The 144,179-nt window shown below is 41.6% G+C and overlaps 3 protein-coding genes across 6 annotated transcripts; 2 read left to right on the plus strand and 1 right to left on the minus strand.

Moving 5' to 3' along the window:
- Nucleotides 1-16,343: 16,343 nt before the first annotated feature.
- On the minus strand, nucleotides 16,344-57,641 carry LPXN (leupaxin). Of its 2 annotated transcripts, none has more exons than XM_047876763.1 (9): nucleotides 56,922-57,641; nucleotides 48,598-48,755; nucleotides 42,714-42,760; nucleotides 35,994-36,093; nucleotides 32,390-32,557; nucleotides 31,302-31,475; nucleotides 31,138-31,219; nucleotides 18,315-18,463; nucleotides 16,344-18,004 (listed from the first exon to the last, which is right to left on the minus strand). In XM_047876763.1, exons 1-9 carry the CDS (start codon nucleotides 56,935-56,937, stop codon nucleotides 17,735-17,737), a joined length of 1,164 nt encoding a protein of 387 aa, XP_047732719.1. In that variant the 5' UTR covers nucleotides 56,938-57,641; the 3' UTR covers nucleotides 16,344-17,734. The 2 variants fall into 2 exon arrangements, with proteins under 2 accessions (XP_047732719.1, XP_047732718.1); XM_047876762.1 differs by lacking the exon at nucleotides 56,922-57,641 and adding an exon at nucleotides 54,307-55,355.
- Nucleotides 57,642-57,785: 144 nt separating this feature from the next.
- Nucleotides 57,786-105,121, plus strand: ZFP91 (ZFP91 zinc finger protein, atypical E3 ubiquitin ligase). 3 transcript variants are annotated; one of them, XM_047876760.1, is made up of 12 exons: nucleotides 57,786-58,269; nucleotides 64,366-64,394; nucleotides 93,146-93,358; nucleotides 93,562-93,598; nucleotides 94,224-94,328; nucleotides 94,857-94,991; nucleotides 95,761-95,811; nucleotides 96,235-96,313; nucleotides 97,676-97,790; nucleotides 100,816-100,915; nucleotides 101,265-101,637; nucleotides 103,759-105,121. In XM_047876760.1, exons 1-12 carry the CDS (start codon nucleotides 57,917-57,919, stop codon nucleotides 103,885-103,887), a joined length of 1,719 nt encoding a protein of 572 aa, XP_047732716.1. In that variant the 5' UTR covers nucleotides 57,786-57,916; the 3' UTR covers nucleotides 103,888-105,121. The 3 variants fall into 3 exon arrangements, with proteins under 3 accessions (XP_047732716.1, XP_047732714.1, XP_047732715.1); XM_047876758.1 differs by having other exon boundaries at nucleotides 57,787-58,269; nucleotides 101,265-103,873; XM_047876759.1 differs by having other exon boundaries at nucleotides 57,787-58,269; nucleotides 94,227-94,328; nucleotides 101,265-103,873.
- Nucleotides 103,763-109,052, plus strand: CNTF (ciliary neurotrophic factor). The gene is made up of 3 exons (XM_047876764.1): nucleotides 103,763-103,868; nucleotides 106,824-106,991; nucleotides 108,209-109,052. Exons 2-3 carry the CDS (start codon nucleotides 106,878-106,880, stop codon nucleotides 108,695-108,697), a joined length of 603 nt encoding a protein of 200 aa, XP_047732720.1. The 5' UTR covers nucleotides 103,763-103,868; nucleotides 106,824-106,877; the 3' UTR covers nucleotides 108,698-109,052.
- Nucleotides 109,053-144,179: the final 35,127 nt, after the last annotated feature.

Raw genomic sequence — 144,179 nt, forward strand, 5'->3', positions numbered from 1 at the left:
TAAACAACGTTCCAGTGAATACCCCTGCACACGGCTCCTCATGACTTTCTTGTTCTTTAGGATAAATCCTAGAGTTGTATATTTTTCATCTGCTTTTGCTTAGTGATGGATTCCCATCCAGTAATGTACCAGCTAACTTTCCAACCAGTAGCACTTTCCACTATATTCACCCAAAAACATCTGTGACTGTTTTTTTTCCTTTTGACTTTTGCCATGTGCTTCCTCTCTAGAATTCAGCGATCATAATATCCTATAATCTAGGATAGGCAATTTCTCGATCTTGTATGTTAAAAGCTGAGGTATGTGGTGCCCCCTCAAGATCACACAGTAACTTGATTGCAATATCTCTGCAATGCTCCAGTGCAGGATTTCTCAGCCTCAGCGCTATTGACATTATGGGCTGAACAGTTCTTTGGTTGCAGGTGGGAGGAGGGGGCAAGGAGCAGGCTGTCCTGTGAAGTGTAGGATGTTGACCAGTATCTCTGGCCTCTACGCACTAGATGCCAGTAACACACCCCCTTCCCCGGTTGTGACAACCAACAATGCCTCCAGACACTCCCAAATGTCCCACATGTTCCCTGGGGGGTGAAGGGGCAACACTGTCCCCAGGTGAGAACCAGTCTTCTAGAGTTTATAAAACTCTATTTGTGTTTATGTCTTCATTTAATTACAATTCCATCAGCCATGTATATTATACATCTTATATGTTATATAATAAATATATAATATATATAACATACCTATATAATGTTTAATATAACCATATTCATGTACAGGTATATACATGAAGAAACTAAGACTTAGAGACATGAAGTAACTAGTTCAAGGTTGGGAGATCCAGCCAAATATTGCTCTCGTTGGTGGGGGCATGGGGGAGAGCAGGAAGGGAAAACTGCTTACCAAGTACTGTGATCCTTTGACTAACAAGGTATTCCTCTCTCATAAACCAACTTCTGCCCCCAACCCACGAGAGGACAAACAACCTGGAAAAACTCCAAGAATGAAAGGCAGCTGACTCAGTGTGGATGCTGAATTCTGTTCCAAAGCACCTTCTGAAAACGTTTGCTTGATCAATGTCCTTGGTTAGAACCGACCACTCAATTATATCCACCCAAGCTATAGGTATAATTTCTACCAGTTATCACGTGCTCCTTATACTGAACTGCCCCAGAATGCCATCTTCATATGTTAGCAATTAATATTCAAGGCATTTTCTATGTTCTCATGATGGACAACTCTTTCCATTCTGCATTGCAGTCACTGTTGACAAATGTGTCTGAATCCGCAGCAGCAAAGAGAAATCTGGAAGCGTCTTTTGCCCAGAGCACTCCCTGAAGGGTTGCAAGGCCTGAATCCAAAGCCCATCGCTGCTCCTGCCATTGTATTTCTCTTACCCAAGCCCTGAAAGGTCTAAAATAAATATCAGAAGGGTCCTTGCAAGAATAAAGACATTTTTAAATATTTGAAGGTAATATAGAATAGACCACTTCATTTAATAAATAATGAATAAGGAAGTGTGCTGAAAACTGAAAAACATTCAAACTTAAAGAATTTTAGGAGCTTAAACCACCAAGATAGTCTGGAAATCAAAGTTTCATCACAATTGTTTCTAAAGGGGTTTGAAGACTCACCCCTGGCCATCACACCCCATTTGGGGAGTTTCAAAGAAGATTCTCAATGGAAAATTACTAGACTGGATTTCATAAAAAAAGAGATAAAGTCTGTCACAGTTTTCTGTATCATTATTCACCGCCTAGACGGGTGCCAGGCACATGGTACAATATTACTGATTTATCTTTGTTGAATGAATGAGCAGACTAGAAGCACAACAATTGAGTTAGAATAATAGTTTTTAATGCTTACTAGCTGTGCAACTGGAGGCAAGTCAATTTCCCTCTATCAATAGAGGGTTAAGTAAGATAAGATATGGAAAAATCCAGCCACTCTGTGGTCTGTGGTGGGTGCTCAATACAACCTAATTTATTTCTTTTTCTATTAAGCTATTGGTCGATCATCTGAACATGGCTGCTGGGTTTTATTAACACCAGTTGGTATCAGTATCCTATCTGGCAATGACTATGTCAGTTTCTATTTAAGAAAGGTGAGCCAAAATTACCTATGGGAGGCTCACTGTGTTTCCATTTTTTATGAGATGTGGCAGAGGAGAATGAAGAAAATAGACTTCAGAGTCATGTTTTATACCATTTCTGAGCCCCTTTCTCCTAGACAGACCCATTATTTTCACCCACAGTGTGAAGAACGGTGTTTTGGAAAAGGTCAGGGAAAATATACCTGGTTCCTGGGGGAATTATGAGATCTCAATTCAGAACTGCCTTCAACTACCAGACTTTTTGAGTCTGAAAAAGAAAAGCAAAGCTGTTTAGTCCAGGAGAACCTCAGACTTCAAATAGTAAAAGATTTCCTCAGGCTGTGTAGCAAAAGTATAAAGCCAGTTCGGCTACTTTTATAGTTTGTTTCAGAGCCCAAGTGAGTCATACCAAAGTGGGAGGGGGCTGGGGCCAGCCAGGAACTGGTAGTCATACAGATTTGGGATCCTCTGGAGGGACATACCCTAAGGTCTCAATCGCAACTCGGGGCTCAGTGTCAAGCAAACAGGCAATCAAAACACCACTTTTTCCCGAGGGAATGAAACATTGAGGGGATACTGAAGAGGTTTTAGGCCCAGAGGGAGCCCCAGTTCTACAAGCACAGGTTAAAATGATCTCAAGTTCCATCAAAAATGTCTTTAAAGGAGATGGAAGGTCCAACTGTCCCTCCTCAGCCCACAGATTTCTTACTAGTAATGCGATTTGGCTCTTTCTCTACTAAATGGGGAGAACTTTTTAAATGCCAAATACAGATGATAAACATCAGAATCTCCATTTTCCCTAAACTCAGCTCAGACTGAAGAACCCCAAGTTCCAGGGAGTTTTGGGGATCAAAACACTTTCAGGAAAATTTTTCCCCCGATCGATCTGGTTTCAAATGAGCTTTAACATGGAGCTTATAGAAAGGGAAGAATTCTATTTCAGCCTCTACTGAATTGTCAGATAGTGGGTGCTTCCTATGGTTCAGGCCCTTGTTTAAGTACGTGTGTGTTATTTCACTTAAAGTTCACACAACTCTACAAGAAATGTATTACCTTTCCAATTTTGTAGATGTGAAAACTTCACTGTATACCTGGCACCTAGATCTTGGCTTCAATAGAAGGAACCAGGGCTCCTTGGAGAAATGATTGGTCTTAGAATGAGAACAGGGGATATAGCAGACAAACACTGAGCATCTTATAGTTCCAGAAAGTGGGGACATGCTTGTCCATCGGACTCAAAGTCCATGTACTTTTACACAACGCTGTACTGCTCCTTTGGGAGTAAATGTGGAAGAGTGAGGATGTTCTCAGAATCTAGAAAAGCGTCCTATTTCTCATAAGGTTTCACAAATGCGTGTTCCAGTAAAGTCGGCTACATGGGTAAAGCCTACTTACTTAATTTTTTTTTCATGCAAATGTTTTCATGGAAAAATTTCCAGTTAGAACAAATTTAGAAATTTTTGATAGAAAAAGAAGTAAGAAGGGGCCAAGTAGGTGGCAAGGTTAGGTCAAATGAGGCCAAGGAGTCTTTGCACCACTCTTGGAATTTCATAGCATCAAATCTCCTGACCCACACACTCAACTCTGAAGACTAGGCATCCTCTGCATTATTTTATTTGATCAATACAGCAGCCAAGGGGAAAATGGAGAGAACAAGAGGGAGAGAATAAGAGAGAGAGATGAAAAAAGAAAGAGAAGAGAGAAGAGCAAGAAGAAGAAAGAGAAGGAGAGGAAGAATAAGGAGGAGAATGAGGAGAAGGAGAAGCAGGAGGCAGAAGAGGTGAAGAAGGAGGAGGAGGAGACAGAGAGGTAGGAGGAGGTGAAGGAGGAGGAGGAGGAGGAGGAAGGGGGAAAAGAAGGGGAAGAAGAAAATGTAGAGAATAGGAAGAAGGCAGAGAAAACTTCACCTGTAGGATAACACTAACTATTGAGACCATCTAGCCAAAACACCTGGCTCTATAAAATAATTTAGTAGTCTCCTTTACCAGTGCTGAATAGTCTTAAAAATTACACAGCTGAAAACAAAGACTATTTACATGGTAAAACGGAATGGTCCCAGGTTGTGATGAGCGAGAATGTGCTGCTTACTGAATGAATAACTCAGATAAATTATGAATCTCTGAGTCTCATCAGCTTCTCACAGCACTGAATGTGTCTTCCTCCTTTTCCCTCAAGAAGGCTCTTAATTCCCCGGGGAACACTTCTGCTTTAACTTCTCTGGCTCCTTCAACAGTTGGTCTCCCCATAAGATTAAATAGTGGCTTCCCATTCAAATAGTTATCCCTGGGGGTTTCAGAAAAACGAGGGCCAAGACAGGGGCCAATTCTGACTTGGGGGCTAGTTCAAGCCCAGTGGTGTCTCTATCCATCTTTGAGTTAATGCTGCCACCTTGAGGCCATTTTTCATATGATGAGCCATTCCCAGCGGTGCTGACTGGGAAGGAGAGCCAGTCTTCATTAAGTTCATGGAGGAAACATGCTTGGGACTTACAGGCAGAGTCCAGAAGCTACTCATCTGTCTAAAAAGTTAATTTCACGGACACATTATATGTCAGCACCTTGTACGAACTAAGAGATCACTGAGTGTTATGGTACCACAAGACACCATAGCACAGAGCACGTGGATGGGTTCAAAGCCCAGCTCTCCTCACCAGTGCCTAGAAGACTCATAAAGCCAGCCTGTCCATTCCTCGCTTTCTCATTACAGAATTGGTGTAAGAATTAATTAAGTTAATGGGTGTAAAGTACTTAGAATACTAAGCACCGTATAAATGTGTGCCATTTTGTAAATATCTAATTTCCTCAAGGAATAAACAGACTCATAGAGGTGAAGCGATCTGCCTAAATCCACGCCGCTGATTAGCAGCCTAATTGAAACCCATGGCTCTGAGATTCCAGGCTTGTTTCTATGCATTGATTTCCCCAGAATTTCCTGAGCTTCTGTTGACTCCTCAGCACCCCCACTCAGGTACTTGCATTCCCTGAGGATGACATCTTCCTCTCCTTTGCTAAGAGCGAGGCCTTCTAATGTTAACTCCTCCTCAGCCCATCCAGTCTGCTTCCTCCTTCCTATCTCAGAACTTCCCTCCTCTTTTCTCAGCTTGCCCTTCAGTTCTGTTACTGTGGATCCTATCTCAACTTTTGTGAGATCTTACTGTAGGAATTACTGCCCATCCCTTACACCCTCCCTTACTCACTCCTACCCCCATTTGTCCACAAACACGCCTAAGTTACCCATTCCTTCTCCCAAAACTCTCAAAAGGTTTTCTCTCACAACCACCCCCCACCCCCTGCACCTGACTCTTGATTTCAGCTCAGGTCATGATCTCAGGGTGGTGAGTTCAAGCCCCTCCTGGGGATCTGCTCTGGCAGAGTGGAGCCTGCTTGGGATTCTCTCTCTGCCCCTCCCCCTGCTTGCACTCTCTCAGAATAAATAAATAAACTTTTTTTTTTAAAGGCTTTAGCCCACCCCAACACCCTTGTGCTATCCCAGTGCCTCTACCATCAAAATTATCAAGGGCGGTCTACCTCATCTTTCACCCTATCCTCATTCCACTGCGCTGGAGCCTCATCTCTTTCCATCCTACCCCCAACCCCCTTCCACTGAAACAATATTCTTTTTTTTTCAAGTTTATTTATTTATTTTGAAAGAGAGTGTGCACACACACCAGCAGGGGAGGGGCAGAGAGGGAAAGTGAATCCCAAGAAGGCTCTGCACGAGCCTGGACTTGGGGCTTGAACTCATCAACCACTGTGTGATCATGACCTCAGCTCAAGAGATTTAACGACTGAGCTACCCAGGTGCCCCTGAAACACTGTTCTTCTGTTTCTATGTTTTAATGTTTACTTATATTTGAGAGACACAGAGAGAGACAGAGCATAAGGGAGGGGGCAGGGCAGAAAGAGGGAAACACAGAGTCCAAAGCAGGCCCCAGGCTCTGAGCTGTCAGCACAGAGCCCGATGTTGGCCTCCAACTCATGAACCGCAAGATCATGACCAGAGCTGAAGTTGGACACTTAACCAACTGAGCCACCCAGGTGCCCCTGAAACACTATTCTTAAAGGTTACTCAAGAGCCGGCCTCACAGACACACATCCAGCATAGTCACAGGGGGCTCTCTACTAACAAGGGCCCCATTTGGGAGTTTAATGCTCTGCAGTTTGCATCTTCAGATTATGAATAATTTCCTCTTTGAATCTGTGCTTTGTAGGTAAAATCCAGTGGGACAATGGAGCATGCATGGGAAGCTTGGAATCTCAGCCCACGCATGGTCATGCCTTCCCCACTGCCTCCCATTCTTCAATCCACCCTGTTCAAAACCCTGATGGCCACTTCCTGCCCACAGGATAATGTGCCTCCTGACGTTCAAAGCAACCTAGACCCAACCAACCTTTCCGGTTTTATTTCCCTTCATCACCACCATGCACTCCCCCTTTTATGCTCATGTACCACAGTGTGTGGCCTCACTAGAGGAGATCCTCAATAGACGAGCTCCTCCCTCCACCTATTTCCCATGCACGCTTTCCCATTTGCCTTACTTCATGCTTTACCCTCCAGCTGGAAGGCCTGGTTTTCTCTCTCTCACTTGTGGATTCCAAGTAAAGCCGACTCCACCATGACATTTTTCTTGGAGGTTATGGAAAATGTGTGTGTCCTTCCATTGGTGACACTTTTCCAAAGTGCCTTCTCATGTTCAGTTCTGCACATTTTCTGGCTCCTTTTGTTTCTTTTCCCAGAAATTAGTGCAGACGGTCTCCAACTTATGACGGTTCAACTTAATGATTTTTTGACTTTATTATGGTGCCAATGCAACGTGCGTTCAGTAGAAAGCTTTCCCCAAATTTTAAGTGTTGGTCTTCTCCCAGGCTAGTGACCTGCGGTACAAGCCTCTCTCATGATGCTGGGAGGGGGCAGCGAGCCACAGCTCCCAGTCAGCCCCACGATCACGAACGCCAATCACTCATTCACCCGCAACCATTCTCTACCCACACAACCATCCGCCTTTCACTGTTAATGCAGAATCCAATAAATTACATGAGATAGATAGGCACCACTTTATTATAAAGTTGGCTTTGTTTGAAAAGATGGGGCCAACTGGGAGCTAATGTCAGTGTCTGAGCACATTTAAGGTAGGTTAGGCTAAGCTGCGATCTTCTGTAGGTTAGGTATATTACATATAATTACTATATTTTCAATTTGGGGTTTATCCAGATGTAACCCCATTGTAAGTCAAGGAAGATCTCTACTTTTGCTTCTCCCACCAGATGTCCCTATGTCTTTCATTACCTTGTCCTCTGCTGCCAAGGAAGAAATCATCCTGCGTAGATAAGCTCATATTAGGATGGAATGTGTGACCCTTCCTAGACTATAAACTCCTTGAGGACAGTGCATGTGTCTTACTCCTCTTAGGCTGCCTCCCAGAAGCTAGAACAGTGCCTGTAGATGGCAAGGGCCTACTGAATTATGTAAATCCTATCTGATCCTCTATTTAGTAAATTGGAGGAGGCACAGAGGTCTAGGCACAAAGATGTCACTTGAGGAGCTCACTTGAGGGAAACGTCCTTAAGTCAGCAGTTGTGGTAGTATTAAAAAAAAAAAAAAAAGGACCGTATGCTTCTAATTAGGAATAAATGGAAAATTATTGATTTGTAAGTTTATAAACCCTGGAGGCCTATTTGTTAATGAAAAATAAAAAGAAAGAGTTTAAGTTGAAATGTATCTCCCACCTCTGAAAAGAAAACCAACATCCATCTCCTGTATCACAGCATATTTGCATATATAAACACATAGAAGAGGGGCCATCCTCATTCCTAAGGGTAACACTCTCATCTGGGCTCTTGCCCCCACCTCATCTGTCTCTTACAGAACCTGGTTTATTTAATCAAGTTTTCATCTTAAATCTTCATATTCCTCTTAATCTTCACCTTAAGCTCCAGCATCCCCATTGCTGTGGCCCTCTTCCTCTCAGCACACAAACATCTAGAAAATACTTCTCTACTCAGATCACTCTTAGAGCTACCTTTCACGCACCTTTCCTTTCCATAAAACATCTCAGAAGATCTCTGTATTTAAAAATCTCTTATGTATGGCCTCTCTCTGTGTTTTTATCTTACTGTTCCTTCCCTTCCCCTATGTTCATCTGTTTTGTTTCTTAAATCCCACATATAAGCGAGATCATAAGATACTTGTCTTTCTCTGACCGACTTATTTTCCTTAGCATAAGACACCCTAGTTCCATCCACGTTGCTGCAAATGGCAAGATTTAATTCTTTTTGATCACCAAGTAATATTCCATATTCCCTATATGCCACGTCTTCTTTATCCATTTATCAGTTGATGGAAATTTGGGTTCTTTCCCAAATTTGGATATTGTTGATAGTGCTGCTATAATCATTGGGGTGCATGTGCCCCCTTCAAATCAGCATTTTTGTATCCTTTGGATAAATACCGGAGGGGAGGGGAGTGGAGGGGATGGGATGGGCTAAATTGGTAATGGGCATTAAGGAGGGCATTTGTGGGGATGAGCACTGCGTGTTACATGTAAGTGATGAATTAATCACTGGGTTCCACTCCTGAAGTCAAGACTACACAGTACGTTAACAGACTCAAATTTAAATAAATAAATTATTTACTCTAAAAAAGAATCTCTGGGTACCTGGGTGGCTCGGTCGGTTAAGCATCTGACTTCAGCTCAGGTCATGATCTGACGGTCCGTGAGTTCGAGCCCTGCGTCGGGTTCTGTGCTGACAGCTCAGAGCCTGGATCCTGTTTCAGATTCTGTGTCTCCCTCTTTCTCTCTCCTCCCTCACTCATGCTCTGTCTCTCTCTTCTCAAAAATAAACGTTAAAAAAAATTTTTTAATAAATAAATAAGAATCTCAAAAGAGATGTTCATGTTGATGGAATGAATGAACAAATGATAAAAAATCAAGTGATGCTGCACGAGGTAACAGAACGAGCGAGCAGTTCTGGGATGGAAACCCACACCCGAAGTCAAGACCCACATCACAAAGCCTTCCCCCGGTCTTGCCTACAACTCAAATACATCAGTCCCAAGTGAAACATGACTTAGTGTGTTAACTCAAAGAAAATGGGATTACCACACAACAAGCCGAAATCACTATATTCTATAAATGAGTTGGTCAAGACCACGGAGGTCGACATGAATATCATTTCAAAGGTTGGTCACCAGGATGCAGCCAAGATCTCTCTCCAGAAAATAACATCTCCGATTGCTAATGTGGAAAAGTGAATGGTTGTTTTGGAGAAGAATGAATTTTCATCCCTCAGAGCAGAAAGTGAGAAAATAAAACTGGAATTGCATGTGTTAAAAGAACGATGGCTGAAGCGATCAGAATCTGAATAGGATAGCAAATTTGACGTCAGTCTAGAAAGAAGCAGAGTAAAAGAATTATATTCGTTGAATGAAAGGAAGCTTCTAGAGTGAGGACAGAAATGGTGGCATTTCATGCCAAGTGAGATCAGGCCCCTCATCCAGATAGACAGGACGATAGACCCTGAGGTCACTGGTCTCAAAACCATGCTTGAATCACACAAGCTTGATAGTATTAAAAATTTAGGTCTGTATTTACATGTGTACCCGTGGCTCTGGAATTTTATCACCTGGGGATGTAATCAAGTGCCTATTGAAAAAAAGAAAAAGAAAAGAAGACCAAAATTTACCCATCGATGAGTTTGCAATTAGCTAACAGAGTTTGGTCATCAGAAAGCATGTAGAATTGTATCTTTGCCACTGTGTTCTTTTAAGTAATGTTTTGGGCTGAGTTATGTCCCCATAAAATTCTTTTGTTAAAGCTCTAATCCCCACTGTGTCTGTGTTTGGAGATGCAGTCTTTAAAGAGGTAATTAAGGTTAAATAAGGTCAGAGGGTGGGGAATCCAATCCAGTAGGACTTATAAGAAGAGGAAGAGATAGCAGGGAGGCACGAAGAAAAAAGGCGATGTGAGGACACAGTGAGAAAGTGGCCATCTGAAAGCCAAAGAGAGAGGAGGCCTCGGGAGAAACCAAACCTACTGACCCCTTGATCTTGGAGTTCTAGCCCCCAGAACTGCGAGAAAATACATTTCTATTGTTTAAGTCCCCCGGTCTGGTGTTTTGTTATGGTAGCCCTAGCAGACCGATACAAGTAATAATGATGATAAGGATTTTCCTGGGAATTTCCCTTGACTGATGATTAGGCCATTGACAGGCAGTGAAAATCATAACATTGGAAGGTTCCTGAACTTCCTCTCTGTGGCTCTGCTTCCTTAACCCAGGTTAGCTGTTTCCTATCTGTGGCAGGCAGCTAACTGGATGGATTTCCTGTGCCATGCTCACTCACTTGTGAGCATTGCTTTGCCAATATGTTGCTGCAAAGGAAGATTATGGGCTCCAATTCAAGCTCTTCTAATCTCCCAGCGTTTTCAGTTCCATCGATTTCATCCTGAGCCTTAAAAAAGATTTCTAAAATCATACAAAAACAACTAAGAGCCTGCTACAGTTTCACAGTCTCCATGGCAATGTTAGAGGCGGAAGCCATGTTGACTTCTTCAGTATCTCCCGGACTATTTTGTCAGTGCCTTTTATGTTCGGTTTTGGGCGCCTTACAAAGCCTTTCTCACTTATTATCTTGGTTAATCCTCATGGCAAACTCATGTGGGAGGTATTATTACCTACATTAGGCCTATTATGAAACAGGTTTGGAGACGCTAAGTGGCTTAACCAAGGTTTACACAGTTTGTAAGTGGAAGAATCAACATTTGAACTTTGATTTGCCTGGTGCGAAGGCTGTTCTTGATCCTCTAATCACAAACAGCCTAGGCTACAGCAGTGGACAACTTTCCTGCCCCGGTGCCCTTACTTGTCACTTGAAAATTTACCACCTGGGCCACACTTCTGAGATAGGCTTTACATTGTTGGCGTGGAGCCTAAAAGACAGCGTCCCAGGCAAAGATGAGGCAAACTTTAGTCTGGTACTAGTGTAATCACTAAAATTGAGTGATATTGGCCTATTCATGTAAATTGATCATTTTTCCCACAGGTAAAGTGGAAATAATAATCATCGTCCACTCTCTTCCTCAATCCCCTCAATCACCCAATAGGTGAAATGCATTAAGCTTCCCAGAGGAGGGAATATTTTAAAGCATTGCAAACAACTGTGTTGCTTCAATGTATTATGATTACCAGTGACTGGAAGAACTTTCTAATGACTTTTTGCTTATATACTTACCCCTCCATAACTTTCCCCAAGAGATGTTGTGAGTTCCCCAGCCCTATTGTTGGCACTGGCTGCTAGGCACACGCTGATGCTTCCTGAAAGCTTTCAAGCACCTGTGACTTAGATGAAGGGCTTTCTTTGGCCACAGAAGCATGTCCTGCTTACAAACAGGGCAGGCTAAACGAGGCAGAGGTGGGGCCGGGGTATTTATTGACTGACATCCCTTGTGTCCTCCCATAAATTCCAGACATCCTCAAGAACGCTGAGCTCCATCTTCCAACAGAGTAACCTGTTTGTCAATGCACACTGAACTGGCCTGCTTCCCTTTGCTATCCCCTTTTTTCCCACTCTCCTACCTGTACATCCAGAGGTCCCCTCCTAAATAGACTATTGCACACAAATCCTGATCTCGGGATCCACTTCTAGCAAAACCCAAGCTCAGAGACACTCCAAGATAAGCAATAGCTTCCCCTGGAGCTGAGTGGCAGACTCCCCACCCCAATCCCCACTGCCTTTCTTGTCCTCACAGAGAGTGTTGTATATCACCTTCTTCTCACCCATCTTTCTTCCTTCGCTGGAAGCTCTGGAAATTTCACCTTGCCTAACTCACGAGTTCTCTCACATATCTTATCATTTTCTCCCCTCCCACTTTCCCTGCCTTTCAAATTTTTTCAGATTATTTTAGGAAAACCTCTCTCCTTCCAAGCTCCTCACTTCATTTTGAGCCTCTAATATTTTTTAACTCATGTCTGAAAAATGCAAGAGCACCTGGAGAGGGAAAGTCCTATTTTCCAAGTGTCATTGCACATAATGAAACTCATCACCCTCAACCTCCAAAGCACTGAAAGGTGTCCCTAAGATCTTCTCTCAGAATCACTATAAGTGTTTTCTTTCTCTTCCTCGGGCTCTTGTAAACCCAGTTTTTTTTCAAGGACCAACTTTCACCATGCAGGTAAATCCAATTGTCTTAAAATTTTCTAAATGTTTTTCTTTGTTTGCAAGTAAAACAGAAAGATTTTTTCTGAAACTATGTTTCCTTACAAATACACAGCATTACAATAACATTAAAGATGTAATAGTTTTCTGTGGATGAGCATTAGATAAAGCAGCACATTTAACATGATTTCCAACACATTTTTGCATCTTAAAGAGTGACAGCAGCCTCCTCTCTCTCCTCTCCCTTAGAGATATTGACACATACAACTCAACTTTATTAGAAAATTGTTACAGGAACAAAAAGTTTGTATTTTAAGTATATGAGCTATCTACAGGATGCCTCAGACTTAAAATGCAAAGTGTTTCATGGTGCTCTAATGTAAAAAGCACTGGGAATACCAGATTTTTGTCTAGTAGTTTTACTGTGGTAAATAATGGGCCACTGTTGAGTTTATTTGTTCATTCATTTATTATTTCACAATACTTTAAGTCTATAAAGGAGAGAATATGCCTGTTCTTCTTACACAATTCTTCAGTGACAGAATTCCAACTCAAATCAGTTGAAGCAAAAAAAGAGGTTTTATTTGCTCACATAACTTCTCAGTCCGGGGTGAAGGTGTTAATATTGTAGGATTGAGTGGCTCAAAAAAAGAAGACTCTATCTCTTCATGACTCAGCAATTCTTTCCTCTGTGTTGGCTTCTTTCTCTCAGGCAGGCTCCTCATAAGTGACCATAAAGATATTTCCCAGCAGCAGTGGGTTTTTATTATCCTCACAGCTAGACTCTCAACAAAAGGAGAATACCTTTTTCCCCCACAAAAAATCCAGCAAAGGTCCTGGGGAGAAATCTAATTGGCTTTGCTCGGGTCACATGACTATTCCTGATCCAATCACCTTGGTCCAGGAGAACAAAGCACGTTTATTGGTCAGGCCTGAGATGTGTGTCCCTCCCAGGGGCTAAGGGTAAAGTCAGCCCCACCTAACCACCTGGACCAAAGAGGAGAACAGTGTGGTGCTCCCATTCTATTTCACATTCCCAATTATGTCTACTCATAGGACATAACTTAGGTTTAATTAAGTTCATTTAAGTTGATATACTTTAAGTCAAGCTCAAAGGAAGTAAAGTCCTCTTTGATTTCTTGGTCTGCTCATGCTGAGCTATAGGAGTTTTTCCATCAACACTTGTGACCTGAGATATCTTCTCAGTGGAAGAAGGGTAGTTATCCCAGGCAAGAATGTTACTCCTAGAATACAGTATTTGTTGAGATTTGGTGATATCCAAAATAGGAGGGAAGAAGGATCTCTCAGCAGGGTGCCAGGAAGTGTGTGCCATTGTCCAGAATCCATGATCTGTGAACCTAAATGCAGTTAGGACATAGCTTCCCACAGGAAATGAATTTAGGTACTGTGGGTTTACCATATCCAGGAAGGAGAAACCTCTTATATAAACTGTCTCATTTCTTACAGAATAAATTTGAGACATTGCCGCCTCCCAGCAGTTATAAATTTGCAATAAGGACAACTCAAGCCCCAGCTCTTCTCTGAGATGTCTTTCTTTCTCATCCAGTGGGGCCCAGTAGATTTCCATTTCTCCTTTGAGCTCTGGGTTCTCAGCGCTCACCTGATGCCCTGATGGCAGGTTCCATCTAGCAACACTGCTCCCAAGTATGTAGGGGGTAGGTGGTCACTTTTTCAGCCCCATGTGTTAGTGGCTGCCACCACCGTCCTTAGTAAGGACCAGTTCATGTCCAAGACACTTGCCCCTAAAGAAAACTGGCACTCCTTCTCATCTTTATTTCAGCTGGAAGAGCTCCCTTGATGTTGTTTTTTTAAAAATTCTTTTTTCCATTTATTTATTTTTGAGAAACAGAGTAAGACAAAGCATGAGCAGGGGAGGGGCAGAGAGAGAAAGAGACACAGAATCCAAAGCAGGCTCCAGGCTCTGAGCAAGCAGTCAACACAGAGCCCGATGCGGAGCTTGAACCCACGAACTGTGAGATCATAACCTGAGCCAAAGCCGGATGCTCAACCGACTGAGCCACCCAGGCGCCCCTGGAAGAGCTCCCCTTTAAGATCACCAGACTGAGGCTGCTTTTGATGCTTCTTAATGCTGTGTCTGTAGGGGCCCAGTGAAAACCAATACCTCTGCCCCCTGTTCCTCATGATCCCATCATTCTTGACTCTCCTCTCCTTTGGAATTCTGTTAAGTTCTCAGACATGTTGCTTCAGGCACTAGAAATACCTGCTTGCCTCCCTTCTGTATCACTTGAAACTCAGAAATGCTTTAATATTTTTGTTTTTGAGTGTATAGTCCTACAAATTTGAGATTCATCACCCCCTTCTTACCAGTACCCAGACTTTTAAAGTATTCACATCTCTTCCACACCGCCCTTGTGTTTTTAGGAACTTAGTCCTGCCCTTAGCTCTAGGAATGGTCTGGTTTGGCTTAAGCCAAGCTGCATCATCTATTATTCCAGTAAAAATTACTGAGTAATGACCGAAACTTCTCCAAGTTAGGATGAATCTCAGGACTTTCACTCGCAAAGTCGGAGAAAAGTGCTCTCACTCCCTCTACTGGTCATGACAAAGGGAGCATGTGGCTGGAGGCCATCCTACACAGATTGAAGTAACTGCTGGAACTTGTATGGAAAAATCATTGTTGTTCTCCACTTTGGAGGACTTTATTACTTATTCCAAAGAATAATTGGCCAAACGAATTGAGAAATTTCTCTTTGAGAATAGAGTTCCCAGTCACTCATTCATATGTGTGTGTGTATGTATGTTTGTGTGTGTGTGTGTGTGTGTGTGTGTGTGTGTGTATGGAAAGAGAGCTTACTGATAGAAAAGCTCTATTCCTCAGATTCTATTTTTTCAAAGCTAGCATTACTCAGAACCAAGAATAAACAGATAGGGAATCAGTTTGAGTAATAGTATTTCTCTTGTGTGTGTTTTTTTTTAAGGAAAATTTCTTGTGAATGGTTTCCTTGCTGCTAAAACACGGCCCTGAAGGCAGCATCTCTTCTTGGAGCAAATATGACCACTTATATTCACGATAAGGAGGAAAAAAAGTGTCCATTTCTCTTTTTTAAATATTTATTTATTTTTGAGAGAGAGACAGAGTGTGAGCAGGGGAGGGGCAGAAAGAAAGGCAGACAGAGAATCCAAAGCAGGCTACAGGCTCTGAGCTGTGAGTGCAGAGCCTGACTTGGGGCTCGAACGCACAAACCACAAGACCATGACCTGAGCTGAAGTTGGACACCCAACCAACTGAGCCACCCAGGAGCCTCAAAAATGTCCATTTCATAATTGCACCTGGCAAACACTGGATTTTCTCTGACGTTGTTAAATAGCAGATTCTACCGATATCTCAAAATAGCTAATCCTTAAAAAAAAAGTGTTAGCACCTGAACATTCTTTCTTAAAGGCTAAAACCTCAAGTGCATTTTGTCAAATTGCCAAGGCAACCATGAGCACTGTCATATTGACACCTGCATGTGACATCATAGGGTGCAGACATTGTAAAGAAGATGTTTAAAAGGAGAATGAATACTTTGTTTAGTCTGGTACTCAACCAAACAGGGCAGGAGGCCCGACGGCTCCCTGCATGACCTCCCACATAGCATGGATGTGTTGAAGTTCCTATTTTATTAACCGTTACCACTTCCTTTTAATTCTCAAAAACCCCCTGATGATCCATTTCCTCAAAGGAGACAGATGTGATCAAGTTTAACAAGAATCATTCTCTAAGAAGTCGTTTCCCATATTGGTCTAAAGACCCTTAAATTGGTCCTATTTTTTTTTAATTTTAATGTTTATTTATTTTTTGAGAGACAGAGACAGAGCATGAGCAGGGGAGGGGCAGAGAGAGAAGGAGTCACAGAATCTGAAGCAGGCTCCAGGCTCTGAGCTGTCAGCACAGAGCCAGACATGGGGCTCAAACTCACAGACCGTGAGATCATGACCTGAGGCAAAGTCGGACACTTAACCGACTGAGCCACCCAGGGGCCCCATAAATTGGTCCTATTTTTAAAAATACCTCGGATAAAGGAATTTTCCTCAGTAACTTAAACTCCGGGTTGTTGTTGTTATTGTTGGTTTTTTCAAGTAATTACACAATTATTTTAAGACCATGGTAAGAAAGACATAGTACAGATATCAATATCAATATCTCCTTTGAGGAAGGACTCATTCTGAAGTTTACTTGAAATAGGGCATGAGAAAGTCAGATTTCTTTAATAGCTGACAAGCTTTTTCACAAATTTACTTATGATAGTTTGCAGAGGAACAAATAACTAAATGGAGATTGTCTTTGGGGCTTGGCTTTCCTAATCCAAACTGGAAAATATCTAAGATCCTTCATAGCAACTTCCTTGAGAGATAAAACAGCTATCTTGTCTTTTTGAGAGAACTGTGAAGTTGAGGAAGATGTTTCATTTTAAAAAAAAAAGCTTTATTGAGATATAATTGATATAAAAAATGGACATATTTAATACATACAATTTTATGAGTTTGTAGCAATGCATACATAGGCAAATAAGAATTTTCAAGTGTCTAGTGGAGATCTGTTTTTTCACTTTAGGTAAACAAAGGGAGGGAGAAGCAGGCTCCAGGCTCTGAGCTGTGAGCACAGAGACCAACTTGGGGCTCAAACCCACAAACCGCAAGAACAAAGTGACAAAAACAATTTTAAGGAGCTTTGCCATCTTTTAAGATGATTCAATCACCTCAATGCAAAAACTAAGATGAAATGAATGTTAAGGGCCCAGATTAAGAGAAAACTTAGTGAACAGGAATCCCTCCTTTCGATTTCTTTTGATTAAAACAAAGTGCCTATTGTGTGGAAGTAAACAAGAGATATGATGTGAATTTAATTGCACATAGTACCTAGTATATAACCCAGGAAGCGGAAGTTTATCTCTAAACATGACAGCAAGACATTAAAACTAAAAGCCGTTTTATTTATCAGTGATGTTGGTACTCAAAGTAGTCCAGTTAAAACCGACATCCTCTTGAAAAAGAGAAATATACTGAAGAGAGATGAAGGGAACTTGGGAGGGGCCTCAGGACTGCTGACAGCAAGGATAATGCAGCGGTCAAAGGAAAGTGAGTCCCAGAGGGAAACCAGGGAGGTGTGAAAGGGCCCAGTTATGAGGGCCACAGGAGAGAAGACATGGGCAGGGTCGTCCCTGGGGTGAAAATGGGAGAAAACCAGCGGTGAAATAAATGTGTGCATGTGGAAGACGCATCTGCAGAGGCACTAACAGCAGGACCTAGATCTAGATCCAAGTACCCGATTTAAAAAAAAAAAAAAAAAAGACTAGAAATCTAAAACCTAAGACTGCAAGCCTAGCCATGTAACATCTAGAAGGTTCTTTCTAGATCTATTTACTTTCTCTCTATGCCCACTGAGAAGAGCGGTGATAACAGAGTACTCTTCGCTCTCCTGGTTTAAACTTTACAGGGCATCTGCGGGGACCGTGGGGTCAGCTGAGATTACAGTGGGAAGAGTTTGTGGAAGCAGGGTTGACAGTAGGTCTTGTCATCCTGCTCCCTGAAGACGCCCTTTGACAACTGTGTCAGGCAGAAAGCACAGACAAAGTGCTCAGGATGGAACTTGTGGCCCATGGCACTGATGCAGCGGCCGGTGATGGGCTGCCCGCACCCGCGGCACAGTGTTCCTTGGCGCTGGTGGTAATGCAGCTCACAGTAGGGACGTCCGTCCAGTTCAAAGAAGGATCCAGCAGAAAAACTGCTGAAGCAGTCCTGGGGTGGGGGTGGGGGGCCGAAGAGAAAGAAAAGGGATGCAGATGTCAAGAAACAGAACATCAGCAAAGTGAAACCGCAGCCTTAAAATTCCTGCCAGTTATCTGGTGGATGGAGGCGAGGATATTACCCGCTTGCAAAGCACGCGAGCAAACACGCCCACGGGGGGCGCTGTGTTTTGTGCCTCCTTGAGCTTCACATCAAATCCTCACCCCGAGCTGTGAACCCTCTTACCAGCTGGCGTCCTGGCCTCTCAGAGAGGAGGACTCCCGACTTTCCCTAAATCCGACAGGTGAGTGAGTATACAGACCCCACAAACAAAGCATTCCGGGTGCCAGACGGTGTCCATGGCTGAAAGGTAGTTTTCCAACACTGGGCGGTTGCAGCCACCGCACTTGGGTGAGAACATGGCTAAGAAATCCTTCCGGCAGTACGGCTTCTTGTCCTTCTCGTGAAAGCCTGGAGGGGCAAAATCAAGGTGCAGGGTGATACCTTCCGCCAAGTGGGAGGCTGAGAAGAAGCCAATGATTTCGGCTTTCCTGAACCCAGTGTCCTCATATTCAAAGCGGGGCCAATAATAGATACTGACCTCAATGGCTCATTATAAGAATACAGGAGATAATGGGGGACGAGTGCGTTAGTGCTGTGCCTGGCTTATCCCTAGTAGTTAGTATTAGAGTCTATTCCTCCTCCGTGCCTTTACTACCCAGGACTTGGCATGGCCCATCTCACCTTATGATTCAGCAATCAGCTCAGATACCACCTTATCACAGAGGCCTCTCATCGGCCCATATCCATCACTTCATTTTTTTTAATTTTTAAAATTTTTATTTTAAATGTTTATTCATTTTTTGAGAAAGAGAGAGACAGAGCATGAGTGGGGGAGGGGCAGAGAGACAGAGAGACATAGAATCTGAAGCAGGCTCCAGGCTCTGAGCTGTCAGCACAGAGCCCAATGTGGGGCTCGAACCCACGAACTGCAAGATCATGACCTGAGCTGAAGTCAGAAGCTTAACTGACTGAGCCACCCAGGCACCCTCACTTCATCTCTTTTAAAAATCATCTTTCTAGTATTTAGCACTATCTGAAACTATCTTTGTGGTCTGTCCTCCATTGTTGGAGCATTAGCTCTGAAATGAGATATCCCTGGTCTTGTCCCATTAAGTCCCTCTAGTACCTAAAACAGGCCCTGAAGAAAAGTGCCTAATATTTAAAAAGAAGGTAACACGAAATAATAACTTCCAAATGGATGCAAGGTTCTAGATGTAATAATATAAAGACTTAAGCAAAAATGAGTGGGTTCCTCTTTAAACCAGGAATGAGAAAACTGTGGTAAAAATGGCTCAAATATCAAAAGCAAGTTAAACATCAATAAATTTAGCTCCATTAAAAATACCATATCAATGACTTGTGCATGACCAAAAGTACCATAAGCAAAGCCAACACAGGATAAACTGAAGAAAATGTTTGCCAAATATATCTCAAAAGAATAGGGGGAGGGTGGACGAAAGCAAGTAAGTTAAACAACATTGTGAGGAAGCAGCCAGTCAAATCAAGAACATTTAATAAGACATAGGTTCCAGTTTCTTAAGAAACCAATGGTATTTAAAAAAGGGAAGAGAAGATCATTACAGGATTTTTATTCTGAGAGATAAAACCATCAAGTGCAATGCATACACTTTCCTTGGACCCAACTGATTCAAATAAACAAAGTAAATGATGTGTTTTAGAAATCTAACATAAAAGATCTGTACGCTGAAAACTATAGAAACCTTATGAAAGAAATTGAATAAGGCACAAAGAAATGGAAAAACATGCCACGCTCATGGATTGGAAGAACAAATATTGATAAAATGTCTATACTACCCAAGGCAATCTACACGTTCAATGCAATCCCTATCAAAATTACACCAGCATTCTTCACAGAGCTAGAACAAACTATTCTAAAATGTGTAGGTAACCAAAAAGACCCCAAATAGCCAAAGTAATGTTGAAAAAGAAAACCAAAGCTAGAGGCATCACAATTCTGGACTTTAAGCTGTATTACAAAGCTGTAGTCTTCAAGACAGTAAGATACTGGTACTTTTAAAAAAGACTCATAGATTAATGGAACAGAAATGGACCCACAAATGTATGGCCAACTCATCTTTACTAAGTAGGAAAGGGTATCCAACAGAAAAAAGACAGTCACTTCAGCCAATGGTGCTGGGAAATCTGGAACAGCAACATGAAGAATGAAACTGGACCACTTTCTTACACCATACACAAAAATGAACTCAAAATGGATGAAAGACCTAAATGTGAGAAAGGAAACCATCAAAATCCTAGGGGAGAAAATGGGCAGCAACCTCTTAGACCTCAGTCACAGCAACTTCTTATGAGACAAGTAACTAGAGGCAAGAGAAACAAAAGCAAAAATGAACTATTGGTATTTCAAGATAAAATCTTCTGCACAGCAAAGGAAACAATCAACAAAACTGAAAGGCAGCGGATGGAATGAGAGAAGATATTTGGAAATAACATGTTGGATAAAGGGTTAATACCCAGAATCTATAAAGAACTTACCAAACTCAACACCTGAAAAACACATAATCCAGTGAAGAAATGGGCAGAAGACATGAATAGACACTTTTCCAAAGAAGACATCAGATGGCTAACAGACACATGAAAAGATGCTCAACATTGCTCACCATCAGGGAAATACAAAGCAAAACCATAATGGGCTATTACCTCACACCTGTCAGAATGGCTAAAATTAAAAACACAAGAACAACAGATGTTGGCTCGGATGTGGAGAAAGGGGAACCTTCTTGCATTATTGGTGGAAATGCAAACTGGTACAGCCACTCTGGAAAATAGTGTGGAGATTCCTCACAATATTAAAAACAGAACTATCCTACGACCCAGCACTACTGGATATTTATCCAAAGGACACAAAAATGCTGATTCAAGGGGGCACATGCACCCCCATGTTTATAGCAGCGCTATCAACAATAGCTGGATTATGGAAAGAGCCCAAATGCCCATCAACCGAGGAATGGATAAAGAAGATGTGTTATATATATGTATATGTGTGTGTGTGTGTGTGTGTGTGTGTGTGTGTGTGTGTGTGTATATCCACAATGGAATACTACTCAGCAATCAAAAAGAATGAAATCTTGCCATCTGCAACAACATGGACAGAACTAGAGCGTATTATGCTAAGTGAAATCCGTCAGTCAGAGAAAGACAAATATATAATTTCTGTCATATGTGGAATTTAAGGAACAAAACAGATGATCATAGGGGAAGGGAAGGAAAAATAAGACAAAAACAGAGGGAGAGGCCAACCATAAGAAACTCTTAAATACAGAGAACAAACTGAGGGTTGCTGGAGGGGAGGTGGATGGCAGGGGAGGGGAATGGGCTGAATGGGTGATGGGCATTAAGGAGGGCACTTGTTAGGATGAGCACTGGGTGTTATATATAAGTGATGATTAATCACTAGGCTCTATTCCTGAAGCCAATTCTACACTGTATATTAACTAACTTGAATTTAAATAAATTAATTTAAAAAAAGAAACCTGAGAAATTTAGATATGGGTTTTAAATGATAATGAGGAATTAATAACTTCATCAAGTGTGAAAGTAGTTATGTTTAAAAAAAAAAAAAAGTCCTTCTGTCCTTCTCAGATGCATGCTGAAGTATTTAATGGTGAGGTGACAAGATTTCTACAATTTGCTTTTAAATATTCCAGCAAGAAAATGGGGTAGATAGGTGGGTAGAGGGTAGAGGATTTTAGTTCAGTGAAACACGGACACTTGGTGAAGCCAGGCAGCAAGCAATTTCCATAACAAAAAAATTTAATCAATTTGTTGAAATGTAAGAGCTTTCTCTTTAATACTGGACATTTTCACTGTTGGGCTCATGCTAGAAAACCCTGGGCTTGAGTCTTATACATCCTATGTCTGGATAAAGAAGGATGAGAAACCCAAAGTGATTAATTTTTTTAAACCCCTTAAAATAAGTCCTCCTCACAAAGAGACAAATAGCACAAGAAGAAATACTTTTAGTAGTAATATATTCAACATTAGTAAGCCATGAAATTCAGAAGAAAAAAGTAAAGTTCTAATTTTTTCTAATTAGTAGTTTAGTTTCTAATTTTAGCTAAGTAGTAAAAACAGTGTTAAGTCTACCCAATACTGGAAAATACATGGAGTGAGTCACATATTTATATATTCCTGGTGAGAAAGTTAAATGTTAGTATTCTTTTGGGAAAATATTTGGTAATGCGTATCAAGAATTAAAAAAAAAAAGACATAGATATCTTTCTCCTGGGAATTAATCCATACAAATATTCAAAAGAAGAAAATGTTATGTTTAAAGAAATTCATAGCAGCCTTACTAATACACAAGAGGTAATCTACTATTATGAACATAGTTGTTTACAATATTTGGTACTACAAATAAAGCTTCAATAAACATCTTTCAGCACATAATCTTTTATAATTTGTTTACATAAAGCCTGAATGGAATAATTGATATTATTAAAATTTATTATTATAAAAGTATGAAACCATGTGAGGAAACGCTTAAGTGAAAAAGAAGGAATTTTAGGTACACTTAACTTAGGTATGCATAAATATTAACAAATGAAGAAAAATATTAGTTTTTATGTTGCATGAGGTTAACAAGGTAATCGGTTATAAGTGAAGATTTCTGCACTGTCTTTTTATGTCTTTACATTAAAAAAAGAAAAATATAACAAACTAATTCATCTTCAAGCACCTATTTAAGTAATATGTTCCCTCTGCTTGGAAAATCACCTCCCCAAGATTCCCAGAGGGCTTGGGCCTTCACTTAACTGAGGGGGGGACCTGCTTAAAAGAGCAACTGACCCAAGTACCCTATCTCAAACAGCACCCTATCACTGTCTGTCCTAACGTGTAAAGTTATAAGTGACTTATAAGTAGAGTTAGTTAATTAGTTGGCTAGTTTGATTATTGTCTGTCTCTCTCGCTAGAGCACCTGCACCGTGAGGGCAGGAACCGTGTTTTTTGTCACTGTATCCCTAGGACCTAGAACAGTGCCTGACACACACAGGGCAGTGGCTTAATAAATGTTTATTGAATGAGCAGACGTGTGAACGATATTACACTATTGACACCATCAGCTCCAGAATATGTGTCATTTAGAGCCTCTCCAGGACTAACTAGATTATGTATAAATAGGTGGACTTTTCTGAAAGGAGCTCTCCTTACCATTTATCAGGAGAGTCTGCCTAAAACAAAGGTGACTGTTGGCAACCCTGTTTATGCAGCACCTGCTTTGTCCTGGTTTCAACCGAAGGCTCTGCCTACGGTACTAATTGAAATTAAAGTCTTCGCAGCAACCCTCCCATCTTACAAGTGAGAAAAGGGAAGCTCAGAGAAATCACATATAACGAACTAGCCAGTAGAGGACCTAAGGTCCAAATCTAGGCCTAACTTCAAAGACTAACTTCAGTGTCGCACCCCTAGTCTTGACCTCTGTGTGGGGACTGATAGTATCAGCTGAGCCTAAATATCATAATCCAATAGCTTTGTAAATATGAGGGTTCTACCTGTACTCCCGCCAAAAGAACAGGTAAGCAAAGTACGCAAGGGCATTGAAAAGCGGCCCACCCATGAAACACGGTTGCTAGGAACCCATTTTGATTACTAGCAGCCAGATCCAAAAAGGCAGTAGGAGGAGCCAGGGGTTGGGACCCAAATCATGCAACTTCAGTCTTCCTATTATCTCTGGTCACTTTTTGATATCCCTTGCTTTGTTCAGCTATGCTATCTTTGAAGTACGGACAATTGAATGGACTTCTGAGGCCTACAGATCTAAAAATCTAAACTAATAATTTTATAAGCTGTTCTGTGTTCTTCTAAGGCCCTGAGACAGAGAAGAGCTTACTCCCCCCCACCCCCCACTTTGTCAAAGAATGTCTAGGTCTGATCAAGGACAATAGCATGCAGGAAGGCCTACCATTTAAGGAAAACAAACCAGCACCCGCAATCCTTGCTTTTGTGTGGCATGGTATTTGTGAAACTTCAGCATGCATCCAACACCTGGAGAGCTTGTCAATATGCAGATTTGCTTGGCCCTACCCCCCCCCCCCCCCCCCCGCCAAAGTTTCTGGTTCAGCAGATCTGGGGTGGGGGCCCAAGAATTTGCAGTGATGCTCCATAAAGCAAGCGACATAAAACCGAACTTGCCTATAAATGGGTGTTACTTGAGAAAATCGTTAAGACATGCCAACTGACCTAGGAATGACCCTCATCTAGGCATTTGCAGGGTAGCTGGTCTCCAGAATGACACAGCAGGGAAGGAACCACCTCTGGTGAGTCTCAGGAGAGGAATCAAAAGCAATCAGCCAAAGTTGCTGTGATGCCCCCGCATTTAGTGATCCAATAAACTGAGAAAGTTTCAGCAGTCACTTTCCTGGAGGCTCTCTCTGGGGCCAATTACCTCTGGAGGACGGATGAGAAACACTAACAATTAAAAGTGTCACAGAGAGAGAGAGAGGTGTCTATACTCTGGTGAGGCTCTTAACCACAGGGGAAATTAGGGAGCACCTGCATGGCCTGGATAATGAACAATTAAAAAAGAAAGACACAGGCACTGAGGACCTGGTCCCCACGGGAGGATGCTAAGGCCTGATAGCTTAGAAAGTTGAGCCCTAAAGAGGAACTTTCTGAACTGAAACAAAAATGCAGATGAATTTAATTTCCCGGAAGGCTCGGTGGTTAAGCTGTCATTATAGAAACTCTGTATGACTATGTGACTCGCGGTGAGGCGGATGCCACCTAATTAACGGACCAACCATATGGCAGGAGACCCATTTGCAGAAAGCAAAAGATAAAAACAAAAATATAAGCTAGGAGGAGCATCTGATTAATAAATGGCCTTCTTTTGTCAGGTGTATCAGTAAATGTTTTAAGTGTGGTCTGGTGAGTATGTAAGGTCATAAATGGCCCAATCCACCTCGTCTGTTAAGAGGGGGCGGGAGTCAAGAACAGTGATTATTAGCTACCCTCATTGTGCTTTCTGGTCATCCTATGGATAGGATAATTTTCTCTTGGATCTAACTTCTGTCTCTTCTTGAAATATGCCTGTGTTCTATTGTTCTGCTCTCAGGCAACCTCCATATCATAATCTTAAGTTTTTTTAATATTTATTTTTGAGACAGAGCGAGATAGACCATGAACAGGGGAGGGGCAGAGAGAGAGAGAGAGGGAGACACAGAATCCAAAGCAGGCTCCAGGCTCCAAGCTGTCAGCACGGAACCCAATGTGGGGTTCAAATCCACAAACTGTGGGATCATGACCTGAGCCAAAGTCAGATGCTCAACCGACTGAGCCACCCAGGCGTCCCATCCATATCATAATCATCCATGGGCAGCACTCACTTGCTAACTGTTCTACTCAACTAACTCTAATACCTCTATGGCTACCAGTACAGTACAAATTTACCACGACACACTTTCATATGATTCAGATTAAATCCCAATAAAAAAAAAAAAATCCTGCTTGACTAAAGTGCAATCTGGAAACGAAATACCTAATGATTTGTGAAGAGCATTGAACAAGCTTCAGTGAACAAGCAAATTACTACAAAGCACTTTGCTAGTGCATTATGTCAGTGCTACTGTATCTGGGTCTATTGTCAAATAAAGTGAACCTTGTGGGTGCCAAGAAAGTGAAGATATCCAACAGCAGAAGAAGAATCGAGTCTATGTCAAGCGGCAGTTGTGATGATGTAGAAGAAGCATGGAACCTGCAGAAATGGGACCTGAGTTTCAATTCCATCTCTTTGACTCTAGCTGTATAACTTGAAGAAAATTACTTTCCCTCCCGGCGCTCAGTGTTTCCATTTATAATTAGATTACGTGTAGGATAAAAATATTCTTACAAGACTGCAGTGGGGGTTAAATGATTCACAGTTAGGAATATACATAATAACATGCCTGACATTTACGTGAGTCTCTATGTCAGTGAAGGGCAGGATACATGGGACTATTTTCATTCTCTCTTGAAATACCACCAACATGATAAAGAATGATTTACATTAGAAACACCCATAAGGAATAAGAGAAAAGGAGAGGAGATGCCACAGAGGAGATATCAATACAATTTTGCAAAACTTTAAGTAGGTATAAGAGTGGCAACTAGCTTGGCAGGAAACAAGAAAATGAAGCCTGCGTTTTTGCAAAGGGGAGGTACCAAGGCAATGCAAGCTGGGGTTCCACAGCATCAGAGGGGCTCAGAAAGTGAATGTACAAGATAGTTTTCAAGTCTGGAAACAAGATTGGCTGGAAGTCTGAAGAGCTGTTAGATCAGATCCCCCACCCTGCCACAAAATGTAGTGATTAATTCTGGAAATATCAAACCAGAGAGTGTCAAGCCCTAAAAGACCTAAAATAATAATAATATACAGGGGTTTCCCAGCAAAATGCGTACAGCATGCTACCTGAGTATCACACAGCTGAGTCCACCAGTCAACAAGTTCTGCTTGTACCACAGAGCTCCCAATTAACCTTTTAGTGTCTCATTCTTAAACAGGAAATGGACAACCAAAGATCAGCAGCATTTGACAAAGACCAGTGTAACAAGATGTAAGGCACAAGCGATGTAATAGATGTCAAATTTCTTTTTCTTTTTAACAGACAGAGCACAAGTGGGGGAGGGGCAGAGAGAGAGAGACAGACACACAGACAGACAGAATCTGAAGCAGGCTCCAGGCTCTGAGCCTTCAGTACAGAGCCCGACCCTGGCTAGAACCCACAAACTGTGAGATTACGACCTGAGCCAAAGTCGGATGCTTAACCGACTGAGCCACCCAGGCGCCCCAGAAATAGATGTCAGATTTCAAAGTGACATTTAGGACATCCCTCAAAGTAGAGAGCCATGGGCTGTTTACACAATTCTTGAACTCCTCACTCACACTGAGGATCTAAAACAGCTCAAAAGAAAGGAAAACTGAGAGAGGGACTTCTTTGGAAAAAAACTGCTATGGGCGCTTCATCGCCACCACCACCAAGAGGGATGAGGTATGCTTCCAGGTAACCTCAAGTCAAGAGAGAGACTTCAATAGGGCCACTCAGAGAGCCGGATATGTGTCCCCAGCCATCAATGCGATACAGTTGATAGTATTTAACTCACCCCTGGGAAATGTCCACGAGTGAATCTGGCTGAATACAGAGACACAGCTGATAACTAACTGCAAACCCACTGACTGTAAGAAAAACATGCCTGTCCCCCATGGTCTGTGTACAAAAGTGTGAGTGACAGAGACACGTGCAACCACTGTAATCACTTCTAAGAGATCACCAGGAGGGAACAATGAAAACCCTACAAAAATAATCTGTGGGGAATGAGTCCTTCAAGAAATGTACCAAGCAGAAAACAGCTAGCTAAGATAAGCGAAGGGTAATCAAGAGTTTGAAATTGAACCTGTACTGAATCCACAAGAGCATCCAAGGGGAAAAAAAAAAAAAAAAGAAAAGAAAGTTAGTTAAACATATGCCAGATCCAGAGAGCATGATGCAAATTTATGGCAGTACTAGCAAAGTTAGTACTTTCCTCCAGGCTTATCTTCCTCCTCCACTGTTTAAACCGTGGAGGGGTCAGATATCAGCAACAGGGGTGAGGGGGTGGATGCTAAAGGTAGGAAAGGACAGAGGAAGGGCTAGAACCCCCTTCCCTGGTCTCCCACAGCTTAAAGAGCCAACCAGGGGACAGTAGTGGTCACTTAAAGTTGGATGCTTTAGCTATTACACAGATGGAATTACCCGAGGACTTAGTAGTATGTTTTATGGGGGTTTTTTTCTAATTTTTTAAAAGTTTGTTTATTTTTGAGAAAGAGAGAGAGAGAGCATGCAAGTGGGGGAGGAGCAGAGAGGGGGACAGAGGATCCCAAAGCAGGCTCTGTGCTAACAGCAGAGAGCCTGACATGGGGCTCAAACCTAAGAACCATGAAATTATGACCTGAGCCAAAGTCCCACACTTGACTGACCGAGCCACCCAGGCACCCCATGTGTTTTGTGTTTTAAACTGATTTTCTATTTATAACTGTTTATTAAGGGAGTGCCTGTGTGGCTTAGTAAGTTAAGCCTCCAATTCTTGATTTGAGCTCACAGTTCAGGAGTTTGAGCCCCACATTGGGCTCCACTCTGACAGTGCAAAGCCTGCTTAGGATTCTCTCCCTCCCCTGCTTATGCACACATGTGCTCTCTAAATAAATAAATAAATATAAATAAATAAATAAATAAATAAATAAATAAATGTTATTTTTCTAATGTTTACCTATTTTTGAAAGAGAGAGAGAATGACTGGGGAAGGGGCAGAGAGAGAGGGAGACAGAGGATCCAAAGCAAGCTTTGCGCTGACAACAGAGAGCCCGATATGGGACTCAAACTCACGAACTGTGAGACCATGACCTGAGCCGAAGTTGGATGCTTAACTGACTGAGCCACCAAGGTGCCCCAATAAATAAACTTAAAAAAAAAAAAACTGTTCATTAAGAGTCATTGGAAATGACATGGGACTGCCCAAATTTTTATTTAGGAGACAGCTGAATTGTCTTCCCACTGAGTTAATTCTAAAAAGACAGGAAAAAAAACACAAACAAAAGAAAGAAGCCTTCTGATTCCATGTGTGAGTCATACTAGTTCAAAACAAACATAAAAAGAAGAAGTCAGGGGAAAAAAAATCAAGATAATTCAGAAGAAAGGAGAAAAAGAAAACTTGCAAAGAGAGAAAAACAGATCACACAGTAAGTATCAGGAATAAGAACAGAAGCTTAATAAAGACATCTCAACCATGGAAGCTGGAAGACAGGGAAGCAGTGTGTTGAGAATTCAAGGGGGAAATCCCTTCACCTAGAATTCTATGTCCAGGCAACTCAAGGTAGACCCCAGAATAACAGTATTTTCAGATATTCAAGGTCTCAAGAGTTTTACCTCTTACTCCTCCTTTCCTAGGAGCTGTTCCACCAACGTAAAGGCAGTAAAAGACCGGGGATCGAGGAAACAGAGGATCCAACAAAAAAGGTAGTAAAGGAGTAAAAGAAATTCCCAGGTGGGGTGCCTGGGTGGCGCAGTCGGTTAAGCGTCCGACCTCAGCCAGGTCACGATCTCACGGTCCGTGAGTTCGAGCCCCGCGTCAGGCTCTGGGCTGATGGCTCAGAGCTTGGAGCCTGTTTTCGATTCTGTGTCTCCCTCTCTCTCTGCCCCTCCCCCGTTCATGCTCTGTCTCTCTCTGTCCCAAAAATAAATAAACGTTGAAAAAAAAAAATTTAAAAAAAAAAAAAAAAAAGAAATTCCCAGGATAATGACCCAGAATAAGTGCTTCACAGCAGGCCTGAAGAGGAAGCATTTCAGGCTGCGGTGGGAGGGCAGACGTCCCCAAAGCGAAATGAGTGGAACTGACTGACTACCAGATGTGGCTGACCATTTTGAGAATGATTCCACGACTCTGTCAGATAAATTAGAGCTAGGTACAATGAAAATTGAGCCAGTGAAAAAGAACTCTAAATATTAACTTCAGGGAGAAAACTAATTTATATGAAAAGGATACCATGATAGTAAAACTAATTTTTACTGTGTCTCCAAGTGCTGGGCACTGTTCTAAACACAAAACTGCCACTGCATCTCAAAGTCCTCATAATAACCCTGTGAGGTAATTAGTACTGGGCCCATGATGAAGAAAACGAGATACAGAGTGTTAAATGACTTGAATGATATCATATAGCTAATAAATACCGCAGCCCAGATTCGAACTTGGGCAGTCTGACACTAAAATCTGTGCTCTGCTCCATGGCACCTGGGTGGCTCAGTGGGTTAAGCAGCTGACTTCAGCTCAGGTCATGATCTCAGTTTGTGAGTTCCAGCCGCACATCGAGCTCCGCACGACAGCTCAGAACCTGGAGCCTTTTTCGGATTCTGTGTCTCCTCTCTCCGCCCCTCCCCCGCCTGTGCGTGCGCTCTCTCTCTCTCAAAAATAAACATTAAAATATAAAAACATTTATATTTATATTAAACATTAAAATATAAAAACATTTCTATTTATATTAAAGTATAAAAACATTAAAATATAAAAAACAGTTTTAAAATCTGTGCTCTGCTCTGACCATAGTTTGCTACAAGGCTTAACAATGAACAATATTTCCATGGTTGTCAATATGTGCCCACTGAATACTGGTCTGACCTGTAATTATGACCTGATTTTACATTGAGAGAATGGGGGAGGGGAAGTGTGTTGAGGGTAAGGTGGGATAGTAAATTCTCATCTTCCCCGGTAGAAACTTATTATGTAATGGTTAAAATTAAGGGGGGAAAAAAAACGTATGGTAATAGAAGTATATTCCTTAAAATACACAAGTACATAACAGAAGAAAAAAGCTGAAAACATTTGGAGACGATAACTGGATCGGGGGGTGGAGAAACGAAAAGCAAGGGATTGATCTTTTTCAGTATTACCCTTAAGGTAATATTTGAGCTTTTTTTTTTTTTTTTCGAGGGGGGTGTGGGGCGCAGGTGAGCAAGGGGCAGAGAAAATCCCAGGATGGGCAGAGGCAGGGGGTGGAGAGAGAGCTAGAGAGAAAGAGAGAGAGAGAGAAGCGGGGCTCACCCAAAGGGCCGCTCGAGCTCACCTGATGTGTGGGACTGGAACTCACCAACCATGAGATCATGACCTAAGCTGAAGTCAGATACTTAACTAAGCCACGCAGGCGCTCCGATATTTGAGGTTTTGCATTAGTATTTCTTTGATTTAAAAAACCAATTTAGTGGGGCCTGGGTGGCTCAGTCTGTTAAGCGCCCACTTCAGCTCACGTCAGGATCTCAGGCAGAGTTCGAGCCCCGCCTGGGGCTCTGTGCTGACAGCTCGGAACCTGGAGCCTGCTTGCGATTCAGTGTCTCTCTCTCTCTCTCTGCCCCTCCCCCGCTCACACTCTGTGTCTCTCTCCAAAATAAACAAACATTAAAAAAAATTTTTTTTAACCAATTCAAACACAATTTATAAATGCTGGGGAAAGGCAGGGAAGGATGGCATAGAGTACTGAACCGGGCGTTTGCTGCCAGCGGCCGGAACCACGACGACCACAACCGACCAAGGAAGAGCGATACCTTCCGCCCCGAACACCTCTCCGCAGTGCGAGCAGAAGAAGTGCTCCGGATGCCAGGTCTGGTTCATTGCCGTCAGCACTTTCTGAAAAAGGAACACACAGAGACGTCAGAGGGCTGCAGCTCTATCACCCACGAGCCCCGGCAGGAGAAGGGGGATGACTCACGTCCAGGATGGGAGCAGCGCAGTAAGCACAGCGCGGGGAGAAAAGGTGGTGGTAGTCCTTGGGGCAGTAGGCCAAGCCACTGCGCTCGAAGAAGGGGCTGCAGCCAATCTCCTCTTTGCAGTGAGCGCAGACGAAGTGCTCCGGGTGCCACGCTTGCCCCAGAGCATGGATCGCCTGGGGAGGAAATGAAGTTGGGCCACCGTGAGACTGCAGCCAGGTGCCCTAGGGTGCCCTAGGTTGCACAGCTCTGAACAGCACTTGGCGCACGGTATTTCCTGTAAGCGGCGCCCCCCTGGGGTTACGCAACACAGAGGCCTAGACCCAGGTCCCACCTACGGGGTCTGTTGCCCCTGCATTATGGAGAGCCAGAGGGTGCCCAGTTTCCTGACCAATCTTGCTGATAAAAGTCTGTTAGCTGTTGGTTGACGCTACACAGCTCCGGAAGGTGGGGGAACCAAAATCGAGCACAGCAGTGACAGACAGGGATGACTACCGTGGCCTGGAAGGGATCCCTGGAAGAGGAAAAGGCCAGATGAGGGTTTTTGTTCCTCTGGTCTGAACACCTCATCTCACGCCCCACACCAAAGCCCTTTGCTGTGGGTTTTGGTGAAGGATGACACAGCAGGAGGCTGTGGCCACGATTTGGAGCTGAGTCAGCGGAAATCATCATCAATCAACTTGAGCGGGAAGTTGGCACAGAGGGAGCAGGGGGAGACTCCCTCCCAGGACAGGCAGGACAGAAAAGTGGTTCAGAGTCACACGCGGCAGTGAGGCTCTCCTGGGCTTCAAATCTTACCTCCTCCTCTTTCTAGACCTTGGACATACATGCCAGTTAACATCCCAGAGCCCTTGTTTCCCTCATCTTTCCAAAGGAACAATAATAGAGTGTCCCTTGAAGGGCTGATGTGACCGGTAAATGAGGAAATACTTGCAAAGTGCTTAACTCAGTGCCCGGAGCACTGTAAGGGATGGGTAGTTATTAACTATTACTAAAATGTCGTAGAATAGAAGGCCATAGAGCAATCTTTGGTGAGGCAGACACAGACACACACAGATAGCTGTAGGACCAACTTCTTGGCCCATCCCACCTTGCCAGCAATCGGCTTCTGACAGGAAGCACAGTGGCCCTTGGGCACTGTGGCAATTCCAAGGTCCTGCAGGTCCTGCTCCAAACCCCCCAGCATTGAGTCCAGGGAGGCTTTCTGATCCTGCTTGTTTGCTAAGTGCTTCTTGCTGGCATCTTCTTTCGCTGCAACCTGGCACCCGGGAGAGAACCACGAAAAGAATCAGTGTCATGTACATTTCCCTTCCTTGGCATCTTCTGCATGACCTGTAAGCTCACCTCTACTGACGGATCCTTTCTTCTGTACCTAACCTCCCTCCAAAGCACTGGAAGAGTCAACATTGTAACACCAGTAAAAATGCTTTCATCTCCCTTTTATCATAAACTCCTCAGGCCAGATGAAATAGGAGTAATCATCCTTCATTTGTAAATCTTTTCTGACCGTGGGAAATCGAGTGTACGAAGATGACACTTTTCCTCACTCTTACAATGACCATAGGTCAACAATTAATCATATCTTCTTTTTACCCATTTATTCTGCAATGTTTTTGGAGCACCTAGTTTGTGCTGGTCACAGCCCCAGGCTCTTGGCATAGAGCAATGCCCAAGGCGACCTAGACTCCGCCCACATGGAGTTTATATTCTCTAGGTGATAGACGATAAACAATGAAATAAGTATATGATGTAACATCAGGTAGGGATAAGACCTAAGTTCTACACCCACACAGAAGTAACAGAGGGTGGGACGGTGAGAGAGAATTGATGTAGATGAAGGTGATCAGAGAAGACTATCTAAGGAAGGTGACATTTGCACAGGTATTTCATGATGTACGGAAGGGCCCAGAAATATTGCTATTCATGGGAAAAGCATTCCAGAAGGAAGGAAGGCCCAGAGGAGGAGGAAAGTTAGGGGAAAAGTCAGAAGGTCAGGGGAGCTGGAGTAGAGGGAGTAAGAGTAAGTGTGGCAGCAGAAGATGATGGACAGAGAGGCGAAGATCACGTTGGGCCCTCATGGTAAACTCAGGTTTTATCCCAAGGGTGATGGAGCCTCTGGAGGAGTTCAAGCATGAGAGTGAAAGAATCTGATCTACAGGATCCCCATGGTAGCTGAGTGAGGGATTAAGTGTAGACAAGCAAGAGTGGAGAGGCACCAGCTAGGAAGGAGATTATCGTTAACAGTTCAAACCAGAAAGAATGACTTGGTCCCGTGTTAGGGGAGAAGGTGGTGAGAAGCTGTCATATGAGACTTGCTGATGGATTGGATTTATTTAAGCAAAACCCCAAGGTAGTTATTATAATCCATTCAAAGGAAAAGCCTCAAATTACAAAAAAGATGCCCAGCTCGTCCTTCATCACTCCGTGTCCTGATTCTGTCTCTCTCTACTCCTTTCCGACCGAGCTACTACTACCATCTACCTAATACTTCCTGATCAGGAAACAGGTGCTCTCCCTACGGCCTCCATGGCATCAGATTTGCATGCACTAGACAGACCTTCAAAGCCTCCTATCCGCTGCCCTCACTTTACCTTTCCAATCTCATCTTTCATTAGTCACTAAAAGCCTCCATTGTCTAAGGCCAGCCAGGCTCCCTGCAGTCTCCTGAATATATACGATCTGTTACTGTCTGCCTTCGTATCCTATTTTTACTGCCAGGAATAACTTCACATTATCTCACTAATCCAAAATGCTCATTTCCCTTCAAGAAACTTATCATCTGACAGATTTCCTCCCTCCTCTATTATAGAATGTTACTTAATGTTGAAGAGATTAGTGTTCAAAAGGTTAATGTCTAGAAGGCCCAAAAGGGCCATCCCTATTAAGTAGGTAAAAAAACCACAATTGTATATGTATATACATATCCATGCATATATATCTATCCACACCCACGTCTACTTCCTTATATATTCCAGAACACTTCCGAATGAGGATGTAAGAAACGGGCAGAACTGGATGGCTGGGGACATGGCTGAGAGGGAAGTAGCTCACTGCAAACTTTTCCACCTTTGACCTTTGTACAACGTGCATGTATGGCCCATTCAAGAAATGAGCAGATATCTTTTATTTTTTTTATTTTTTTAATATTAAATTTATTGTCAAATTGGTTTCCATACAACACCCAGTTGAGCAGATATTTTTTAAACGTAAATAAACCATGACACATGCTAAATCAATTAGAAAACACAACATAATTAAAACTCCTAGTGTAGATTTTTTTTTTTTTTTGTCCTAGAACTTACAGCGGTACAATGCACTGAGGAATGTACCCAGTTTTGAATGTACCCAGGCATGGAAGAAAATTTGTTTCTGATGTTTATTCATCTGTTCCTGTAATGTGTCAGGAACTGTGCGGGCATTGGGAGTCCAAAGGTGAGCCACAAAGATAAGGTTCCTGACCTCCCCAGTCACACACCTTTTTATATACTGCCTTGTCTTAGTCACTTCATGTGGGCATATCGAAGCTTCCAACCAATTTAGAGTGGCTGGATTCTCTACCTTAAGAATTCTAGATGAGGGGTGTCTGGATGGCTCAGTTGGTTAAGCGTCCAACTCCTTGATTTTGGCTCAGGTCATGATCTCTCGGTTCAGGAGTTCGAGCTCCACGTTGGGCTCTGTGCTGACAGCATGGAGCCTTCTTGGGATTCTGTCTCCTCTCTCTCTGCCCCTCCCTCCCGCTCATGCTCGCTCACTCTCTCTCTCTTTCAAAAATAAATAAGAATAAAAAGAAAGAAAGAATTCTAGATATTTCCTTTAATAAATTCTTAATTTTTTTTTAATGTTCATTTACTTTTGAGAAAGAGAGACAGAGTATGAACAGGGGAGGGGCAGAGAGAGAGAGGGAGACAGAATCCGAAGCAGGCTCTTGGCTCTGAGCTGTCAGCACAGAGCCCGACTGCAGGCCTCAGAGTCACAAACTGCAAGATCATGACCTGAGCTGAAGTCTGACACTTAACCAAATGAGCCACCCGGGTGCCCCTTCCCTTAGTAAATTCTTAAAGTCCACTTCTCTGATTTCCATCCCCTGCCAGGCCACATGAGCTCACCACTCACTCTCTACAGGCCAGAAGAAGGTGGCAGATTTTATCAGAGTATGGGGCTCAGGACTCCTCCTCCTCCCTACTTTCAAAGCCACACTCTGATCTCCCTGGCTCTGCCGCAGCTTGCCCTCCGCGGTCCCACTCAGGCGGGTCTCTGAAGGTCCTGTCACATTCCATCCAGCCTCAGATGCCTGCACCCTCATAGGCTCATGCCCAACTGGAAGGGCCTCCTCTCTCATCTGTGTGCAAACTGTTTCCATTCTTCAGAGTCCATCCCACACCCCATCCCCACCTCTGATAAAATCTCCTTGACCTCTCTACCTTCCTAACGTTTGCTGTGTATATTTTGATAACCCATCTGTGTTTTATTCTATAAATGTTGCACAGGCTTATGCTTCCCTTTACCAAGCACATTCCACACTCCTTGAGATCAGAGCCCGTATCATATTATCTTCTGTGCCCAGATAATACATCCCACAAAGTTAAATTCACAGTTGAATTAAATTTAGTCTGGGAAAATGAATGACAACTCAGAGTTCCGAAGGGGGATGCGGAGCTGAGATCCACAGAGAAGCAGCCAGGAACTATGCTCACCTGGGTTTGCATGTCACACAGATGGGCCATAAGCTCATCCAGCTGGGCAGCTGCTGAGGTTTTAGGAGGCAGCCGTGCTTTGTTTGGCTCTTGGACCTCACTGTAGGGAGAGGAAAAAAAAAACAAATCCTAACACATCAACACTCAGATAAATGTTAAGCCACATATAAAATACCAGAAAATGCAATTTTAATTACTAACCCCTTCAGTGTGAGTAAAACTAGAGGGAGTATTTAAAAAGTAGGTAGTGGGCTAAAAATCTCAACACGGTCTCCCTGCATTTTTGTCTCCGTGTCCTCCTCTGGTCATCTCAAAAGCTGACCATTGTTCTCAAGTCCATGAAGAAATGCTCTGGACATGTAGCTGGCAGGACGTTCTCCCCCAACAGTCAGGTGCAAAGCAGCTTCTAAAAATGGCTTGAAGATACTGGCCCAATATATATTTTGTATTATCCATAGCATTCTTTTTTAAATTATAAATTATTACACCTTCTCTCACTTACTGTCAGGCGAAAGACAAACACTAAATAAGAATAAAGAGCAAGCAACAGCAAACTAAGGTCCAAGGGCCAAATTTGGCCATGACTGTTCATTTGCACACTGTTGACTGCTGCTTTCTTACACAGTTGGATAGTTCCAACAGAGACCTTGTGGTCCACAAAGCCTAAAATATTTACTGTCCGCCTTTTACAGAAAAAAGATCACTGATCGAGTTTAGACAATGTACATAATACTGGTTTCACATCCATATAATTGGGAGTAAATTATTGATGAATACAATTTGGACCCAAGAAACTGAATACAGTCTATTCAAATACTCGCTGAGTTGTTAGTAAAATTAACTGTGTACAAGAACACAGAATAAGGCTCAATAAATTCTAAGAAGTAAGTAATACAGACCATATTCTTCTATTGCTTTAATAAAAGTACAGATTAATCATAAGAAATCTACCCACCTAAGAAAAAAATAAAACACCTCCAATGATTCTTGTGATGAAGAAAGAAAATAAACTGAATTTTCAACCTATCTAGAATTCGCAATGGAAGCACGTACACACACACACAAACACCCTTCAGAGTCAAAAGCAGTATGTTATCAAAAGGAAAAAATATAGGGGCACCTGGGTGCCTCGGTTGGCTGAGCTTCCAACTTTTGATTTCCGTTCAGGTCACGATCCCAGGGTTGTGGGATTGCGCCCCATGTGTGCTCTGTGCTGAGTGTGAAGCCTGCTTAGGATTCTATCTCCCTCTCTCTGCCCCTCTCCCTCAATCATGCACTCTCTCTCTCTCTCTCTCTCTCTCTAAAATAAAATTTAAAATAATTAAAAATAAAAAATAAGAGGGGTGCCTGGGTGGCTCAGTCGGTTGGGCGTCTGACTTCAGCTCAGGTCATGGTCTCACGACAACCGGGCTCTGTGCTGACAGCTCGGAGCCTGGAGCCCGCTTCAGATTCTGCGTCTCTCTCTGTCTCTCTTTTGTGCTCTGTCTCTTTCTGTCTCTCAAAAATAAATAAATGTAAAAAAAAATTTTTAAAGAAATAAAAAGAAAAAGATATAATGGACTGAAGTGCGATATTGAAAAATAAGAAAGACCAGAAACCAATAAACAGAACACCCAACTCAAGAATCTCAAAAAAAAAAAAAAAAAGAAAGAAACCCACCAAAACTAAAATAACTAAACAGAAGGAGTAAAAGCATGAATTACTGAAAAAGAAAACAAACAAAAACTGGGTTTTTTGGAGCACTGTGTAAATTTCCAAGTTCATAGAAAAATATGGAAAATCACCAAATAAGGTCTATAAATATCACAGAAATGCAATACTAGAACCAGACAAAGAGAGAACAGTGTGTGTGTGTGTAATGTGTGTATGTGGGATGGGGTGGTGGGGGCAGCTTAATAAAGACAGCAGAAATATGTTTTAAAAACATCCTGGCTAGATAGTGTTATGCCAGTCTTTTAAGCATGGTTCAACATTAGAAAAAGGATTAATGTAATTCATTATACTAAAAAATAGAAAAAGCTTTATAAACATATTGATAGGTGCTGAACCACACAATCCACCACCATTCCTGTTGTTGAAGATGGAGGAAAAGAAGTTTTATAACCTGATAAAATACAAGAAATCTATAGTGAACCTCATATTTAATGGTCAAATACTAAACACATTTCTAATTAAGAGAAGAGGAGGACAAGGATCCTACTATCACTGCTGGTCTGCAATATTATTCCAGATTGCATTACCAAATGCATTCAAAAGTAAAAATAAGAGACTTATATATTGGAAAGAAAAAGGCAAAGCCTTCTCATTCCTATTTTATTTTTTATTTAAAATTTTTTTTTAATGTTTATTTTTGAGAGAGAAAGAGAGAGAAAGAACACGAGCAGGGGAGGGACAGAGAGAGAGAGACTCAGAATCTGAAGCAGGCTCCAGGCTCTAAACTGTCAGCACAGAGCCTTACGTGGGGCTCAAACCCATGAATAGTGAGATCATGACCTGAGCTGAAGTTGGATGCTTAACCAACTGAGCCACCCAGGCACCCGTTTATTTTCTTTTTTAAATAGGTGATATAATCACTTACCTGGAAAATGTAAGATAAATGATTGGACAACTATTAGAATGTATCAAAAATATCAGGATGGTTACTGGGTACAGGAATACGGTGAAATAATTAGTCTCTTTCCTATAGACAGCAGTAGCCAATTTGAGAGTCCGTTGGGGAAAAAGCACATGTTCACAACACCACCAAAAAAACATATAAAATATTAAAGAATAACTCTAACAAGAACTGTGCAAGGCTTCTGTGAAGAAAAAACACTGGCAGACATACAAGACATGCATAAGTAATGATGCATAATACTATGTCAGTTTCTCCCATTAAACTACAAATTCAATGTAATTCATAAAGAAATCTTAAGAGAATTATTCAAGTTCATTAATAAGCTGATGCTGAGATTCATGGGCCAGAACACTCAAGATAATTTTGTAAAAAGAGGTGAGGAGGGAAGATGTCTCAATAGATGTGCTGTCCGATAAAGTGACAATAAAATGTGTGTGATGTTGGAAAAGAAACAGATCAGCCAACAAATCAGAGGACTGGAGAGCAGACACAGCCCAGAAACAGACTCCTGAACCATGAGAACTTTGCATATGGTAAATGTGGCCTTTCAAATCCTCATAAACAACGTAGTAGACACAAAATGCACGACAGCCTATTTGAAACAATAAATTTAGATCTTTAACAAACTTTGCACGTGAGTAAGTTTTAAATGAATTAAAGACATAAATACATTTAAACATAAAAGGAGTAAAAGAAAATGGAAGATTTTTTTTATAATTTGGGGTAATGAAGGCTTTCCTAAGAAAGGCATGAAACTGTAAAGTGAAAGCAAAAAAGAAAACAAAATATCAACAGAGCTAATTTCAAAAAAAAATTCAACATACATAAATACTTAAAACATGAATAATATTCAAATATTAAAGCCTGCAAATCAGTAAGACAAGCTAATAGAAAAATGAGCTAAGGATTTTTTTAAAAAGCAAGTTTCAGAAAAGGAAATTTGAATGTTTATTACTGTATAAAAATATGCTGATCTAGATCTTTATCATGCAAATTCAACAGTGAGACTCCAGTTTTTATCCCTTAGCCAAAAATTTGAAAGATTAATAATGTGATTGATAACATTCCTCTCTTAAGGAAAAAAGACTGTCTTTTGGGCACAACATGTCCCACTACTGACCTACATCCGTTTGAGTATTTAACAATAAGAAAAATGGAGGAGGAAGTGGATGTCTCCCCCTCTGAAGAGAAAAGATTTTGTCTTTTAGGTACAACAGGGCCTCCTCCCAGGCATAATTTTTTTTGTTTTGTTTTTTGTTTTTTTAATTGAGGAACAAAAATGGTCAAGTAGACAAGTGCTTGATTCAATCCTTAGAGGCTTCCAAGGAAGCACAGAGAGGCTCAGCCTCAGGACACTTTGGGGTCATGACCCCTTCGTCATTTCTGCCACAGGCGTGTGTCTTGTGCGCAAAAGGCAGCCAGGCTGTCCGCACATTCTCGGCCCTGTTTCCCAGTGTAGAAGAAATGTAGTTTCTTATGTGGGTCTGTATAATCCTAAAAACCTGTCCACCTCACAGTCGGCGCACACTGGTGCTTATCCAAAACACTTCTTACTGGTTTTTAGCAAGACTTCTGGTGCCGTATGGAAAGAGAAACCCTTGTTGTGATACCTTAAGAGTAACTGGATCAACAACATAATGTTCTAAATAAGAATGGAAAGGTCAAAAGAGTTGGTGATTCCATCACTACAGGAAGTGTTCCTAAAAAGAGAGGAAGCTCAAAATGAGAGCTCCTTTGATGGGTCCCCTCACTTCCTGAAGGTGGTAAAAGGGCTTTGCTGTGTCATGGGCAACAGTTTAATTCGTGAGTTAGAGGTTTTAATAATATACAAATACAAGAGGTGTGGTGTTTGTTTTAAAATGTTTGTTTGTTTGAAGAGAGAGAGAGAGCAGGGGAGGGGCAGAAAGAGAGAGGGGATCCCAAGCAGGCTCTGTGCTGTCAAAAGAATACAGATTCCTCACGTGAGGGGCTTCGTTCGCTGGAATCTTCCCCTATTCATTCCTCTGCAATGTTTTTATGATTGGTGTTTCTCCTTCTTCTTACCAAAATTATTTTTGTTCGTGTATACGTTTCTAAATTATCCTTCATATTGCTTTGATATATAACTACAGTAGAAATATTACTACATGGCTACACATGCCACTAGTATTGAATACAGTCTCAAGGTTGAAAGCAGCGTTTGGTTCATTTAAGCAAGCCAGAGGAAATGGCGGAAGCAGAATGCAGGCATCTAGTTTCTGAGTCTCACGCTCTGTCCACACCTGCGAGCCTTATCAGCTCCGAGTTATACCAGCCTTAGGGATGTGTACCAGGCTATTGCTTATTTACTAGGCCACCTGGATTTCACTTGATCTTAGCCAAAAGGCCGAGAAGCGATTGCCACCTGGATTTCATATCAGTCTCCCATACAGATCGACACAGCAAGTGTCATTCGGTTCTGGGGAAAATGTATCAGTCAAGGCCCACTCGGGAAAATACAAGCACTCTGGGAGTAAGCCAAAGGAATTTAATCCAGAAATTTGATTACACAGGTGATGGGATAACTAAAGAGGCAAACAGAAGATACTGAGGTAACGCAAAAGATTAGCCACAGCAGAAAGCCATTAAGCGAGGGGGTGGGGAGTTACTAAGAGCCAGAGGCCAAGGTACAAGCTGGAATGGAACCACAGTAGACCTGTCTTGCTCCAGCTGAAGCCACAAAGGACATGTAACTGCCGACCCCAACACTGTGGAGAGAGATTAGGGGAGGAAATACCCTGAATTTCCCTGCCTTTCACCCTCCAGCGAAAGCCAAGTGATCCTGGAGCCTGGAAAACCCAGCCTACAGGGGTCAGCGCCCCCAGAATACAGAGCGGAGCAAGAGAAGAGAAAGAAATAGGTCTGAGGGGAAAACTATGTGAGTCTTCTCCATTGGCATGCCATCAATTGATCGAAATGCCAGATACACAGGAAACTGGCTGTTGGTTGTGCTGGTTTTTCTGTTCTATGTTCCTGTTTTCATTAATATTTCTATCGAAGTCTTGGTTTCCTAGATTTTTAAAAAGCAAACATTTACTGAAAGCCTATGTGTGCCAGGCATGGTTTCATTGTTGTTTTGCTTCTTTGGATTTTTTTTTTTTTTTTTTTTTTTTACAAGAAGGAGGGATAGGGTGGTCTAGGGGGCAACCCACCAGGCAGTCTTCTGGAACTGGAACCAATTGGCAATTACATTAATATAAATTGGCCTTACTCCCATCCAAGTAGAAAGTGTTCTCAGGTGGGAAGTTACAAAAAGACTTCATAGTAACACAGGTTCTTCCCTTATTTGGCATCATGGGTGTGCACTATTGACCGGCTGCGATTCTAGAACCAAATAAGGTATGGTGTGGTACTCTACCAAGCATGAGCCTTTGCTATCTCGTTTCCCTTTTAATTTGTGAAGTCCTTCAATTTGTTTCCCAGAAAGCTGTCTGATTTTTCAAACTGTGAAGCACTACCTGAAGAGAGAATGAGAAAAACAGCCTTTTTCATTTTCTCAGACTGTTGATTCTGCTTTGGTCAGTGGAAATGGTTTAGTAAGTGGATCTGTTTGAATATGTAATGTTTTTAAAAGGAAATCCACTCCCCCCTCCACCCCCCGCCCGCCAGCTAAATAAATCTTGAACAACTATAGAAAGAAGAAGTACAGATTCATTAGAAGTATATATTTGTCAGTCTGCTGCGGAGACCCTCTTGTCTCACGTCGACCCTGATCTTAGCTCTGGTTTTGTTGGCGTCTTGCTGAAATTTCTTTAGGTGTTTCCTCTTCCGCGAACTGGAGCATGATATTTGGAGTAGCCCAGCCGAAACGTGTGGTGACTCGAACGATTTACACCTTTCCAGGTGGTGAAGGAAATAGTGGCTCCCCCCAGCCTGGACGGCCCGTCTAGAAGGCAGGCACCCTAAGAAACTGCCAATTGAGCTTGGCAGAACTCCACCTCTGCTGAAACACTATGGAAAGGGGAGGAGGGAAGTCGCCAGAGTTCTAATAATGAACGCATTCCAAGCAACTTGTTGTCCAGACCCAGATTGATAACAATCATCTAATATCTTTAATATTTTAAAGTACTGAATAAGAAACATACCTGTAGATATTGGGCTCCTGGATATGGGTTGTATACACGAGCTGTACCTAAGACATATAAGTGACAGAGAAGAAAGAGCAAACAATGAGTTTCTGCTGGGAGAATGTTGTCACTCATCTGTGCCCAGAATTAGAGGATGTTAGCTTCTAAATAGGACTGATAACTAGCATATCTCTGAGATTTTCTTTCCCAAGGCAGAGCAAAACCAGCCATCCCACAACAGAAGGCCAAATTCGAAGCAGCCAGCATGTGAACAAGTAACAGCGTCCCCCGCCCTGCCCTAAAAAGCACTGAAATAGAGAAGTTGATAGTACTCAGATAGGAACCATAAAACCGACGAAAAGAATCAGAGCAATTCCTTTACCTAGACAGGATGTTGTCTAGGGGAGACTATATCATGGCTAACTCTGACATACAAAAAAAATAAAATATGTGTGTCTCTAAATGGTAGTTGACCAGCAACTCGTTTATTTATTGAACAAATATTTATTGGGTGCCTGTCATGTGCCAGGGCCAAGGATGCAGCAATGAAAACAGAAAATGAAATGAACAAACAAAAATTGTCTCCTCTGCCTCTGACATTATGGTGGTGAGAGCAGATAATGAACAAATTAATAAGAAAATAGAATAAATTCAGTAACGTGTAAAACTAATCAGGGGGGAGGGCATGAGAAATGGGAGAAAGATGGCAATGGAAAATGTATCTGTCGATCAGGGAAGGACTCACTGAGAGAGCGCCACTTGAGGAGGACTCACAGAAGGTGAGATAAGTAAGGAGATTGGGGGGGACCCTGGAGCATCCATGTAACAGAAAGACGTCCAGGGCAGCACAGTGAACTGGCAAGACAGGGACAGGGAGTAAAAGGGGCCAGATCAAGCAAGTAGGGTGACCATATAATGGTTCAAACTGGGATGTTCTTAAAAGCGAAAGAGGGGTAGGTACCAAAAATAATTAATACTATATAACTTTAAAAATATGTATTTCTTGACCAAAAATTGGGTTTTATTATATTGATGGACCTACAAAATAATTCTTTTTTATTAATGTTTATTCTCTCGAGAGAGAGACAGAGATGGAGTGTGAGTGGGGGAGGGGCAGAGAGAGAGGGAGACGTAGAATCTGAAGCAGGCTCCAGGCTCCGAGCTGTCATCTCAGAGCCCGACTCAGGGCTTGAACTCACGAACTGTGAGGTCATGACCCGAGCCAAAGTCCGACGCTTAACCGACTGAGCCACCCAGGCGCCCCTACAAAATAATTCTCTTGAAAACTTATTTTCGAAATAAAATTGTCTAGGGGTGCGTGGGTGGCTCAGTCAGTTAAGTGTCCAACTTTTGATTTTGGCTCAGCTCCTGATCTCATGGTTCGTGAGTTCAAGCCCTGCGTCAGGCTCTGCGCTCACAACAAGGAACCTGCTCGGTATTCTCTCTCTCCTTTGTCTCTGCCTCTCTCTCAAAATAAATAAACTTAAAAAAATAAAATTCTCTAGAATGTTTTTAGATGACATAGCTATAAACATTAATTTTTTTATGTTTATTTATTTTGAGAGAGAGCACAAATGGGGGAGGGGCAGAGAGAGAAGAAGAGAGAGAATCCCAAGCAGGATCAGCCCTGTCAGCACAGAGCCTGATGTGGGGCTCAACCTCACACACCGTGAGATCATGACTTGAGCTGAAATCAAGAGTCAGTCACTCAACTGACTGAGCCACCCAGGCATCTCTAAACGTTAAGTTAAAAAAAAAAAAAAAGCTTGTATATTGATTATTTGAACATTTTTAAACAGCACAGTAAATAATTTTTCTTGATATAGATTCATATACCTTAATTGTTTACCTAACCATTGTTGTCTCTAACACTGTGATGTGGAAATTTTTCTGAAAGATGTCTTTTTAAAAAATATGATCTTATTAGGGCACCCAGGTGACTCAATTAAGTGTCCAACTTTTGATTTTGGTTCAGGAGGTCATGATCTCAAGGTTTGTGAGTTCAAGCCCCGCATTGGGCTCTGTGCTGACAGCATGGAGCCTGCTTCAGATTCTCTCTCCCTCTCTCTCTGCTCCTCCTCTGCTCTCTCTCTCTCAAAATAAACTAATAAAAAAATTTTTAATAAAATATGATCTTATTATTTTCATATCTTTTAGTATTGCAAACTAGTTAAGGAGCTGCATTTTATATATATGCATTTTATGTATAATATATAAATATATTTTGAAGTTATTGATACTTTTAACTGATGCTTCTCTGTAGACCATAATATTGAGAATTAATTGAGAAAATATTCCCACTCTGGATGTTGATGAGCCTATAAGTTCAGGGCAAATTCTGCTAAATTGAGGATATTCTCAAATGTTTCTCATATTAAAATGTATAAATATTGGGGCGCCTGGGTGGCGCAGTCGGTTAAGCGTCCGACTTCAGCCAGGTCACGATCTCGCGGTCCGTGAGTTCGAGCCCCGCGTCGGGCTCTGGGCTGATGGCTCAGAGCCTGGAGCCTGTTTCCGATTCTGTGTCTCCCTCTCTCTCTGCCCCTCCCCCGTTCATGCTCTGTCTCTCTCTGTCTCAAAAATAAATAAACGTTGAAAAAAAATTAAAAAAAAAAAAAAAGTATAAATATTTCTGCCCCAGTATTTTCACAGATGCTGTATTTCTGCCTCCATCCAGAGCACCTTTCTTCGATAATATTTTTACAAGACAGGGCTCCTAAGTCGTCTCTGTGATTCTTTTCAACATTTTGCCAAATGTAGATACTGCAAATCATAGGCCTTCACAATTTCATCCCATTCTGGTGGAGAATATAAATTTATCCAATTAAAATTAGAAACTCCATCAAAGACAAGATTTTTTCCAAAGCACAATTTTCAAATTAGGTAATTAAACCATTTGAGCTCTCATCTGTTAAGTTGTTCAATTCCTCCCCAGCTTTTGTAGAGAGAAATTTGAGCTCCTTCCTTTTTGCAAGCTTTGTTTTACATAATTGCAACTTGCTGAAAGCTTCAAAAGCTGAATTTTCATGCTACATTCACTGAATAATTCGATTAAATATTTCTGACTGATTTTCCACATAATGCAACCTATATTTAAGTTGCTTTACAAAATGTTATTTTCAGAGGCTCAGGCATTTCTAAAATCCGATTGATGACAGGCAATACAGAGAGAAAATGCCTGCAGCCATGCTGAAATATTGTTTCCATATTCAACATCAGCTTCTGTCACAGAAGTTTTGTAGATGAGTTAGATACATATATACTCTGATGGTGGAAATATAGATCTGTAAATTTTGACATTTGCAGTTTCTATTTTGATTGGTAGAATCCTGGAGCTTGGATGCAGTCAGGAATTTTGTGCACATCACAACCAATTCAAGCACATTTCTGCTGCATAGGTTTTTTAATATGGAACTTTTTTTTTAACGGCAATTCTGTTCTCCATCAAAATTTGTATTCATATGATCACACACGCACAATAACCCACTTTGTCTTCAATGTTGAACTTCCCAACTAAATTTACAATGGCATTAACAATGTCAGATGTTCTGCTTTTGAGGAAAGAATGACTTTCCAAATACTGAATTTTGATCCTTTCAATTAGAGGGGAAAAAAATCAAACCATTTTGGAATTAACAAATTTTCTAACTGAGGTCTCTGGTGGCACGGATATAAAATTGACATTATTTGACGGTTTGCAAAGGGAGTCAACTCAATTGTCACATTTACTTCAGTTAGAAGCACAAGAAACCTTGAAGCTGATACCAAACAAAACCAGTTTAGAAGCGACACTTGATGCAGATGTAAAGGTGTGCTTCACTGTGACATGTTAGACACGCCTCCTGCAGCTGCACATGCTAAACCATCAGGCACGTTCTTTTTACATGAGCAACTTATGAAGTAGATGCTGATGTTTCGTCCCTATGGCTGTGTCTTCCTGTCTTCTAAGGGGCACTAACATCTCTACTTGCCACCGGGGGTGGACAGGAAATGTTGGCATATATTTTGTGCAAATTACACATTCATCATCAATTCCTTGAGAAAATTAAACATGTAATTCTGGGTTTGGTTTTGTCGTGAGCCAAATGCTGCTAAAAGCATCTGCTGCAAAAATAAAAGCATTGCCAAATAATAAAACAAATAGCTATAGCTGTACATACACAATTAAGGACAAAGCTGCTTTAATGAGAACATTTAGAATACAGTACACTCAGCGGTAAGAATGCTTGGCCTCTATTTCCTGCACGTAATTTGTATGATATTAAGCCACAGTTTCCCATATTTTTTCTGACCCTGAGGAGGGTCCATGATTCTCATGAGCATGAGTGGTGCTATACAGAGTGACCGGCTGGGGAAAAAGCTTCCAAAGTTCCCCCGCCATCACCTGCAACCAGAGGTGTTAGCTGTCCCTGATGGTGCCTAAGCTTTTAGCTTTAACAGCCCACACCCTGCATGTTATCCCTGAAAAGGACCTTGCCAGTTAGGATGTGTCTGAACAGGATCAGGGAAAGAGAGATGAGTTGTCATTAGCCATCTTTAGGATTCAGCCATAATACAGTTCGAATTCTGTTCACTGGATGTATTTCACATGCTACTAGATGAGGCGTTAGAAGAAGCCAGAAGAACCAAATGGAGGTCTATGAACCCACGCTGGTTTAGTGTAAATACTAATAAGAAAACACTAATAAGAAAACTTCCTAAAATATGTAAGACTTAGGGTAAATGCCAAAGCCAATAATAGGATGTCAAGAAAACAAGCATAAACTCAGGGCTCGTCCAAGTGAACCGAGCGTATAGTCACCCCACTAAGGTCAGCGTAAAGATGGTGGCTTTTGCTTCAAATGGAGATAGAAATTCACTGTGGGGTTCCGAGTAAAGGAATGACATCATCTGATTTAAGTTTTACGGAATCACTCTGGCTGCTACTCTGAAAATAAAATGCTGGGGGCAAGGGTAGCAGACCAGTTAGGAGCCTATGGCTATGATTTTGCATTGAGGAAAAGAGACAGTAGCTCCCTAGGAGAGAAATAAATGTTCATCCTTAAAACTGTATGTATATAGGTGGAGGGAGGAACCATTAAAGGGGGAAGGAACCACAGGCTCAGATTTCATGTCTGTGCAACCTGTGATTTCATACCAAGTGTACAAGGACGAATCAGAATATCATAGTTCAAAACACCACATGTGAAAACTACTTAATTCCTCTTCTACACTAATTCTATTCTCATCAAGCAACCTCCTAAGTACAACATAGATTCATGTAGACTTACATATAGGAAGGAAATATATATATACATATATATGTATATAGCAAATACTAGTATCTATTATTCTATTTGATGGTTAGACTATCTCTAACCAGACAATGATAAATTGGATTTCTGGATTTTTAAAAAAATACCATCTGAGTTTAATTTGTTTCTGTTGGTCCCCTAGAGTGTCATCATCTCTAGGTATACTAATAATTGAATTTCCTAATAGATTTAATAGAAAATAAGACATGGAAAATTGTGGCCCTAGAAGGTCACCCTGAAAAGACTTGTCTGAGCTCCCACCTGGCCTTGCCCAGGTAATCCCTGGTCTTCTGGAGTGTTAATTCCAGACATACTGCAACATGCATCTCTGATGCCCAGACAGCAATATCAGAATTTTCCAAGTAAACTAGGGAAGACTCTGTTACCATGCCCTCACTAGAAAAAAATTTAATTCTCAAAGATTTATTCTTCCATGATGATTTTCTCAATTCTCCTCCTTTCCAAAAACTACCACCTTTAAGTTATCATTGAGGGATTTTTCTTGGATATATGATTCTCCTCTCACATCACTCTATGTAAGATAAAATTAATTTTCAGAAATGCACTCAAACACTTATATTCAAGGTACTCCAATAAATGAAAGTTACCAGCAAGGGACTTGTATCATCCTGAACAGAAGGGACACCTGAAGTCTCAGCAAGGTCAGTCTCCTTTCTGGAATGCTGATCCAGGGAAAGAGGAGCTGGGCTGGAGGATTCATCACTGTCCTGGAGAGTGGAGCGTTCCAGTTCCTCCAATAAGGCATCTATATTATAAGATACAAGAGAAGCATAATACAGAATATGGAAGTCTTCTGGGATAATTTTCCTCCTTAATTATCCCCACTGTGCCTCCATTCATCTTCTCCTTTTGGGTTAGGGCTATTTCCAAATATCTTCTCTTATTCCATATTTTACTTCAAGACTGTGGTCTATTCTACCAGAAGATGTTTAATGCCTCCACATACTGTGACCTATTTCCTATGGTTGCGTTCAATTTCACAGCATCACTCAAGAATTTGACTTCTTATAATGCAGCGTATTAATACTTATCATTCATTTTGGGTGGATTGCCTACAAAGATCCCCAATAAGAAAAAAGTAAATCCCTATATATTTTTCCTATCAGAAAAATAGAAGTAATTATATTACATTTTTTCTAAATATACCAAGACAGTGGGGCACCTGGGTGATGCAGTTAGTTAAGCGTCCAACTCTTAGTCTTGGCTCAGGTCATGATCTCACAGTTGGTGAGTTCGAGCCCCACGTAGGGCTCTGTGCTGATGGCGTGGAGCCTGCTTGGGATTCTGTCTCTCCTTCTCTCTGCTCCTCCCCCATTTATGCTCTCTCTCTCTCTCTCTCTCAAAAAATAAATAAACTTAAAAAAAATAAGTATACCAAGACAGTAACACTTATTCTTAACTCTGATTATTTTTTTTTCTTACATACCAAGCACATGATAAAACTGTCAAAACCAAGTAGAAGTATTCTGTCTTTTAGACTAGGGGGGAAAAAAGGGATCATGGAGAAAACAGCTATTGCAAAATCAAGCGAGATGTTGCAATCCAAATACTTGAGACTTGTTTCCCTTGTAGTTTTCTTCAGAAAAACCAATGCACTTTACAAGTAGCACACTACCACTTTTCTGTTATGATGAAATTAATAATAATTAATAAAAATCAACACATTACAGGCACTATGCTCAGGAACTTATATATTTCATTTAGTCATCCTAATGCTTTAAGGCAGGTGATATTATCATCCTTACTTTGTAAATCAGCTACTACTGATGCAGCCTTGTCTGACTGATCCTGGACTATCTGATCCCAGACCCTGCATTAACTTCAAGTCAAAAATTCCAGTCCCCATCCTCACGTGGATTCTTGGGGCCATCTTGGCATGACTTCTCTGAAGTCACTTCCTCATCCCCATAATCAAGTCATTTTATTACAGGTTTTCTCAAATTGTGGGTTGAGGTCCATTAGTGGATCTGTGGTGGCTTTCTTACCACAGGTCATGTTTTCTTTAAGTCACCAAAACAGTGGATTATATTATTTCTAAGGATCTGCCTAGGTCTGAAGTCCTCAGATGAGGAAAATGAACTTTACACAGGTCATTAAAAAAACAGATTTTCATTTATTTTAGATATCAGGGGGGATGGGTATTTATTAACAGCATAAGAAAAGACTTAGTCATTTCTGCCCAAAAGTCCATCAACTGATGAACAGATAAAGAAGATGTGGTGTATGTATATACAATGCAATATTATTCACCCATAAAAAAAGAATGAAATCTTGCCATTTTCAAAGATGTGGATGGAGTTAGAGAGTATCACGCTAAGTGAAATAAGTCAGAGAAAGACAAATACCATATGATTTCACTCATATGTGGAATTTAAGAAACAAAATAGATGATCGTGGCGGGGGTGGGGGAGGGGAGGGAAAGAGAGAGGAAAACCAAGAACCAGACTCTTAACTATACACAACAAACTGATGGTTATCAGAGAGGAGGTGGGTGGGGGTATGAGTGAAATAGGTGAAGAGGAGTAAGGAGCGCACTTGTTGTGATGAGCCCCAGGTGATATATGTAAGTGTCGAATCACTATATGGGACACCTGAAACTAATATTACACTGCATATTAACTAGCTGGAATTTTTTAAAAAATCTAGTAATTTCTTGCAAGTGAAATTTTCTACAGATCTTTCTTAGCCACCCATCTCATAAAAATATTGAAGTTTATGCATCATTTTAGAGATGAGCAAGCTGAGCTAAACTCTTCAAGGCAAACTACCCTTCAAAAACTAACGGCAGTGGAAAAAAAGAGATGAAGGGGAAACTGAGATTAAAAGAGATTTAAGAAACACAACTAATTTCAATGTGTGAACTTCAATAAAAAGAAAACAAGGAGGAATATTGAACACTGAATATTCAATACTTTAAATAAGCACTGTTAACTTATATTAGGTGTAAAAAGACATTTGATAATATTAAGTAATGTCTGTTAACATTTTACGTGTTTCATGATATTAAAGAACGATTATGAATTTTGTTCGTGATAATGCTATTATGGTTATTTGTATATGTATATATTTATTTTAGAGATTAATACTGAATTATTTACTAATGACATGAATGTAATATCCGATTATCACTTTAACATAATCCAAGAGTGGGGCGCCTGGGTGGCTCAGTCGGACAAGTGTTGGACTTTGGCTCAGGTCATGATCTCACCGTTCACGTCGGGCACATGGGGCTTTGAGCTCACAGCTGACAGCAAGGATCCTGCTTCAGATTCTCTGCCTCCCTTTCCCTCTGCCCCTCCCCACCACGTGCATGCTTTCTCTCTCTCTCTCTCTCTCTCTCTCTCTCAAAAATAAATAAACATTAGGGGCACCTGGGTAGCTCAGTTGGTTGGGCATCTGACTTCAGCTCAGGTCATGATCTCACAGCTTGTGAGTTCAAGCCCTGCATCGGGCTCTGTGCTGACAGCCCAGAGCCTGGAGCCTACTTCAGATTCTGTGTCTCCCTCTCTCTCTGCCCCTCCGCCACTCACACTCTGTCTCTCTCTCTCTCTCCTTCAAAAATAAACATTAAAAAAATAAAATAAAATAAAATAAAATAATCCAGGAGTGAAAGGAATGGATGGGTGTATTAATGAAATAAGATTGGCCAAGAGCTCATGATTGTTTACGCTGGTTGATAGGTATACTAGATTTCATTAAACTATTTTCTTTACTTGCGTATATTTTAAAATTGCTGATAATAAAAGATTTTTTTAAATGAACAAAAAAGAAAAGGAAAACTAAAGTAGAAAGAGAAAGCAAAACTTTTTTCTAATAACCTTACTAGCCAGAATGAATGCCAAACTGAGTTCCAAAGTTTTATTCAGTGCCCCTCCATTAAGACGTAGCCCCCCCCCCTTTTCTTTTCTATTTTCTAAGCTTCACTCCAACCAGAAGTCATACATCTCCTTGGATTCAAAATAAAAGAGCATTTACAATAAAGATTAGGGGAGAGAGGAGACCCTCCATGAGGCACACACAACATCTCTAGGAGTAGGTTACACACCAAAGTTAGTGAAACTCTCCCGCTGGGTCATGAGTTAACAGGCCTCCCTCTTCCCTTTTCCTATGAATGCACATACACCAACACCCGAGATTATCTTGCTTTCTGCCAGATTCCGTAATTTGAGGATGACTAACTTCAGTATGACAAATGCAGGGTTACAAGGGGTGGGGGGTGGTAGTACGCTGAAAACTCCACAGTCCTTCTCTGTGGTGCTTCATCTGTGGAAATCCAATCATGTCAACATTAACATGAAAGGAGTAAGGTGAGGTCTCTTGGGGGATCTCACTGGATTGTAAAGCTTTCATTCAGAGCCAGAGGCTGCTCCTGTTTCCCCATTAGCCGGCCTCCCTGAGTAATGAAGCTTCAGGTAAAAGCTGGTGGCTGCAAACTACCGACCTTGGAGGAGATACTGCAAAAAGAAAATATCTGCCTGCCTTTGCTGACCTGTCACCTGTTAGGAGGTTTGGTACTTTCCCCCTTTCTCCATTTCTGGACCAGGTTTCTCTACCACTTCATCCTGCTCAACTAGGGCAAAACTGTACAAATCTAATTTGTAATTTTTTAAGTATCTGGGTTGTTCTACTGGCTGGAACACACTTCTAAAACAGGAGAGGGATGCCTGGGTGGCTCAGTTGTTTGAGTGTCTGATTCTTGATTTTGGCTCAGGTCATGATCTTACAGTTGGTTGAGTTTGAGCCCTGCATCAGGCTCTGTGCCGACAGCGTGGAGTCTGCTTGGGATTCTCTCTCCCTCACTCTCTGCCCTTCCCTGGCTCGTTCTCTCTCTCTCTCTCTCCGTCTCAATAAATAAACAAATAAACATTAAAAAAAAAATAGGAGAACACCTTGTAGATTAATCAGTTTTGGTGTTAGGGGTTCCTGAGAGCGATACTGAACAAGTTTATTATTTTTCTTAGTTTTCTCATTGGAAATAAAGTGGATAATACCTATTTCAGAGAGTTGCTTCAGACACTAACATGATTAATATCTGTAAAAACGTTAGGTTTTAGCTTAACTCGCTGAATACTTATTAGTTCCCTTTTGAATTACCTGCGTGAAAGCCATTAGGTGTTGCTAAAATACGAAAGAAGGGCTAGATTCTAGTGAGCTGGACTTTGAACTTAGAAACGTGAACTTCCCCAATTCTCACACAGAATAAGAATGTGGATTCTAGTCCAAGTCCAAAACATGTTCTACCCCAAGCAGCAAAAGAGAGACTTCACCTTCAAAACAGTTTTGTGTCTATTAAATACCACCTTTCCCTCTTCATTAACATCTCTTTCCTCCTATAATTTGCCTTTCTTCCTTTCTCTGCTCCTCGCGCTCTCAAATTACACTCCCAATAACTAACACTCCCAATAATTAACAACAGCAACAAAAGACAATATGCGAGATACGTTTTGTTGTTGTTGTTGTTGTTCACACTTTTGACATACCCCAGACATAAAAAACCCGTAACACTATGGAATTAATACAGCTTGGAAAGCGAGTAAAGGTTAGTGACTCAGTATTAGGAAGGATGCCAGCAACAAAGGTCAGCTGAGGATAAAGAATGAATCCCAAGAATGACAAAGCTTCCATTACTCCAAAGATTTGAAGTCAGCGATCTCTCTGAGCCATGTGGCCAATTGTTTCACTGCTGGTTTTAATTGTTTGAAGTGGAAAGAGTATCATATTTGCAGTCCGTAGTAATCTGTTCCTTGAGAATTCCTCCAAATAAAGAGCTTAGCAACAGAATTGCTGGAGTTACTGTGCTAATTCTCCTTGGTTTAATACTAAACCATGGAACAAATGAAAGCACCCTGGCCTTTCTCCAACCTTTACAGATGTCTCATTCTTGCTCTTCCATTTCTTCTCCTCACCAACACCATCTATCTCTCTCCCTTTTTTTTTTTTCTTCCTAAATCATATCTCTGCAGGTGCCAACTGTGTGACCACCCTGTGACCTCCAATAGTCGCCAAGGGGCAAATACTCATAATAAACAATTCAGTCCAAAAGTATTTGTGCATGGTTTACTCCGCTAAGCACCAAACTCTGCCTGTTTGTGCCACTAAAAGAGTGCACCCGGAGTTCCCCAAAAACAATCCTAGTTCCTCACGCTTCACTCTTGGTTGGGCTGAGGTCAAGAGAGAAGTGGAAACAAAATCTTCCAGCAGCACCCTCCCCCTGGCTAGAAGTACATCCCACCACACAGAGATGGTAGCCAAGTCTTCATTCCTTCAGTTTCCCCTCCAGGAAGGTCCTCACTCACCCAACTCTTCCATTGTCACGCACCCCAAGATGCGCTGGTCCCACAGGTTGTGAGGAACTGTTTTAGCATGTGCTGAAGAGGACTGCAAAGGAACTGAACGAAACAGCATGAAGCAGCCTCTATAACCCTTTTTGGTTCCTGTATTTGCGTAGCACTTCCTCTCTTTTGATTTGGTGAGTTTTTTCTTTTCTTTTTGAAAAGTTAGGGTTCTAAAAATGGGACATAGAAAGATGGGTAGTAGGATTTGAGTTCTGTTAGTGCATTGGACAGGGTGATAAAGATTCAAAATTAACTTTGAAAAAAATTGAACTCCTACTATGTGCCAGGATTCATCTTGAATTCATGGGAGTGGCAGATTTGCACTTGTTTCCTCCAGTGTGGCTGGAGCATCAGAAAACCTGCTGTGTGTGAGTGTATGTGAGTATGTGTATGCGTGTGTGTGCACATAAAGCTGGGGACCACAAAAGCAGTTTCCTTCATAAAATTTCCATCAGTTAACCAGCACCCAATTCGTTTTGCTGTCTTCATTCACTTAATTATCCTGAAACTATGCTTCCCTGCTTTCCTGAATAGACTGTAAATCCATTAAAAGCAGGGCAGAGTAGTAGTCACATTTAGATTTTCAGGGCCTGGCTACGCCTGTGGTCCAAAACACAACCAACTATAGCAGTCATGAAAAATGAAATGGGAAGACAAGACACAAGGCGTTAAGCTGCAGATGTCTCAGTGAAGCACAATTTCTGCTTAGCTATGTTGCTTTCTAGCAATTTCTCTGAAAAAGGACACTGAGATTAACTTTCATCTTTTACCACTCTGATTTTACTCACCTTGAATGAAATAAAACATTTACAAAAGGCCTCCTATGAGAAGGCAGTGTGTGAAGAACTATAATTATGGCCCTGTGAAACAGATATTATTATCTCCATCTCTACCAGTAGTGAAATAAATTCAAGGAATAGTAACTTGAGGAAATTAACAGAATTATAGGTAGCTTTACTATTTACTATAATCCAGAGAGAGAGAGAATCTAAAGCAGGCTTCTCACTGTCAGTGCAAAACCCGACGTAGGGCTCAAACCCACCAACCCACGAACTGTGAGATTGCAACCCATGAACTGTGAGATCGTGACCTGAGCTGAAGTCAGATGCTCAACCAACCGAGTCACCCAGGCGCCCCAATCCAGATTTAGTAGGATTTATCCAGATTTAAAGGAATTATTGATTCTTTCATTCCCTCTTGACACAAAGATTTTTTTTTTAATCAAAAGATTCCCACTCTGCATTACTTTGAGCAGCCATTGGATGTCAGTGCTGTTCCAAAAGTCCAGATGGGTTTGAAAAAATTCCCATCCACACTAATCTGTAGTTTTTACAACTGAAATGTCACTAGTCCTATGAAAGTGCAGAACACTCGACAGCAAATATGCCATTTGCCTCATCTGAACTGGTAACTAAGCCAAGACACCGAGGAAAAATGCACTTCAGCACTTGGCTTGCAAATATTAGACTCCATCTGCAGTTTAACTTAATGATTTATGTGAAATTTAGAATTGGATCCCCAGATCTTGTTTCCAACTGCTTTCCCTGGGGGGTTTTAACCCTGGATGTTTTATTTTCTAGGGGTAAGAACCATTCTCTCACATCGCTTCCTGGGTATAGTTCATGAAAAGCAGTAAGGAAGGAATGCAGGAGTCACTGACTGCAATTTGGAAAACAAATGGAAACTCCCATTTGACGCATTAGGATAATATAGTTGCATACGCTAGAGAACAGACAGGTAATTTTTGACAAAGCTGCTATTCTGACCGTGCTTCCTGTGCAGCAGAAACATTCAAAACCACAGAAGCCAAGTGGCTTTGAGGGAGGGAGCATGAAAGAGGCCTTGGGTTTCTCTGAGTAGGTCACAGAATCACGATAACAACCCTTCACCCTACCCCCTTCCCTGCAGCCCAGGGACCACAGCCAAGTTAGGCAGCTGACGCCAGCTCCTTGGCACCAACATCTGGTAAAACAGCAACTCTAGAATCCTTTCCACAAACTTTTATTTTAAAAAAAAAATTTTTTTTTAATAGACACAGAGAGACAGATTGCGAGTGGGGTAGAGACAGAGAGAGAGGAAAACACAGAATCCAAAGCATGGTCCAGGTTCTGAGCTGTCAGCACAGAGCCCCACGTGGGGCTGGAACCCACCAGCTGTGAGATCATGACCCGAGCTGAAGTCCCAGGCTTAATGGACTGAGCCACCCAGGCGCCCCTCCACAGACTTTCATTAAGAACCAAATGAGTGGTGGGTTTGTGCTATGCGCCAAGCACCCGACGGATCCAGATTCAGTGCCTGACCTCTAGGAGCTCACGGGTCACACATAAGATGACGAGGCGTATACTGCAAACATGAACGCTAGGAGGTGCAAAGTAACCAATCCAGGCCACTGTGAACGTGGCCACCCAAGAAATGTGTCGCCAACACCGATTCCAAAGTCAGGAAAACAGTCCTAAGCTATCCCAACCAGCAACTGCCCCGACAACCCAGCTGGGATCTGTGCAAGTTTCGCGGCCTAACCCGGAAATACTACCTCCTTGAAAGAGCAAACGCCCACTGCAGAACCAGTAAACTACCTTTCCCATCGTGCATTACTCAAAACCTCCCAGCATCCTCTACGCCTCCAGTTGCCTGTCGTCTTTTGCTAAAGCTCAGGATATTCAGGACTTCATCTCCCAGGATGCCTTTTGACAAGTTGACCCTGCGCATGCGCCAAGAGGCGGGCCCTCCTTGCCCTCACGACCCCGCCTCTGTTCTACCGCCGCCATTTTTTCAGAGACTTTCATCCGGCAGCCGACGGCGTTTTTTTTCTTAAAGGAGAAGCGACAACTCAAAAAATTTTCCCCTTCTTTCCGCAAGACCTGGCGGCGCTGGGGACAGAAAGGCCACAGACAGGAAAGTGGGGTCGGGGTGGAGGCAGAAGAACGCCAAGGCTACTTCCACGGCTTAAGGAAGAAGGATAGAAAGAGCCCTGTGGCATTAGCGGCTCCTTAGGGAGGCAGGTGCGCGCGCAGCCAGTCCAGGGTGCGCGCGAGGCGGGGAAAAAGGTGCGTTTTCCTCCCACCAATCTCCTCGCGGGACCTGCTCCTCCCACTGCCCCTAGCGCGCGTTGAGCTCGTGGGGCGGGGGAGGGGGGGAGGAAGGTCACTTTAGGATTGTCGCGAGACGCAGCCGTTTAACGGTGAGAACGGGTGCGCGGGGAAGGAAACCTCGCGCGCTCCCTTAGAGCCGTTTCCTGATTGGTTGAAGGAAGGGGTGGGGGAGGGAACCTGGTACGTCGCTGCGTGAGAGGCCGCGAGGGGCAGGACGAAGAAGCCGTCCCTCCTCACCGATTGGTCCGCTGCACGTCTGTGGCGGGCGCGCGCGCCGCCAGCGGTAGCGGGCCTTGAGTGGCAGGGGGTGGGGGGGGCGCCCTCGGAGCCGGGCGGAGGGGAGGGGGGAAAGAGGAGCGCTGAGTGAGATTGAGCCGGACGCTCCGGGAGGCGAAGGGGGCGGGGGGAGCAGCGCCGCGGCCGCCGCCGCCTCCGCCTCCGCCGCCTGGGACGAGGGGGTGGGGGACGGACGAGCCCCGATGCCGGGGGAGACGGAAGAGCCGAGACCCCCGGAGCAGCAGGACCAGGAAGGGGGAGAGGCGGCGGCGGCCAAGGCGGCTCCGGAGGAGCCCCAACAACAGCCCCCTGAGGCGGCGGCGGCGGCGGCGGCGCCTGCAGGGACCACTAGCAGCCGCGTGCTGAGGGGAGGTCGGGACCGGGGCCGGGCCGCTGCGGCCGCCGCCGCCGCCGCTGTGTCTCGCCGGAGGAAGGCCGAGTATCCCCGCCGGCGGAGGAGCAGCCCCAGCGCCAGGCCTCCCGACGCCCCAGGGCAGCAGTCCCAGGCCGCGAAGCCCCCGTCTCCAGCTCAGGGCAAGAAGAGTCCGCGACTCCTGTGAGTAACGCAGTCTTTCAGGCGGTGGGAAAGACCCCCCTCTGTCCGCACGCAACCCTCTCGGCTCCCGTAGCGCCCACTCCACGTGACATCCTGCCTGCTCTGCCCCCTGCCGGCTCGCGCGCCAGATGTCACACCGCCTCCCTGCTAGCTGTCCCGTCGCTCCTCTCTGGCCCTCCCCCGTGCGCTCCGTCCGCGGGGCCACTTCCCCTCTCCCCGAGGTCGTCCTTTGTGGGATACACCTTTCCTGCGCCTTTAGCGGCCCTCCTCTTCCCCGCCGCCGCAGGCTTCGCCCGCACTCTGGCATCTGCACTCCCTTTGTCAGCCTGTCCCTTCCCCTCGTAAGGCGGCCCTCCGGTATTACATCACATCCCCATTAGGAAATCAACAGCACGGTCTTGGCTTGTAAAGTGTGTGGCCCCCACCCCCCCTTCCCATTAATTAGCTCGAGAGCCAGTTGTATGAGCAGCTTTATGTAGTTTGTTCCACTCTGCTGAATTTTCACATCACGTTTCACTTGTTTTAGGAATCTGGTGCTTAGGAGGGTGAAACGTGGCTCTGCCAGTTTTAAGTGTAGTCTTTCACACAGCAGAATCAGATGGGTATCTTTTAGTGGTTTTCCTTTTCTTTTCTTTTCTTTTCTTTTCTTTATTTATTTTTAGTTTTCGCTTCTCTGCTTGTGCTTATGCTCCAACGTAGGAACTTCATCCTTAAAAGACAATTCTTCAAGGAATTCTGTTATCACCTAGGGATAATGGGACCAGGAACATAAATATTTAAAGATGTTTCTATGTCGGAAATACTGAGTACGTGTGTTTGTAAATTGTAGAAATTAATCATATTAGCCATTGAATTCGTCGCTGAAAACATTTTTATCTTTCGACTTTCAAGTGGAAAAAAAATGGGTAAAAGGGAAAATTGGAGTGGGGGAATTACAGTTTTAAGCGCCCCCTCCCATAGATAGTGTGGCAAGATTTGGCTCATCCCAAATTTAAGACTTGAAAACACCTCTTCCAAAATAAAAACTTAAGTCTGTGACTTACATGCTTGTCTTAGAAGCCCCTCAGAAAGCGATAAAATTCAGAGGTGTTAGATGTACTTCAAATTTTTGAATGTTATTTGAGTTAGCATAATCCAGAGAATTTATTGTGTAAACTGCAATTCTGTGAACAAAGATCTGTACATACAAATCATTTGGCTGCGATTGGGATTCTAATTCCTGTAGATTAATTCCAGTCACAAAAACTTTTAAGATTGTGTATTTAATCTCACCAGTTTGAAAAGAGCTATCATTACCCTTACTTGGATTAAGTTCCTTGGACAAATTTCTTCAACTGCGTGTGCTTTTAGTTTCATTGTTTATAGGAGCTAATGTTAATCCTTATGAGATGAATTAGAATTTAAGTACAGCACGTGACGCACTTAACACAAAGCCTAGTACGTACTGCATGCACTTTGCTAAAAGTTAGTTTTGAGTGGTGGCAGCACACCAGAGACGTAAGTGGTGCGTGGTGGTTTTATGTGAGCTCTGCAAAGTTGGGATTTTTTTTTCCATTTCCTTCTTTTGCCACACCTGGGAAAGTTAATAACCTCATAATACATTTGTAATGCCCTTCCATTCTCACCTACCCATCTGAGTAAAATATACCTAAACTTCCTTGCTCATTTCCCTCCCACTTTCCTACCAGTTTTACTTACAGAAATGATGTCTCAACCTGATGACACCTAGTGCAATAGTTTTTTTCCATTTCTTTGGTTTTTTTCCCCTAACTTTTGGCAACAAAAGTACTTACGAGTCTTTTTACTTTAAAACAGTTGAACTTGGATGAAGATGACTTAATTTAATCCCTTCAGTTTTTTTCCTCCATATTATTCCCTGGGGGGAGAAAGAGCCTTAATTCTTAGTGTCCTTCCCTCTTATCCAGTATTGTAAAAGATAGTAGTGTTCTTTTACCTTCTCTTAGCCTCAGAACTGTCTCTTAATTTGAAGTTACGCAATTTTGATCAGATTGTTAAAATAAATTTTCCTAGTAATAATTTACTGCATGCCCTAGAAATCAAAGGAGTTCTAAAGCATTTCAGTTAACTAAACCATGATTGAGCAGTAACTGGGCCCGGTACCCTGTTGGGAGAGGCTTTATAAAGGTAAATGAGACATTGTCCCGGTCTTGAAGGACTTTGCAGTCTGAAGGGAAGATGCAGTGATTAGTGAAGGTTTGTGAAACATGTATGCATGGTTTACAGATTTTCAGAGTGATAAAGCAAACTTTAAAACTAATCAGTTAAAATTATTTAACCGTTCAAGATATTTCAAAAGGTTTTTTTCTTTCTTTTTTTTTTCATGTTTGTTTATTTTGAGAGAGAGGAGGGGTCAGGAGGGAGGGACAGAGAGAGAGGGAGAGAGATAATCTCGTGCAGGCTCAATGGTGTCAGTGCAGAGCCTGACACAGGGCTCAGTCTTGGGGCTCAGTCTTGCAAAGCATGGGATCATGACCTGAGCTTAAATCAAGAGTTGGATGCTTAACCACATTACCCACTGAGCCACCCAGGCACCTCTCGTGAGGTTTTGAGTATCAGTTTACTGAACCCTGGTCAGGTACTCTCTGACCTTCTTCTCTATTTTCCTAACAACATATGGCAATTTTTTAAAAAGAAGGAAGAGATTTAATCTCTGTCTTAATTACTTGTTCTTTTCAGGTTCTTTTACATATTCCAACGTTTCCTCCTATAAATTCTCAGTAATAGCTGTTTCACCTACATTTGTTTCTCTTGATTGAAGAGACAGCAAAGTGTACAGTAGTTTAAAAGGTTAATAACTACAGGGATTTGGATTGTTTGAAACCTCTTTTTTTGTTAGAAGGCAAAGTAATGAAGTAGAAAAAGATTGGACTAGATAGTTTCTGCTCCCAGCTTTCTACTACTCACTAAGTGACCTTGGGCAAGTTACTTAAGCTCTTTAAATTAGTGTCTTCATCAATAACTGACAACTTATGATTTGTGAAGTTAGCTTTATAATTAAGTGATAACTAGGTTACAGTTTTTAATGTACATTTATGCTTGTAACAATGTTTTCGTTTACATTGAAACATTCAAAAGTTAATGAACAGGAAATCCTTATGGAAGGAAATGATTTTTCAGTGAATTTGCTCAAAAGAAAGGCATAAAGTTAAATGCTAGAAACATTTTAAAATAAAACTTTAAGGCTAATTATAAGAAAAGATAAACCAAATATGAAGAAAGGTTTTTATATCAGTACCATTGAAGAATTTGGTTCATCATTTGCTGTATTTTGGCCAATAAGCTTAAGAGTTCAGATTCTTATTTTTTTTTTTCAACGTTTTTTATTTATTTTTGGGACAGAGAGAGACAGAGCATGAACGGGGGAGGGGCAGAGAGAGAGAGGGAGACACAGAATCGGAAACAGGCTCCAGGCTCCAGGCTCTGAGCCATCAGCCCAGAGCCTGACGCGGGGCTTGAACTCACGGACCGCGAGATCGTGACCTGGCTGAAGTCGGACGCTTAACCGACTGCGCCACCCAGGCGCCCCCAGATTCTTATATTTTAATTGCAGATGTTTATATACATGTCTAATTTTTATTTTATTAATAACATTTTTTTAATGTTTATTTTTGAGAGAGATAGACACAGTGTGAGCAAGGGATGGGGCAGAGAGAGAGAGAGAGAGAGGGAGACACAGAATCTGAAGCAGTCTCCAGACTCTGAGCTGTCAGCACAGAGCCTGATGTGGGGCTCAGACCCACAAACCGTGAGATCATGACCTGAGCCAAAGTTGGATGCTTAATCGACCGAGTCACCCAGGCACCCCAATCCACGTCTCATTTTAAAGTATATGTACAGTTCTCGGGGCACCTGGGTGGTTCAGTTCGTTAAGTGTCTGACTTCTGCTCAGGTCATGATCTCATGGTTTGTGAGTTCTAGCCATGCATGGGGCTCACTGCTGTCAGTGCAGATCCCACTTCAGATCCTCTGTTCCCTTCTCTCTCTGCCTCTCCCCGCCACTCTCCCATGCTCTCGCTCTCTCTCTCTCTCTCTCTCTCTCTCAAAAATATTTTTTAAAAAAACTATATGTACATTTCTACCATTTTTTTTTTCTGAATTCATCAAGTTAAAACATCTGCTTTTTACTAATACGGAAACTAATTCTTAAACTAAAAGTAGGTTAGATTGCAAAAAAGGCTTCTTTTTGTTCTACCATGATCATAAGGCCTGTGTTTAGCCAATGCACTTCGTGTAAAACTTCAATAAATACTTTTTTAAACTTCTAGCTATTGAATAACCCTATTGGCTAAAATGAAGTATTCTTAGAGGGACTACTGCAGGTTTCGGGGGAGGTTATAAATGAAGGAAACAAATATTGCTCTATTTTCTGGTACATGGCATTCCATTTTTGGTGTATTTTCTTGCTTAAAGTAAAATGGTAGTAAACCTTTGGGTGACACTTTCTTGCTATTTCCTTTTGTAAGGTGTCATGATAATGGGAATGAAAAGGCAGTAATATTCTGAATTGAAACAGCTTTTGAGACTCTTTGGAGAAAGCTCCAGTTGTAGAAGTTTAAAATTCTGAGCTTTCCTCTTATGGTGATCAATATGGTAATAGAAACATGTTAGCATTCCAAACGATTTTGGAAAGTTTATTGCATAGTTTCAAAATTTAGCAATTAAATCTGTACTTCTCCTTTAGAGTTAGGATGATTAGCAGTTATCTTATGTTAATTATTAACTGGGGTGTTGATAATATAATTTAAAATAAAGGTATAATACCAAGCTTTAAAAAAAAAAAGTGGGATGAGAAAATGATAGCTGTTCTTTCTAAGGAGAACAGATTTTGTTGTTTTTTTTTTAATTTTTTTTTTCAACGTTTATTTATTTTTGGGACAGAGAGAGACAGAGCATGAACGGGGGAGGGGCAGAGAGAGAGGGAGACACAGAATTGGAAACAGGCTCCAGGCTCTGAGCCATCAGCCCAGAGCCCGACGCGGGGCTCGAACCCCCGGACCGCGAGATCGTGACCTGGCTGAGGTCGGACGCTTAACCGACTGCGCCACACAGGCGCCCCTAAGGAGAACAGATTTTGTATTATGCTATGGCTTCTGTATTTGGACATTCTTTTATTACATAAGATTTTCATTTATATCAGGGTTACTTTCAAAAAATTAAAAAAAAAAACAAACCAACTTTGTACTGCTTCATAAATACTGTGTGACATCTTTACAATACAGATCCAAGACCTGAGGACTTTTGAATTTGGGTAATGACTCCAGGGGCAGGGGTTCATTTTACCACACTCAACAGTTATGAATGGTAGAAATGTTAACAAATTTAAGACAAGATAGTAACATTTTTAAAAATCCACTTATAACACATAAAACTCTTTGCTGTTGCTATCTAATTTGTAAAGTACAAATTATATTTATTTCTAAGGTCCAGTCTTTTGCCTTTGTAGAAATAGATTTTGACTTGGGCATAACAAATGAATAATTTGGGGTTTTCTGTTAGGTTCATTAAATTTTTCTTCTGAAAATTGTCAAGTATACACAAAATAGAGAAAACAGTACAGTGAAATCTCCATAGTTGTCAAGATTTTGCTCATTACCTCTATCTCCCTTCTCCTCCCCGCTTTTTTTGACAGACATACCTTAGAGAAAATCTCAAATGTTTGATTTCACCCCTAGTTACTGCATTTAGTAAAATAAGGACATTTTCTTACATAACCACTTAATATAATAAAATCAATATTTCCTTTGTATTAATCTTTTTATGGTTAGAAACTGTCTTGAAGAATACTGTAGCTGTGTGCTGTCAGATATGATAGCTATTTAAATTTACATTAATCAAAATTAAAAATTCACTTCCTCAATTACATAAGCTATTCCAAGCACTCAGTAGCCACATGTGACTATCATATTGGAAGGTGCAGATATATAGTATTTTCATCATTGCAGAAAGTTCTATTGACCACACTACTCTAGGTGCTTTCTGCATCACTCTGGAGATGAACCTGAAAGAGATAAATATCTGTGTTTTAAGAAAGTGTGCAAGATTGTTCTTTTAATAGTTGATTCTCATTTCTTTCAGATGCGTGGACAAAGTAACAACTGACAAAGGTAAGACTTGATCATTCTTATCTGTCATGTACATTACACTGGTTGTTTTATAATCTGATAGAAAATAGAATAAACTGCAGCCTAATGATTCAGATTGTTCTCATTTAAAAGTGACTTTTATTTAGTAAAAAATTATTGGTGTGATTAGAACCTATTTAGATACTAGGTTTGGGCAAGTGGAACATTTTGGCATTATTTGGAAACCTAATCAGTGTGAAATCAGATTATCTCATTTCAGTTTATTGCAATTTGTTTTTAGCTATATGGTTTTTTAGTAAAGTAACAGAAATTATACACAATATACAGAGTATAGACAAAATCTTGGTGCCTGTAGAGACTCAAATTATAAATGCAGTTTGAAGAATGTGAGAAGAAAAGTGTTCTAAGATTTCATTCAGCCTGATGAATCATTAAATGGGATTATTAGACTGTTTCTTTTTAAAAGAGTTTTACCAAACCAAATATAGGTATTAAATGTAGTCTTCTGCTTATCTGGATTATGAAAGAAAGCTAATATCCACCTTTTTAAAAACAAAAAACAACTTTTTTTTTAAAAGACTTTATTCTGGCTTTGCAGATTGGATTATTAAAATGGCCCCTAACATGCTGGGCCAGTTGCTCAGTCATTATATGTATATATTTTTTCTAGTTACTGCCTGCATTTCTTGATGCTAAATCAAATATGCAGCATCCGTTTTAAGACTGGAACAAGTATACTTTTAAGTGCATTTCATTTATTGTGTCTGACAAATCTAACTGAGGCTTGGCCAATTATGTATGTACACGTGTTTATGTATGTATGTGTTTATATACGTACATATGTTCGTATGTATTAAGATTTTTCTCTTCATAAAGAATGCTTTGAGAAAATGTAACATGTATAAGGCAAGTTTAAAACCTGGATTTTAATGCCATGTAGAAGAATGACAGTGTGATTAGGAACCAGTGACTTAAATTGGTGGCTGCTTTGTAAATAATTAGATACCAGTTGCCAGGTTTTTTTTTCCTCTGAATTTTAGAACCTGAGGCTAGTATTTCATATCAGGCAGAAATATTTATCCTAGGCAAATTTTTTTGTGTAGAAAACTTTGCATGACCAGTTTGCTGCTCTTACTTGGAAAATAGAGTCTGCCAAGAATGGAAGGTCTAACGTTCCTTATTCAGAGATCATTTTGAAATGTTATATTGTGAAGAAAACGTAGACAGGTGGCAATCAAGTATCAGAGCAGTTTTTATTAAAACAAAAGACAAAATCCTCAGCTTGCCTTTATTAGAGCTAAAGTTGTTTGATGTGTCTAAATAGTATGTATAAAGAAATTATTTGGGGTTGCCTTGAGGAGAACTTGGAGGATGTGGTGGTAATTTTGAATCTCTGTTGGAGATAAATTAATTGCTCTTTGCATAGATGTCTTAAACCAGAAATTGGCTTGTTACATAGCCGTGCAGCTGTGGAGAGATTAAACTGCATTCTGAGTAGCTCAGTCTCCATCAGTTCACTCAATTCATTAGTTAAATGCTCCGAATCTTGGGGCGCCTGGGTGGCGCAGTCGGTTGAGCGTCCGACTTCAGCCAGGTCACGATCTCGCGGTCCGGGAGTTCGAGCCCCGCGTCAGGCTCTGGGCTGATGGCTCAGAGCCTGGAGCCTGTTTCCGATTCTGTGTCTCCCTCTCTCTCTGCCCCTCCCCCGTTCATGCTCTGTCTCTCTCTGTCCCAAAAATAAATAAACGTTGAAAAAAAAAAAATTAAAAAAATAAATAAATAAATGCTCCGAATCTCTAGTTAGAGCTCAGCACTTGAATTCAAGTTCTGCCTTTTATTGCAAATAATACCAATACCTGAAAATCCAGTGAACATTCAGTAAAAGGTAACTGTAAAATTTTGAAGAAATAGATACTCTCCAGCCCTCATTTTCATCTCTTCATTGTGGCTGTTCAACTCTGAACAGTATATAGGAACATAAGAAAACTGTATCTTACGTACATTTAAACAACTAGACCAGGGAATACAGAAGTGGAGGCTATGGTGGTCACTTTTCCCTATGCTTTTAAATTCACCTCGATTCTTACCCTTTTTCTTGTCATTTAACTTCTCAGAAAGTTGTTCTGTTACTCTGGAATAGTTTTGTTTTTTTTTTTTTTTTTTTTTTTCCAACGTTTTTATTTATTTTTGGGACAGAGAGAGGCAGAGCATGAACGGGGGAGGGGCAGAGAGAGAGGGAGACACAGAATTGGAAGCAGGCTCCAGGCTCCGAGCCATCAGCCCAGAGCCCGACGCGGGGCTCGAACTCACGGACCGCGAGATCGTGACCTGAGCCTAAGTCGGACGCTTAACCGACTGCGCCACCCAGGCGCCCCTGGAATAGTTTTCATGTTCATTTGGCTGCATTTTAACTGAAGTAACTCAACTCATTCCAAAGTTACTCAAAATTTTGAGCAGGTTTTTGATATTTTCTAGAGGTACTACTAATTCTGTTTCCTTAATATTGACAAGATGTTTTCAGGATTGTTTTTAACTCTTATTTACTCCAAACAGCGTGAAACTATATCCTTTCCTTCAGTCAAAGATAAGAACCTTGGACATGTTTGAACAAATAATGTTGCATACACACAAAAAACAACTTGTTGTTTTAAAATTATGAAGTTGCAAAGTGCCATGTTGATTGTTTTACACTTGAAATAGTAAAGAAACATATTTGTATTGGTTCCTGTTCTTGTATTTATTTAACCCAGATAGGTATATGTAAAACAAATGGAAAATGAAAATATATAAAAACAAATGGAGATTTGCAAAGATAGTGTTTATTAATTCATTGAACAAGTAGTTGTTGAGCATCGCATTATGTGTCCAGCAGCATTCTAGGTACTAGGTTGTGCTGGTAATCAAATCAGTGCAATGAAACATTTGATTAAAATAATGTGGTTCAGAGTTTGATGAAGTTACGATGTCATGGGAAGACCCCTTTTGAGGTGACTATGTAACTGAGACCTGAGTGTGCGTGTAGATAGCTGAAGAGCGTTCCACACAGAAGAAGCAAAAAGGGAAAAACTTGAAACATGAAAGTTTACCATTGCCAGCTTCCAAGAGTGTTAGCAGAAATTTTGAGGGATGGAGCCTAGCAGGTTCCTTTTTAACTTTGCTCTCTGTTTTCATTCTGTTCTCTGTTTTCAACTAATGTTATTCTTATGGTAATAAGTATAGTGATAGTTTGCCGCAATGCAATGTAGTTTATTAATAATTCCAGTGTTACTTTACCCACTAATTTTAATTTCTCTACTTTCAAACCTCCAACTAAAACTGCCCAAGATGAAACCTTATTTTAAAAAAAAGGAGACTATAATATCTTAATGTTTACTAAAGTGAGTTTCAAGTGTTTCGTGGAATAATAAGTATTTACAGAGTCAAATGTGCTAGGTGTTTGAGTCATCAGTGTGTTAGTTTTTTTTTTTTTTTTTATTGCAGGGCCTCCCAGATTTTGTTTGTTGAGTAGTGAGCAATAAAAATACCAAAATGTGCAGTAACTCCCTAACTTAATTGACTATAATACCCCCCCCCCCGCTTTTTTTTAAGGGATAGCTCATAAAATTAGAATTTGTGGAAAACACTTTGGAGCACTGAGTGCTTGTATTGTATTAAACTCTGGGTCTCACCTTTTATTCAGAATTCTTTTACTGTTTTCAGTTACTCTTCTTGTTACAGGGTAGTAACGTTTAGAAAACATTACCTAGGCAGAGTCATCAAATAAGTTCATTACAGATCTGGGAATTTACTTAAATTGGTAAGAGCTTTGATTATTTGCCTTATCTAATTTATAATCAACATAATATCTGGAATTATTACTAAAATATTAGCTTGTTTTGTTATTTCTTTCCTGGATCACATCCTCCATTTTTGTGTTCATTGATCTAATTTATATGTTATAGCTCTGTATTCCTTTCTTTTAAAAATTGGAATTTATTTTTAGCAATTTTTATAGTTTTAATTTCATCAGACTATTTCATTTTTCCTATGTTGGAATACCTTGGATTATTTCTTATCCTGTCATTTCCAGTACCCTTAAACAATGTTTGTGTTATTCTTAACTATATAGAACAGGCTTCCCACCTGTTTTACCTACTCCCATTGAGAAAAAATCTAACTTTAATTTTTCCATTTGAGTTTTTGTACAAAGGATGATGTGAGAAGTTACTTAGGACATTGTCTTCACAATTCTTTGAAATATTTTGAGTCTCCTGGCTGATAACCTGGTGTCCCTGGTTAAAATCTTACTGGTTTTGAATAGGAAAGAGCTCTGAAAGGAGAATCACTAGGCAAAATAAAAGGGGGGGGGGGGGAGCATATACTTAGTTTCAGTCTTAACTCTCAAATATATGATCGCTTTTAACGGAAGCATTCTTCACAAATTCAATAATACTCTTCTAAAGTTGGCTTAAATATAAGTTTAAAAAAGAGCCTTGCTTTCCTTGATTTCTCTTAATACTGCTGACGCTGGAATATTTCAAAATGGACTTTACTAATTATTTATGAGAAACAAAGAGCTAATTATAGAAATATACAGAGTAGTCTGATCAGGTTTCAGAAACTCAAGTTTCTGACTGTTACGATAATGTTCATGTCTCAAATGGCTGACAGTACATAGCATTTTATCTGTCCTATTTTGTTCCTGGCTCTTTATCTTAAGGTAACAGGAGCTATATTATTTCTCTCAGTAGGAGAATGATCTACTCAGACATCCAGTTCCTCATTGGGAATGCCCCATATCCTTTAAACTATTTTTCTTGTTCAAATACCTAGACCTCCTGTGGTTCTTGCTCTCTGTTCTAGTTTTCTAGAAGTGCAGACATACCTCGTGTGGGGATTGTGACATGGGCTCAGAAAGCCCATGGGCTTATCAACTCATTTCAGTTGTGGGATGTTTTATCAGATAAACGAGTCTTTCCCTTACATACAAAGAAATAACTTTGTAACAGTTTGCCCATTATGATTCAACTTACATAGAAACCATCTCTGACAACACTTATAAGTTAATTTTGTAATGTAGAGTAGTTATTTTGTGTTGAGATCCAATTCCTGCCACAACCACTTGAGAGATGCAGCAGAATGCCCTGGTGGAAGCAAACTGAAGCATGAGTGGACAAGAACCTCTGACAAAAAGGAGTTAGCTATGATTTCATGCCCCCTGACCTTTTAAGTCCAAGAAGGATCAAGCTCCTCTGAATTAAAACTAGCCAGATTGATCTAACTACATCAAGGCAAAGCCCCCTTTAGCTTCAGTGCAAGTAATTCTTAGAGGTAACTGTGGTTCTTTCTTCTGCCTGCCTACCTCATTGCTGTTTTGATCCCAGTTAATCTCCCAACTTGTATCCTAGCTTCTTTGTAATTTTGCCTCTTTTGAGAATTTCTAAACCCTATTTTCTTTACTGTGACTCTCCCTAAACTCTTGTATCACTTATCTATTGCCATGTAACCTTCCAAAAGTTCAATAGTTTAAAATACAGAAACTTGTTGTTTCTCAGTTGGGCTGTTCCCTCTTTGGTCTTTCAGTCTAGACATTTTCGGGTCGTGGTGGCCTCAGAGCAGTTTGCAAAAAGATTGAAGGCAAAATCTGCAAGGCATCTTGATGCTGCCTCACATAATACAAGATCAACATACAAAAATCCGTTGTATTCCTGTATGTTAGTAACAAAAATGTTGAAATTATTAAATTATACCATTTACAGGAGCATCAAAAAATAGGTGTTAGGGATAAATCTTACAAGACATGAAAGACTTAAACGTTGGAAAGTGCAAAACATTTGAATGAAATTAATGACTTAAATAAATGGAATGAATGATGTACCTTGTTCATGGGTTTGAAGGCTCAATATTGTTAAGATGTCATTTCTCTCCATACTGATCTACAAATGAAATGTAATCCAAATTCCAATACAGGTTGTTTTGGAGAGTTTCAACCTTGTAAACCTCTTGAGAAGGTCTTGGTAACCTTTAGGAATTCACAGACTATACTTTGAAAGCCTTTAGCTTACACTGATCAGGAATCCCACCATGTGTCTAAGAGTGGGATCGAGTCTTTCAGGAAAGAGGAGGCAAATAGATGCTTGGTGGGCATCCAGCCATGGCTACTACACATGTATATTCTGTAATTTATTTAACCCTTACCTGATTGAAGGACACTTGATATTTCTGTTCTTTTTTCCTAGGATTACAGGTGATCTTTTTGAAAGTTAAGATATGCCATACATATGCACAAGCTCACTTACCATAAATGTATGGCTTTGTGAATATTCACAAGGCAAGCCCAGTCATGTAGTCATTACCCAGGTCAAGTAATAGAACCTGATCCCTACCCCCAAGTGTAACCACCATTCTGACTTTGAACAGCGCAAATTTGTTTTGCCATTTTTTGGATTCTGTATAAGTGGAGTAATACAGCATGTACTCTTGTGTAGGGTTTCTTTGCTTTCCATTATGTAAGGTTTCTCTAGGTTGTGTGTGTTATAGATTGTTCATTTTCATTGTCATACAGTGTTCCCCTGTGAGATTGTATCATGGTTTATTCATTTTACTGTTGATTAGCATTTGGGTAGCTTTTAGTTATTGGCCTTTATGTCTAGTGCTGTGATGCATATTATTAATAAGATTTTACTGAGACACAACTTATATATCATAAAATACACCTATTTCAAGTGTATAATTCTGTCTACATAGGTTTTCCTTTTCTGGGCACTTTATAAACAGACTTGTGTACAGAATATGTGTTTTGCGTTTGGCTTCTTTCACTTTGCATAATTTTGAGGTTAATCCGTATTATAGCATGTATCGATATTTTCATTCCTTTGTGTAGTACTTCTTTGTATGGAAATATTCTATTTGATTTATCCATTTATCAGTTGGTCCACTTTTTTGCTACCATGAGTAATGATACTCTGAATATTGATGGGCAAGTTTTTGAATGGATGAATGTTTTTATTTCTTTTAGGTCGATATCTAGGAGTAGAATTTTTAGATTGTAACTGATAAATGTATGTTTAAGAGCCTAGCAAAGAGTTTTCCATAGTGGCTATGACATTTATGTTCTCTAGTGATAGATGAGGATTTCTTTTGCTCCACAACCTCACCGGTGTTTGTTACTTTCATTCCACTCTTCTGTTAAGTCAGCTGCTTTAGGATTGTGGGGCACATGGTAAGGGCAGTGAATTCCATGAGCCATAGGTCCATTGCTGCATTTCATTTGCTGAGAAGTGAGTTCCTTGTTCAGAAGAAATGCTGTGTGGAAAACCATGACTGGGATAAGACATTATGTAAGTCCACAAATGGTATTTTTCACAGAAGCACTATATGCAGGGAAGGCAAATCCTTAACCAGATGTCGATTCCACAAAGAACAAAACATTGCCACTTCCATGGTGTGGGTGGTCCATTATAATGAACCTGCCATTAAGTAGCTGGATGATAACACTAGGGAATGGTGCCATATCAGGGACTCAGTGTTGGTCTCTGCTGCTAGCAGTGGTACTCAGAAGTATCTATACCCATTTGGCCTTGGTGAGACTCTGGGTTTGGTTTCCAGCAATCTCAGCTCTGTAGCTGTAGGAGATCGGGATTTCTTTCAGCACAGGCATAGAAACTTTCAGGTCATTTATATGGTACTTGAGCTAGGAATTTAAATCCCTAAGCACATTCCTATCTTTCCCAACTTTGTCTAGTGTCATTAGAAACAACTAGCCAATTTTCTGCTCATTTAACTTGAAATATTCTAAGGTATTGACTACATAATGGCCAGAACCTTGTCTGTTATTAAAGAAATATTTGATCAGGAGTATCCATTGGTGATTTTTTGCCATAGACTTTCAGTGTTCTCTTTACTACCAAAAATAGAGTCATTAGGGCCTTTAAATCAATTAAAGAAACGATTCCAGAAACCACAGAACTAATTCAGAAAGCTCATCCTTAAGATTCTGTTCTTCTAGGAAGTTTATAGCAATATAGGCCTTCCTCAAGAAGCAAGAAAAATCTCAAACAACCTAATGTTACACCTAAAGGAGATAGAAAAATAAGAACAAACAAAACCCAAACCCAGTAGTAGGAAGGAAATAATAAAGATTAGAGCAGAAATAAGCAAAATAGAAACTTAAAAAAAAAATCAATAAAACCAGGAGCTATTTCTTTGAGAAATCAACAAAATTGATAAACCTTTAGCCAGACTCATTAAAGAGAGAGAACTCAAGCAAAATCAGAAATGAAAGAGGAGAAATAAAAACCAACACCACAAAATACAAAGGATTATAAGAGAATATTATGATAAGTTATATGTCGAAAAATTGGACAACCTATAAGAAATAGATAAATTCCTAGAAACAGATAACCTCCTAAAACTGAATCAGAAGAAATAGAAAATGTTTACAGACTGATGATGAGTAATGAAATTGAATCAGTAATCAAAAAACTCCCAACAGGGGCGCCTGGGTGGCGCAGTCGGTTAAGCATCCGACTTCAGCCAGGTCACGATCTCGCGGTCCGTGAGTTCGAGCCCCGCGTCGGGCTCTGGGCTGATGGCTCAGAGCCTGGAGCCTGTTTCCGATTCTGTGTCTCCCACTCTCTCTGCCCCTCCCCCGTTCATGCTCTGTCTCTCTCTGTCCCAAAAAATAAATAAATGTTGAAAAAAAAAATTAAAAAAAAAAAAAAAAAACTCCCAACAAACAGAAGTCTTAGGACCAAATGGCCTCACAAGTGAATTCTACCAAACATTTAAAGAAGAGTTAATACCTATTCTTAAACTATTCCAAAAACTAAAAAAGGAGGGAAAGCTTCCAAATTCATTCTGTGAAGCCAGCATTACCTTGATACCAACACCAGATAAAGACATCACAAAAAAAGAACTACAGGCTGGTTTATCTGGTGAACATGGATGCAGAAATCCTCAACAAAATGTTAGCAAACTAAATCCAGCAATACATTTGAAAAATAATTCGTGACCAAGTGGAATTTTTTTCCTGGGACAGAAGGGTGGTTCAGGATTCACAAATCAATCAGCATAATAGGTCATATCAATAAGAGAAAGGATAAAAACCATATGATCATTTCAATAGATGCAGGAAAAGCATGTGACTAAGTACAGCATCTATTCATGAGGAAAACCCGCAACAAAGTAAGTTTAGAGGGAACACACTTCAACAGAATAAAGGCCATACATGAAAAACGCACAGCTAACATCATACTCAATTGTGAAAAACCAAGCACTTTTCCCCCCTAAGATCAGGAAAAAGATAAGGGTGCCTACTCTCACCACTTTTATTCAACATAGTCCTGGAAATCCTAGCCACAGCACTCAGACATGGAAAAGAAAAGGCATCTAAACTGGTAAGGCATCTAAACTGGTAAGGCATCTAAACTTTGTTTGCCAGTGATGTAATACTATGTGCAGAAAACCCTAGGGGCACCTGGGTGGCTCAGTCGGTTAAGTGGCCAGCTTTGGCTCAGGTCATGATCTCCTGGTTCATGAGTTCGAGCCCTGCATTCAAGTTCGGGCTCCATGCTGACAGCCTGGAGCCTGCTTCAGATTCTGTGCCTCCCTCCTTCTCTCTGCCCCTTCCCCATTTGCACACTGTATCTCTCTCTCAAAAATAAAAAAATAATTAAATAATAAAATGAATCTTTAAAAAATACATAAGAAAGAAAAACCTGATGGTTAACAGAAGGGAGGTGGTGCAGGGATGAGTAAAATAGGTGAAAAGATTAAGAGTATACTTACTGTGGTGAGCACTGAATAATGTATAGAATTGTTGAATCACTATATTAAAAAAACATTCTCTTCCTCTAGAACCCCTTTCCGTACCAGAGTCTGTATTATGGCTCCTCAAGTGAAGCAGAACCAATAGAATATATATAGAGAGAGATTTATTTTAAGGAATTAGCTTAAATTCTTTAAGCTTAAGTGATTGTGGCTATCAAGTTCAAAATCCACAGGGCAAACCAGCAGACTAGAAATTCAGATAAGAGATGGTGTTGTAATCTTGAACCCAAACTCCATGAAATCAGTCTTTGCTCTGAGGCCTTCAACTGATTGGATGAGGCCCACCCACATTATGGAGGGTAGTTTACTCAGAATCTACTGATTTACATGTTAATCATATCTCAAAAGGACCTTCACAGTGACATTTAGGCTGTTTGACCAAACAACTAGGCACTATAGTGGGGGTGGGGAGAAGAGGGTTTCCCACACAGCAACCAAGCAATTCTCAGATACCAGCAGGATATTCCAAGGATTCAACTCAATTCTGTTACTGTCTATAAGGAAATAGCATCAAATTCGGTAGGTTAAGGGCTCAGTCCTACAAGACTATTCCCTCACACTTCCATTCACATGCCAGTAGTAGGTCCAGGTTGTTACCTGTTCTGAACTATAAATCACAAGTTCCCATGACCCCCTCCTTGTATTCAGTTAATTTGTTAGAGCAGCTCACAGAACTCAGAAACATTTTACTTACTAGATCACTGGTGTATTATAACTCAGAAACAGCTAGGTGAAAGTGATCTGTAGGGCAAGATGTGAAGGAAGGGGTGAGAAGCTTCTGCAACCGAATCAACATGAGTTTATTCCTTGGTGAGTCACAGATAGAAACTACACCACATAAGTTGTTGCGCAAAGGAAACTTTATTTGCAACAAATAAGGTGATCACAGGGAATAACTTCCAAAGCCGTGACTCTCCAAAATGCGTTCCTTTTATTTAGGGTTAGGATGAATATTTAGATAGAGAAGCCTTGTCATATGTAGAGACGGGTATAAGGTCACATATATGCCTTAAGGAAACATGTCTGTACATACATTGTATGTTATGTAAATGAGGCTTGGCTTCTCCTTGGGTGGAGATTTTAGTTTTATAATTAGGTAACAATAGTTGTTGGTCATTCTTGAGGTTACTCCATGGTCCATGTGCACAGGTGCTAGTCTGTTACAAGAGGGAGTTACGCTCAAATGGCTTGGGTGGTCTGGGCTGGCTGGAGGTCTATCAGGGCACTTACTATTGCTTGAGGGGTGGTTTCAGTTTCCATTTGAGTTAGGAGATAAGCTAGAAAGGAGAGCTTAAGGAAAAAATGCTAGACAGAGGTCAAAGAGTATGAGCCAGTGGGCAGGTCTTAGGGTCTATCTGGTGACACTTCCCTTCCCTCCCCTCTCAGAGCATGCCATTCTCCCCAGATCCCCACGTGTTCACCAACCCAGAAGCTCTTTGGACCCTGCCTTGGGTTTTTATAGAGCCTTCATAATTCCTGCGATTGATTAAATCACTGTCCATTGGTGTTCCATTCGGCTTCCAGAAGTGGGGAGGGAGACTAAAAGTTCAACCTTCTGGCAGCCAGCCCCCTTCCTTAGGTAGGATCCAAAAGTCACGTTATTAACATAACCAGAAACACTTTTAACACTTAGGAATTTTGAAGGGTTTGGGCAACTCTGAGTTAGGAGCTTGTGGATGAAGACCATACATACTTTTCTTATAGATCACAGCATCACACTAGCCTAGTTGATAAATGAAATTAACACATAAATGATGTCAAATTAAGTTACAATGCATGTCTTCAATTTATAGCAGATTTTATGTTCTTATTTCTTTAACTGTTGCTTTTGCTTTCTCTGTTTAATTTGTTCTTTTTTCCCTCTTCTTAACCCTTTCTACTTTTATTTTCTCAGCTTAATACCTTTTCTTAAAGGTTTTAATTCTTGCTATCATAGTTTTAATTTTCCAAGAGCTTTTTTCTTCATGTATTACTATTCTTTAATGACATACTCACTTCCTATCAATATACAAGTATGTTTCTGTGTATATGTATTATTTTTCTGTTCCCTGAATTGCCATTTCTTTCAAGTTGTTTTTCCCATTTGTTTATTTAGCCTCTCAAGAGATTTTTGTCAAGTTTTTGGTGTTCCCTAACTTTCTTTTGATTTTTAGAGTAAAGTCTGTGATTGGGAAGTCTGTGCATGGATTAGACTTCCTGTCCCCTGTAAAGAGATGATGTGGGCATAGTCTTTCTATGGGCCATTTCATTTTCATCAGAGAGAAGTTCTGTATCTCTGGTTATAGCGTTGGGTGGGAGGTCAGTGAGGAGGGTCCTCAACATTTATTATTTTTGGTTCCATTTAATTACCACTGTTCTCTAATAATACTTCAACTCTGCCCTTACCTGAAACTATTGATGCCAGGGCCTGTCTAGTTCACCTTTTCCTAAATAGTAAACCTCTGCTCAGAGGGGTGGTTGATGGCAGCAAAGGATAAAAGGGACCGCGTGTTGACACTAACTTTTAAAACCTTCCAACTGCTCTCTTTTCAGTCTTACTCAGCATCCCCTCTTTCAGAGGCACCTTGTGACTCTGATTCCTATTTCTTTCTGAAGTGGCTAAGTGTGTGTGTGTTAACTTATGATTTGTTTCCCAGCCTCCTAGTGTAAGTTTAAACTCTATTTGATGTGAAAGTCTTTATCACTATCCTGGTTCAGGTCTTCTAAAATTTTGTTGAAATGAAATCATAGGGCTCTTGTCTCCTTTTGTGTTCCTTTAACTTTGTGATTCTTAGTCATTTTTAGTTCTTCTCTGTCATTTTAGTGACATTTTAGAAGGAAGCAGACCAAAAAAATATATTCAATCTGCTGTTTAACTAGAAGTTCCCTGCACACTATTTAAAACTTAAAACCGTAGTTAATTCTAATACTCCTTTTATTCCCTCTCTATGTTAGTTACATTCATCCCACTAAATCTGTTTCTGTTGTTTTGTTTCTTGCATCCTCGAATGTGAAGAGTGAAAGAGTGAACTCTTTATGTTGGAGACGATCTTAGGGATCATCTCTAATCCTTCCTTTTATAGATGAGAAAATGGAGACTCATAGTTACGTCTTTTGCTTTAGAACACATTGCCCTGAATTGGTGTCTTAAAGAATAGTTTATTATCCCATGTTGTTTTCCAGTTGGCTGGATGCTTCTGCTGTTCTCCTGGGCTAGTCGGGCAGCTGCAGTCAGAGAACAGCTGAAAGGGCCTGACGAGGCAAGATGGCCACACTGGCGTGTGAAGCAGTCGGTGCTGGCTGTGGGCCAGCAGCATGGTTTTCCTCCTCATGGTCTCTCATCCTCCACTGGGCAAGTTCTTAATAATATGGCAGCCTCTGGGCAGCTTTACAGAAGGGCAGACCTCACTTGCAAAAGTGCCTGTCAGACCTCTGCTTGTGTCAGATTTGCATCTTCTATATCATCACCAAAACTCTCTTTATATTCAGTTGTTTTGGACCTTTCTGTGTCACTAAAACTCTTGCACTGTGCCATAAGACCAAGTGATTACAAAGTTGCTTGGTGGACATAGTATTAAAAAAGAGATTCTGTGAGAAGGAGAATTATATGATGCCAGCATTCCCTTGATAGCTCATGCATCCTTTCCTATAGGTGTAGGCAGAACCATGGTGTTTGACCACTGTATTTGTTTTCAAACACATTATGACAAGTTGAGAGCAACACCCATTTATCATCTCTTAGTTTCCCTCCGTCAGGAGTGTGGACACAGCTTAGCTATGTCCTCTACTGAGGGTCTCACAAGTCTTGAAATTAAAGAGGAGGTGACCAATAGGTAGTTGGTTATAAAAGTCTTAACTTTTAGATACTAATTGAACTCTGGGAATGGATGAGATTGTGTAGGTGTTTTCAGTGAGAAGAGAAGCAGGCCAGTAAACACCACCATTTCAAGTAAGGTATGGAGAGCCCAGATGAGACTGAGAAGGATGAAAAGTCCAAGAAGGAAAAAAAGTGGTGGAAGTGAAGGAAAGGCAAAGAGTTTTAACTTTTAGAAGGGGGTAGGGGCGCCTGGGTAGCTCAGGCAGTTAAGGGTCTGACTCTTTGACTTCGATCTCAGGGTCTTGAGATCGAGCCCTTCTTTCGGCTCCGCACTGAGCATGGAGCCTACTTGGGATTCTCTCGCTCTCCCTCTCTCTCTGCCCCTCCCTGACTTGTGTGGTCTCTCTCTCTCTCTCTCTCTCTCTCTCTCTCTCTCAAAATAAAAAGCATTAAAAAACTCATTTAGAAGAAGGTAGCTGGAAGGGTAGTGGCAAGTGCTACTGAAAGGTTGACCATGATTAAAAACAAAGTATCCATTAGCTTTAGCTCGAGGGGTCTGTGGATTAGCTATATTCCATTACAGTTTTCTTTGTAAGCCTTCTTTTAAAATCCTATTTTATTTTATACACTTAAAACCAATAATCCTGAGGCATATATGTTTTACCACATCCCCAGAGGAGTCCATGGCACACAAAGGTAAGAGCCCCTCTCAGCATTGTTGGCCTTGGCAAAAGCAATTTTAAAGGAACGGTAACATCACAACCAAAGTGATATTATATAGAGGTGTATATTACTTATACAAAGACAGTGATGCATAGTGTGATGATAAAGTGCGTGCAAAGGACAGAAGTGAGTTCAGGGTTTCTTTAGCGTAAGAGCATCATGGCTGAAGAGCACAGTCTTCAAAATCAGACAGCCTGAACTTGAACTCTGCTTTGTTGGGAATTTACCATGTGACTTTGGGGAGTTTTCTTAACTTTTCCATGTCTCCGTTTCCTTGTCTGCAAAATTAAGAAAGTATGTAAGAAGTACTTAATGGAGTATTTTGAGAATTCATTGTGAGATGATATACATGAACTACTTAGAACAGTGGCAGCCACATGATAATATTCCTTATTATTGGTCGTTAATTAGATTGGCCCAAGTGCTAGATCCATTTTTAGGTGACTTTGTGTAGTGCTGCATTTTCATTGTGTATTGATTTGTAGTTTAATTATTAAAAGGCAACCCTTTTATTGTGCGTGGACAATGCCTCCCTGTTAAAGCACCACCATCGGCTCTCATTCACTATACTGAGTACATATTAAAACCCCGAGGAGGGTGCCTGGGTGGCTCAGTCCGTTGAGCGCCTGAGTTTGGCTCAGGTCATGATCTCGCGGTCTGTGAGTTCGCACTCCATATCGGGCTCGGTGCTGACAGCTCGGAGTCTGGAGCCTGCTTCTGATTCTGTCTTCCTCTCTCTCTGCCCCTCCCCCACTCATGCTCTGTCTCTCTCTCACTCTCAAAAATGAATAAATGTTAAAAAAAAAAAAATTTTTTTTAACCCAAGGAAGGTGACTACTTACGATGGATACAGGCAAGAGTAGATTACAGAGAATGAATGTAGAATAAGGTGAGATGCTAGGATTAAGCTGTGGCATTTAAATCTAAAGGACAGTTGGAGGAGGAGGAGAAGCTACCAGGAAAGACTGGGGACAGGAAACTAGGAAAGTAGGAAAAAAGACCAAGAAAGTGTGATACTGTGAAAACCAACTGTCAGAAGATAAGATGGGAACTGAAAAATGTCAATTAGACTTAACTACATGGAAGACATTGGAAACCTTAACAATAGCAGTTTCAGTAGAATAACAGGGGCAGATGCCAAGTAATCCATGATGCCTTTCTTCCTTACCTCTACATCTTACCCTGCTCAAGGTCTGCTCATTTTGTGCCTCCCCCTACCCCATTCCCACTTCAACCTATCAACCTTTCTCCATTAGCATTTTTAATTAAAGTCCTTATTAAAATTAAATATACAATTGCATCCCAGCCGATCTCCTTAAATTGCAACTCTCAAACCACGTCTCTTTATGAATCCATTGTGTGCCAGATTGGTCTCCATTCAGGTCATGTAGCTCTTAACTCTGTAACCTTCAGAGATTCTCTATTACCTGTCTAACTACAGATTTCTTAGGCTTGGATCCAGAGCCTCTACAATGTAGATGAATTATACTTCCTCAGCTTTATTGCTCACAGTGTTCCTTAGGTGGACCAAATTTCTCCCTGTAATATTTCTGTGCCCCCATAACTCTGAGCTTTTCTGTTTCTGCAGCACTGTTGTGCTTTTTTCCTTTTCTTATCCTCAGTGTCAATGTTACACCCATACTTTAGTATAACTTTCTTTACATGCCCAGATACTCTGCTGCACTACATTTTACCATCAAAATATGAAAGAGTACTTAGGAGAGAATGGATTGAAAGATGAACAAAGCAAAATCGTTCTATGGTTAATTTTTTTTAAATAGATTTTACCATATGAAACTACTTCTGGAACAGAGAAACCAGTGAATAAGCCAAATGTTGGGAATAGCTAAAAATAACATTTTCTAAAAGTTGAAAATGATCATTTTATGTGGACCTTGCTAAATCTGGATCATAGCACTGTAATCAACCATGGTAATGGCAATTCCCAGTTGTAGGTAAGTAGCCCAGACTCCTTCCTCTGAACTTTGGGCTCACTGATTTTTTTCACTCTGCGGACATTTCAAATTTAATTTATCCAAAATGGAACATATATTCTCCCTACTGTCTCCTCAAAACAGTAAAAGACACCTGATCTTTTTCTGTGAATACTTTCACCATCTATTCAGTTGTCCAGGTCATAAATCTAGAAACTAAATCCATGATACCTCTCTCTATCCCCGTCTATCCTTAGAGGCCTGTCTCCTCTAAGTGTTTTTGCAGATCTCCAATTCTTTCCATCTCCAGTGCTATTACTCTTTTTCAAGCTATTATTTGTTGCCCACTGTATTGTAGTAGACTTTTAGCTAGGTCTCCTGGAATTCACTCTTAGCCCAACATAAGTCGTTCTCTAGCTTGCAACCAGAATGAACACAAAAACTACAAATCTCATCATGCCACATTCCAACTTAAAATCTTCTACTGCCTTTCTGTGGCTATTAGGATAAAATCCAAAATCCTCCAAGGACCTTTTTTTTAATACTATTATTTTTTAATTTACAGAGAGAGCATGTGAGTAGGGGAGAGGGGCAGAGGGAGAGAGAGAGAATCCCAAGCAGCCTCCACACTGAGCATGTACATCTCATGACATATCACTGAGCATCTCATGACATTTGCACGTGCTCCTCCTTCCCACTTCCCCTCTATCACGTAGCTAGCACTTACTCATCCTTTAGAGTCCAGGCAGATCTATTCAGACTTAAATGTTAAATTTTGAGCTATGGAGACTGTCCAGTTAATGAACACTAGTTTTCAGAGCTACAGTTTCAAGGAGAATGTGTCCTTTCACTTTCTCAAACCTCTGTCTAAGCAAAGTTTCTTAATATTTTTAAGAGACAGAACTAACTCACCTGATGACTGTACTTTGAAAATTAATAGCATAGTTTGGGATCCTAGCATTTTTGACCTAATTTTTGTTTGTTTGTTTGTTTGTTTTTTTAAGAGATAGCACAAGCTAGGGAGAGGGCCAGGGGAAGAGAGAGCAGAATCTTAAGCAGGTTCCACTCTCAGCACAAAGCCTGACATGGGGCTCCATCCCACGACCTGGGGATCATGACCTAAGCAGAAATAAAGAGTCGGATGCTCAAGTGACTGAGCCATCCAGGCGCCCCCTAAAATTTTAATATCTGTATAAATTTTATAAATGCTCATTAGTATTTTTTATCCTTTATTTTCTTTCTCTCAGTGCTCCATGGGCTGATAACTGCCCTGGAATAGGTAAAAAAATAAAACCATAGATGTAATAAGCAGTGAAGAACATGACTAGAACAAGAAAGGAAAATCTAATTCAAGGGGCACCTGGGTGGCTCAGTTGGTTGAGCATCCAACTCTTGATTTCAGCTCAGGTCATGATCTCATGGTTTGTGGGATCGAGCCCTGCATGGGGCTATGCGCTGACAGCACACAGCCTGCTTGGGATTTTCTCTTTTTCTCTCTGCCCTTCCCCCACTCAAAATAAATAAACGTTTGCATTTTTTGTTTGTTTGGTTGGTTGGTTGTTTTAAAGAAAAATCTAACTATTAACACATATATACACACAAACATTTGCATTGATTTAAATGAGTGAACCAGGGGTGCCTGGGTGACTCAGTTGGTTAAGTGTCTGACTTCAGCTCAGGTCATGATCTCATAGTTCATGAATTCAAGCCCCACATTAGGCTCTGTGCTGACAGCTCAGAACCTGGTAGCCTGCTTCAGATTCTGAGTCTCCCTCTCTCTCTGTCCCTCCCCCATTTGCGCTCGCTCGCTCTCTCTCAAAAATAAGTAAACATTAAAAGAAGAAATATACTAATCATTTAATTTCTTAATTGAAGCTTGAAAATCTTTCAGCTTTGTTCTGGTATTTAATCAGACAATTCCCTCTATTCCTCTATTTTGAAACAAATGCCATGTGCAGTTTTAGATTAAAAATTCACTTTCATGGAATAATTCAGTAGAAAGAGTATAGACTTTGGACTTAGATGTACCTGAGTTCAAATTCCAGCTCCACAGCTTAATTTTTGAGTCTGGGAAAGTTAGTTACTTGCTTTCCCCATCTATAAAAACAAGAATAAAAATTACTTGGCAGAGTATAAGGTTAAATTTGAAAAAATTATACTGTCAGGTACTTAACGCTTGTCAAATATTTAACTTTGTTAGTTTTCCAGAAAACAAAAATGTAAATATTTAAAAAGAAATGAGAAGACCTTGACTGTGCTTTCTTCCCAGCTTACCAACCAACCATTCCCTGTTTCACCCCCCAATCAATATTAGCTTTGTAATCTTGAACAAGTCAAGATTTAATTCTCTAAGCTTCAGTTCGAAAAATAGGGCAACCTGAAGGAGAACCAGATCATATTGGGATAGCCCTTCTGACTAGAAGTGTTTTATCATGATGAAGTGGCTATCATCTTTTGGAATTTGATGAGTTAGTTTACTTGAAAGAATTATCTGTTGCTATAGGATTGAGATAAATCACTGTTATATTTCATCTTTTGCTACCTAGAAGAATTAGAAGAAACATTCCTGCCAGTAGTATGATTTCGTCTCAGTTCATAGTATCAACCATTTTTCTTTTGTCCTTTCTTCCTCTTTCAAGAATGTGGTTGTGTCTTAGGCTACTGTGGGGTTTTTTTCCTTCTTTCTTATTATATGAGCCTCTTCAAAGTCAACTGCTATTATAAGAAACAGCTAGAAATTATCTTTGAAGTACTACACAAAAGAAACCTGGTTCTTTTCTATCTGGTCATGATTGTTCATATGTGTGGGTTATCCTTTGGTTGTCAGTTTCTACTCTGGAAACCTGACAATGCCTTTTGTTTAGGGGTTTTTTGAGGTTAAATTCACCCAACAAAATTAACCATTTTAAAGCACACAGTTTAGTGACATTTAGTACATTATAATGTTGTGCAACGTCATCTCTATCAAATTCCAGATATTTTCATCCCTACCAAACAAGACCCCGTACCCATTAAAAATAGTCATTCCCCAGGGAGCCTGGGCGGCTCAGTGGGTTAAGCATCGACTTCAGCTCAGGTCATGATTTCAGAGTTAGTGAGTTTGAGCCCCACGTTGGGCTCTGTGCTGACAGCTCAGAGTCTGGAGCCTGCTTCGGATTCTTTGTTTCCCTCTCTCTCTGCCCCTCCTATGCTCACACTCTGTCTCTCCCTTTCTCTCAAAAATAAATAAACGTTAAAAAATTTTTAAAAATAATAGTCATTCCCCATCACCCCTCTCCCTAGCCTCTTACAAAGATTAATCTGCTTTTACCTCACTACCTTAAAACATCAATCTGAATTTACCTATTCTGAATATTTCGCGTAAGTGGAATCATACAATATTCGACTTTCATGTCTCCTGTTGTACAGCATAATATTTTCATTGTTCATCCGTGTTGTAGCAGGTGTTAGTATGTATTAGTATTTCAAGAGTAATATGCTGTTGTATGGATATACTTCCTTTTCTTTATCCATTCAGTCAGTGTTTGATGGTCATTTCAATTGCTTCCGCATTTTGGCTGTTTTGAATTGTACGGCAATGAACATTCATGTACAAGTATTTGTTTGGTTTTCAATTTGGGGGGACTGTACCTAGGAGTGGCATTGCTGGGTCATATGGTAGTTTTGTTTGTTTTTGAGGAACTGCCACCTGCTTTCCACAGTGGCTGCACCATTTTGCATTCCCCCCAACAGTGTACAAGAGTTGCAGTCTCTCCACATCCCTCCAACATCTGTTTTTTCTGGGGGCTTTTTGTTGTTGTTTTGTTTTTAATTTTTTTTAATGTTTGTTTTTTGAGAGGGAGAGAGTGCGAGCAGGGGAAGGGCAGAGAGAGAGGGAGACACAGAATCCAAAGCAGGCTTCAGGCTCTGAGTCAGTACAGAGCCCAGCTTGGGGCTCGGACCCACAAACCATGAGATCATGACTTGAGCTGAAGTCGGACGCTTAACTGACTGAGCCACCCAGGTGCCCCTGGGTTGTTTTCTTTTTAAGTTATTATTAAAGCTATCCTAGTGAATGTGAAGTGGTAATATAATATCACTGTGGTTTTTATTTGCATCTCATAAATGACTTATATTGAACGTGTGTGTGTGTGTGTGTGTGTGTGTGTGTGTGTGTGTGTGTGTGTTGCCATTTGTATATTTTCTTTGGAGAAATGTCTATTAAAGTCCTTTGCCCATTTTTTTAGTTGGTGGTTTGTCTTTTTGATCAAGTGAGAGATCTTTCTATATTCTGAATACTAGTCTCTTATCAGAATTAATACCTGTACATACTTTTCTCCCATTCTGTAGGTTTTCTTCTAAGATTTTTTAGTGTTAGCTCTTATATTTAGGTCTTTGATCCATTTTGAGTTCATTTTTATATATGGTATAAGGTAAGGGTTCAACTTCATTCTTTGCATGTGGATATCTAGTTGTCTCAGCTCTCTTTGTTGATGAGACTGCTCTTTCCCCATTACTGGTCTCAGCAAACTTGAAAATCAGTTGACTATAGATGTATGGGTTCATATTGAGACTCTCAAGTTAGTTTCATTGGTCATTCCGTCTGTCCTTTTGCCAGTGCCACACAGTGGCACTGATGGATTACTGCAGCTTTGTAATAAGTTATAATAAGACTGGGAAGAACAAAGTGAGTCCTGTAACTGTGTTCTTTTTCAAGATTGCTTTGGATAATCTAGATCCCCTACATTTTCATATGAATTTTAGGATCAAGTTGTCAATTTCTACAAAAAAGGAAGCTGGGATTTTGATAGGGATTATATTTAATCCATAGATCAATTTGGGGACTATTAACATCTTAGCTATATTTATGTTCAAGTATTTTATTGTTTTTAATTGGATTGTAAGTGGAATTGTTTCCTTATTCCCCTTTTTGGATTACTCATTGCTGGTATATTTAAAACAACTAATTGTTGTGTGTTGATGTGTATTCTACAACTTGGCTAAATTTGTTACCTGTAGTAGTTGTTTTGCAGAATCTATAGAATTTTCTTCAGAAATACGGTCATTTCATCCACAAATAGAGATAGTTTTACTTCTTTCTTTGCAGTTTGGTGCCTTTTCCCCCCACCTTGGCTAACCTCTCTGGCTAGAACTGTCCATACAACTTTGAAAATAAATGGAGAAAGAGGGCATCCTTATCTTGTTGTGATCTTAGGGAGAGTTTTTAGTCTTTTGCATTGAGTATGTTAGCTCTGGGGTTTTGATAAATGCCCTCTATCAGGTTGAAGTTTCATTCTGTTTCTAGTTTTCTGTGTGTTCTTACCATGAAAGTGCTGAATTTTGTCAAATGTTTTTCTACATCATTTGAGATGATTGTGTGGGGTTTTTTTCCCCTTCATTCTCTTTAATGTGGTATAGTACACTAATTGATTTTCATATATTGAACCACCCTCATAATCCTGGGATACGTACCATTTGATCTTAGTGTTAACATGCTTCATAGTCTTAATGTGCTGCTGCTGCTGCTGCTGCTGCTGCTGCTGACTTTGGTTTGCAAGGGATATGGGTCTATAATTTTCCTATGGTGTCTTTGTCTTTGGTGTCAGAGTAATGATGGCCTTACAGAATGAATTGAGAAGTGTTCCCTCCTCTTTTACTTTTTTGGAATAGTTTGAGAAGGATAGTGTTAATTCTTTAAATGATTAGTAGAATCCATCAGTGAAACCATCTGCTCCTGGCCTTTTTTTTTTTTTTTTTCCATTGGGAAGTTTTTGATTACTAACTTTTTGTCTTCACTTGTGTGTTAAGATTTTCTGTTTCTTCTTGAGTTAGTTTTAGTATATGTGTATCTAGATGTTTGTTTATTTCATGTAGTTTATCTAATTTGTTTATATGTAGTTGTTAATTGTGTTCTCATAATCCTTTTTATTTCTGTAAGGTCAGAAATAATGTCCACTTTAATTTCCAATTTTAGTAATATGAGTCTTTTTTTTCTTAGTCTAACTAAAGGTTGTCAATTTCTTTGATCTTTTCAAAGAGCCAACTTCTAGTTCCATTGGTTCCATTCTCTATCGGTTTCTATTTTCTTATTTATCTCTGCTCTAATTTTTATTTCCTTCCTTCTGCTAGCTTTGGCTTCTTTTTCCCCTTTTCCTTTAAGGTGTAGATTATTGATTAGACATGTGGGGTTTTTTTTTTCTATTTTAACGTAGACATTTATATCTAAATTTCCCTCCATGCACTGCTTTTGCTACAGCCCATAAGTTACACTATGTTGTGTTTTCATTTTCACTCATCTTTAAGTATTTTCTAATTTCCTTTGTGGTTTCTTCTTTAACCTTTTTGTTGTTTGAAGAGTGTGTTGTTTCCACATATGTCTGAGTTTTCTAGGTTTTTTTTCTGATACTGATTTCTAGTTTCATTCCATTGTGATCAGAAAACATTCTTTCTATGATGTCAGTCTTTTAAAATTTCTTGAGGCTTGTTTTTGGACTAACATATGGTCTACCCTGGAGAATCTTCTGTGTGTATTTGAGAAGACTGTATATTCTGTTTTTGTGTGAAGGATTTTTTATATGTCTGTTAGGTCTAATTATTTTTTTTATAGTGTTGCTTAAGTCCTCTGTTTCCTAATTGAACTTCTGACTACTCTGTTACTGAAAGTAAGGTATTGAAGTCTCTATCTTATTTTAGTACTGGCTAGTTCTCCCTTTAATTCTGTCATTTTTTACTTCATATATTGGGTGTGTATAGGTTTATAATCATTATGTCTTCTTGATTGACCCTTTTATTAATACACAGTGGGTATTCTTTGTCTCGTAACGGTTTTTGACTTGAAGTCTAGTTTGTCTCCTATTAGTGGAGCCACTTGCTATGGGTTGAATTGTTTCCTCCCAAAAGATGTTGAGTACCTGTGAATGTAATGCATTTGGAAATAGGATCTTTGCAGATAAATAGGTCTTTTGTGGTAATTTGTTATGGAAGCCCTAGAAAACAAATAACAGAGTTTGATACTGGAAGTGTGGGGTGTTGCTGTAGCAAAATATCTTAAAATGTACACGTGGTTTTGGTTAATGGGTAGTAGCTGGGGAAATTCTGAGGCAGTTAATCAAAAAAGCAGCCTGTATTGCCTTAAAGAAGTTGGGAGAAATAGAGAAGTTAAAGGCAATCTGAGGAAGCCTTAGAAAAAAATGATGAACATATTAATGGGCAGTGGGAGAGAAGTGATCCTTGTTATAAAGTGGCAGATAATTTAGCTGAATTATGTTCTGTTGGGTAGAATGTAGAACTTCTAAGTGAGGAACTTGTATATTTAGCTGAGAAGATTTCCAAGCAAAGCGTGGAAAGTGCGGTCTGGTTTCTTCTTACTGCTCCATACTAAAAAGTGAGAGAAAAGAGATAAATTAAGGAATGAACTATTAAGCAAAAAGAAACCAGTACTTGGAATCTTTCTATATTGTGTGCCTATTAACACAGGTTTTTAATTATTGTTTTATACACTTTTAAGTAGGGGGAAAATGAGGAGTTATAAACCAAAAATATAATAATACTGTTTTATATTTATTTATGTAATTATGGTGTTTTTATTTCCTCATATGGCTGTGAATTATTTCCTGGTGTCCTTTCGTTTCAGCCTGGAAGACACCCTATGTAGCATTTCTTGCAGGGCACGTCTATTAGCTACAAACTTCACTTTTGTTTATATGAGAACATCTCCATTTTGAAAGGATAGTTTGCCACATATAGAATTCTTGCTTGACATTATCACTTTAAATATGGTATCTCTGCCTTCTGGTCTCCATGGTTTCTGGTGAGAAATAGGCTATTAATGTTATTGAGCATTTCTTATACCTGATGAGTCACTCCTCTTAACACTGTTTTGTTTTCGGGAGTCTCTCTTTGTCTTTTGGCTTTTGACAGTTTGATTGTAATGTGTCTTGTCTTGGATCTCCTGAGTTGTTGACCTTAAAAGTAAAACAGCCAAGGGGTGCCTGGGTGGCCCAGTTAGTTAAGCGTCTGACTCTTGGTGTTTGGCTCAGGTCATGATCTCACAGTTCATGAGTTCAAGCCCCGCATCAGGCTCCATGCTGATAGTGGAGAGCCTGTCAGAGAGATTCTCTCTCTCCCCCTCTAAATAAATAAATAAATAAACTTTAAAAAAAAAAAAACAAACTATAACACCCAACTGTTTTACCAGGAAAATGGGTTTACTCAGGAATAGCAGAGGATTTACAATTCTGGACAAGCAAGCAATAACAAGTGATAGGCAAGTCCTTAAAACAAAGGAGAGGAACTTCTGGGCAGGGGTGGAGGTGGGGGCTGGGGGGCCAGAGTCCAATGGAGTAAACTGGTAGTTTGAAATATAATAGCTTTTCATTGGCTGAGTTGTGACTGTGTCTCATTGGCTGGGCTGTTGCCAGGCAAGGAAAAATCTTCCTCCTGCTAGGTAGTAGACTAGGCTTCTTTCTGTTGGGAATGCTTGGTACATCTCTTTCTCTTGGGTCCGCAAAGGGTTGCAACAGAGTGGTATGGCTTGGGTCAGCCAGCTCCCCTGTAAATGTTTCCTTTATTCAGTTCCACAGAATTTGTCCTACTTGGAGTTCATGGAATGTCTGTGTACATTCATGTTTTACTAATTTTGAGAAACTGATGGCTTTTATTTCCTCAAATATTCTTTCTGCTCCACTCTCTCCTCTCTTTCTAGGACTCTCGTGTGTATGCTTAAGTCAGTATGCTTAATGGTCCCATGGGTATCTTAGGAGGCTCTGTTTACTTTTCTTTCTGTTCTTTGAATTGGATACTCTTATTTGACCTTACAGTTTGCTGATTCATCTTTCCTCAGATCCGTTTAATGAAATCCCCTAGTGAGTTTTTCCTTTCAGTTGTTACACTTTCAGCTACAGAATTTGATTTTTTTTTTTTTAGAATTACTACTTCTTTATCGGCATTCTTTATTTGTTGACATATTATTCTCCTGATTGTTGTTAGTTATTTGTCAATGGTTTAAACCCTTCAGCTTTTTGACCATATTTTTAAACACTATATTCTTTGTCTTGTCATCTTTAAAGGCTGTTTCCTTTAGCTTATGTTCAATAAGTAATTTGATCAAGATTTCCTTAAATGTCTTGTATAACTCATCTGTTTCTGTTTTTTGTTTTTTGTTTTTTGTTTTTAATTTAGTGTTCACGTGTTTGCTGTAACATGTTTGAGTATTTTCCAGAGTTTGTACAAAATTGATTCTGGCAGTGTGTGTGTGTGTGTGTGTGTGTGTGTGTGTGTGTTTCTGATGAGGTACATTTTTGCTAACAGTACTCTGATAATGTTTCTTTTCTTTCTTATAGAGTTCAGGGGGAATGGGGTGGTATTCCACAAACCAGGCTATTATGCTTTATTTATAAGAATAAGCAATTCTCTGGTGGATAAGAGGAATAGCATGAGAAGATGTGGCCATACAATCCTTCATACTGAAGGAAAAAAGCTTTACAGGAAGTGGAATGGGTTTAAAGTCCAAGTTAGTGTCATTGGGTTGAGTAAATACATATATATTTATTTACTTTTTTTTTTTTTTTTTTGAGAAAGAATGGGTGCATGAGCAAGTAGGGGAGGGTCAGAGAGAAAGGGAAAGAGAGAATCCCAAGCAGGCTTTACACTCAGCACAGAGCCAACACAGCAGTCAAACTGTGAGATCATGACCTGAGCCAACATCGAGAGTCAGACATTTAACCAAACGAGCCACCCAGGCACCCCTCCATTATTCTTATAATACTTTATGGAGGATGTTGAATTGCTTTCTTTGAAGAAATTGATGTATCTTATCTTTTTTTTTTTTTTTTTTTCAACGTTTATTTATTTTTGGGACAGAGAGAGACAGAGCATGAATGGGGGAGGGGCAGAGAGAGTGGGAGACACAGAATCGGAAACAGGCTCCAGGCTCTGAGCCATCAGCCCAGAGCCTGACGAGGGGCTCGAACTCACGGACCCCAAGATCGTGACCTGGCTGAAGTCTGACGCTTAACCCACTGCGCCACCCAGGCGCCCCTGTATCTTATCTTAAAAGCACTCATGACCTAGATGGAGAAGTCTCAAGACATGATTTTTATATCTGAGTCTGCTTATCTAGCTTTGTGATTTTAAACAAGTTGTCTTTGACCTTCCAGTTACTTATGGATAAAACTCATTGGATTGTAGATAGTTGAAGATATTTTAAAATCTAACCCTTTTTTATTATTATTTCATATTTTGATACTTAAAATAGTTCAGATATGAGAAGAGTGAGAAAGGCAATAATGAGTGGGAAAGAAAACTGAGAGGAAATGCATTTCTGATATAAAAATTATGTCAGGTTTTTAGGAGTTCCCGCTGCTATTCTGTACAATTCAAACTAATTTTACTCCATTTCCTTAATATATTCTCATAAAATTTTCAGAGTATGTTAAAGCTGAAATAGCCTCCAGTCACCACCTTGTTCCACAGTAGAGGAAATTATATTTTTCACATCTTAAAAAACATGTTAGATATAGTTTTGTGTCTTACATTTTGCTTAATTTCTATTTAACAGTATTTTTACCAATAATTCCATGTCATTCTTTACAGATACCTCTATATAATATCCCATCTTAGTAATAAACCATAGTTTATTTAAATATTCTCTTACTCAGTATGGGTCATCATCTTGAAGGGATGGGTCGTTTCCATTCTTTAGCTGTTATAAATATGCTACAGTGAATGTCCGCTGCCAGTTTATTTTCCCAGGTAGATACTTAGAATTACTGGACATATTTTTGTACCTTCTCTGGAAGTGACCAGTGTTTATCAATTTCTTGTATGTCCTTCCAGAAGTGTTATTATCATATATAAGATACATATCTTGCATGTATATTTATTTCTATATAAAAAACAAATGTATACCTATATAATACTTGGATAATTACATGGATGTGGGGGTTTTTTGCATAATGAAGTGTCATGGAAGTATTTCCATGCAGTTGCCTACCGACTAGATGTATCATAATTCATATAACCAAGCCCCTCCTGCTGTTTTCTACTCTTTTACTACTAAAAACAGTGCTTTGATGACTATACACAAGTCATTTCATAAATGTGATTGCAATTCTGTAGGATAAATTCCTAGTTGAAGTTAATGTGAAAGGATGTGCATTTATAATTTCAGTAGATCCTGCCAAAGTGTCCTTCATAGAGATTTGCCAGTGCACATGCTGTCATCTGTGTTACTGTCTCCTGCAGCCTTGCCAATACTCTGTTGTCAAACATTTGGATCATTGCCAGTATGACGGGAACAATGGTACCACACTAATTGTTTTCATTTGAGTTTCTCCTGAGAGGATTGACCTGTTTGTGTGAAAGCCACATGTTTTTGCTGGCTTTTTTCTGTTGGGCTGTTAGACTTTGCTTTTAGTGGAATTTGCCATGCAGAAAATTTTTATGTTTACATAGTCCTAGGTACAACTGTTACTAAAATTTTGTGTTGTTCTTAGAAAGGCCTTTTCTATTATAAAGCATAGTCAAAATGTGCTCACTTTTAATATGCTAACAGTAATAAGCTACTCTAGGGATGAAAGCCAGTTTCTAATACTAAGCTTTTTATTTGTTTTTTTTTTTTTTATTGCTCAGGAGGGAATGGTCCTACATCACCTCATTCACCTTTAAAGCATGAAGAAAATCTAGGGTAACAGTAACATTGTGTGTATACCTGTACACAGCATCTCAGGAAAACCGAAGCAGAGCAACACTGGAGCTAGACTTTGTCATGATAGGCCCTGTAGATTTTTTTTTTTTTAATATTTGTTTATTTTTGTGAGAGAGAGCGAGTGCACATGGAGGACAGGGGCAGAGAGAGAGGGAGACAGAGAATCCCAAGCAGGCTCTGCACTGTCAATGCAGATCCCGATGGAGGGCTCGAACTCATGAACTGTGAGATCATGACCTGAGCTGAAATCAAGAGTCAGACACTTAACCGACTGAGCCACCCAGGTGCCCCATTGATGCTATAGATTAATTGAAATTCATGGTTTGGTTCTAAGTTATTGAAAAGAGTCAAGGGACGGCATTTTTCTTATGGAATTTCTCTTCAGCAATTTCTTCCAGCGTTGTTTGGTTGTTAACACATCTAGACCTGTGATTCTTTCTTGTGCTTCTGTAAGAAGTTCCAGCCATCTTTCTGGGACCACTCACTTAATTTAGTTTCTTTTATCTTGGATGTAAAGGCTAGAATTCTAGTTGAATTACTTTGGTATATTTTGCATACTTGTCTTAGTGTTCCATTTTTTTCTAGATATGATATAAGACTACTACTTTATGACATGAATTTTTTTTTCTTTTTAGAGGGATGACAATAAGGAGAAGTTTCATCTAATTTTCCTCTCATGTTTTTCTTATTTCAGCAAAAATCTGAGGGGCTTTTCTCCTGAAAAAAAAAATTTACTTTCTTTTTTATTAACTGTATTTACAATAGTAGATATACTGAGATGGTTATTAGTTAACCATAAGTAATGGTATATATTCTCATCTAGATCCTAAGGAAGAGAAAGAGGAAGAAGGAGATTCTGCTCTCCCTCAAGAAGTTTCCGTTGCTGCAACTAGGCCTAGCCGGGGCTGGCGCAGTAGTAGCAGGACATCAGTTTCTCGGCATCATGACACAGAGAACACCCGAAGCTCTAGGTCGAAGACTGGTTCATTGCAGCTCATCTGCAAGTCAGAACCAAATACAGATCAACTTGACTATGGTACAGTACAAGTAGGGTGTGCTGATCTAATAACCAGTTGCCTATTGATTTTAAATGTAATGTTGAACAACTGTCAAGGGTAGGTCTGATGATATAGGGCTCCTTTTAGACAATTTGCAGATACTCTTCTTTGGTTTGAGTCTCTTGGCTGCAGAGACAAAATATCAATATCCATAAAGTTCTGTTTTGCTTGCTTTCTCCAGATGGTGCAGAAGAACACCAGTCTCCAGGTGGCATTAGGTAAGAAATTTCATATGTCATATTTAAACCCTTGGGGACATATAGCACATACAGAAGTTGTTTTCTACTTGAAAGAATGTGGAACTGTTACAAAAAATTAACTTCAGTTTTGGTATTTAGATGCCACTCTGTTCTTAATTAAAGCTTTAACCATGTAATCTTTACTTATCCAGTTTGGAAAGCATGTCTTGAGTACCTTCTGTATTCTGGCTTATTTTATGCTAGCCACTAATGGGAAATGTAGATGTTTTGACTAACTAGGGTTTTTGAAATTTATATTCCATGATAAAGTCATGTGAATTATTTTTTTTTTTTTGGTTGATCTCCTTTGATAGAGCAGATCGTCAGATGACTACACACAGTATGATAAAGTCAGTTGTTCTTTAACTCTTAGTGCCGTTGAGCAGTCATCACTTTACCTTGATTTAATGAAGTAATGTATTTTTAGTTCTAATTATTATTGTGAGGATAAAGTAGCTAGATTGCATCCAGTTAGACCATAAGGATGAAAATTCTAAATAACGTACTGTGACTTTCTGGTACCTCTAAATAAATTAGCAAATAAAATCCAGTCAGATATAATCCTTACAACTAGAATTTCTAATCTCTTTTTGCTTCTTTTTAGTAGTGATGAGGAAGAGGAGGAAGAAGAAGAGATGCTAATCAGTGAAGAGGAAATACCATTCAAAGACGACCCAAGAGACGAGACCTACAAACCCCACTTAGAAAGGCACGTCTCAGATTTTACTCCAGACATGTCGATGAAAAATAAGTTAGGAAAGCACTATTGTGTGCTTTTATTTTGCCTTGTTACTAAACTAATGGGTATGGACTTCATTTTAAATGAGCAATTATGTACTTGTTTTGCAAATTGAACATGATCTTCTAACTCCTTCACACAGCCCTCTCTTCTATTTATATAGAACTTTATATTGATCATATCCAAATTATTGGATGTCTGCATGTTTATCTTAACAAGATACCATAATTGTCTGAATACTTAAAATTTTTTACTTTTGTCTTTCTGTGTATAACTATAGTGAATTTTGATTCTAGGGTATTGTTAGCCTAAGCGACTTTAAGTATGTATCATTACCATGCATGTGAGGAACAATTGACTGTAAATCATATTTCATGAGCTGAGGATCATAATTTTATAGTAAACCAATGATAATCACAGATTTTACCCCGTTGTCACAGGTCCCCTTGAAAAGATCATTTGCTGGATACCAGTGTTGAAATGCATTTGTGTTTTCAGGGAAACCCCAAAACCACGGAGAAAATCGGGGAAGGTGAAAGAAGAAAAAGAGAAGAAAGAAATTAAAGTGGAAGTGGAGGTAGAGGTGAAAGAAGAAGAGAATGAAATTAGAGAGGATGAGGAACCTCCTAGGAAGTGAGTAGGCAATTACTACTAAAAATGGAAACCTAACAGATTTTGAAGCCACTAGTGGGAAAAAAAGGGTGGGAGTGTGAGGAGGGTTATTGACAGGTACATATTGCTGCCTCAAGCAGCTGACAGTTTCATTCGAGATACTCAAAAGCTTGAAAAGTTTAAATTTAATTCAAATCAATACTTAAAGAGATCTAAATGAGTGGGTAAGACAGGAGCTATTGGGAGGCAGGGTAAGAGCAAAAAAAGTATGGCAAATGTGGAGCCTCAAAAGAAGGGCAAATTAAGTAAGGCAAGTGATTTAAGAATCTTGACTTCCTCTCCAGCCATCATTGCCTGTTGCAGAAATAAGATTTTGGTTTTTTAAGTGTTTAGGCTTTTGGTTCTGTATAAGGAGAGTAGAGTTTATATTCTCAGGGGTTTTAGATAATGGACTCTTTCGATTCTACTTTTTAAATTGATTAAATTTAGGTGATAGACTTTTTACTGAAACAACTCTTCAGGTAGTAACCTTGAGGTTTATCCAAATCTTCCATGGTAATGTATAGTTTATGAAAAGTATGTATTTAACTTGTGCAGATTTATTTAAGTGAAATTATTTTAGAATGACCTATTTGTTTGGCTTGTCAGATATGTCTTTGGTTCTGTCTATTATGGGGTATCCTTTGTTTCTGCCACCTTCTCTGTGGTCTTGAGTACATGTTTTCAGCCATCCTTCACTCCAAGCTTCAATCTGGAATATGTGGGTAGTTACTCTGTTCTTTAATTACAGGAGAGGAAGAAGGCGAAAAGATGACAAAAGTCCACGATTACCCAAACGGAGGTAAGTAATTTATACCCTTACTGTGTTCCTTATTCCTGATGGTAAGCACTTTACTCACATAATTACTCACAATTACCTTGCAGGAATGGCTATTTAAAAATTTCTCAAATGCAACTTTATTAATGTCCTTGATGCAAAGTTACTGTGTTTTTATTTCCATTGCAGGGTCTTAAAAAATCTTAATGCTTCTTTACCTTTTGGGGAGTTCTAATTTATTTTGTCCAATTTTTTTTAAACTCTTTATCAAACATTTGACTGTTTCTGGTTGTTTCTAACATAAATTCTGTGCAAGCTGTATACTAGTAAAGAGATTTTCATTCTTTGTGCTGTAAAATTGCTGTCCCCTATAGTGCACTGAATTAAGTCACTGTGCAGAGTGCCTCTTTTCTGTTTGCTAACATATCTCCTACATACTGATCATAGAAAAAAGCCTCCAATCCAGTATGTCCGTTGTGAGATGGAAGGATGTGGAACCGTTCTTGCTCACCCTCGCTATTTGCAGGTCAGTAAGTTGTTACATAAGGCAGCCTTTCAGGTTAGGTTCCATTACTAGTTCTCATATTTCATGAGATATTATAATTTGTGAACTTGTGCAGGCTTTATCGTTGACGTACAATGTCAAGAAAAGTGTCTAGGGGCGCCTGGGTGACTCAGTTGGTTAAACGTCTGGCTTTAGCTCAGGTCGTGATCTCCCGGTTCGTGGGCTCAGGCCCCATCCAGCCTCTGCTGTCAGCACAGAGTGCACTTCGGGTCCTCCGTCCCCCCTCTCTCTGCCCCTCCCCCACTCATGCATGCTCTCGTTCTCTCAAAAATAAATAAACATTAAAAAAAAAAGAAAAATGTCTAAAAACATAGCACAAAAAAAGGATTTCCTTGAAATAGTCCGGTGTTTCCTATTGTGGTGTAAATACTTCTGATAGATGATTTTACCAACACACCAGAGACACAGATGAACAGACTTTATTTTAATGTGTATTTTTAAAAATAAAATTAGCAACTCAAATCAGTGATTTCTTAAAATAAAATCTATTAATTAAAATAAATTTTTAGGGTTTTGGATTTTTTTTTAGTAGAGTTTTAAAAATGAATTAAAGATTCAGCTTATATTTAGGTCTAGCAGAGGACATGAAAGTGAAATGTTTATTACTAAACCTTAAGAAATGCCTCTTTGGGGGCACCTGGGTAGTTCAGTCGGTTGAGTGTTCATCTCTTGATTTCGGCTCAGGTAATGATCTCACGGTTTGTGGGATCCAGTCCCATGTCGGGCTCTGCGCTGACAGTGCCAGCATGGAACCTGCTTGAGATTTCTCTCTCCTGCTCTCTCTGCCCCCTCCTGCTTGTTCCTTGTGCTCACACTCACTCTCACTCTGTCTCTCAAATAAATAAACATTGTAAAAAAAGGACAAATGGCCTGTTTGATTTTTAGTTTAGCAGCAAATATAATGCAAGAGAGACTAAGCCCTCACTTTCTGATTCTGGTTCTGTTATAGTAATGTTTGGTACTATTCTTTTGCTATAGGCCATTTACTGCATTCAGCGTTATATAATACATGATCTCTATATTCTCATGATAATGCAATTGGTATTGTTAGGGCAGTAACTGTCTCCATTTTGCCAGTGAGAACTGTAGCTTACAGTATTTAAGTACACTTCCTAAGGTCACACTGCTCATGAATGATGGACCCAGATTGGAATCCAGATCTGTTTCCATAGCCTATGTGCTTAACTATTTTATTATACTGCTCCCTCCCCCCATCCATATGCAGAGCATTTGGTTTTTCTTTAGCACTTTTGACTTAGCAAAGGAACAAGCTTTCAAGAAGCCTTAATTTGTATCCCTCTTTCTATTCTCTTACTGTTTTAGCACCACATTAAGTATCAGCATTTGCTGAAGAAGAAATATGTATGTCCTCATCCCTCCTGTGGGCGACTCTTCAGGCTCCAGAAGCAACTTCTACGACATGCCAAACATCATACAGGTACTTTTTTAAATAAAATGTTTTATCAGGTGTTAAGTGCATTCTACTTTTAAGTATGTAGATTGGTAATGATACTTTTTTCTAATGTAAATCTTAAAAAGTCTACAGTCAAGTGTGAGAGAAAGGTATGAAAATAAAATGTAATAAAACATAAATTTTATAAGAGATGAACAAACTAGGGCTTTTTTGCTTTTATCCTTTGACTTTTTTAAGAACTTTTATGACCAGGACAGTTTTTTTATTGAGCATATATTCTATATCACCTGTGGACTAGAAACTTTACATATGTTATCATCATCATTCAACATCACCAAGTTTGCTTATATTATCCTTGTTTTATAGCTGAGAAACCAGAGGCTTTGCACATTAACTTGGCCTTGGTGACATCACTAGTTTTTAACAGAACCAAGATTTTCTAACTCCCTTTCTGGTAGATACTTTGTAGTAGCTCTTATGGACTAGAAATGAGGAGTATTAAGAGAAAGCCTGGATGGTAAAGAGGCTTGCCTCTGGTTTATGCTAACTACTCACTAGCGCCTGGCAATTCTGGTGCTGTTGAAATTGTGAAGGCTAGCTATTACATTCCCATGAAATCTCCTGTAGGAGCTTTTCTTTTAAAAAGAGAAACCAAATGCCTTCGTAATACATAATACAGAATGGATTCAAATTCCACTCATTTTTAGCCACTGACAATCTCAAAGCCATTCAGATAATAGGAACAAATTAGGCTGGGTATTAGAGTCAATTGAGCAGGTGCCAGGCACTGGATTATTACCTACTATCTTTTCAGTAGTTGTGGAGGGTACAACTAGGAATTCTAGTTGTCTCCTACCCAGGGTTATACTGATATATGTACCCTTTCCATCTTTTACTGTATGTGTGACTTAGACAAGTTGCTTAACTTCTCGCCTTTCCTCATCTGAAAAATAGTGATAATAATGTCACAGATATCATGGAATTATTATAAGGATGAAATAAGATCACATCCATAGTGCTGTTTACTGCACAGGGCCTGGCACACAGACTTCTCAGAGCCCCAGGATTTGAGCTCAGGTCTGACTCGCTGCAAAGTCTGCAGTCTTCCCATGATACCATGCTGCTTCAGGGAGAATGTTGTCTCCACTCTATTCCTTGCTAGATGCTGCCATATCTCTGCTCCTTCTCCCTGTTAATACAGTTTTATTCTCTACAAAAGTAGTTTCTGACAACCAGTTTAGGGTATTAGCTGTAAGTATCAAGTAACTACTATGACAAACTGACTCCTTTAGAAATTCACTCCATTTCAATTATTTGTATTTGGTTAATACAATTTTATGATGTCATTGCAGTTTTTCTTTTTCCAAATTTGTATGTACAGACTCCCTTTGAAAATGTAATTTATTTGGGGCACCTGGATGGCTCAGTCGGTTAAGTGTTTGACTCTTGATTTTGGCTCAGGTCATGATCTTATGGTTTGTGGGATTGAGCTGTATGTGGGGCTTGTGCTGATGGTGTGGAGCCTGCTTGGAACTCTCTTACCATCTCTCTCTGCCCCTCCCCGACTCATACATTTTCTCAATCTCTCTCTCTCTCTCTCTCTCTCTCTCTCTCTCTCTCTCTCTCTCTCTCTCTTAAAATAAATTGTTTAAAAATGTAATTTATTTAAGCAAGTGGATGCCCCACCCAGGTTTGCATGTTACAATGGAACTAGAAAGGTAGGCAAGACCTGGGAGACAAACTGAAGAGTTGTCTCTGGGTTAAAAGTACATTTTTAGACCTTGCCTATTCATCTTGTAGAAAATAGCCCAACAGGAATCGATGTCACTTGAGCAAGTTACTTACAGAATCTCAGACCCACTCAACTAGCATCTGCATTTACTAACATCCCTAGATGATTCCCAAATATATTCAAGCTTGAGAAAAACCTGGCTCTTCTCCCACACTTGGCTTTAGAACTGTTTGGGATGGGGCATAGAATTAAATTGGATATTGTTTGCCTTTTAACTTATCCTCGTGTTTTCACTGTGACTATGTGTAGCAATTTTAAGAGAAAGGCCCAGAAAACATAGTGGTCATTTATTCAAGAGATACAGAGCATCTCCTTGTCCACTTCTCTCCAAAACCAAGTGATAAAGAAATAATTAAGTGCAGTGCTCCTTTGACCCATAGATTTTACACCATGTTACCAAGTTCATCAAAAATCCTGTGAAATTTGGGGGGATTGTGAAATGACAGAGGCGGGGGTTGAATGGTGCAGAAGATGTGGGGTAGGAGAATAAGGTAAAGAATACAGGTACTGTTTGCACATATATGATGACAGCAACTTGAACCTTTTTGAGAGAAATTTAAATTGTTTATCTTGGGTAACATTTTTTAAACCTGAAACAGAAGACATGATTACCACGTTAATTGTGGATCACTTTTCTTCTAGGAGATGCCAAATTCTGTTGTTATTGTTGATTTTGGTGTTTGAGTGCCAAATTCTTCATATGTAAGCATTCAGCTTCCACAGTCTGGAAAAACTGTTTTAAAGAATAAAATCCAGGGAAAATGTAGTTGTTTACTTACTAAGCAATTTATCCAAGATCTGGATTATTGGTAAGATTGAGATTAGGGTTCCAATTCTCCTATTTCCATTAGGTTGTTTTTGTTTTGCTTTGTTTAGTTTTCTAAAACAAGTCCTGGGTGTCTGGGTGGCTGAGTCGGTTAAGCCTCTGACTTGCTCAGGTCATGATCTCATGAGTTCGAGCCCCATGTCCAGCCTGCAGCCTGCTTTGGATTCTGTGTCTCCCTCTCTCTCTGCCCCTCCCATGCTCACAGTCTTGTCTGTCTCTCTGTCTCTCTGTCTCTCTTCCTCTCAAAAACAAACATGAAAAAAGAAAATGGTATATATCTTTTTAAAATTCTGTTTATCCAAAGTGTATTTTATACATTGAAAACAATATTGCTCTTACTAACTGATCATCTGCTTACTTACTGTAAACTGGGAAAAAATACTTAAGAGGGATTCGAAATGGAACACTGACCACATTATTTTTCTTCTTAGATCAAAGGGATTATATCTGTGAATATTGTGCCAGGGCCTTCAAGAGCTCTCACAATCTGGCAGTGCACCGGATGATTCACACTGGCGAGAAGCCGTTACAGTGAGTGTTTATTTACTGGTGAACATCTGGGGGAGAAGCGCATACATGCCCTGCTCGCGGGTTAGCCCCTGTACAGACATTTCAGTTGCCACTACTGTTTACTTTTACCAAATCAGAGGATTATTGGGGATGCAAGTTACTTAGTGAACTTTTCCTTATTTCCTCTGGTTTTTAAACAAAAGAAAAAAACAGATTAGTTTTCCATCTAGTTAACTTTTCCTAATTTTTCACAAGTATATGTTAGTGTCTATTGCTTGTATATGTGACCTCTAAGTTCTTGCCCTGACCCTGAGTAAGAGCCCTTTTCATTTCTCTGTTTGATCAGCCATTTCCTCTTCCACTCTCTTAGATGCGAGATCTGTGGATTTACTTGTCGGCAAAAGGCATCCCTTAATTGGCACATGAAGAAGCATGATGCAGATTCCTTCTACCAGTTCTCTTGCAATATCTGTGGCAAAAAATTTGAGAAGAAGGACAGCGTAGTGGCACACAAAGCAAAAAGCCACCCCGAGGTGCTGATTGCCGAAGCTCTGGCTGCCAATGCAGGCGCCCTCATCACCAGCACAGATATCTTGGGCACTAACCCAGAGTCCCTGACACAACCTGCAGATGGGCAGGGTCTTCCTCTTCTTCCTGAGCCATTGGGAAACTCCACCTCTGGAGAGTGCCTCCTGCTAGAAGCCGAAGGGATGTCAAAGTCATACTGTAGTGGGACAGAGCGGGTGAGCCTGATGGCTGATGGGAAGATCTTTGTGGGAAGTGGCAGCAGTGGGGGCACTGAAGGGCTGGTCATGAACTCGGATATACTCGGTGCTACCACAGAGGTTCTGATTGAAGATTCAGACTCTACTGGACCTTAGTGGAAGGGAAGACTTTGGGCACTGGGACAGCTCAGACTTTGTATTTAAAAGATAAAAAGGACAAAAAAAAAAATTTAAAGCATTTAAAATCTAGTAAAATAACTGAAGGGCCTGCTCTTTCCATTGTGGATCACAGCACACACATCTACACCCACCTTCTTCTCCCTCTATTGTCCCCTTTATAAAATTGATGTTGCCTTTACCAAAAAGGTAGGCAAAAAAGAAGAAGCTCTTAAAGTGAGGGTTATCCTCCTACTCCGTTCCAGCCAGGCAGACTTCGTGTTCACCGGCAGATCCCTTCTTAAACCTGTAACTCTGATGTGCTCTGGATCAGCTTTTAACTCTTGATAGTATATTACTGTCCTCTAAGCCCCTTCTCCTTCACTGCTGCCCTATGGTTCTGGCTTCTACCCACCGCGGCACACTTACCCCAAAGCATCATACAGTTCTAATCTCTGGAGGCTGGCAGCTTGACTTGGCACTTTAGGCCCCCTGGCAGGGTGAGCTGTTAAAACAGCCCACCTCTCTCACTCACCCCCTTCTCCTCCATTCCCTGCTGGGTTTAGGAAAGGAAGGATTCATGGGGACCACCTCCCTCCTCTGTGACCCCAGCACTTCAGTCCCCTCCCAACACCTCCATCTGGTTCTCAGTGGTGCTCATTAGCTTGGAAGCAGGCTCCCAACAGGGAGGGGGGCTGCCCTCTACGTGGTTTCTCTGACCATAAGACAGGGCTCTGTATCAGTGAGAAAAGTCCCAGACTAATGGCAGAAATTTGCACTTTGAACATGTGTGTTTTTGTGTTGTGGAACCTGAGATTCCTTATTTATTAATGGAAAGTCTGATTTTTTTTTTTTTTTTTTTTTTTTTTTTTTTTGGATCTTTGTTGCTATATTTTGTGGGGCTGGGAGAGATTAGATTGTTCTGACATGGGGTCCTTTCCATAAGAAGTACTTTTGAAGGCAAGATATAGGGTTGAAGAAGCACAGCCAGCCTCTAAATCATAGCTCTCCAGTGGCCTTTAAAGAAAGCTGGTCCTCAGCACTAACAAAATCACTACAGTAGCATACAGTAGCCTAATGCTTTTTCAGAAGCCTATTTAGGGAAGGTTGTTAGGTTTTCAGTATTTAGTGCTCTTTGAGTTTTTAGAGCATTGAAATTTAGGAATTTTGAGAGGATGAGAAGGATTGTTCAGGGTCTGAATTACAGATACAAGATTTTCTCTTATGCATTTATTTTCTTTTTTTGTCCCCTTCATTTCTTCCTGCACACCTTCCTGTTGGCCCAACTGTGGCCCCTTGCTTTGTTTTGGTTTTTGCTTTATCATTGGTTCATTCCAGCTCCCAATTAGTGAAGGACACTGCCATCAGTGAAGAGGTCTATGACTCGTACAGTTTTAAGTCAAGGAAAATTGCTCTGTTTTGTTTTCCTTCTAAGAACACTTCAGAAGAGGAAAGACTTCCATAGACGAAGTTAATAATCTGTATAATAATCACCTTGGCTTTCACCTAAAATTCTGGGAATTACCACTTCCATTGAGATAGAATGGGGTAGACTGCTTATTCCTGTCCATGGGAGAGGCAGGTGGTGTTTTTTTTACAAGTTTATAACTCCCAGAAGACTAAAAACCTATTAGGGGATTTTTAGAGAATTAGAAGGGCAGTTTCTATTCTTCTGTGTACCTCACAAGCCAGAGTTAAAGGCTTGTCCTATTCATTGTTTGTCAGAAATGTGTGATGGCTATTGGAAAGAATGAAGTTTTGCTGGGAGCAAAATAAGGAACGGCTTGTTTTTCACAAACACTAAAATGACAAAGTTTATTAATTTTCTCTTTGATTTATTTTTTTCCAAAAAGAGGGGTAACAAAATGTCATCTCTGAAAGAGGCTTACTTTACACCCACTAGTGTCAGTGGTTGGGATGCCAGGGATAGGGAGTCAGACACCTACAGTGAACAGACTTAAATGCACCATTGTTTCTTTTCAGAGTGTTGCAGATTTGCCGTCCCTCCAGTGTGGGGGTAGAAAATGGAATAAGGATAGAAGGGATGTAGAATATGCTTTCCTGCCCACAGTAAGGATTTGGAATGGACTCTGGTATGTTGAGTACATTTGAAAATATTATCAGATTGATTGGGTGCGTTTACAACAAAGTCATTCCACTTCCCTTATAAGTCCTTTTTATATTGTTTCACTGGCTCGCATCTGGACTCCACACTTAACTTCTGTCGTCGTCACATTTATCTTCTTTGTCCCTGTAAGTTGTGCTTGCAGTGGTTAGTCATCAATATTTTAACCACCTACACAAAAGCAAACTGCATAAAAAACTTGATGAGAGAAAGGAAAAATAGGTTTTTCCCTATATCACACTCCTCCCCATCAAAAGCAACAAGTTAGTTCTAATAATTAGGAACTTTCTGTTTCTCCTTTTGTTTCTTGACCTCTTTATAGGTACCATTTGCCAACAGTTTGCTTCAATAAGTTATTATTATCAGTATGCAATCAATTTTAAAATATTCTCCAGGGACTTTATCTTTTTTCCTTTTGAGAAAGGGATGCTACCACAATAAAAAGTGGTGCAAGTAAGCTGGCTTCTACTAGGCCCTCTTCCCTTTCCCTGTCTGCTTATCACGCTGTTTACTTCTATGTCCTTCCAAGGAGCTCTCCTAACCTTAAAATTCCACGTTGCCTACTCATAGTCAAATTGTGTTACCTTTTTAATAACTCTTCCCATTCCATATTCTCCATCTTGAATTGGCGATTCTAAATTCTGAAAATGTAACTCAGATACAAGTATTCTTTCTGGGAGATGCGCTTCCCCCTAATCTCTGGTTGCCTGTGGTTATTCTGCATAATTGAGACTTACTGTCCTTCAGAGAGTTTGGATACACACTGGCCAGGATTACTGGGAGTTAAAAAAAAAAAAGAAATCAGGTATGGAAAAGCATCTACATGGAGCACTTGAACCCCCTTTGTACCTGTTGGAAAAAAATCTAAAAAGTGTACTAAAGCCAGCTAAGGTTATCACGGTCTGGTTGTTTGAAGTACCATTTTTCCCTCCTTCTTTTTCCCACTTTCCAATGTACTCAAGAAATTTGAAAAATTGTAATGGATCAATTTAAAATATTTTATTTCCTGAAAGCCTTTTTTGCCTGTTGTAATGTGCAGGACCCTTCTCCTTTGATGGGAGAGACAGGTAGTTACCTGAATCTAGGTTGAAAAGGTTATGTAAAAAGAAATTATAATAAAAGGGATACTCTGCTTTTCAAATCCTTGTTTTCTCTTAATCTAGTTAAGGCATATCCAAAATAAATATGTAAAGAAGAACAATAAAAGTTGTCTTCTTGGAAGCAACTTGTCTTCCTTGATTGTAATTACAGTTCTCCAAAGGATGAAGACCATTGATGCCGTTCAGTGAGAAACAAGTGCCCTCAGAGCAGGTTTTATGTGGCAGATGCTGTTTGCTCTCATTGAGAATCAGACAGTTAGCATCTGACTCATTTTAGTTCTTGATTTCTAATGCTGAGTTGCCATAGGATTCTGTGATCATCTGGCAAACTTGGAAATCCCTCCCATGTTTTGGCAGACTTGTAGAAAAGGTGGCCTTATTAGTCTAGTAGAGAGAACGTTAAGGATGCTGTGAAGTTTATGTTAGTCTGATAAGTGACAAAACCTTGGTGGCATTCAGTATCGGTGCTTTTTCAGAAAACTCCGTGTCCACGCAAGTACTAACTTAAAAAAAAGAACTAGAATCCTCCTACATTCTTAAAAGGCCTACTATGACAGCACCCACTTCTCACTTTTCTCCCTTCTTACTCTCGCTTATTGTTTACTTACGGAAGTTTGCACCTGAGGTGTGGGTTTCAGTGTAGAGGCAACGTCTATGCTATGAAACAGTGGGAGCTAATTGATTGATTCAGGGATGACACTTGCAGCTCTTGGGTCAGTAAGTATCATCCTCTAACCTACGGAGTTAAATGCAATAGAAGAACAACTCTGCACATGCTATTAAAACTCTTTTGCCCTCATTTCAAAGCCCAGCTCATTCTCTTATCTTGTTGAGAAGCAGTGTGGTGTGACTGGGCTAAGGAAGAAAAAGAAAAGCATGTTGTCACTTGAGACTGCCTTAGAAATGTTACCCAGTCAGGGTTGGGTGTTTCCTGTCCTTTGGAAGAAAACAGGCCTAAACAGTCCCTTCCTCATCCTGTAGCTATGAGGAAGGCACCATGATCGAGGTTAGAGATGCTTACTTTGCTGATTTTTGAGTGTAAATTAAACTAACTTTAGATACATAATGAAGTGATACAAATGAAAAGATGCTGTATTTTTAAGGGACCTGTTTCACATAAACTTTGTTTCTTAACAGATGTGAAAAACCTAAAGAATGAAATTGGAAAGTCAATGAGAGAAACAGCTGTAAAATCAGAGACCTATATTGAAATTTTGTGCCTGCTTTCTGGGTTTTGTGTACATTATTTACTTTCTTTAAGCCTCAATTTCGTATGTAAAATGGGGAAATTAATATTTATCTCATAGAATTATTCCATAGGTCGAATAAAGGCTTTAAAGCCTTTAGCACAGTGTCTGGTCCAGAGTAGCTGCTTAATCAGTGGCGGTTGTATTTATAGTAATAACTTAATATTCTTGAACACTTTACCAGGCCAAAAAAAGGAAAGAAAGAGGAGGACATGGGGAATACAAAGGAGGGTAATAATAAAATTAAATGATTATATGTATATAATACAGATCACATTAGGCAGGGGTGTCATGAGGATTAGTGTGATAGTGACCTTGTTGCTAAGTGCAAAAGCAAAACAATGACATAAAAACAAGTAGGCTAGGCACTGAGTGGAGGAGAGAGATGGAGGCAGACACTGCAGGAAAAAAAGCTGATTAAAAAGGGGCCTTTGATTCCACAGGCACAAAAATCCACAGCCAGGAATTTGCTGCCACCTCTGAGTCAGGCAGGGGGTGGGGGTGGGGTGCACAATCCCATTAGTACAGAATGCCCAGTGGATTTAGTCTGAGAGTCACATTTCTTATTTGGACCAGTGTAGACAGAAGCAAACCCAGCTCACTTGTTTCCTGGGACATTTGAGTTAGGGGATGGCTTTCGCAGAGCACTCATCGCTGACCCCTCACCGCCGGGACCTCTGTAGCCGCTCTATCTGGCTAGCAAGGAAGATTCGTTCAGATCTGACTGCTCTTATGGAATCTTATGTAAGTTGCCTATTTTGCTGTTGTCTGTTTTCACTTCATCTCCTCTGATGGAGCCCGTTACCATCATGTCTGTCCCAGCCCCCATTGCCAATCGTGAAGGCCCTCCTCATATAGTCATTCATAGATTGGGCCCGTCATTTGACATGGTTCTTCATGGTTCCTTCCCTTAAGGAAACTCCTGTGACCTTATTTTCTTCTCTAGGCTATTTAGGAGACATGCTCTTTGAATAAGAAAATATACATGGGGTTCTGGGTAGGATTGGCTGTATGTCTTGGAGGCTGTTCCTAATTTGATCGCCTACAGTCTGAATTCTACCAGAATAGATTAGCCGTGGGCCCTCTAAGTATGGGTTCTTCGTATACATCGTTCTGAATTTTTGCACTGTGTAAAGAGTGAGGTGTATAGGATTGAGAGAAGAGCAGCACAGATCCAAAGAATTTCTCCTAGCCACCCACTTTTTCGTAATTTATACCAAGTCTCCCTGTGTCTAAATAGAATAGTCACCTACACTGTCAAAAGGATCCCCTAGAAAATTCACTGGGAGTTCCAGACTGGTTTTCTGATAGAAGGAGATCCCCATCGGTGTCCATCTAAGGCCTATAGGAACACTGAAGGCCCTGTGAGAGTTCTGAATATAGATTCGTACAGCCTCACCAGTTAGAAATCAGACTCTTTGAGATAACAGAGTCTGATTTTTTTTTTTTTTTTTTTAAACAAATTCCCACTGAATTCTCTTAAAGGATTGTCCTCACCATTGAGAGTGGACAATGGAAGAGACAGGGTTAGAAGAATTCTGCAGTGGGTTAATTCTAGGGCTTCATAGATGTACCCAGTGTTTTTAAGTATGTTTAAATTACTTAAATCTCCAATATGATTTAAAATACTCCAGTTTCCAGGAGGCAGTTTGAAGTGGGAAGGAAGCATTCTAGACCAGTGGTTTTCAACCTTTAGAACCCAATGAAAACTGCAGATTCTCCCACAAAAACTGAACAGGTAGTCAAAACAGTATGTATAATTTTAGAGACAATAAGGTCTTCCTAAAGTCCCATCATTGGATCTCAAATAAAGAGTTCCTTTTGTAGATTTGTTATTTTCTTTACAATCTGGATCCTTTTTGACCAGGAAGATGAAAAAGATTTTACATGAGATTTAGGGATGAAATAAAAATGTTGGGATAATTACAGAAGATATGATGTTTTTATGTATCCTTGGCCAGATGAAGCATCAGGGCCTGAACGAGAACATAAACCTGGACTCTGTGGATGGTGTGCCAGTGGCAAGCACTGATCGATGGAGTGAGCTGACTGAGGCAGAACGACTCCAAGACAACCTCCAAGCTTATCGTGCCTTCCATGTTATGTTGGGCAGGCTTTTAGAAGACCAACAGGTACATTTTACTCCAGCTGAAGGGGACTTACATCAAGCAATACATACCCTTCTACTCCAAGTTGCTGCCTTTGCTTACCAACTGGAGGAATTAATGATGCTCCTGGAACACAAGATCCCCCCCAATGAGGCTGATGGGATGCCTACCGTTGTTGGAGATGGTGGTCTCTTTGAGAAGAAGCTGTGGGGCCTGAAGGTGTTGCGAGAGCTTTCACAGTGGACAGTTAGATCCATTCGTGACCTTCGAGTCATTTCTTCTCATCAGACTGGGATTCCAGCACATGGGAGCCATTATATTACTAATGACAAGAAAATATAGCAGTTTTCCCTCTTCTCTCCCCCTTCCTTTTCTAGTGGAATATACACAGTTCCCTGAGGCCTCACTTTCCCATTCTTAAGTTTTGAAAGTTTTCTAACCTTTTAAGACCACAGGCATTTTCATCAAGTATGGTTGGAGACATGGACAAATGGGCATAAGGTTTATTGTGGAGAGAGAGAGGGAGAGAGGGAGAGAGAGAGAGAGAGAGAGAGAGAGAGAGAGAGAGTGTGTGTGTGTGTGTGTGTGTGTGTGTGTGTGTGTGTGTGTGTGTGTGTGTTTTGGACCATAAGGGAGTGGGGACAAGGGCAACATCCTTCCACTTTAGTGCTCTAACCTTTTCTACCCACTAAGTTAACCTTACAAGTATTTAACAGTCTCACAGGATAAATGTATGTTTAACTTTAGTCCTAGATGACTTTTCTGAGAAGACTGAAACAGTGAATGAAAAATCATGGACTCTACTAGCCAATTCAAACTCACAGATAATAAAAATAGTAACTAACGTTTATGGAGTATGTACTGTATTGTAGCAGTACGCCAGGGGCTCTGTGTGTAATTTCCACAACTCTGTTGAGGGAGGTAGTGTTCTCCCCTCTTGGCAGATGAGAAAACAGGGTCACAGAAATTACAACTTGTTCAAGGTTACCCACCTAGCAAATGGCACGCTTCAGTTTGAACTCAGATCTTTCTCACTCTAAAGCCTATGTGCCCTTCACTTTAGAGGCCTAATTATGAACTTCTTTCACTGCACCTCTGTGTCACAGAGGGTTGGAAAATTGACCCATGTAGTCTATCCCTAGCACTGGAAAAACAATCCCCATTATGTGTCCTGATGTTACTAGAACAAAATTTGCATGAAGGGCAGTATTTGTTGCCCATGCCTAGCTAAGAAGAGAGCACTGGAGATGTTAAGATTCGGTTTGGGGAAAAGATTAGGCCCACCAGACTTGTGAAATTAGGAAGCTCCAGGCTGCTTTAGAGTGCCCACAAATGTTTTTGAGTTTTGGATTGGGCACAACTCGTACTAGGTTACCTCACATTTATTGTAATCAGCAATGTGGCGACATAGGCACTGTAAGCCAAGCATTCATGCACAATGGTTGGAATACTACTCAGGTTAAAATGTCACAAAACTCCTTTTACCACACATTCTCTGGACTTAGTCATGAGGAGAGGGTGAGGCCCACTCTGTTCCAAGTAGGAATGCCAGCGATACTGAAGCAATATACAGCAAAGCCTCCATGCTTCACAAGAAAGGGGCAGGGCATTGTGTTCAATGTTCTTGAGAGAAACACTGTATGAAAGACCCCAACTAGTAAATGTGGGCATTAATGGAAAAGGTAATTTGCGGTCAGGCGTACGAACCAGTGCTGCAGTGTAAACCCAGAAGTTCTCAGGTGTGACGTTATTTTATGCTACCAGTTAAAGTCACCATCGTGGATGGGGGACCCAAATCAGTTTAGTTTACTTACTGTGCTCTTAAGTGAACCATGAGTCAGAGAGGGCTAACTGCATAGGTTGCATGAGATTGGGATGGGGTGACTTAGCTTTCATCTTTTTCCCACAAGGGTTTGTGTCCACAACTCCACGAGGTCAGTGTTATAAGGACTCTGGGAGAGGCACTGTGGCAATACAGGGCAAGGAAGGCCCTGCTCTGCAATATACATCTGTGGAAATGGCCTTGTATGTGTAGAAGACATCAGTTCTGGTTGGAATTGTGAGGCACGAGGTTAGGGTTAGGGAGTTCTAGGGAGGAGCTCGACGAGGGCCAGAAATCATTTTCTGGAGGAGGGAGGAGTTCGGTTGTATCTCAGAGGGTGGCTGGGTACCAAATAAAGAGAAATCATGAGAAGAGGAAGAGTTGGCTGGTTAGAAGAAAGTGAGGCAGTAATAAACATTTGGGTCCAGCTGCCACTCGAGGTTAATGTTTGGTTTTATTTCATTTGTAATTTTGGTGTATAGGTAGATACTGTCTCAGTAAAAGCATAGAGGCTTACTTCATTTAGCTTTCTCTGATTTGAACTTTTTCTTCTGCTTAAGAGCAGTATTTCTAATGGATAAAGTACCTGTTTATTAATGTGAAGCTCGTAGATTTACCTATGAAGTATTTTAGGCTCTTTCTGTTTAATGGATAAAGATGGGAATACAGTTTCTTACTGGGGAGTAACTGAACACAAACCTGAATCTGAAAGAAGTGGCTCCCAAGTGTTTTGTTTTTATATTCAGCAGATGAGGCAGAGCAGACGTTGGCAGAAGTTTTGGAAATCAAGGGAGCATGACTTAAGCTTTGTTGAGTTACATGTGTAGAAATATTTATCTGTAAGAGGCACATTCGAAGTGGCAGAGGGTCCAGGAAAGGTACAAGTAACTAATTACTGAATAGGAGAAAAATAGGAAGCTGTGTGAGTCTTGATTAGTAAGCAGCCAAGTCCCCCTGAGTGTACGCCCAGCGTTGTGATAAGAGTTCTGTATTAGTTCCTTCAAAAAAAACTTGCAGCATGCCTCAAAAGAATTATGGGGAGGGGCGCCTGGGTGGCTCAGTTGGTTGAGCGATCGACTTTGGCTCAGGTCATGATCTCACAGTTTGTGAGTTCGAGCCCTGCGTCGGGCTCTGTGCTGACAGCTCAGAGCCTGGAGCCGGCTTCAGATTCTCTGTCTCCCCACTCTCTGCCCCTTCCCTGCTCATGCTCTGTCTTCTCTCTCTCTCTCTCTCTCTCTCTCTCTCTCTCTCTCTCTCTCTCTCAATAATAAATGTTAAAAAAAAAATTGTTTTTAAAAAAGTATGGGGAAAATCCCCTAGAAAAATGTAGACAGAATAAGGGAGAAATGAGCACTCAGCTCTAATAACAAAGTCGCAAAAGTGTGTGGATCTGAACGTGTCAACTGTGCATCTTGCTTCTCTGAAATGGATGCGACATTGAAGAAGGGACTGACAACAGGCCCGTGTTCTAGGGGTGTGTCCTAAAATACAGATAGGAATGATGGCAACACTGTGGAAATACGGTTTTTTTAAGAGTCCAGAACCCAAAAGAGATTTTTGGCCTTTAGGTTTTAGTTCCCTTGTTTCTTAGATCTATATATGGATAGGATCTCTGGGGAATCATATTTTTATAGACATATAAACTATCTATAGTTATATAATATGCAACTATAAGATTTATATAAAATGTATAATGTAATTATATATATATATGTAAAGGCATTTGTGTGTGTGTGTGTATGTGTGTGTGTGTGTGTGTGTATATATATATATATATATATATATATATTTTTTTTTTTTTTTTTTTTAAAGCATGAGTTTAGTTCCTAACCCCTAACTCATATTTTGTAAAGAGGAGTCCTTCTATCCCACAGCCTCTAGAAAAGTCCTTTGTTAGGAGAGAGATTCTGTTTTTCTGAATCGGTAAGGAATTACATGTATGAGAACTGGTAAACTTTGCATTGGTTTAAGAAGGTGATTTGGAAAACACTTGCAAATTGGCACAAACTCACAGGGCAACCATCAAATAAAATTAGCTTTGAAATGATCAGGTTTGAGGGAAGTGAAGGTTTTAATAAAGTCATCGCCTTGGTATTGCTGTTATTTCAGGCTCATGTGGATTAAAGCCCAGTGGATGACTCATTCTTGTGACCACTGGTCAAACAGGCAGAGGACAAGTAAATATTTCACGGAGACCTACATTTCCAAAGTGGTTTAGAATGACTATGAATCCTCAGCTCTTCATAAAGTGGCTGAACACCTACTCTCTTAATACTAAGGAGTAACATAGAAATGCAGGAAGCAAAGGGGCTTCCACCAGAGTGATAAAGTGATTGGTGAAGAGGAAAAATAAGTCCAATTTGGGTATCAACTTCGGTCGATTTATGATATGTGCACGAGTGTTAGTTACTAGGCAGTGTTTAGGCCAGGGCATTTAAGAAGAATGGTGTGGCCTCCTGCCTCAGCCCACCCAAGAACAAACCTCCCGGATGTCGGGGACACTGAAAAAGTGAAAGTGGTAAAACTGTCCTCTTTCCACTCAGAAGCTTCTGTAGAGCCCTGAAGTCTACAGATAAACACAGTAAAAAATACAATTTGATCTTTTGATGAAATGTGCGGGGTGTGCGGTAACATCCATGTGCATGTGATTCTCCTGTTACTTGGATCCATCTATTTTTGGCAGATAGTAAAAGATGCAAGAGCGGCTAACAATAAAGATCTCGCCTCAGCAGGACCACGAGTCGCTTCTTTTATTTCTGTATCTTTGGATGAGCAAGAGGAATTTCAAGTGGTTTCAACATTGGATGAAATTTAATCCTCCCAGCAAGGGCCAGGCTCCGTCGAGCGTGCCGGGTAAATCTCCGTGATGCCAGGCCACCGGGAAAAACTCCCGAGGCCAGTCAGCCTAGAAAAGGCAGATTGCCCCACACCTATCAGCTAGCCTGCAGACGGGGAAGATTTCCTTTCGAATGGTTTAATTTCAACTCTGAACCCCAGTCAAAACCTTTGAAGGACAGAGAAGAACCCTGATTGGCCCGTTTCTAGTCCAGTTTGAAGGTAGACACTTAAGCTGGGAAAAATCGCATAGGGCAGAATATGAGACTTAACTAAGAGATGCTGCATTTTTATCTACATGTTCAAGGCAGTGTGAATACTGCCTCATTTACTCGTGCCAGGCAGTTAATCCTCTGAGAGAACATCTCACAAATGAAGGAAACGAGAATGAGCATTAACTTGCCCAGGTCCCTCCCCTAGTACCTGACCGGTGTGGAGTTTTAGTTCTGGCTCCAAGACTCACTCCTCTATCACTGCCGTGGCCACCTAAAAGTCGAGGCCATTTTATGTTGAAATCCTCCTCCATCTCTGGATTTCAGATAAAGCCAGCACAAACCTGTGCCAAACCCTGGTAAGTTTCCAAACTTTGAGACAAGTCACTTTTTCTGAGTTTTCTCATTTAAGAAATGGAAGTGGCCACTAACTTCACAGCTTGGTAAATGGTTTAGACAAATGAGTGTCTGAAAGTACTTGTGAATGACATACACACATCAAGTATATTTCATGTCTCACATAGCTTGGGTTCGTGTGAGACCTTCAGCTGAGGAGAGAGGTCTGTTAAGCATCTCAGAGAAACACCAGTTGCTCCCCAGGATCCCATCTGGTCACAGCCTACATGTCCCCCTGTTGTGCCTGTGAGCCTTTGGCCAGTAGAGGCTGACCCGGCAGCCAGGAATCCCGCACCTACCTCCCTGAGAGCCCAGACTGGCTGTTCTCCACACCCAGAAGGTGGCTTTCGGAGGAGACGGGGTCAGGCAAGCTCCGGAGCAGCCTGGCAGACACTGCCCAGGATGCGTTAAAGCATGCATTTAGACAGTCACCTGCTACATGCCAGCACCTCCTCTTAACACGGAAAGGAACTCAAAACTTCTCCACCAGACACCACCACGGGGCCAGAGGTTCAGTATCGTGCCCCGGTGTCGCAGGAGGAAAGCAGAAGAATTAGAGCTACGGCCGAGTGGGGAATTTCCCACCGCCCCGTCATGCTTCTACACCAGACCAACCTCATCTTGGGAGGCATCTGGTGCCTCTGCGTCCTTCTCTTGCATCCAGCACTCTGGCAACCCTTCCTCTCACAAGCCTTCGGAAACTCTGGGAACAGCAACTCCTAGCCCGGACTTCTCTTGTGACCCTATATGCCATCCCTCCCCTGACAAGGAAAGTGGGACCCAGTCTGAGGTAGTGGTTAAATATGTTATTCCTTCCAGGATGAGCGTCGTCTGAACAAGGGACCCAGGGAGGCTTTTTCAAAATAAATGCCCAGGGCACCTGGGTGGCTCCGTCAGTTAAGCATCTGACTCTTGGTTTCGTCTCATGTTGTGATCTCATGGTTTGTGAGTCTGAGCCCTGCATCAGGCTCTATGCTGACAGCTCGGAGTCTGGAGCCTGCTTTGGACCGGCCCCTCCCCTGCTTGCTCTCTTTCTCTCTCTCAAAATAAATAAAAATAAACTTTTTTTAAGAGTGTTTTTTAAATAAATACATTTCTGAGGCAGATGTCTTTAGGTCAGACCAACCTGATGCCACACCACTAGGTAAAAGGTTTAAGATGACTTCCTCTTCTCTTGCTTAATTATCCCTGGCTCCTTATCCCCAAAGCTTGGGGTGGGGAGAGAGTTGGAAGTTACACAGACAACTCAGTAGGTCGCTAAAAAAATTACCAACCTGGTTCTAAGCTCCAAAGCTCAGTCTTCCAGCAGTTTCCTGTCCCACTCCCACGAAATGCTTATTGATGCCTACTTTGGACCAGTAATAAGGATACAGAAAGAAATGTTAGTGGTAGTAGCAGACATTCAGTATTTATTTACTCTGCCAGTCATCATTCTAACTGCTTTATGTGCATTAACTCATTTATCCCTCAAAAAGTCTTTGAGCCGGCCACCCCAAAATGTGCCGCTTTGGCATACTGGTTATTTTAAAGTCACTTAAACAGCCTGTGCAAGGACATTCTGACCCTCTTTTGTCTCCAGAAAGCAGAAAGTAAATCTGGGAAAGGAAGGACTCTCCCTGTACCAGGAGAGAGATATATGCTCATCACCAGAGAGAAGGAATTGAGGGCTGAGAAGTCTGTATACACAAACCATGTTACTTCTTCACTAATTTACTACCCCAAGCCCAAACCCCTTGATCTTGTCAATTCTTCACAAGTTTGTCTAAAAGGTATAAAAGCTGCCTGCTCTGGTCACTTCTTTGAGTCTCATATTTTTATATGCGTATGTACAAAATTAAGTTTGTCTTTCTCCCGTGAATCCGTCTTTTGTCAATTATTAGACCAGCCAACGAATCTAGAGGGAAGAAGTTTTCTTCCCCTACAGTACAAAGATTTTTATTTTACAACCACAGGAACAGGCACAGACAGCAGATGGTTCCCTGCCTTGCAGACACTCATGATGTCCTAAGAAAGCAGGCAGACAGCCAATGGGCACAGAAGTCAAGGTGTGGTTAGTAGCACCCTGAGTAGAAAGGAAGAGCTGTAGGAGCCCCAAGGAAGGAAGGAATGTAGAGAACTCCAAAAATGGTGTTTTGGGAGCTAGGCTTTGAAAAATGACTAGGATTTTGGCCTCAGGAAAAAGTAAGGAGAAGTAGGTAAGAACATTCTGGAGAGAAGGGAGAAGCACTAGTCAAGGCTTGGCTGCTGGAAGGTATGTAGCATGCTTGGAAATGTTTACCAGGACTGAGCTCAGGGTTCTCCAAGAACCACAGTAGGAGATGAGACCAGATGAATGAGGTGCTGGCACCTTCAGGAGAGATTCTCTGGAAGGTTCTTCAAGAGGGATGGTGCTAGCATCTACCCTTTGTTTTAGAAAAACAATTCAGAGGGCTCTGTGAGAGCTGTCCTGGGTGTGGAAGTGGCCTGGGGCAGAGGGATCTATTAAGAAGATGCTGTTGTTCTCAAGGTAAGATATGTTTTTGGTTATTCGTGGAAATGTTAAAGGCACCAGGGTACAGAGGTGAACACAACACAACCCCTGATCTTTTAAAATTTGCACTCTGGTTGAGGAAGAGAGGCAACGGCTAATATAATTTAGAGAGGGATGAGAATTATATAGGAAATCAAAAAGTTGTATAAAATTAGAGAGGAGGCCATGACAGAACTTCCCAAGGAGTTATTTTCCTGGAAATCTGAATGATGACAGCCAACCACCAAGCGACCTGAGAGGAAGTACCAGGGTCACAGGGAACTACTGAGTGCAAAGCCCCTAGGCAGGAATGAGCTTCCCATTTTCTTGGAACTGAAAGGAGGCCAATGTGGCTGAAACTAGGAGGGCAAGGGAGCAATGCCAGTGTGCAGGCCCTCAGCCAAAGACCAGGAGAAGCAAACCTGTGGTTACACGGGTGGCTTTATTACCTGTAACAGCGAGGAAGAATGGACACCATGGGAAGCTATGGGGTATCTCGGTAAGACGGTGTTAGCTCTTATGGTAGGATTTAGGCTTTGGTTGTGTGATTGAAAGAAGGGCCTGAGAAAGCAGAGAGGTTGGCTCTAGCTTGGATGCTATCAGAAAGTGAGGGCAATTCTATGATTGGGTATTTTGTGGGTGGCAGCTTGATTTTGTCTGTGATTAGACAAAAGTATGAAGTGGCTTTGTTTCCCTTATCACGGTCTCCGGGAGCTTTGTGCGAAGTTATTCTTCTATGAGTTTGTTTCAATCAGTTAGGCTCACTGGCTGTGAGCCTCAGACCAGCCTGTGATACACTGAGATCCAGCTGTGAATGTCAGATCAATGCTGTGCATCAGGGGCTACAAGTTTTCTCTCTCACTAGCAGTGACAGTAAGTGTGGAAAGGGATTTGGAACACAGCAGGTGTATAACCAACTCTGACAGAAGTCAGTGTGTGGTTAGTATTTCCACATAGACAACAGACAGCATCTCCTCCTAGATAAAAATGACCCCAATCATAGAATTACCCTTGCTTTCTGACAGCATCCAATTCAGAGCAAAACTACATTTTACCCTTTCCCAAACTAACTAACCTGAGTCTGAAGCCTATCACAAATCCTTGCTAACATTCCCTTATTGAGGTGTCCCAAAGTCCCCCATGATGTGTTGTCTCCCTCACTGCAACAAGCCAATAAACCCAACTTTGACTACAGGTGTTGTCCTAGGGGTCTTTGGCTAAAGGGCATTGACACTACAGAGAGAAACCATTGGAAATTTTCAAGAAGAAAAGTGACGTGATAGGATTTACATTTTTTAAATGAGTACTCAAGAGTCCCTGTGAGCAGGTGAGTTTATAGGGGCAAGAGTGCAAGCAATAAATAAATAAATAAACAAACAAATAAATAAATAAATCCACAAATGATGGAGAACCTGAATTAAAAGTGACAGTTGATGGACACCAGTCAGAGTGGCTAAAATTAACAACTCAGGCAAACACAGATGTTCATGAGGATGTGGAAAAAGAGGATCTCCTTTGCACAGCTGGTGGGAATGCAAACTGGGGCAGCCACTCTGGAAAACAGTATGGAAGTGCCTCAAAAAATTAAAAATAGAGCTACCCTATGACCCAGCAATTGCCCTACTAGATATTTACTGAAAGGATACAGGTGTGCTATATCAAAGGGGCACATGCACCCCAAAGTTTATAGCAGCACTATTGACAACAGCCAAAGTATGGAAAAAGCCCAAATGTCCATCGATGGATGAATGGATAAAGATTATGTGTGTGTATGTATGTATATATATATATATATATATATATATATATATATATGTGTGTGTGTGTGTGTGTGTGTGTGTGTGTTGTGTGTATATGTGTGTATGTGTATATACATACACACATATACACACAACACACACACACATATATATATACACATACAATGGAGTATTACTCAGCAATCAAAAAGAATGACATCTTGCCATTTGCAACTATGTGGATGGAACTAGAGGGTATTATGCAAGGGAAATTAGTCGGAGAAAGACAACTACATGACTTCACTCATATGAAGAATTTAAGATACTAAACAGATGAACATAAGGGAAGGGAAGCAAAATAATATAAAAACAAGGAGAGGAACAAAACGTAAGAGACCCTTAAATACAGAGAATAAACTGAGGGTTGCTGGAGACGTTAGGGGTCAGGGGAGGGGCTAAATGGGTAAGGGGCATTAAGGAAGACACTTATTGGGATAAGCACTGGGTGTTATATATAGGGGGTGAATCACTGGAATCTACTCTTGGAATCATTATTGCACTATATGCTAACTAACTTGGATATAAATTTAAGATAAATAAATGTAAAAAAAAGTGACAGTGGATGGAGAAAAGGGGACAACTCTGATGATCATGGCAGAGGAGTTAGCATGGGAAGCTGGAGAGAAGGACTATGAGCTTTAGGAAGAGGAAAGAAGCAAAGAATACCCCCTGCAACCAAGAGGAGAGTGAATAGGCAAGAAACATGGACAGGGGGACAGGTATTGGAGGTAGCATAGGAGAACACAGTCTGGTGTTTAAATATGTTGAGTTGAATGTGGAGCATAGCAATCATGGAAGAAGGAGTGGGGAGGTGAGCACCTGGGAATGAAGTGGATAGGAAGGTTAGGGCTCAACCATAAGGCCCTTGAACATCATGCTAAGGTATTTAGATTTATCCCATAGGCAATGAGGAACCATTCAAGGTTTTATATCAGTGATCCTCAAAGTCAGCATAACAGAAGACCCAAGACCCAAAGGAAGGAAAGACAAGGAAAACCCACCAGGAGATAGGTCAGTTCTTCTGCCTTAGTTCTATAGGGAACTGACAGGGTCCCCTTGTCCAAATCCAAATGCAGAGCAAGCCCCCCCCCCAACCCTCCTGTGACTCTGACAGTCCCCAGAGCTTTTGTCATTCTAAGACATATAAAGAAATCGCTCTGCTTTCCACCTCCCAACTTGGGCAAATTTGCATCTCCTAAGAAGGTTTTCATTATAGCCAGGTTGGAACTAAGATTGAATTTAGCAAAAAAAAATGTATAGAAAAGGCCAAAATTTGGTTTTAAGCTATCTAAAAGTCAAAATAAGGACAGAGACCTCTTTGTTTTACATGACCTGAAGTGTCCTTAAAATAGCAACAACCCAGGGGTGCCTGGGTGGCTCAGTCAGGTGGGCGTCCGACTTCGGCTCAGGCCATGATCTTACAGTTCGTGGGTTCAAGCGCCGCATCGGGCTCTGTGCTGACAGCTCAGAGCCTGGAGCCTGCTTCAGAGTCTGTGTCTCCCTCTCTCTCTGCCCTGCCCCCTCTGGCTCTGTCTCTGTCTCTCAAAAATGAATAAATGTTAAAAAAAAAAAAAAAAGGTAGCAACAACCCAGTTGTCCAAGAAGAGACTGCTCCAGGAGAAAACATTGTACAGTGTCCAAGGAACAACTTCCTAACAGTCGCCTAGCCGTCTCCATTCTGTCATGGGCTGGGATGGGACTGTGGCAACCTCTCCACTGTTACCCAGAGTCCCAAAAGGGCCTCGGACGCCAAATGGTTGCACCAGGTTGCCACCTCCCCTGCACCCATTCCTTTTATTTTTTGCCTACATGCCTAGGATATTTTGAGACAGTGAAATGTGAGCTTTATTCATGTTTGATCCCATGCCCATTGTTATTCAAACACTTATAATGGTCAAAAAGGGGCTTAAAACTGCTTTGTTAATGAAAAAATACATTTAAGAATCTAAGAGGGGCAGGCAACTTAAAAGGAGTTGATGGGTGGCTCTTATCACTTGGGGCCTCACAGGACCACTTCTTGTTTTCTTTCATTCAGCAAATTTGTAGAGTACCTACCTGGGTGTCCTGGCTGATGCTGAGCTCTGGAAGTAACTACAGTGAGCACACTCTCCCTCCCCCCCATCCAAAGAGCTCATAGTCAGTTTGGATAAAGAACTCGTGCAAAGTGACAAACTCACAGTAACATGCTGCTAAAGAGGTTAAGCAGAGTAAGAGATGATTCCTCCTGGGAGATTGAAGGAGTGTGTGAGGTACGGGAGGAAGGGACAAACAGAAGTGTATTGTCAGGGGAGGTGACATTTGAACACAATCTTGATGGATGAGTACGAATTCATCAGGCAAAGGCACAGCCAGGAATTAACATGAGGTGGGGATCAATGTGTGTAGCAATGGGTGTATAACATGGGGAAAGGCTAGCTGGACATCAGGGTGACAAGATAGGTCAGGGTCCAATGGCAAACCGTCACCTGTAAAAGTGGAATGACATATGTTTAGGTAAACATGTCCCGTGTAATTACTTAACAGCACCTCCTCTGAGCCTCAACAAGAATCCAGATTTGGATGATGAATTCTATGGTCACCCTACACACAGGGTGGTCTATTCTGCCCCCCTTCTTTTTTCTCTCAGGCCCCAAACTTCCATTATGCCCTGATCCCCAGCTCATACCTCATTGTGGAGAGGCTCACTTTGGGAGCTCAGTGGGGGGTGGGGAGGCCTATTCAAGGAAATGGATTGAGAACATCAGAAAGGAGCGTTCAGTTGCTGTTGAATCCTCCCAGGCCCACGGAAGTGAACACATGTGAAAATGTGCCTGGCTGAGACCAAGAGTCCTGTCTCATCCCAGGAGCCTTGCCAGCCCCCTCCCACTTAGAATTTGTGTCCCTCTTTCACTTTCCCATGATGTTTTGTTGGAAGCTCTATGACATTTCCACAATGAGTAATTTCAGTTGTGTGGGTGTCTGTTCCACTCAGCTGTGAGCCCTGGTGATAGTGTGTCTCCAGCTCACCCCTGCTCACCTCCGCACATCACCATCAGAATTATCTGCATGTTGTGTGACAGCTCAGGGTGATATGCCAGGGTGACTGTACTAAGGGATTTCCTTGCATTATCTTGTTTAATCCGTATAACAATTTATGATATCAGTTTCAGAGTGATCCCCATTTTATTTATTTATTTTAGGTTTTTTTTTCAACGTTTTTTACTTATTTTTGGGACAGAGAGAGACAGAGCATGAACGGGGGAGGGGCAGAGAGAGAGGGAGACACAGAATCGGAAACAGGCTCCAGGCTCCGAGCCATCAGCCCAGAGCCCGACGCGGAGCTCGAACTCACGGACCGCGAGATGGTGACCTGGCTGAAGTCGGACGCTTAACCGACTGCGCCACCCAGGCGCCCCAGAATGATCCCCATTTTATAGATAGGATTAGTTCTCAGAGAGGTGAGACAATTTGGCCATGGTCACAAGCAGGAGCAGTGGGACTTGAACTCATGTCTGTCCGATTTGGTTCTGGGGCTCCACTTTTATTTTTTATTTTTTATTTTTTTAATTTTTTTTAATGTTTATTTATTTTTGAGACAGAGAGAGACAGAGCATGAATGGTGGAAGGGCAGGGAAAGAGGGAGACACAGAATCGGAAGCAGGCTCCAGGCTCTGAGCCATCAGCCCAGAGCCTGACGAGGGGCTTGAACTCACGGACCGCGAGATCGTGACCCGGGTGAAGTCGGACGCTTAACCGACTAAACCACCCAGGCGTGGGGCTCCACTTTTAAAGCAGTGGCAAATCAGACCCCATAGTGTTCGTGCCATAGATTGATTGATTGATTGATTTGTTTATTTTGAGAGAGCATGTGCATGTGCATGAGTGGGGGAGGGGCAGAGAGAGAGAGAGAGAGAGAGAGAGAGAGAGAGAGAATCCCAAGCAGGTTCTTTGCTGTCAGCACAGAGCCCAACGGAGGGCTCCAACTCACGAACTGTGGGACCATGACCTGGGCCAAAATCAAGAGTCAGACACTTAACTGAGCCACCCAGGTGCCCCAGTGTCATAGATTTAAATTTAGAAAGCCTGGGCTATTCCATAATGCTTTGTATTCACTAGCTCATTTAGACTTTTCAAGTAACATGGGAATTTAATGTGCTAACTCCATTTTATGGAGGACCAAACTGAGGCACAGAGGAATTACTAGGAGCTGATATTTGAACCAGACCAAACCCGTAGCTTTACTGCTATACTCAGCAGCAGTTTCCTATAAAATCTACTTAACTTCTCTGAGCCTCAGTTTCCTCTCCGGTAAAATAGGGATATTCCCAGTGCTTACCTAAAGTCATTTTTCAAGGAATTAAATGAAATAACCGTTACAAAGGGTAAAGTCTAAATACTCAGTAGGTACAGGGCATTAGCATTTGAGGTATTGGAGTCACAGGACTTTGGGCAAGTCACTTAACTTCTCTGAGTCCCAGTCTCCTCATATGAGAATTACTTACCAACCTTAGGGTTTGTGAAGATAAAGTGAAATGCTATTAGAAAGGTACTTTTCACATAGAGAAAATCTCTAAAAATGGTAGTGATCACAAGTCCAGAGAAGGCACAGGAGAGGCAACAGTAAGTCAGTCCTTAGCTATCACCTCCAATGTGCACACACCAGGCCAACAGGAGAGATGATCTTAAAATCCCCAGTGTTATTTGGATTTCAGTTGCTTCTTCCTCTTAGGATTTGGGGTCTACACCAATACTATCTCATCAGTATCCAGATATCTTTCCATTTGTAGCTTGAGCAGTTGAAATACCAAGAAGTAAAATGACTCTCTTAGGGTTACCCAAGTCAGGGAAGTGGGGTGTTGCCAACCGGGTGAGGCCATACTTCCCGACTACCAGCACCGGGAGTCTCTCCATGTGCCTTCAGAATTGGCTCTAAAAATTCACATCCCAAGGAGCCATTTGAACTAGATTTCTGCATGCCCTGTGGTTCTAAGGTTGTGGGTTTAATGGAACACCCTCAGTTTGTTCTTGTGACAACCAGAGACTCATTGTGATAAGGCCTGTGGTCCAAGAACATTATAAAATTGAACTGCATCCCTAAGAGATTGCTGTCTTGGGTTACAGAACGGCAATTTTCTCTGGCATACCTGAGCTAAACAGGAACTCCAAAGGGAAGGCTGTCCAATAGGGATGGTTGGGAGTGAGATAGATTTGGGGGATACATGTAAGTTTTCCAAAGCTAAGCTCCACGGAACAAGCATTAAAAACAGTGGCTTTCAACTGTTTTGACTGTGCTCACAGTTTGAAATGTGTTTTACATTGTGACCCTGTATACTGATACGCATATTTTGGTTTATTTTTTATTTTTGTATTTTTTTTTTTTTTACCGTTTGCTCATTTTTGAGAGGGAGAGAGAGAGAGACAGAGTGTGAGTGGGGGGTGGCAGGGAAAGGAGCAGAGAGGGAGATACAGAATCCAAAACAGGCTCCAGGCTCTGAACTGTCAGCACAGAGCTCAATGTGGGGCTCAAACTCACGAACTATGAGATCATGACCTCAGCCAAAGTCAGACATTTAACTGACTGAGCCACCTGGGCGCCCCCACATATTTTAGTTTAAATCCTAAAAAACTGCCATTTTTTTGTGAGTCAAAAATGATTGGATATGGGCAATTTTCAACTTCATAACTAAAACAAAATTTCCCAAAAGCAACTCCTGTATTTATTTCATGGGATGCACTGTATTTTTTTATTCTATTTCATTTTTAAAAATGCTGATCATAACCTAATTTATTTCATGATCCACAAATAGGTCAGGCCCTATTTGGAAAAAAACAAACAAAACAACCTTTTGGATGATGAGAGAGAACTTTTGGGTCCTTGGGTACAAGACAATGATTCTGGGAAAACAGATTGAATTTTATAACAATTAGGGAAAAAATTCCAACCTCAGTTATATTGTATGTCCTAGGGTCAAGGCCAATTCTACCTTCCCTGTTGATTCCTTCCTACCAAAGTCCATCAGGAACACACCTGTATTTGAACAAAGTTGGCTTATTGGCTCCTTGCAAAAGAGAGGCTGGGCAACATGTGAACCTGCCCCACAGAAGGGTGGGGCTTCTCAGCAGGAGGGTATCAGGGCAAGGGATTGACAGGTCTTGAGTCTATGTTGGGTGATTTGGAGGAGGGTCTGAGGAAGCATGGTTTACTTCTACACTGGTACCTTCTGAAAGTGCAGCCAATTCTGTTTGGGTAACTTTTTATCTAGGTGGTAGAAGGAAGAGAGGGGGCTAAAGCCTTAATTAGTAATGAGTCAGCAGTCCTGTTCGGTTATCTTTAAGTTTGGACAGAATTCTTGTCATCGTCTATGTATTCAGACTGAGCTGGGCTCTGCAGTCGCTTGGGTGACCCCATAGGCCCTCTGTTCCTCTGTCAGGATGCCTCCCCACAGTCTCCTGTAGCCCCCTTTCTTGAAGCAACTGAAGCCATAGCTTCTGCCCAGAGCAAGAGCCACCATAGCCACAATGGTGCCCACCCAGGAGCCGGGCCAGCTCAAGAGCTTGACCGGCAGGGATGGGTCACTGATGCTGGCCTGTTACTGGTTTTGCAGCCTCACCCTGATTGCTGACCACTGGACTCAACCAGGACAGAGAGCCTGTGGGTGCTGCTGCTGTCATGCAAGGGGGGCCTGGGAAGAAATGGGGGGATCCGGACAGCTGTCCGCTGCTGGCCCAAGAGGGGCCCAGTCCTGAGGCAGTAGAGGATTTGGCAGTCATGGCTGAGGCAACCCCCAAGTTGGCCGTACCCTGTGAGGCACTTCACGGGGTGGTCCGTGGGATGTCCTGGTAGAGCATCTCCCTCAGGGGACAGGGCTCTGGTCCCTGACAAGGCCCACCAAGGGGTGTCCCGCATAGCAGCTGAAGACACCCCCAAAGGAGACAGCTCTGAGCCGCTGCTGACCACCCTGAGGTCACCAAAGAGCGCCCGTGGGTGGAAGTAGCAGGTGCAGGCCTGGGCCCTGGTGAGCCGGTTTGGGTTGAGGACTGTAGAGGTCTCTGGAGAGGATGTCTGAAGTGGCGGGCAGGGAGGCCTGCGAGGAGCAACGGGGACGAAGGGGGTATGCCCAGGCACCCCAGGCTGTGCTGCTGGCGGCGGGGCGCAGGCCCGGCAGCCCGGGAAGAGCAGGTACTGGGGGGGGGGGGGGCGGGGAAGGGGGGGGGCGGGCCCGTCTTCAGCTCGCTGGACCGGGTTGGCCAGGGCAAGAGGTGTCGCGGGGGAGCGGGCTTGGGGTGCGTCCCCGCCCCCCCCCATGCGGCCTCGCCCCCCTGGAAGTCGCCCCCAGGCGTCAGTTGGCTCGGCGGCCACCCCGCGCCTCAAGCAGCCAGGGAGCGCAAGGCCCGCGTGGTGGCGGCGAGTGGCGCGAGGGGGGAGGGGGGGGCGGAGAAGCGCGGGCAGGTGCAGGCCCCACCGGCCGAAGCCGCGCCTCCCGGAGGCCGCGGTGCTCGCGCAGGTGCCGGCTCTGCGCCTGCCCCGACCGCGTGGGCAAACGCGGCGGAGGCGGCGCATGTGACGTCGCTCTACCCGCGGGCCGTGCGGCCGCGCAGCTCCCGCCTCTCGGCGTCCTCGGGGGTGAGTACGCGCGCGCGCGGGCCTCGGCGAGGCGTCCCTGTCAGAGGCTTGGCCTCTCGGCCTCGTTGGTCACCTGCGCGCGCAGGGTCAGCAGGTGCTGCGGGATGGCGGGCTGGAAGAAGGCGGACGGGCTCGGAGCCCTCCCCGAGTAGGTGCGCCACACGCTCCTGCGCCCAGGCTGTACCACTCGACGTCCCGGCAGCGGACGGAGAACGCGCCGTGGAGTCTGGGGAGGAAGGAGAGCGGGATATTGACGGTGGCTGCCAGATGTCAGGTGTCGGTGCAGCCGAGCCCGTGGGCAGTGAGCTCGGACACGTGTCTTCCGCCGCCCTCCCGCCACGCCCCACGTGCACGTGGTCTGGGGTGAGGTTCTCGCTGCTTCCGTGGTGCAGAGGCCCCAGGCTCCAGGTTGCGCAAGTTGTTCCCACCCCCACCCCACAAAGCTCCAGGCAAGCCCAAGGCCAGAGCCTGCTTGCGGCCCTGTGCTCCGGGCCGCCATTCCCTACCCCCTCCCGCCCCAAAAGCAGGGCCTGAGGCAGGGGCAGAAGCTGGAGAGCTTTACCTTGGCAGCCTGAAGCCCTTCAGCAACTACATGGCCCCGGGAGCCGAAGTATGTCCAATCACGGGACAGTGACTCAGCAAGACTTAGGCCCCTCTCCAGTGAGTAGTCCCTTCTCAGGCTGCCCCCCTTGACATGTTCAGAGGAAAGCATGTTCCTGATCGGAAGCACCAAGGGGAGTGAAACTCGGCATAGGCCCAGGGACAGGTGGACCAGGATGGTGGAGAGCAGGCTGCCCCAGGGCCTTCCCAGTTGACCTCTGTGAAGCAAATCAAATCTATTGAGCACCCACTATTTTAGTCTCTCACTGGCTTCTGGCCACGGGGTGCAGGTAGGGTCCTGCTACTGCTACTGCACTGAATAAGGAAGTGGGTTAAGGGCAAAGCCTGGAAAATTGGGTCTTTTGCCCATTGACCAGGCAGCTCGTGTGTGAGGCACTGTGGCTGGGAGGTCACATTTACTGCAGGCTGATTTCCTTGTGGGCCTTTGGCAGATATTCCAGAAAGGAGCTCCTTTCTGGCTGGGGCAGGCTCTCAGTAGCTCTAAGAAGTTGTGGGGGGGGGGGGGGGCAGTGCATCATTGCTTCAGAGCCCTGGTGTATGGGCAGGACTGAACTTCTAAAGGCTGCTTCTGAATAGTCCAGGGTCCAAGAACTTTCATCCTTCTTTTCCAATTTGGAGGTCTCCATCTCCTCTCCCTAAGATCAGCAGCTCTTCTAAATGTGACTCTGGCTGAGATGTTGTATAATCCTAGTTTAACCTGTCACCAGTTGCCTTTTACATTTGAAGAATCTGAGGCCCAGAGAAGTCAGGTAAAGTACCAGGGTTACAGTTCAGTACGCAGTGGAGCCAACATAGAAATCTAGGTGCATCGAATGCCAAAGCACAGTTTCCATCCACTGATCTGTGCCTGCCTTCCTATTCAAAGTCAGGGTCTGGATTTGGGGAGCGCTTAACCCAGTGGTAGCACTCCTGGTTAGACTTGGTTTCCACAGTGTGCTTGGAGCAAATTTACCCCCCCCCCCCCCGCCCCATCTCCTGCATCATGTGTGGGAGAGGGGGCACCAGCCAGAGGAATGGCTGCTGGCCTTGACTTCCCGATATGAGTTAGAATCTGGGCCCTAGCAATTTCATCAGCTGAGCCCTCCCACATTGTGGCTTTCTTCCCAGAGTCCCACTTCTCTCATTTGTTACACGTTGAGAACAATACAAACCTCTTCAGGCTTGAGCTGTTAGTGTAAAATGCCCAGCAGAGTGCCTGGCACAAAATAAGGTGTCCATTTAGTAAAGTGGGTTAAGTGACTTGTTCAGGGTTTGGATTTGCACCCAGGTTGGTCTGAGTCCAAAGCCTAGTGCTCTTTCTACCTACATGTGGTTCCTTCCACTCTCTATTTTGGCATTCTGTTATTAAAAAGTGTAATTGATTTCTCATAAGGTAATTTGGGGTGGATTATTTGCTAGAGAGAAGACTGTTATCTTGGGGAGACAGTAATGCCTTGTTCCCCTGTTGGTGTGTCTTCCTATGACAAGGACAAGTAATCATGCTGCTTTCCCACATCCCACTCAGTCCTTTGGGCGTGTGACTTAAGAACAAACACCTGTGTCATTGTAAATCCAAAAGAGTTTGGAAATTCATCATGTTTGGTGATAGCTCTTTCCCAGGACCTGGGGAAGGTTTGGGCATTTTATAGCAGTGGACACAAGAGAAGATAAACGCTGGGCAGTGGGTAAGCATTTGCTATGGGGGTCAGATGCAAGCAGGAGGAGGGCAAGGAAAACTTTGCAGATGTTTTGTTACCAGCCCTGGGCAGCATTTGCTGAGGCCCAGGGATTAGGGGGTCAGATAGTGCCCAGAACTCACATCCCCTAATTGTTTAGAGGCAGCATACAGAACATATAGGCAGGACAGCCTTGGGTTAGATGCCAAGGCCCTGTGACCTCGGATAAGAAGTGTGATTTCCTGCAAAACAGGAACAAATAGGACTTTCTTTGCTATTAACTTCAAAAATTACAACAAATGGCTGTGCCTGGGTGGCTCAGTTGGTTAAGTGGGTTAAACGTCTGACTTCAGCTCAGGTCATGATCTCATGGTTCACAAGTTCAAGCTCTGCGTCAGGCTCAGTGCTGACAGCTTGGAGCTTGCCTCAGATGTCTCTCTCTCTCTCTCTCTCTCTCTCTCTCTCTCTCTCTCTCTCTGTCTCTCTCTCTTTCTCTGCCCCTCCCCTGCTCACACTCTGTCTCTCTTTCAAAAATAAATAAGCATTTAAAAAAATTACAACAAATGTTTGTTATGAAAAATTAAAAGAGTAAAAAGATTAGATAAAGTTAAAAAGACCTCCTTCAGCCAGTTCTTCTCCCCAGAGAGACCCACTGTGAACTGGTGGGTGTATCTCCTTTCACACATGTTTCTGTGTGTGCACCAGGCACATTTACACACAGTGTTTTCTTTTACAAAAATGGTACAGGCCTTACACACTTTCACTTTACCCACAGAGAAACTGATTCCCAGAGAAAGTGGTGTGCACAAGGTCACACAAAAGGTAGATTGTAGCAGGGCTGCATCTAAGTCCCTGCCTTTTGACTCCAGGTCCCAGGCTCAGGCCACACCCAGCCCTGCCTCACAGCCTCAGGGCCCAGCATATTCCAGTAGAGCACTCTAGGGGACACCCATACAGTTACCCTTGTGGATAAGCAGAGGAAATAGTCCAAATATTTAACACCCTGCATGATGCACTCCCAGCCCATCAGAACCCACACTGGCTGCAAATGGCCTTCCTGAGTTTACTGGCTGGATATTGGCCCTGCATGTAGGGGTCTAATTTCACACTGTACCTGTGTCTCAATGCATAGTTGGGAAGGGGATACAGGAATGGAGGGAGGGAGAGAAGGAGAGAGGAAGGTGGGGGGAAAGGAAGAAAGATGCAAAATGGTCTTAAATAACACCACAGAGGAAGAAAGAAAATGCTAGGAATTTGTCCATTTCTTCCAGGTTGTCCAGTTTGTTGGCATATAATTTTTCATAGTATTCTCTGATAATTGTTTGTATTCCTGAGGGATCTGTTGTGATAAGTCCATTTTCATTTGTGATTTTATCTATTTGGGTTATCTCTCTTTTCTTTTTGAGAAGTCTGGCTAGGGGGTTATCAATTTTGTTTATTTTTTTCAAAAAACCAGCTCTTAGTTTCATTGATCTATTTTACTGTTTTTTTTTATTCTATATTATTTATTTCTGCTCTGATCTTTATTATTTCTCTTCTTCTGCTGGCCTTGGGGTTTCTTTGCTGTTCTGCTTCTAGTTTCTTCAGGTGTGCTGTTAGATTTTGTATTTATGATTTTTCTTGTTTCTTGAGATAGGCCTGGATTGCAGTGTATTTTCCTCTTAGGACTGCCTTTGCTGCATCCCAAGGGGTTTGGACTGCCATGTTTTCATTTTCATTTGTTTCCATGTATTTTTTAATTTCTTCTTTAATTTCCTGATTAACTGGGGCGCCTGGGTGGCGCAGTCGGTTAAGCGTCCGACTTCAGCCAGGTCACGATCTCGCGGTCCGTGAGTTCGAGCCCTGCGTCAGGCTCTGGGCTGACGGCTCGGAGCCTGGAGCCTGTTTCCGATTCTGTGTCTCCCTCTCTCTCTGCCCCTCCCCCGTTCATGCTCTGTCTCTCTCTGTCCCAAAAATAAATAAACGTTGAAAAAAAAAAATTAAAAAAAAAAAATTTCCTGATTAACTCATTCATTCTTTATTAGGCTGTTTTTTTAACCTCCATGCATTTGGAGGTTTTCCAGACTTTTTCCTGTGGTTGATTTCAAGTTTCATAGCATTGTGATCTGAAAATGTGCATGGTATGATCTCAATTCTTTTCTATTTATTGAGGGCTGTTTTGTGAGCCAGTATGTGATCTATCTTGGAGAATGTTCCATGTGCGCTTGAGAAGAATGTGTATTCTGCTTTAGGATGAAAAGTTCTGAATATATCGGTCAAGTCCATCTGGTCCAGTGTATCATTCAAGGCTATTGTTTCTTTATGATTTTCTGCCTAGATGACCTGTCCCTTGCTGTAAGTAAAGTATTAAAGTCCCCTGCAATTACCACATTCTTATCAATAAGATTGCTTATGTTTGTGATTAATTGTTTTATATATTTGGGTGCTTCGAGTTGGGTGCATAAACATTTATAATTGTTAGCTCTTCCTGATGGATAGACCCTGTAATTATTATAGAATGCCCTTCTTTATATCTTGTTACAGCCGTTAGTTTAAAGTCTAGTTTGTCTGCTATAAGTATGGCTACTCCAGCTTTCTTTTGACTTCCAGTAGCATGATAGATAGTTCTCCATCCCCTCACTTTCAATCTGAAGGTGTCCTCAGGTCTAAAATGAGTCTCTTGTAGACGGCAAATAGATGGGTCTTGTTTTTTTTTTATCCATTCTGATACCCTATGTCTTTTGGTTGGAGCATTTAGTCCATTTACATTCAGTGTTATTATTGAAAGAAATGGATTTAGAGTCATTGTGTTATCTGTAGGTTTCATGCTTGTAGTGATGTCTCTGGTCCTTTGTAGCCTTTGCAACATTCCACTCACAGAGTCCCCCCTTAGGATCTCTTTTAGGGCTGGTTTAGTGGTGATGAACTCCTTCAGTTTTTGTTTGTCTAAGAAAACCTTTATCTCTCCTTCTATTCTGAATGAGAGGCTTGCTGGATAAAGGATTCTTGGCTGCATATTTTTCCTATTCAGCACATTGAAGATTTCCTGCCACTCCCTTCTGGCCTGCCAAGTTTCAATAGATAGATCTGCTACTACTGTTATGTGTCTACCCTTGTAGGTTAAGACCTATTTGTCCCTAGCTGCTTTCAGAATTCCCTCTTTATCTTTGTATTTTGCCAGTTGTACTATGATGTATCATGCAGAAGATTGATTCCTGTTACATCTGAAGGGAGCTCTCTGTGCCTCCTGGATTTCAATGTCTGTTTCCTTCCCCAGATTGAGGAAGTTCTCAGCTATGATTTTTTCAGGTACACCTTCTACCCCTTTCTCTCTCTTCTTCTTCTGGAACTCCCATGATACAGATATTATTACATTTCATTGAATCACTTAGTTCTTTAATTCTCCCTTCGTGGTCTAGAATTTTTTTCTCTCTTTTTCTTAGCTTCATTTTTTCCCATAATTTTATCTTCTGTTTCACTTATTCTCCTCTCTGCCTCTTCAGTCCTCACTGTCACTGCCTCTAGTTTATTTTGTATCTCATTTATGACGTTTTTAAATTCATAATGACTATTTTTTAGTTCCTTGATCTCTGCAGCAGTAGATTCTCTGCTGTCTTCTATGCTTTTTTTGAGCCCAGCGATTAATCTTATGACTATTATTCTAAATTCTTAATCAGTTTTATTGTTTATATCTGTATTTATCAATTCTTTAGCTGGCATTTCTTCCTGGAATTTCTTTTGAGGAGAATTCTTCTGTTTCATAATTTTGACTAGTTTTCTGTGCCTTATGTGTTTTAAAAGCTTGTTATGTGTCCTGCACCTGTGAGCACTACTATGTTAAAGAGGGGTCATACACTATCCACGGCCTGGCCCTTCAGGAGCTGTTTTTTGAAGTGTGTTACTTGCTCTCTGTTGTTGTAACTCTGTGCTTTGTCAGATGTGCTTTGATTTGTTCGTTGAAGTAGCCCTGGAAAAGAAAACAAACAAAAACCCCACAGAAAACAAACAACCCCCCCCCCCCGCCCCCAACACCAACAACAAAACACCAGCAACAAAAAAACAATGAGATGGGGATGGTGTTAATGGAAGAGGCCTTATCCCATACAAAGAGAGAAATGACAGGGGTGGGGAAAAAGAAAAGAAAAGAAAATTGACCAGGCAGAGAAACTATATGGCTTGGTCCAGAGAGAGTGAGAGAGAGAGGAAAATAACGAAGGAGATATAGAACAGGTATAGAGAGAATAGATTAAATATGTCTGCTTAAACAAACCAACAACCAGAATAACCAGACTAGAGGAGGGAAGAAATAAGGAGAAAAGGAAGAAAAGAAATATATACATATAATAAGAATTATTCAAGCATTAAATCAGGAAATGCAAAACTGGTAGGAAGCCGTGGCAGCGCTGGGCTGGAGGAGGGGCTGTCTGGTTGGTCAGTGTCAGTCCCTCTCTGGCTCTGGCGGATCCGCAGTTACCAGGTGCGGAGGGGCGTGGCTTGGTGTGGGCGGGGCCCGCCTCCACTGTGGGCCCGCTGACCTTTCCCTGAGGCCCCACCTTGTTGGTGATGGGGAGAAGAATGGCGACACCCCAGTCTCTCCTCCACCGACCGGGTGTCCCAAAGCAGTCTGTACCGCAGGTGTGAAGGAAGCGGTCTGTCCCGCTCCGCCGACTCCCGCTCCTCCCTGGCGCTCGGCTGGGATTTAAACCCCAATGTCTTAAAGGGTCCCACTCCGTGCGCCCAGGTTTCGGGGAAGCGCTGCTGTGTGCAGCCGTTGTATGACCTCTGGCTGGTGGGTGCAGACAGACGGTCTTTGTCCTTTGAATGGTTATATACCTTCTTCCCACAGCACTTCAGGGAGTGGATCGCTTTCTCCCATTGCGGACTGTGCTTCTGAGCTAGTTACTGAGCCATGGGCTGGCTCCCTTCCTCCCCAGGTATGAGAACTGGGAAGTCAGCCCCAGTCCAGAGAAAGCTCCGCAGTTAGAGATTGGATCTTTCTCCATCCTGGTCCGTGGTTTTTCTCCTGTCCAGATTCAGTCCTACATTTTTACAGCTTCTCTTTCTCTTCGCTTTGTCTCTCTGCAGAAGGGGATCCCTCCCCTCTGTGCCTACTCGACTTGGTTTATCTCTCCCAGTTCGCCATCACGCACCTGTGGCCCACCAGGTTGTCCCGGTGGGTCCCTGGAGACGTCTCTGTCACTCTGCAGCCCGGACTCTTGGAATTCAAAGTCCTTTGGGTTCAACACGGATGTGTTTGAGGGGCAAGGGAACTTTGGGCCCCCCTACTTCTCTGCCATGTTGGATCTCCTCGCTGTCTGTTTTTAAAAATAAGAACAAGGGAGATCATGTTGCTTGAGAAAAGCATGCTGCTTGTGAGAGAGGAAGAGGCAATAGTGAAAAAGGAAATAAATAGGAAGAGTTTGCCAGAACTGCATTTGGGATATAGGTTTGCACTCAGTGGCTCTGTGACCTTGGGCAAGTGACTTAATCTCCTTGAACTCCCTTTCTGTAAACATCTATGAATGTGACAGGGAGGAAAGGAACAAAGTAATTTAACCAAGATTACATCAGCTAAGTGTCAGATAGGCTGAGAGGTCTGGGGGACTTTCAGTCTGGGGGGCTCATATGTAGTTCAGTCAGGGGTGGTCCGGGGGGCCCGAATTCCAGATAGGGGTCTTAAGGCTTTTCTCACCCTGAATTAAAGCTGATGGTGATTCCGGGTTGAACCCCTAAATAAGTTTCATTCCTTATAACATTTCTTAAAAGTTTATTTTGTTTTTTATTTAAAAACATTTTTTTAACGTTTTATTTATTTTTGAGACAGAGAGAGACAGAACATGAATGGGGGAGGGGCAGAGAGAGAGGGAGACACAGAATCGGAAGCAGGCTCCAGGCTCTGAGCCATCAGCCCAGAGCCCGACGCGGGGCTCGAACCCATGGACCGCGAGATCGTGACCCGAGCTGAAGTCGGACGCTTAACTGACTGAGCCACCCAGGCGCCCCAAAAGTTTATTTATTTTGAAAGAGAGAGAGAGAGAGAGAGCCAGCATGAGCAGGAAAGGCTGGTGGGGGGGGGGGGAGAGAGAGAGAATGAGAGAGAGAATCCCAAGCAGACTCCTCACTGTCAGTGCAGACCCAGATGCAGGGCTCAAACTCACAAACTGAGCCAAAATGCAAAGTTGGGCACCTAACCAACTGAGCCACCGAGGCGCCCCAGTAAGTTTCATTTTTAAAGTCCTATGGTTTGTGTGGTAGAGGCTGGGATGACTGTTGAGGGATATGGAGGTATAATCACAGGGGCAAGTATAAGAGGAAAAAGTGAAGAGTGGGGTGACTTTCAACCTTTTCAGTTTATGGGGCAAGCTTTTGACTGAGTTTTTACACCATGAGCATACTTTTTGCCTGCTTTAAAAGCCACGAGTGACGATAAAATAAAAGACTTGTGGAGCGGTGAGCATTCAATTTTGTTACAGAAGCCCGGGATTTTCCTCACTGCATCAGCTTCACTGACCAGCAGAGGGCAGTACAGACAGTGACATCACTGCAGGTGGTTTGGTGTGATGGAGCGACTTTTTAAAATTTGTTATCTGAATTGTGGTAAAAACGCATAACATAAATTTACCGTTGTAACCACTTCTAATTGTATAGTTCCTTTGTTCCTTAGTGTTAAGTATCTTCACATTGTTGTGCAAACAGTCTCCAGAACTTTTTTGTCTTACAAAACTGAAGGCCATAGATCGGGACCAGGACAATTCCCCATTTTCTCCTCTGTGTACCCCCTGGCAAACCACCATTCTACTTTCTGTTTCTGGCAATTTGAATGCTCTAGAAAGCTCAGATAAGTGAAATCATCCAGAGCTTGTTTGTGTTTGGCTGGCTTCTTTTAACATAATGTCTTTCAAGGTGCATCCATGCTGTGGTATGCGTTGGACTTTAACTTCCCTCTTGAAATGATTAGTTTTGCCTTTTGCACAATATGCAGATGGTGCAAATCTCCTCTTCCTCGATTTGCACACTTCTTGGTATGTCATGTATTTGGAAGTGGGGGCATCAGTGTCTTCCTTCAACTTCTGCCTGTGTGAGCCACATCCATGCATTCACTGGACCTGTGGGGTTAACTGAAGGATGGGAAAGGAGCAGGAAATCAGCATACCCATTCAGCGGGCAGCCCCTGCGAAGGGCGTCTTGGCTGTATGCATAAGACAGGATGTTGTTCATATGCCCCTTGTAACTCGGTGTTTCCACATCTGGGAATCCAATTAAAAGAAATGACTCAAGGAAGAAAAAAGAATTCACATTCAAAACGTTGAGAGTGGCATCAGTGGTGAGGTGTAGCTCACATCTCCCTGCAAGAGGGAATGTGCTGTGAGGCTGGTGGTGAGCTCACAGCCTCCAGCTGCTGCCCATTTGGGATCTGCCCCATATTTGGGCCAAGTCTATATTCTTGTAGGCAATTGGAAGAGACGTCCCTTAGCAGGTGGGCTTTAAGCTAAACCCTGAAGGATGAACAGGATTTACTCAAACAGCAGATAGAAGGGTGTTCTAGCAGAAAAGTTATTCATTAGTCAGCCTAGTAGCAGAATTTCACCCCTCCACCTTGGTTGCCACGGTTTGTGTTCCCATTAGACCCATCTTGTTCTCACAATGGCCCTGAACATACTCTCACCTTGAATCTGCAAATGCTGCTTCCAGTGAATGATTCCTGGCCAGCCAGGGATCTCTTGGAAAACCCCTGGATCTTTAAAATAGACTTGCTAAGTGTTGGTGTAGTGATCAAGGTCATATGTCATCTCCTAGGTGAGTTAGAAACAGAAAAGGAAGTAGAGTGGACTTTGGAACACTGGGGGAATCTATGCAAACACAAAATGTGTTCATTTCAGCTCTGGTGTAAATATCATAGAGGAATAAGCTCAGATTCCAATAAAAGAACAGCCACTCCGGCAATCCCTATCAAAATAACACCAGCATTCTTCACAGAGCTAGAAAAAACAATCCTAAAATTTGTATGGAACCAGAAAAGACCCTGAATAGCCAAAGCAATCCTGAAAAAGAAAACCAAAGCTGGAGACATCACAATCCCGGACTTCAAGCTATATTACAAAGCTGTAATCATCAAGACAGTATGGTACTGGCACAAAAACAGACACTCAGATCAATGGAACAGAATAGAGAACCCAGAAATGGACCCATAAACATATGGCCAACTAATCTTTGACAAAGCAGGAAAGAATAACCAATGGAAAAAAGTCTGTTCAGAAAATGGTGCTGGGAAAACTGGACTGCTGCAGAAAAATGAAGCTGGGCCACTTTCTTACACCATACACAAAAATAAACTCAAAATGGATGAAAGACCTAAACGTAAGACAGGAAGCCATCAAAATCCTAGAGGAGAAAACAGGCAACAACCTCTTGGACCTTGGCTGCAGCAACTTCTTACTGAAATGTCTCCAGAGGCAAGGGAAACAAAAGCAAAAATGAACTATTGGGATCTTATCAAAGTAAAAATCTTCTGCACAGCAAAGGAAATAATCAGCAAAACTAAAAGACAGTAGACAGAATGGGAGAAGATATTTGCAAATGACATATCAGATAAAGGGTAAGTATCCAAAATCTATAAAGAACTTATCAAACTCAACGCCCAAAAAACAAAGAATCCAGTGAAGAAATGGGCAAAAGACATCAATAGACACTTCTCCAAAGAAGACATCCAGATGACTAACAAACACATGAAAAAATGCTCAACATCACTCATCATCAGGGAAATACATATCAAAACCACAATGAGATGCCACCTCACACCAGTCAGAATGGCTAAAATTAACATAACATTAACAACTCAGGCAACAATAAATGTTGGCAAGGATGAGGAGAAAGGGGAAGCCTTTTGCACTGCTGGTGGGAATGCAAACTGATGCAGCCACTCTGGAAAACAGTATGGAGGTGCCTCATAAAATTAAAAAAAAAAACACCTATCCCACAACCAGCAATTACACTACTAGGTATTTACCCAAAGGATATAAAAATGCTGATCCGAAAGGCACATGCACCCCAATGTTTATAGCAGCGCTACATACAATAGCCAAAATATGGAAAGAGCCCAAATGTCCATCAACTGATGAATGGATAAAGAAGATGTGGTATGTGTACTCAATGGAATATTACTCAGGGATCAAAAAGAGTGAAATCTTACCATTTGCAACAAGGTGGATGGAACTATGCTAAGCTAAGCAAAATAAGTCAGAGAAAGACAAATATCATATGATTTCATTCATATGTGGAATTTAAGATACAAAACAGATGAACGTAAGGGAAAGGAAGGAAAAATAAGAAAAAAACAGAGGGAGACAAACCATAAGAGACTCTTAAATACAGAGAACAAACCAAGGGCTGCTGGAGGGGAGGTTGGTGGGGGGATGGGCTAAACAGGTGATGGGAATTAAGGACGGCACTTGTGAGGATGAGCACTGGGTGTTATATGTAAGTGATGAACCACTAAATTCTATTCTTGAAAAAAATATATATACAGGGGCGCCTGGGTGGCGCAGTCGGTTAAGCGTCCGACTTCAGCCAGGTCACGATCTCGCGGTCCGTGAGTTCGAGCCCCACGTCGGGCTCTGGGCTGATGGCTCAGAGCCTGGAGCCTGTTTCCGATTCTGTGTCTCCCTCTCTCTCTGCCCCTCCCCCGTTCATGCTCTGTCTCTCTCTGTCCCAAAAATAAATAAACGTTGAAAAAAAATTAAAAAAAAATATATATACATATATTTATTAATAAATTAATAAAATGTCAGAAGTAAAAAAACAAAAAAACAAAAAGACCCCCAGCCATTCCTGCCTACTCTTGTGGGCAGAGGATGACTGTGTTAACTTAGGCCACCCATCCGCCAGCACCTGAAGCTCCAGTGACCTCCTCTGGTTTACATGGAAGATTGCAGCGTAAACCTGTAGCAGCCCAAATAAAGGGGAGACTCCAGACATGGGAGCATGTGAATAAATCTTGAAATAAATTCATACCAGGGCTGCCAAGGTTGGGGTGTGTGGACAGCATCTTCACCACTGCAACCTTTTCCACTTGGCAAGGCTGGCACACTGCCTCCGGAGTCCAGCTTCTGGTGTGTCCTTCTGGAGGAGTACGATGGGAAGGCAGGAAGGCAAGTGTGGATATAAAGTTAACATAGGAGCTTGGCTTGTCCCCATGTGATGTGTCTTTCTCTCTCAGGCCTAAATTGCCTGGTACAGGAGCTGAAGGCTTGGAAAACTGCAAACAAGGTGTTGCACCCAAACATTCCTGCATTTTCAAAGAAACTCCAGGAGTGAGGGTGGCTCAGCAGTGCCACACCTTCGAGCATCCACCTTTGCCTCTGTCAGTGTGGGGGAACCTGCCAGGACATGTTGGAAATGGAGTGGGATAAATAAAAGAAGAGCCACATGCTTGGCCCCAGTACATGCTCTGGGACAGACATGCTCCAGGCCTGTCTCTAGGAAGCCTGATTCCATGTGGTTCCCTATCACAGGCGGGCTGGGAGCTTGTAGCTCTGCTCCAAGGCACCCCTCCTGGTCAGTGACATTGTAGTTCATCCGTTTTTGCCTGGAATCCAGTGACTGGACGAGCACTGGGCAGCATGAGTTGTTAGCAAAAGGGCTGTAAGCATCTCCTTCCCAACTGACCAAATGTGCAATGGCCAGGGGACTTGGGGAGTGTGTGCTCATGCCCCTTCGTTTCCTGGAACAGGGGTTCTTTGATAACACATTTTGAAATAGGCTGGGACCTTTGGTGTAAGACATCTGTTTCAGAGACAGGAGGGGTTTAAGGAGGAGCCTCTTCCCTACTCTCTCTCTCTTCCTTTCTCTTTCTGTCTCATTTTAAGCCACTTTTATAATGTGAATGCTCTACTGTTTACATCTCCTTATACTCATATTCTGGCAACCGTTATAGAGGCCAAACACAAAAAGGGCTAAAAAAAAAAAAACAAAAAACACACAACAACCCATCAACCAAGGGAACAGAATAGTCATGCCAAGTTAGGGCAGGCTTAACGTTAGAAATTGGTATAAAATAGCAAAGAATAAATTAAAAAGATGGTATTAAAACAAAAGTCTAAGCATCCAAAACCAGGAAGAGAGAGCATTTTTAGTGAGAGCAAAATTTAAATAAAATTCATCAATAATAAGATTGAATAAAGGAAAATAATATTTATTCATAACAATAGCTATCAATAGCCAAAAACGTTTCTGTAGTTGTACATGAGGCACTGTCTAAGCACTTCACGGGTCTCACACGCTCCTCACAAGAAATATCCAAGAATAACAGTAGTTATTCCCACTGAAAAGATAATCACCTGGAGTCCTGACAGATAAAACAACTTTTTCAGGGTCAGTTAGGGAGCGACAAAGATGGGATTCCAACCCAGGAAGTCTGATTGCAAAGCCTACACTCAAAATTGGATGAAAAGCTTCAGCTGTTTTCATTCACATTACTACTTTTGTTTTTTCTTTTGAAAGAGAGAGCATGAGTAGGGGAGAGAGGCAGAGGAAGAAAGAGAGAATTCCAAGCAGACTCCACACTCAGCATGGAACTGGATACTGGGCCTTGAACCCATGACCCTGGGATTGTGACCTGAGCAGAAATCAAAGAGTAGGAAGCTCAACCAACTGAACCACCTAGAAGCCCCCTATTCACATTACTTCTGACATCAAATGAGAGTGCTTTTCTTTTCCTCCTAACACCAACTACATAGTGTCTTTTCCAACACCACTTCTTGGATTCTCTGATGCCAACTGGATGTCCAGCAATTCTGTCACTACTCAGAGTTGGCACAGATGCACAGGTTAAGGACTCAGTTCCACAGGACAGTCCCCACTTCAGATGTCCGTCTTAAGTCCTGGGCACCTGTACTCCTGGCAGATCGGCTCTACATCCGATCTTCCCATGACCCCCTCCTCAGCCTTGATAATTTGCCAGTTGGCTCACAGAACTCAGGAAGGCACTCTGTTTATGTTTACTGATTTATTAGGAAGGATACAAATCAACAGCCAGATGAAGGCATATACAGAGAGTTCCAGAAACATCTGTGTAGAAGCTCCAGTCCTTGTGGTGTTGGGACGAGTCATGTGAATATGCTCACCAAACAGGAAATTCTCCAAGTCCTATCATTTACAGGTTTTTTTTTAATGTTTATTTTTGAGAGAGTGAGCGGGGAGGGGCAGAGAGAGGGAGGAGACAGAGGATACAAAGCAGGCTCTGCACTGATAGCAGAGAACCCCATGTGGGGCTCGAAGTCATGAACCATGAGATCATGACCTGAGCCAAAGTCAATGCTCAACTGACTGAGCCACCCAGGCGCCCCTCATTTAAGGATTTTTATGGAGGTTCCAATACATAGGCATGACTGATTAAATCATTGACCATTGGCAACTAAACAAAAGATTCTCCTGTTATCCCATTGCTTAAGAAATTCCAAGGGCTTTAGGAGCTCAGTGCCAGGAACTGGGGACAGACCAAATATATACATTTCTTCTTAGGTCACAAAGCAAAGCAAAATTAAGAGAAGTATTGTGTCATCGGTTCCCAAAACCACTCTCAGGTTAAATGATTTGTTGGACAGACTTCCAGAGCTCAGAAAAACTTTCCTTTGTGGTTGATTTATTACAGTAAAAGGATACAGATTAAAATCAGCAAAGAGAAAAAGGCACATAGGGTAGAGTCCAGGTGAAAGCAGGCATGAGCTTCTAGCTGTTCTCTCCCAATGGAGTTGTACAGACAGTGATGTACTACCAGTGATGTGTGACGGCATGTACAATGGCCAACCTGGGAAACTCACCTGAGTCTTGGTGTCAGAGTTTTTTTTTTTTGGATTCAGTCATATAGGCACGGAGGCCAGCCCCAGAGGTCAGACTGAGACAGTGTGGCTCAAGACTTCAGGTGAATGAAAAGAAGGGTTAATCATAAATCACATTGTTAGCAGAAATTATCTAGCAGAGGCCACTGTCTCAGATATACAAAGACATCCTTATCAGGCTGAATAGTCCAAGGGCTCAGAGGTTATCTGCCAGGAGCTGCTGGTTTGGGAATGTGCAGGGTACTAGCAACCCAAGCCTGTTGAGTTAATCCTCACTGCTCAGTTATGTTTAAGATAAAAGTAAAATTACACAATAAAAGGCAACGATGTAAAGCAACTGAGGGTTAACAGCATCCAAAAATGGTTTAGAAAAAGAAAGAAAAATGAAATTAGATATTAGACTTGAGGTCTATAAGAAGTTTTCTGAGAAATCCCTCAGAAAAAGATCTCTTGGGGTGCCTGCCTGGCTCAGTTGGAGGAGCATGTGACTCTTGATCTCAGGGTTGGGAGTTTGAACCCCACATTGGGTGTAGAGATTACTTAAAAATAAAATCTTTAAAAAAAAAAAAAAAGAAAAGGAAGGGCACCTGGGTGGCTCAGTTGGTTGAGCATCTGACTTCAGCTCAGGTCATGATCTCATTGTTTGTGAGTTGGAGCTCCACATCGGGCTCTGTGCTGGGAGCCTGGAGACTGCTTCAGATTCTGTGTCTCCCTCTCTCTCTCTGCCCCTCCCCCTCCCCTCAAAAATAAAAACATTAAAAAAAAATTTTTAAAAAGGAAAAAAAAAGATTTCTTGCTGAGCCCCAGGCTCTTTCTTCCTGAGCTATAACTTGGTGGAGAGACTTGACCTACCCTCTTGGCTGCCAGGCTCTGCATCTTGTGTTCTGATTACATGTCCTTTACTGTGGATGGGGTGGAGATAGCGGGGCTAAGAGCCACTGGTCCCAGCAGCATCTCTGAGCTGGTCCCAGCAAATGTACAGTGAGGCTGCCTGGGTCCTTGCAGAGGAGAATCTCCGTGTTTCTGAACCAAGTCACTGCAGATGGGAGTTGAACAAAACCAAACTGTTTGCTGACAGCTGAACCATGCAGAGAAAAATTACTGCAACTGACTTTAAAGCACAGCAGTTTATTATATGGCTTTAGCATGATATACCCCGAGGATAAAAATAAATAGAATTGCAATAACAGTTTATAAAATTTTCAGTGATAACGTTATTAGTAATGCTATCAACATTGTTGTTCTGAAGTTGCTATATATATATATATATATACACACACTTATACATGATTAGGCAGTTAAGTAAACAATTATGTTAGCAATCTAAATAATTATACTAATGTCATTAGGATCCAAGATTGTCACTGTAAGAGGGAAGAATTACAGATAAAAACAAAGACATTAAATAAAAACCATGAAATCTGAAATTTGCATTGGAAAAGATCAGTGTGAACTCATGATGAATTTTACCCTTAGGAAAAATAAAGTGCAAATGCATGTTTTCAGATCACACATATTTTTCATGTCCAGGCTGGAAAAAACCCAGAAACAATGACCAACCCAGGTTATGATCTCTTAAGATAATTTCCCAGTGGAAGAAACCATTGCCCTTGAAGAAATGGTTGATTGCAAGTCTGAGAAAGGGAATTAACAAGATAAGCCTGGAAGACCTTTTTGAAGCTGAAGGAAAGGAAGTTGTCAAAGAATAGTGGAATCGTGTCAAAGGGCTCAGAAGCTAACATGAAGGGAGTCCCACTGACCAAGAACTCAATGGACAGAAACTTTTTGAAGATGACAAAACCCAAGGGTTCATAATGATACCACAAATATAAAGATCTTTGCTAACCAACTCATTGTTCTGAAAGCTGCTAAGTAAAGGAAAAGAGTTAAGAATTGATTCTGCTTTTCCTGTCCTAATTAATGCTGTCTCGCCAAATAAGTATTATGGGACAGTTCTCTAGAGGAGAATTCTAGCTGGTGAATGCAGAAGGAATAACAGAATTAGAATATCACACACATTGGTTTGTGTTCTATGGCTGTTGGACGGCACCTCTCTGGAGCATGGTTTTGAAGGAAACACCATGGATGGTCCAGCTCACCATGAGGCCAGAAGGTGCTATTGAGAGTGGACACAGACTTTGATTTGGAGCAGTGCTTTGCAAAGGTTGGTCCCTCAGACAGCATCATCGGCATTACCTGGGAATTCTTAGACTCCCAAGAATACTCTAAAAAATAAAGCCTATCAATCTAAACAAAACAAAACACCAATTGTTAATGCACTCCAGCAAATGTCATCAGTGGCTCCTAAAACTGATAGGTGAATAGCCAGCGGGGAACTTTGTAATGGTTGGAAAAGTCTGATGAAAAGTCAGGACCCACGGATCAGTACTGACCATCACAAAAATAGAGATGGTCACACTTTACGTGTACCCTAATGAGATGCACTAGGAAGTTCACAACCACAGTCAGGCAGTGTTCTTGCTATAGATTTAAACCCGATCCTGATTAAGATTCTCCATCTAATTGCAAGTTTGCAGGAAATACAAATTGCAGAAAAACAGGTTAAACAACACATAGGCTTCAGAAAAACAGGTTACACAAATCCAGAATGTGGGAACGTCTATTGGACAATTTTTTTCAACAAATAATTTGAATGAAGATAAGAACACGAGTGAGAAATCTTGTTTGAATTTTGATTCAAACAAATCAACCGTAAAGAGGTGCTTACGGGCAGATTAAACCCTGACAGGATGTTCTGTAACAGCAAGAGATTATTAATTATTTTATCCATGTTAATTGCATTGGGTATATTTTCAAAAGTCATCTTTTACAGATACATAATGAAATATCTGCAGGTACTATGATACGGTATCTGGAATTTGTTTCAAAATAATCCATACTTGATGGTATGTATTGCGGGAAGGCTTACTCTCTTTTGTGTTTGCCATTCTATCATGGATACTCAAAATTTAAAAGCCTTTTAAAAAATACTTGGAGCATGTTCCCACCCTCCAAGGCAAAGCCAGTCTCCCAATATTGAAGGTGTTGAAAATGCTGACTACAGGGGCTCCCAGCCTCATTTATAGCTAGGACACAGGCACCAGACACAGACTCTATCAATTATATGCGCTGTTCCTTGACTTTGGATAAGCAGCCTGGTGGCCAGGGACTTGGGAGTATCAGCAAGCAGTTCTAGTGGCAACACTTAATATTCTTGATCAGAGGCGTCTGGGCACAGTAACAATGGGGCTTCCACAGGGCACCTGCAACACGATTAGGGAGATGATTGCAGACTAAATAGCAGTTAGGCTATATCCTAAGAGACATTCCAGCCCAACTAGAGGGAGATTCAGGTTGTTCACCCATTTTCTATTCGTTTCCTGCTTAAAGAGAACTTCCATGAATTACCACAAGATGGCGGTCTAACACCCCACCATCTGCCTCACATCCTCTTCCAAGCTACCCATTAATACAAGTGAAACTTACTTCCTTTCTGCTAAAGCCACCCCCACTTGCCTTCTCAAGAATATCACTTTAGCCATTTCCCCCTTTTCCCA

Source organism: Prionailurus viverrinus, chromosome D1, assembly GCF_022837055.1.
Source record: "Prionailurus viverrinus isolate Anna chromosome D1, UM_Priviv_1.0, whole genome shotgun sequence".
Classification (NCBI taxonomy): Eukaryota; Metazoa; Chordata; class Mammalia; order Carnivora; family Felidae; genus Prionailurus; species Prionailurus viverrinus.

Bases quoted from the DNA above. Each gene is read 5' to 3' on its own strand.
- LPXN (XM_047876762.1), bottom strand. From the start codon at position 54,415: ATGCTGTTTCGTTCAGTTCCTTTGCAGTCCTCTTCAGCACATGCTAAA. The intron at 42,761-48,597 runs GTAACTTTCATT...TATATGTCTTAG, and splicing joins ATGATACAAGTCCCTTGCTG to GTACAGCTCGTGTATACAAC. The intron at 18,005-18,314 runs GTCTGTATACTC...CCCCCACCCCAG, and splicing joins CGGAATGCTTTGTTTGTGGG to GACTGCTTCAGCAGTTTTTC.
- CNTF (XM_047876764.1), top strand. From the start codon at position 106,878: ATGGCTTTCGCAGAGCACTCATCGCTGACCCCTCACCGCCGGGACCTC. The intron at 106,992-108,208 runs GTAAGTTGCCTA...ATCCTTGGCCAG, and splicing joins CTGCTCTTATGGAATCTTAT to ATGAAGCATCAGGGCCTGAA.
- ZFP91 (XM_047876758.1), top strand. From the start codon at position 57,917: ATGCCGGGGGAGACGGAAGAGCCGAGACCCCCGGAGCAGCAGGACCAG. The intron at 96,314-97,675 runs GTCAGTAAGTTG...TTACTGTTTTAG, and splicing joins CTCACCCTCGCTATTTGCAG to CACCACATTAAGTATCAGCA. The intron at 97,791-100,815 runs GTACTTTTTTAA...TTTTCTTCTTAG, and splicing joins ACATGCCAAACATCATACAG to ATCAAAGGGATTATATCTGT.